General features: G+C 33.7%; 1 long non-coding RNA gene across 1 annotated transcript; it reads right to left on the reverse strand.

The window, feature by feature from the left end:
• Positions 1 to 7,067: 7,067 nt before the first annotated feature.
• Positions 7,068 to 99,055, reverse strand: LOC141560797 (uncharacterized). Its single transcript, XR_012487816.1, has 3 exons — positions 98,986 to 99,055; positions 98,495 to 98,557; positions 7,068 to 10,264 (listed from the first exon to the last, which is right to left on the reverse strand). It is a non-coding gene; the product is annotated as an uncharacterized LOC141560797 (long non-coding RNA).
• Between the last annotated feature and the right edge of the window lie 45,124 nt (positions 99,056 to 144,179).

A 144,179-nucleotide genomic window follows, 5' to 3' on the forward strand; every position in this document is an offset into this window, starting at 1 on the left:
AGAGTTATCAATGTGGATATTCTTTGTGCTTCAATGAAATCACTGCTAGATACTACTCAAGGTCAAAGATAAGGGTGGAGACCTATTTACGCAAAACTATTTATTGCAGAACTGTTTGTATTTTTCTGCTAACTAATACTAGAGATAAAATGAATCGTCATTATTTTGATGATATATGAACAAACTATGGTATATGAAAGCAATAAGATATTATTTTATTGTAAGAAATGACAAATGCTATGAATGAAGAGAAACTTGGGAAGATTTCTATGAATTGATATAGAATGAAATGAGAAGAACCAGAACAGTTTATACAATAACCACTAACTATAATGTAAAAGAAAACAACTTTGATTTTGTAACTCTGAGCAATGCATTGATAAATCCTAATTTCAAAAAAACTGTTGATAAAAGATCATGTCTCACCTCTCAGCAGAGCATAGTCCTGAGATATAGATGCAGTTAATGGATTAATTTTTGCTTGTTTGATTGCACCAAATTGCTGTAAAAAGAGCTTCTATTTGGTGAGATAGGAAACAAGTTAGCAGATAGCAGAAGACATTCAGAAAAAAAAATGAAATATAAAAGAATCAATAAAACAGGAAAATGTGCAAATAATGCAAAAAAAAAAAAAAAAAAAAAAGAAGTTCAAAAGGGGAAATGAAAAGAGCAATTCTGTTCTACCTTAGTAACTTTAACATAATTTTTAAAAAATAGCCTGTAACAGTATTATGGTTGTTGTTGAAATGTTTATATTTGTTAATAATTTTAAGTTAAAATAAAGAAAAAATATTTAAAAGATATAACAGAATATAATTCTTTATGCAGTTTTATGGCCAACATTTAATTTGACCAAAAATGTGCCCTTTGATGTTTTGAATAGTACAGGAAAAAAGGAAAACATTTTCACCATACATATATATATATATATATATATATATATATATATATATATATATATATATATATGTATATACATGCATGTGTATGAAGTAGAATAAGATGTGATTGGACAGAACTATATTTATAGGCATAAAAGAGCATTTCTTGGATAATAGAATTCAGGTATGACAATAAGACTTCATTTCTCCCGTGAACACAAACATCTTTTCAACCTAAACTCTATTATTTTAGAGATAATTCTTTTGGTTTAAAGACTGCATTTGGTAGTAAGGCATATAACCTTGAAAGATATAATACTTTAAAACTTATTTACTCTTGAGTGAATGAGTTTATCAGGTTGTTTATTTGTTTGTTTTGCAGGGAAAAGTAGATGATTTTTTCTGAGAGCAGAATTTGATAGATGGAAAGATGAGGATGCAAAAAACTTAGGGCTAACTTCTGAGAGAGTAGAAAATGAAATCTATAGCAGGATCTGATGGTTTGACAGCAAATCTGATCTCTCTTTCACACGCATATACATATATATATGTGTATATATATATATATATACACATATATGCATGCACACCTACATAGAGATACTTTGTGTGTGTGTTTATATAAACATACATACATACATATACACATGTACACATACATATAGTGTATGTTTGGCCAGAAGATGTTGTTAGTAAAAGGATTAAATAGAAAAAAAAATGCTGAAGGATGAAACAATTTTTCTACTTTCCAAAATTTCTTAGAGGAGACATCAAGGATCAATTTTCCTAGCAATAGAAAAGAGAATTAGTTGGATGGATGTATACTTCTTTCATACCAAATTTCAAAAGCAGATAGCTTCAAGATGAATCAAGTAAAAAAAATTGGAGCATCACCTGGAGTCCTATTAGACAAAAGCTTCTTCCAGGCCTCTGAATTCTCTACTTTCTCTATAATGCATCTATTTCAGTCACTAAGTCTTAAATGTTGTTATTGCCACCACCCTATTGTAGTCCTTCTACTAGGTCCAATTGTTTTGCAGTTTTTGTTTATTTTACTGTTTTTCTACAAAGTGAAAAATCTCCATTCAAGATGTTGATGCAATACTTTGGCACTTATATTAAATGAATTGATTTATTCTATCAGGAAAATAATTTCAATTTCTTGATTAAACATTCTCTCAGTGTCATGAACAGATTAGGGAAGTTTAATCATCTTGAGAAAATACATGGAAGTAAGCTTTATGTGGAACTTTGATAGCATTCTCACAGGAGGAATGTAGATATATCCACTGGCACCTTGTAGAGAGAATTGAATACAGCATCTGAGAAAATTATTTGCCACATGTTTAACCTGTATTAGATTGTTTGCTTCTAGGGGAGGAAGGAAGTACAGAGGGAGGGAGGAAAATTTGGAACACAAAGTTTTGTAGAGGTGATGCTGAAAACTATTTTTGCATGTATTTTGAAAAATAAAAAGCTGTTATTATTTTTAAAAAGAAATTGTTTACCAAAAGAAGTATCTTTAACATAGTAGAATTTAGGTTATGGGTTTGATGACAGAAAAGGTATTGGAGTCCCAAGGAGAAGACAGAGTCTTATAGTTATTCCTGACACCCTAATATCCAAGAAATAGACTCCTTTGCCTACAAAGCCAGCTCTGTCTGATAACACCATGTCTTATAAGGAATATCCAGTCACTTACTAGGTACTTATTTTATTTGTTTATTCAATACTTAATGACTTATTTATTGAATCCATAGGGAAATTCAAATTCCCAAACAAAGGCTTACCTCTCATGAACCTAATGAATGTGATCAGGTTATCCTGATCAGGACAATGACTAAGTTTCAATGGAGGTCTCCTTAATTTCTTTCTTTGATGTCTATTCTTCTAGAAAGTTTTAAGGAAATCTTGGATACAGAAAACCCTGTAATCAATGATAAAATATTTAAGTCCCCATTTTTATCTTAAATTTGTGAAAACAATTTTGTCTATCTGAAAATTACCTAGATCATTAATTTGGAATTTATCACTGTTAAGTTTGTTGCTTCTCACCTGTCCCTGAATGCATATACTTTAAAAACAAGTGTTAATTACTTTCTAAGATTTACTTTCTAAGGGGTGATTGGTATTTAGAAATATATCCCTTTTATGTTATTAGTTTTCAGGGCTCTGTAAATCTGTCTAAGTAATCTTGACAAATTGAATTTCCTCAGATGGTTTTAAGACCAGAATATGCCTGTCAGTTTACTTGTTACATGTCACCATTTTTTTGGCAGAAAGGAACAGTTCCATACTGAAAGGAAAAAATCTACAAGTTAAAAATCTATATAAGATAAAGTCAGACTCATTGTTTTCTAAGAAATACTGTAAAAAATTGTAAGTGAAGGGTCACTGAAGATAAAAGATAAGGGTGATCTTAATAAGAAAGTGTTTTGTAATGATAGTTGTTTAATATCCATTTAGATCTGAAGAGGTAGCAGGGATTTTATGCATATTATATAATAATAAAATTGATATATGTATACACACAAATACAGACAAGGATATGCTAGATTCAGCTCAAAAATGGCTTATAAGAAGCTGGTGTTAAATTTTTAGTGTGGTATACTTGGGTATAAATGGATTTATACATTTCATTTACATATATAGAAAAAAGAGTTGTTGTTGTTTTTATTCAGTTGTTTTAGTCATACCCAACTCTTTGTGAATCTTTTGGGTGTTTTCTTGGTAAAGAGTGGAGTGGTTTGCCATTTCTTTCTCTGGCTCATTTTACAGATAAGGAACTTAAGTAAACAGGGTTGAGTAACTTGCCTAGGGTCACATAGGTGGGCAGTGTCTAAGACCAGAACTCTATCCACTGTGCCACCTAGCTGCCCTATGTCAAATGATTGATTTGGACTAAAATGCCCCTAAGGTCACCTTCAACTCAAAATCCAGGATATTGAGTTAGAGAAGTTGTCCATTCTCTGAATAGTTTAATTAGCTTGTATTGTGTGTGTGTATGTATACAAACATATGAATATATATGCATTGCTTATTCAATAAATTCATACTCCATTACATGAATATATACATTATATACATCAGCTGAATGATGGGAGAAAGAAGGTAAATGTATCAACTTGTATTGTGATTTGTATCAACTCACAGAATCATAGTTCATGAATTGGCTTTTATTGCTATAGAACTTTGATATGATCTCCATTTCTGTAATGGAGAATCTTTAATCAAGTACATTGTTCTAGATGAGGAAGAGGAATAGAATCCATTTTCCAGGTGCTACATTTCACCTACCGTTGTCAGTAGGATAAATGAAAAGACATAATGATGAAAACAGATTTAAATGGAGTCTCAGAATATGAGAGACTGAAAGAATTCTACTAAATAATATTAATTTTAAATTGTGGGAGTTTAAAGGACTTCCTGCTGCTGATTCACCACCTTTAGCATTTATTGATAGGTAGAGTCTCATCTATGCATGTAAAGTCCAGAGAACTTCATAAAGAAATATATTCTTCACAACTATAGGGTGTATATGTGGAATAGGGTGGGCTAGGGAAGTGGAGGAGGCAAGAGAAGTTTGTAATAACAATGAATTTTTTTTTCCTAAAGGAAAGAGGATTTTATTATTCATATCCCAGATTACTGAGCAAGAGATTTCTTAAATACTAGGTTACCTCTACTACAATTCCCAATGATAAACATAAATGCATTTACAGTTGTTTTCCCTTTCTTACCTCTAACCTGATATAGGTAATCTTTATTTATTTATTCATTCATTTCATTTCATTATTTATTTATTTATTTCATAAAGAATCAGATGTTAGGAACAGCAAAAAGCATGTCTTCAAAACCTTTGCTTAACGTCAATTCAGTAGAGGGCTCTCTTAGGAGGATAATGCAACCCCACCCCAACTGTTTGCAGTCCAGTACATTAGAGAGGAGGATGAAGTCAATTAACTCTCTATTTTAATTAGCTATTCCTGCCAACTAGATGCCAAACTCAGTTGTTTTCCTTTTGTTTGTTTGTTTGTTTGGTGACAAACTATAGGTTTGGTCCGCATTCCTTCAATTTCAGTACTGTGGGACAAAGAGCAGAGTATCAGCCTACCCAAATTGCAATTTTAAATTAGTAGATCACTTTGAACTATAGAAATAGCCAGAGTAGTCCACCGTGATTACACTGGGAATGATTTCATGAGCTGAAATTATTTAAAATAGCCATCAATATTATGCAGATTCCTCAGATAATAGGTTAATTCTCCACCATATTTTGGTCATTAGTCATAGCTATTGTTTTTCACTCTAAAGTAATACAGTCTTCTAGTTGTGAAGTGAGAAAATAAATAAATTAGTAACTAATTTTTTTTTAACAAAATGTCATCCTAACAGGGACTCAGAAAATACTCACTCAAAGGTCTTCTAGCTGGGGATTAGGGTATGGGGGTTGAAATAGATCTTATTATTCTCATTAAGGAACCAGTTTTTATTTGGCTAAAAAATAATGTCTTCAATAAAAAATATAATTGCCAAGACCACAGATAACAACCTAGAGGTGAGCTGTCTGAATACATAAGAAATTTTAAAGGCTTGCTGAAGACCAATTAAGCTATAGAATAAGAAAAAAAACCAGCTACATGGAAAATTATTTAGTGAGACTTGTAAGGAAAAATTACCACGTAACAAGAATCTTAAATGGTATAAATAAATCTAAAAGTACTGCACTTATCATGAAACATATTTTAATTGTTGCCAGCCACTGCAGACAAGTCACAATCCAGATAAGGGTTCCATCTGAAAAAGATTTTTTCAAATTTTTTGTGTGCTAAGTTATAGCCTTTCTAAGATAGGTCCATGCCTTTGGAGTTTTTACTGTTTGAGGAGTAAACATTATAATCAACGCTTCAGTTGTACACTTCTACATCTGACTTTAGTTTATATATCACTTCCTGTCACTTAATTAAAATCATTGCAATTGGATTATCCATAGTGTCCTAAATCTATTCAATTATTTCTCCTCTCTCCTATCTTTGCTCATGATATTTCCTCCACCTAAAATATTCTAATTCTGTTGTGTTAGGACAGAAAAAATAATTCAAGTTAGATGATGGACCTACTAGATGGATTCAGAATTGATTGAATGAATAAAAAGTGTAGCCTCAGGAGCTCCATGACTAGTGGTATGAATAAGACATGTGTGGTTTATGTTGTCTCATTAGTGACTTTGATAGAAGTAGTAATAGTACACTAATGCAATATATAGATGGCACGAAGTTGATAGAGACAGCTAAGTCACAGGGTAGGAGAGTAAATATTCAGAAAATTTTGCCAAACTAAAAACTCTTCCTAGCTCAAAGAACATTTAATAGTGATAAATGCAAAGCTTGAATTTGGTTTTGAAAAATACTTTTCACATGAGGAATCATAAGGAGAGCATGATTAGTTAAAAGTTTGTCTGAAAGCTATCTGTGGACTTTGGAGGCGACCACAGTAGTGTACTACACCATCCAAAAATGCTAATGCAGTTTTGGACTGCATTAAGAGAAACATAGCTTCTAGAAAAAAATGAAAGTGACAATCTCATCATAAATGGAGTATGTGAAGGGGAGGACTATGTAATTAGAGTAGAAAGATAGGCTAGAGCAAAAGCAATAAATTTGGTTTTTATGTTAAAAAATAAATAAATAAATAAATGAAGCTTCCTAACAACTAGAGTAATCCAAAAATGGAATAAAAAGGAACCAGCAAAAAGGGCATAATTAAGAAAAGATGGTATAGCCCAAATCTCTTGAACTACTCCACAAAGATCTAAGAAGAAAACCAGACTTAATAGTGAGAAATCCAAAGTAAACCATAGGGAGTTATATTTTTAATCTAAGATAGTGAATTGAGCTATATGAAGGTGACTAGGGCAGGGACTGAAGAAAAGGGCTAGAACTACATTGCTATTTCTCTGACTATAGATTGGGATCATGGATTCAATTCACAGGGAAGGTATCATTGTGGGAGAGGGATATAGTTCTGTCACTCAATTCATAATCTTAAAGCTTTCTGATAGAATCCATATTTACTTTTATTTTTTTAAATTGTTTTTAATTACCAGATACATGCATGGGGTAACTTTACAACATTGACAATTGCCAAACATTTTGTTCTAATTTTTCCCCTCATTCCCCCCTCCCCAAGATGGCAAATTGATCAATACATGTTAAATATGTTAAAGTATACATTAAATACAATATATGTATACATGTCCAAACAGTTGTTTTGCTGTACAAAAAGAATCAGACTTTGAAATAGTGTACAATTAGCCTGTGAAGGAAATCCAAAATGCAGGCAGACAAAATTAAAGGGATTGGGAATTCTATGTAGTAGTTCATAATCATCTCTTTGAGTTCTTTTGCTGGGTGTAGCTGGTTCAGTTCATTACTGCTCTATTGGAACTCATTTGGTTCATCTCATTGTTGAAAATGGCCACATCCATCAGAATCGATCATCATATAGTATTGTTGTTGAAGTATACAACAATCTCCTGGTCCTGCTCATTTCACTCAGCAGCAGTTTATGTAAGTCTCTCCAGGCCTTTCTGAAATCATACTGTTGGTCATTTCTTACAGAACAATAATATTCCATAATGTTCACATACCACAATTTGTTCAGCCAATCTCTAATTGATGGGCATCCATACAGTTTCCACATAGAGGGCTGTCACAAACATCCTCAGCAAGTACATATTTAAACCAAGGACCTGAACCAGCAAAACTTAGACCAGGAAGACATGAATCAGATTATCCTTTAAATCAGACCACTTAATATTTAGTAGAAGTTTGCAACTCCCTAATCTGACTGCTACTGAGCATCTTACACTACACATTACTTAATACCCATAGTATACAGTAATAGAAACCTAAATAATATGATAAATTCATGAAGTAGGGCTAGAAAAAAAATTAGTAAATAAAAATGTATATTGAGATATTAGGAAGACGGTGGAATCTGAGATTCAAATACCCCCAAAGAAAATTCTAATGCATCTACAACAAAGCTAAAAAACAAGCAAAAAAACACCAAAAAACAAAAAATCCCAGCTTGGCCACACAGTCAATCTAGAATTTTTAGGAGAATTCAATCTAGAATTTTTAAAACATTGAAATGATTTAATAAATAAAATGAGAATTCTGTAAGAAAAAATGGAAAAAGAAATGGCAATACTAGAAGAAAGATTCAAAAGTCAAATTAAAATCTTAAGATCAAAAATACAAAATTTTACCTAAATACCACCACATTTATTGTTATGTCCCCTCAAATCCTGATGGAGACAGTCCAGGATTGTGAACCCAAAAACTTTAGGAATAGTAAGGCTTCCATCCCAATGAAAATATAAATTCCCACTTATTAACCTATGAAAGAACTCAAAACAAAAGTGCAATAGGCTGCATAGGAAGATTTTCCCTCCTTGAAGGTCTTCCAGCAAAATCTGAATTATAACTTGTTGTATGTATTGTAGAAATTATTCTTTAGCGGATATGAGTTAAACTAAATGACTCTTGGTGTTGCTTTCAATTCCACAATTTTGTGATTCCTTAATTTTGTGATTGAGTAATTCTATATATCTGCTCCTCATCCATTTCTGATTATTGACACTGTTCAAGGTGCAGCCCAAATTCAATTCAATAAGCATCTACATGGTGTGTACCATTTTTTAGTTATTGAGAATAAAAATATGAAAAAATGTCACAGTTTCTGACTTCTAAAAGCTTTCAATTTAGGTGTCTGTCATCAGTACAGATAGATCCAATACAACATTGTTCATTGTGGGGACAAAAAAGATAATGTACTTAAATAAAATTTTAGAAAGAAAAGAGTACATTCATCTCAGAATAGGTTGCAGTGAAAAGGCTGTTTACAGGGGATGACACTTAAACTCAGGCTTTAAATGAAGATAAAAATACCACATGCATCCTAGGAATGCTTTGAGGATAGTTAAGAATATATTTCTAAAATGCTTAGTATAGTGCCGGAACATGGTAGGTACTTAATAAATACTTGTTTCTTTATGTCTTTTTTTTTCTTAAAAAAAAGACCATGAACTGAAAATTTATAAATCTGTGAATTTCACATTGATACTTGACAAAATTCCAAAATTTATTATCAAGGAGACTTCTACAACAGGAAACAGTAACCATGATAAGTCAATATAATGTGACAGGAGCAAGTCAAAGCTTTATCTTATATAGTCTATATAGAGGCAGTGCTAACACAATGATTCTGATGTTTCAGGAAGAAAAAGTATTTTCATCTAGTTAAGATGAAGGGATGAAAATGGTCCTAGAGCCAGAATATCTAAATTCTACACCTTTGATGAGCATGTTTTCATGCTTTTCAGTCATGGCTAATTCTTTACGACTCCTTTTTAGGGTTTTCTTGATAAAGATACTAGAGTAGTTTAGAATTTCTTTCCCTAGTTCATTTTATAGATGTGGAAACTGAGGTAAACAGGATTACGTGACTTGCACAGTTTATACAACAAGAAAATGTCTGAAGCTAGATTTGAACTCAGGAAAATAAGCCCTTCCAACTTCAGGCCTAGTACTCTATCCCCTGTACTACTTAGGTGCCCAAAGAGGAGCATAGCTTGGTAAAAAAACAAAAACAAAAAACAAAAAACAAAAAAAAAACACTGGATTTGAAATTAAAAGCACGAGTTTGCATCTTAGTTCTTCTACTTAAATAGGCATGTCCCAACTCCTTGGGCCTCATTTCCTTCATGTGAAAAATAATACTACTGGATCAAATGACTGCTATAATCCTTTCCAGAGCAAAGTCCTGTGATATGAGAGGAATTACTGGTCTATATCATTTTGATAATAAATATGAAACTTCAGATATTCAATTTGACCATATTATCAGTGACAAAAAAATGACTTTATTAGTTATTTTAAAACAGTTTCATGGCCAAACACAATACACGTATTGTGTGTATGGGTCCCAGATTTAATGGATAAAAGACAAATTCTCCATTTCACTATATTTAGACTATAAAAGAAGAATTAACCATAAATATAGCATTAGTTTTGTTAAGAATTATATTTGGCAGGAATTTGCTCTTAAAAATAATTTCTTGGCAAATCTTGAATCTTTGTGAAATTGTGACATAGACCTCCTTTTCAAAATCTTTTCCCCTACAGCACCACTGTCTCCTCTTCCCCAACTCAGATATCCATTTCTGACATATATGCTAAAGAATTGTGAAACAAAAACCTTATAACCTAGAACATCACCTATGAGGATATTTTCAATTCTAAAACAACAGGTTTCTCCATTGTCCTCTTGGGGGATTAACTCACTGCAGTGCAAATCTGATCTGCCCATGCTTAAACCTGCAGGAAAGAAAAAATATCACAATTAAAACTTCAGATTCATTTTTTAAAATCAAGTATCACAAAAAAAAATGCACATTAACCAATATCAGTTCCTATGTCCAGGGAACTTTGGAAGGAACCTGACATTAGACTTATTTCCTCTAAATCTAAAAAGCTTAATTATCTGTTTTCTTCCTTGTCAACTTAGATCTGAAGAAATGAAACTGTTTTCCTGGGATGATGAGAAATACATGGCAACTACCATATTCAGCTTCTAAAGCCATATTGCAAGGATTATATGGTGAATTTAATGCTGTTACTCTGAGGTTATCTATCAGGTAGAAAGAATATTAAGATACAACATTTAGAATGATTTAATTTAGCTCCCTGATCTAAGTGAGAAAACTAGCTCCAAAGGAAGGTAAGGAAAGTTTCTTTTCTCAGCAACATATAGGAAGGTAAATGAAAAGAGATTGTCTTTCCTACTCTTATTTTAAAAATACATTTCTCCTGGTAGAAGATAGAATTTCTTAAATTATATTCAGTATGTATCATTACAGGTCATAAGACTAGCAGCTTATCATCACATCAATCAGTAGGTTGATTGGATGAAAACAGAACTCGTTTGATTTTTCTATTTGGTGGTAAGAATAAGGGATTAACCAGGAATAAGCTGTATTGCATTGGGGGTTAGGAGGAAAAAAACAATCTAGCCCCTGTCTATTCATTATCCCAAAGCTTTATCTTTCCACCCACCTTTGCAACATACATGTCAAAAACCCTATTAGTTCCCAAACAGCAAAAAGGAGGGAGCAACACAAACTTGAGAACCTGGCTCCTAAGGAATAGATACATATTCCTAAAGAAGAACATTGATTTGACTAAAATTACATAATCAGAAGACGGTTGCTTAGAAACTTTCCCTCTCACACACAAATACAATGTAAAATAAATTTAGGATAAAGGGACAATATGTTACCAAGTAAGAATATCTTCCTATAGGCCAAGCCATTTGCAAAAGGTTTATGGATAGATAGATAGATAGATAGATAGATAGATAGATAGATAGATAGATAAATATATAGATATAGATATATCTTTTAATGTTTATCTCAAATCTGATTATTTTAATCTAACACATACAATACACATTGAAAGTAATCATAAAGGTTTTCTATGCATCTTAAAAATACTCAAAACCACTTAGCCTTTAATCCAAAGGGCATTTTTGAAACATTGAGCTTTAATTTAGCTTTTTCATAAGATTTTAAAATTTTGCTAATTTTTTTTAGGAACTGACTTGCTTGACAAATCAGAAATTTTGCTGAAACTTTCCACAGTGCTTCAGGTTCGGTTTGAATGGTCCAAAAGTCGTGGAGTGTGTCATTCTTATTACTTATTGTCAGATCCACCAAAACAATATTTGCTATTTTCCTGTCCCAAAGAAGTGATTACCTTCTGTTCTTTGTTTTTGCTGTTAATAAAGTGACTGCGTTTAATTTTGGTTTAATATTGGTTTATGTATTGAATATGTTTCAGAAAACCTTTTAATTGGATGATTTCTATAAGGGCAGATTTGCAAAGCTCAATCAACATTGATCTCTTTCAATATTGGACTTACATATAGTCAAAGTTTAATGATCTTATTGTGTCTCTCTAATTAGATTCTTGAGGTTAGGGTCCTAGCCTTACACTATTACACATCTCTCTCCCTTCCCTTTGCAGATTCAATGAATACAAATTGATATGAAGCTCACAAAATCAGTAGATTTTATTGCTTGCAGGAACCTTAGAAACCATCTAATCCAAATCTTTTCATTTTGTAGCTGATGAAACAGAAAGTCAAATTGGGAGAGTGATTTACCCAAGATTATATAATTACTTATCAGTGGAGCTGAGACTACAACTCATGTCTCCTGACTCAAACCAGTACTCTTTTTGCAACTCTGTTACCTAGAAGCTTTGTTATTGAGTTCATTCAACCAAATATTTACCTACTATCATCCTCCCTCTAAAAAAAAGAAAGAAAAAAAATGAAAGGACATAAGAATCTCCCTCAGTTTAAATGACTATGCAGTGAAACAATTGATTTTTCAATCTAGACTATCTTTAATTTAAAATGGAGGCTTTTTTCTAAATCTTTATAAAATGGAAGCATTATTCAATAATCACTTGTCAGAGTAATTAGGCTATTTTTGCTGTCAAGTGATAGACAGATCCTAATTTTAAAATTAAAAATTGACTATGATAACTATTCATTAAATTTCACTTGTATTTTTTTCAAAAACACCAAACCCATAATGCTGGTGATAGTGGAATCACTAGACACCTTTTTCTGAAATGCCATTTTTGAGTTAAGATGAAAGAAATGCTGTGACATTTTCCTTTCCAGTTATAAATTTACAATATGTCATGTTTCATAAATCTTAAGATCTTAGAGGTTATTTAATCCAACCAAACATCCATATTTTCTTGATGAGAGAACTGAGGTAAATAATAACATCAGTGATTTAATGAAGGTCACATAGGAAATAGGTGAAGGAAAGAGATTTGAACTCAGGTCTTATGATATAAGTTCAGGCCTCTTTTCACTTTATTGTGTTACCTTCCAGTTATTTATGGTTTTATGTCAGTACCTACTTAATTTTCTGTAAAGGAAAAAGATGATTCTTGTGTTACAACTAAACCTCTATCCAAATAAAAGATTTTGTCCCTGCTCAATTATGCTACTCAGATTGGTTGGGATCATTTACAGTCTGATTTTATAAAAATCGGTAAAAACTGGAGAGATGTTTCAGGACTCTTCTTCCTTGCAATTGGGACTGTAAGACATACCATTTATAAAATGATAAGCCTTCATGTGCGATAAAAAAAAAAATCCACCTTGAATAGCAGAGTCTTGGTGGATCAGAGCCAGAGATTTCATTATAGATATATATATATAAAAGATGCTAAGCTTTCAAGTTACTGCTAATCTAACTTCCATTATTTAACAATACAATTTTAACAATGTTAATTCTCATGTTGAAATAAATTGTCACATTATGTCAGTATATATATATATATATATATATATATATATATATATATATAGAGAGAGAGAGAGAGAGAGAGAGAGAGAGAGAGAGAGAGAGAGAGAGAGGGAGGGAGAGAGAGAGGGAGGGAGAGACAGACAGACAGACAGACTTTTGTGCTAATAAGAGCTTTGATATGGATACAGGATTTATTAATTATTTATTGAGCTCATTCATGTGAATATCTAAATTTCACCAGAAATTTTCTACAGGCTTTAAAAGCCCCATCAATACTCTATATTTCTAAATACCAAAGTCAGAGTTTTAGTCAATCATTATACTACTCATTCAATTGTGAACAATTAGATGAAAGTTAATATATCTGAGGAAATATGGTCAATAAATTAAAACCTATAAGGCTGAAGAGGTTGAATTCAAGACTTCCTAATTTCAAGTCCAAAATACTATTCCTGTACTCTTCTATTACCATTGGCAAATCATTTAATTCTCTCTGTTCACCAGTTTTCTGCCTCTATAAAATGAGACAGTTGATCTTTAAGGGCTATTTGAAAGGTGAAATTCTTTAAAGTAATTACAACCAAATTATCAGTGTTCTGTCTTGGAATTAGAAAGAGCTAGTCTTTAGTCTTACCTTGGAGACCAACCAGCTATTCTAACCATGACAAGTCATTTAACATCTCAGTGATCTGGACAGATTTTTAAGAAAATAATCCACAGAAAATATGCTGACATGCATTTGTAGTAAAAGATTCCTCATCTGGGAGTTGCCTGTACCTATATTATCATAGGTTCAGTCCCTATTTCTTATCCAATTCTCTCTCCAAGGGATAGAAAGACATTAAAATCCATTCAATTGTTGTGACTCATTTCAATCCAGATAAATATTGCCTACCTGTGCATGCAGTCTTTTACAAATATCTATTTTACACAGTGATAAATTAAGGCTAATATGGCTCATCACTCTTTAAACTTCAAAGAATAAGTAGGAGCCCAATCAAAATGTGCATGCTACTTTAATTGTTAAATAATTATTTTCCATATTTATTGATTTTAGAATCTCCCTTTCCAGTTTATGATAATCCCATGTAATATAGGCAAAAACATCCATGTATTTACCCTCTATACAAAAGAGCATATTCCAGGATTGAGGCTTCTTCCTCTTCACTCATTCCTTTTCCCCATATCCTTATACTTCAAAAATCCAGGATTTCTGTCCAGTTGAAATGAAAACCTTTTCTCTCCCCATGGTGTCATCAGTGCCATGATGGGCATGTGTTTCATTGCCATAGATTGCTAAGCAACAGATCCCTATGTTCTGCCAACTTTCCTTTCATGCTGACAATCTGAATTTCACATGAGTTGTGTTTTCTAGAGTGCCTTGCATATTGGGAACAGTGACGTGGAGATGTTTCATCAACTACGCACACGGAAACTGTCACTGGCTGCACCTGTTTGTGATTTCTCTGAATAGGTTAGATGTCATTATTATGGCATGCCATTCCAAGAAAAAAAAAATTCAATCACAAGCTATTAACCATAAATGGACTGATGTCAAAGAGCTGGTAAAACTAATGACATAAACTCCTGTCCACGTGAAGAAACATTAGTTATCTTAGTTGCAAACATGAAAAAAACAAAAACAAAAACAAACAAACAAACAACTGGGTTCAAAGCAGTATATTACCAAAAGGGAATTTATCCTTACTGCTTAGTATTAAAATGTAGTGATATTATTTTTGTAGATTTAATTTTCACTATCTACTAAAGATAACAAGCCAAAATTTTTTTCTCAAGAAGCAACATTGGAATAAATAAAAAGGAATAGGATTTAGCCTTAATGACAAATTCACCCCTTATTCTGGCACATAGTACAGACTATAAATGAGACTCTAAGCAAATAAAATTTAACCTCTATGTGCTCTGGGAAACTTTAAACATTGCCTCTAAAACAATCCACAAATTTGTTTTAAATAATATTTTGATAACTAATTCAATATGAATTTATTTACTTTGTGATATAATTTTCATGTATTTAAAAATGTTATTCTGAGAAGAGAATCAGAAGCTTCACTAAGCAGCCAAAAATATCCATGCCCTCTTCCTTCCTCAAAACAGTTAAGAAATGATGCTCTACATTTACAAATTGTTGAGAAAGTACCGAGTTTCATCTATGGAAAATCCTACATATCAGTGAAACCTCAGGTCCAGTTATTAGCCCTAATTTTCACTACAGAGGCATCTTGATATAATGACTAATTAGCTTACTATCAGGAAAATCAAGGTACAAGTACTGCCTCTGTAACACAATAGCTGTGTGATTTGGGAAAGGTCACTTAACCTCTCACTGACTCTGGGAACCTTTCTCAGGTTAGAAAGCAGATAATAATCCCCATTGGTGGATTTGTTCTTTTTGAGTTCTCTGAACCAATGAAATTAATGATCTTCCTCTTCCTCCCTACTCCCCTCCCCCCATCAAAAAAAATATTGGCAGGGCAAAGCACTTTTGAATTTATTCTGTAGGATTCCTAGATATAATTAGAAATTGAGGTGCTTAATATTATTTTGATTCTCTTATACTTGCCTTGGCTATGATGCTTATTTTTATTTTCTGTTTTGTTTTACCAGACCTGTGATTTCATGTAGGAAATTTTCAGGGGGATATTACCTTTTTAAATATTGTGTTATTCAGTTATTTTAGTCTGGAATGGTTTGCCATTTCCTTCTCCAGTTCATTTTACAAATGAGGAAACTGAGCAAACAGGATTAAATGACTTGCTCAGGGTCAATCAACTAGTAAATATCCAAGATCATATTTGAACTCAAGTCTGACTCTAGACCAAGAGATCTATCCTCTGCACCTCCTAGCTACTTTATTTCTGTTGAACCTGAAGTCAGGAAAGACTCATCTTCCTGAATCCATACCTAGCCACAGGCAAGTATTAGTTGTGTGACCTGCGGCAAGTAATTTTACCCTGCTTGCTTCAGTTTCATCATCTGTAAAATGAGTTGGAAAAGGAAATAACCAATCAGTCTCTGTCCCCCAAAACCCAAATGGGGTCACAAAGATCTTGTCAAACATGACAAAAAAATGACCAAATAACTTCTTGACTTTAAGCTCTATGGCACTCTATCCACTGTACCATCTAGCCACCTTATTTCCACTGTAGATTATCAGATTCTAAGCAACTTCAGTCTTAAAGAGGCACTATGAGGTGAAATACCTACCAGAGTCATAGAGTGGCAAGGGAAACTTGAACCAAGGTTTTCCCAACTCTGAGATCAGGTCATTGTCCAATATGTCCGTTACTATAAATTTAACTTGAAAGAATGTTTTTATGCTGTAATAGGCTGCCTCTATGAGTATCAGAGTCAAAAACTATCATAATTTCTGGCTGACTCCGATGATAAATCCCTTCAAATTAACTAAATTGGTTTACCAACCGTTACCAAATCTGGACTTGAAGACTTTCCAATGGGTAGTACTTGCCAGAGCTTGAGTTCTATTCAGGATTGTCTTAATAAACTTAGGGGGATTCCCATGCCACCATGAGGCACTAAAGCAGGACTTTCATAGAAGTTCTGTCATGACATACCTGTGCAGGGCTACTTCAAGTGGAATAGTATCTCCTCTATCTGAAAACCATAATATCTTTTGAGTTAACATCCATAATCCATATCTAATACTAGATATATCTAATAGTCTCTATCTAAAATAAATTTTGAAAGTTTATATAAATCATGATAATTACAGGAATAAAATGGTTTGGGAAGCTTTATTCTCTCTAGAAAATCAGTGATTCATCACTCCTGCATCTGCACATCACCCCTAACTTCTTAGTATTTTTTCCACATTCCTTCACAAATTCTATATGAGATCATAAGATACAGGATGACAAAGGTATTTTTTTAAGGCAGTCAGAATTAAGTGTCTTGCCCAGAGCCACATAGATAGTAAGTATCTGAGGTCCAATTCAAACTCAGGTCCTCCTAATTTCAGAGATGGTGCCCTATCCATTGTACCCCCTAACTATCCCTATGAGCAAAATATTTAGAAGATGGGAGGGAGCTCATAGGTCATCCAGTTCAATTTGTACTTGAAAGGAACTCAACTTCTATATGCTCAATAAGCAGCCAACCATTTTCTGCTTGAATATCTTCAAGGAAGTTAGTGGGGGAAGCTACTGTTTCTTGAGGCAATTCATTACACAGAGAGAATGGCTTCAATTTCTAGGAATATCTCCTAAATTTTTTTCCTTGCAACTTCCATTTGTTGCTCCTAACTATACCTTCAGAGGATGAAAAAGTCTATTCTTTCTTCCATATCACAGTGTTTTAGGCTCTTAAAGACAGTTGTCATGTCAACCTTTAATTTTCTTTTTGGGGGGTTAAACAGCCTCAGTTCCTTCAAATGGTCTTCATATTACATGAACATCATCTGATTGCTCTCTCACAGTCTCTAACTAATCAGTATCCCTGGTAAATTTTGTCAGACAGAACAAAATATAAAAGGGCAATAGGTGTGATCTAATCAAATCAAACTACAGTAGCATTCTCATCTTGTTCCTGAAAGTTTTGCTTCTTTTATCATAGTTTTAACTTACATTAGATTTTTTTTTTTTGGCTTCTATATTATTATACATGACTCAAATTGAGCTAACAGTCTTCTAAGAAACACAAAATCATTTTCAGGCAAAAGGTTTTTCTGTCTCTCTCATCTTGAACTTGAAGTCTATTTTCCAAGTATAAGACTTTACATTTATACTTCTTATCCCTGAACTTGGTAACACTGTTGGGTCAACACCCTTCTCTATCAATAAAATTCCTGTTTCCCACAGGGTCATACATAATCTCATCTAGATTTGTAATGTCACTTAATTTAGGCTCCCTCAGAAGATAAGCAGATTTTGGGAGCTGTTGAAAAAACAAAATTTTCCTATTAGATGTTCAGTCAAAATAACTCACTAACTTGTCTCCCCAAGAAGGTTCTTGTAATTTCATTAAGTTATTTTAAGAATTCAAAAGTTTTCTTATTAAGAAGAGTTTTCTTGATTCCAGGAACAACACTCTCCACTTTTGCCACTTAACTATCCTTAATACAGGCAAGTCAACTATTAAAACAGTAAATACAACTTTATGGATAGTCTAGGACAAATAGAAACAGTGTGGTAGAGTAGGCAAATGTGTTTACTTAGAGAGAATTGAGCTCAGATCCTGACTTTGACACTTAATAGTTACCTTACCAATTGCCTCTCTCAGTTTCCTCACCTGGAAATAGTGCTTCAATATTTCAATGCTTCTGTGATGTCATTGATGTTGGTACTACCTCCAGTGAAGGATTGCAATCTAACCAAATGTTTCATCATAAGTAACTCTTGGTCATTTGATCATGTAAATCTTTTTTTTTAATTTTTTTTTAAATTTTTTATTATAGTTTTTATTTACAAGATATATGCATGGGTAATTTTTCAGCATTGACAGTTACAAAACCTTTTGTTCCAATATTTCCCCTCCTTCCCCCCAACCCTCCCCTAGATGGCAGGTAGACTAATACATGTTAAATATGTTAAATTATATGTTAAATACAACATATGTATACATGTCCATATAGTTATTTTGATGCACAAAAAGAATTGGACTTTGAAATAGTGTACAATTAACGTGTGCAGGAAATCAAAAATACAGGCGGACAAAAATAGATTGGGGATTCTATTGGTAGTTTACACTAATTTCCCTGAGTTCTTTCACTGGGTGTAGCGGGTTCAATTCATTACTGTTCTATTGGAGCTGATTTGTTTCATCTCATTGTTGAAGACGGCCATATCCATCAGAATTGATCATCGTATACCTCATATATATAATGATCTCCTTGTCCTGCTCATTTTACTCAACATCAGTTCATGTAAGTCTTTCCAAGCCTTTCTGAAATCATTCTGCTGGTCATTTCTTATAGAGCAATTATATTCCATAACATTCATATACCACAATTTATTCAGCCATTCTCCAAATGAGGAGCATCCACTCAGTTTCCAGTTTCTGGCCACTACAAAAAGGGCTACCACAAACATTCTTGCACATACAGGTCCTTTTCCCTTCTTTAAGATCTCTTTGGGATATAAGCCCAGAAGTAGCACTGCTGGATCAAAGGATATGCACGGTTTGATAACTTTTTGAGCATAATTCCAAATTGCTCTCCAGCATTCACAATTCCACCAACAATGAATCAGTGTCCCAGTTTTCCCACATCCCCTCCAACATTCCATATTATCTTTCCCTGTCATTCTAGCCAATCAGGCAGGTATGTAGTGGTATCTCAGAGTTGTCTTAATTTGCATTTCTCTGATTAATAAGGACTTGGAGCATCTTTTCATATGACTAGAAATCATTTCAATTTCTTCATCTGAGAATTGTCTGTTCATATCCTTTGACCATTTATCAATTGGAGAATGGCTTGATTTCTCATAAATTAGGGTCAATTCTCTATATATTTTGGAAATTAGGCCTTTGTAAAAATGTTTTCCCAGTTTATTGTTTCCCTTCTAATCTTGTCTGCATTAGTTTTGTTTGTACAAAAACTTTTCAATTTGATATAGCAAAATTTTCTATTTTGTTGATCATGTAAATCTTGCAAAGAATCTGTATCATATGCTAAGTATTTTTTTTTCTAGATCTCTTGGCAATGCGTAGATTCCAGTGGCACACATAGGTGATTCACAGGTTATCCTTTACTCTTACTATATGAATAGCCCACTTTCTTTGGTAGTCATACATATGTCTATTAACATCTGTTTTGTCTCTTTTGTACAACTCATTGATAAAATGCTGCAGCCTAATTGTGATAAAAGTTCCTCTCTTTGTCCTTCCTTTCTTCCTTCTTTCCTTCCTTCTCTTCTTTCTTTTCTTCCTTTTTCTTCTTTTCTCCCTCCTTTTCTACCTCCTACCCTCTCCTCCCTTCCTTCCTTACTTCCCTTCCCTCCTTTTGTTCACATAGGGTCTTTAAAAACATGGTACATGGCTGGAAAAATACCAATGTTCAAAGGATAAGCTTTTGATTTAGAGAAAAGCTTGTGGTCATTAAATCACTGCAATTTCCCAAGTGCAATCCAATTTGCTATACTCTTCCAATTCAGTTTTGGGCCTAGCTGACGGTACATCCATAGTGTCTCTTCAAAATTTATGCATTGATTTGTATCTAATAGTAACCATCTCCAGGGCAGGGTTGGGGTGAGGGAGGGAGAAGGGAAGGAGACAAAAGAAAACTTACATGATAATTTTGTTGTATATTTGAAAGGAATAGCAAGTTGTGCATAATAGATTTGTAGTTTCATGTGCAATCACCTTTTTTTAATTGTACTATGCTATGGAAATGCCTATTTCATTCTACAAATTAAAAATAAAAAGATTTTTTTTTAAATGAACACTTAATCCTTTTACTATAATGACTACTACTACTACTGCTACTGTTACTACTGTCACTCCTTCTACTACTACTACTCCTACCATTATCATCATCACCACTACCCCCACTGTATCACCACTACTAGTAATACTACTACTAATATTACTACTATAATTGCTATGGCATCACCTTCCAGATGACATGATCCTCTTCAAAATAAATCTCTGTAAGTAGAGTCTTCCTTCCTACCTTCCTTCCTTCCTATTTTCCTTTCTTTTCTCCCTCCTTTCCTACCTCCTACCCTCTTCTCACTGCCCTCTTAATTTCCCCTCCCTCCTTCTGTCTACATAGGGTATGACACCTTAAAAACTTAAAAAATGATTTGGGAAAAGAAATAGCAAATCATTCCAGTATCTTTGCTAATAAAAACCGCAAATGGGGTCCTAGAGAGTCAGACACTATATATAAAAAAAAAAAAAAAAAAAAAAAAAAAAAAATAGTCTCACAGCTAATAAGTGGAATAGGTGGGATTTGAACTTTGGTTTTCTTAACTCTACACCTAACACTCTCTCTCCCCTGCACCATGCATTTTTAATCCACTTGATTTTTCTTCTGTGGACACTTGATGTTCAACCTTATTTGCTTCTCTATGACTCCATATGGGATTTTCTTGCCAGAGATACTGGAGTGGCTTGCCATTTTCTTCCCTATCTCATTTTACACTTGAGAAAACTGAGGGAAATAGGATTAAGTGACTTGCTCAGGATAACACAGCTAGTGTGAGAAGTCAGATTTGAACTCAGAATAATATCTTGCTGGTTTCTAGCCCAGTGCTCCATTCACTATGCCATACAGCTGGAACCTAATTGTTCCCTGTGAATATTTTAACCAAACTATTTTAAATAATTATGGATCTCATAAAGGAGACACTGTTAGAGCTTGATGAAATCAGCCCAAGGATGTTCACAGCCCTAAGACTAAAAGACCTTAGCAAGTGTGTGTGTGTGTGTGTGTGTGTGTGTGTGTGTGTTGTATGTGTGTGTGTTCCTATAGATATATATGTATATGTTGTTTTATATTTAATATATTAAAGAAATTTCAGATACTTCGGTTTAAGAACCCCTGACTTGTAGAAAAATCTTTTTCCATTTGGACTCAGGGTTGGACATTGGTGTTGCCAGATGGTGAATATTCTTTTGCAAGCATATTTCCTTGTCTTCTGCCTCATTTGATTTCAATAACTAAAAGGTTTCTGAACAAGTTATCTCGATTATTACATCTTTTAAAAAATCTTGCATGATTTTGTTATCTGCTTTGGTGACAACTTCTTAAAGGAGAACTTTTAAAAAAGCATTTTTCTCTACTGATTTAAATGGTGTCTTTAATAGTCAAGAAACCATAAGTAGAGTAGAATCATGCATTTTTTATATATTTCATTGAATTATGTGGCATTAAAGATATTAAATATTATGGAATAGCTCCTACAGAAAGTCTTCTTTTTCTAGTACCTTTTCATACATGCTATAAAAGTTATTTGTCAATTATTCTCATGAGGATTTTGTAGATATGCAATAGGATATAATTATTTATTTATTTATTTTGTTATTTATTTTTTTGAGAACTTTCCCCCCCAAGTAATAAGCCATTGAAAATATTCTTTCTTTCACTATCTCGAGAATATCTTTTAATACTTATCTGACAATATGGTTATGAAAAAATGTCTTGCAATTCTAAAATCATTCTAATAATGAATTGTTTTGTTACATATGACATTTATAAAATCAAGGTAGTCATTAAACTATTTTAAATTTCCATAGTTACCTTCTAGGCATAACACATAATATTCAACAATTTTGTATTGTTTTATCTTTGAAAAAAGTTTCTGGTGTTATAATTATCATTTTACTTTTAAAAATGGGGCAGACTAAAGAATTAAGGATGGGGAAAATGAGGCATAGAATAAAACTCACTTGGAATGTCTTGATGCTGATGACTAAATCTTGCTCTCCTCTTGCCTCAAAACTACCAATATTTCCCCCCTAGCATTAATTTCTAATATTGATCCAGCAATCAAGTTGCTAAAAGCGCCATGGGTGGCAATTATTTTGAAAGCATTTGAAGGCTCAGCATAGGGCCTTTTCTTCCCCTCCTTAATAGTTTATGGCTTCTTTGGGAGCCTTTGGATCAGCATTTGCATAACCTTTCCTCAGTATTACTTGAACTTTATCAATGATCATATGGAGCCTAACATATGAAATCCTCCACCCTCCCCCTTTTCCTTCTCTCAGTTTTCCCCCTCACACACACACTACACTTTGCAAACACAATAGCTTGTCTTTACAAAGATAAAAGGGGGGTAAAGCTTCCTTTCTTTCAATCTTATAATGAATACATTGTAGAAAGGTTACATAAGCTGCCTGAGCACAGTCAGTTTCAATTATGTCTGCAGTGTTGGGAGAAAAAGACTCAATCACACGGCTTCTATTTTAATAATTAAGTGTTTCAGGGTATTTATTTCATGTTTCAATGTTGAAGTAGAGTGAACTTGACAGGAAACAGGAGGGTGATGGTCCAAACAAGCCATGTCCAAGTATAATACTCATAACCCTGATTTATTAAATAACTTTGAGCTGGGATACACGTGTGCAGCCCATTAAATGAAACAGTGTCAAGATGATTTTGAGAAGATGAAAGTAAATAACATCAAACTCTGTTTGGTACATTCATTGTATGAAGTCTCAGGAAGCCACTTTTATGCTGTTCATATCTTCTTGGAATTGGTCATAGAATGGGTTTGGTGATACTCAACAAAGTTCTGAATAAACTGTCAAGCTGAAGTGTATAAAATAGGAAGAGTAGGAAGCCATTGCCTTTTTTCTTCAAGCCTGAATTCAGAAAGCAGATTGTTGCCACTCAAGTGCGACAAACTACTTAGGCTGCTGCAGCTGCTAACAGTAACAATAACAACAATAAATGATATGTACTGGAGCTCACTTGGCTTGATCATGAGAGCCAACTGTTAAATTTTCAGTATGAGCATTTTTACTTTGGGAATCAACAAATATTCCAAATCACGGCTTGATTTATTTTCTTGTTCATTGTCTAGACTCAATAAAGTGATGGAGAAAATGTCAATAAACTTAAAAATATGTAGTATAAAGTAAGCTAGATGATGCAGTAGATAGAATACCAGCCCTGAAGTCAGGAGGACTTGAGTTCAAATCTGACCTCAGACACTTAATACTTCCTAGCTGTATGATCCTGGGCAAGTCACTTAACCCCAATTTCCTCAGGGGGGGAAAAAAAATGTGGTGTATATTTTTTTCAGAGAGCCAAACATTTACTAGCACATGCATACACACATATAAACATAAAACACATATGTACATAACTGTATGCATATTTATATATGTGTGTGCACAGACATACACACACACACACACACACACACACATTTTAATTTCTACAAAGGATCCTACAATTTCTACAAAGCAGCTACAATTTTTCATTTGATCGTCACAAAATCTTGTGAGATGATATTGTTATTCTCATTTTGTAAATGAAGAAATTGAGTCTGAGTTTTACAACTTATCTGGGATCAGAAATCTAATATCTAATTCAGAATTAAAAGTCAGATTGTCGGGACTCCAAATTTATTACTCTTCCTTCTTACACATTGAGAAGATGTGGTTAACTCTTGAAGACTCTTAGGTCATTACTTAATATACTGACTGAATAACTGCTTCCTTCAATACGTCTCAGCCTTAATTTCAAGAAACTACATGTGGAGTCAATTATTCCACTCAATAGGTGTCATTATTTTATCTCCTCCCCTGTCTCCTTCCATTTAAATTAATTTAATTTTTAAAATGTATTATATGTCATGACGTACTTTGTGGAAACAGGAGAAGGAAAAGAGAGGAAGCAAAAAATGAAATTATAAAATAAGGTTGCTATAAATCCAAAGTTTAGAATTATTTATCTAAAGATGATCCTGACAGAATGGAGATAGCATCATGTTACATAAAATCTGTCTAGGCAATCAGCTAAAAATATGTATTAATCACTTTCTATGTGCCATGTTCTGTGCTAACCCTAAATGATATAATGAAAAACAAAAGGAGTTCATGTTCTAATGGAGGCAATACTATACTAATAACTAGGCTATGTGCATGATATATACAGATAAATAGATAGATAGATAGATAGATAGATAGATAGATAGATAGATAGATGTAAAAGATAACTCAGAGGGAAAGACATTGGGAATTCAGAGCAAGCTTTCCTAGGAGGGAAGGATTTGAGCTGAATTTTGAAGGAAGCCACAAATCTTCAATCTGTAAAACAAAACAAAACACAACACAACACAACACAACATCTGCAAATTGCAATAAAGTAAAATGTAATAACCCAAGGTATACCCATATAGAGAGACATGTAGATATGTGTATTTGTATATAATAATGTTACTTACGAATTTGCTATTATGCAGAGTGTGATAAGGTACTATGCGAATATAGTATAAAGTCAAGAAATATTAAGTTGAGGAAGAAAAAAGAATTGTTAATAGCACCATATAAAATCAGTTAAATTACCTAATTATCAGTAAAAATTAGGAATATTTTAATATAATGTTTTATATTCACCAAAGTGATAAAAATAGAATAAAATGATAAAATATAATGTTGATCGGACTATGAAGAAAAATAAAATGCTTTGTCAAATTATTGATGGAACTGGATAATAGTGTACACATTGTGTAGAACAATATGACAATATATCAGGAGAATGCTGAAACTGACTGTATCTACAGTAAGTCCATTTCTAGGACTATATTTTTAATATAATTTTAATTTTAATTAAGTAGGTAGGGGATGCTGCCATACAGAAATATTAGTCAATTGTTGTTTAGTTGTGACTGACTCTTGGTAACTACATTTTCTTGGCAAAGATACTAGAATGGATTTCAATTTCCTTTTACAGTCATTTTATAGATGAGGAAACCTAGACAAACAGGGTTAAGTGTCTTGTGCAAGGTCACATAGTTAGTAAGAGTCTGAGATTAGTTATGAATTCAGTAAGATAAGTCTTCCTGACTCCATGCCCAGCATTCCTTCTACTATGCTACCTAGAACCCCCTCCCCATAATAATAGCTTTTAAATTTATGATGACAAAAATAACTAAATTTATGGGTCTAACAATTGGTGGATACTTAAATTACTGTCAATATTTGCATAAAATCTTCTTAAGGAGAAAAAAACTTCACTAGATTCTGCAATCCTCTGAATTTATCATGCTATATAGTTCTCTGTTTCTCACACAACAGGAAGTAGAAAATGTTATTATAATCATTGTTTTCATTTCTTCTCTCATTCTTCAACTCTCTGCTATATGTTTTTAAACCTCATCATTTAACTGAAAATACTCTTTCCAAAGTTACCAATGATATCTTACATGAGAAATCTGAAGGTTTTTTAAAGTCCTAACTCTTCTCAAATTATTTGTTTCATTTGACACTATTGACCACACTTCTTATGGATATTCTCTCCTATCTGTGTTTTTGTAACACTATATTCACTTGCCTGTCTCACCACCTCTTCATCATTCCACATACTTTTACTATAAATGTTCCTTAGAGTTCTAGAACCTCTTCTCTTCTTCCTTTGTGATTTATCTCAGTAGGCCATCAGATCTCATGGGTTTAATCTAATATTCCTTTGAAGTTACTCTCAGGTTTATTTAATCTCATTCTCTTCCCAAACTTCAGTTCCCATCACCAATTCAAACAGAAACATTTTAAACTCAACATGTTTAAAAATGGACTACCTTCCCCTGAAATCTTCCTCTCTTTCAGTGTTCTCTTAATAGCAAAGGCATCACCATACTTCTAATGTCTCAGCTTTTTAAACTATATAGTTTACACATCCAATCAATCACCAAATCTTGCTTTTTCAACTTTTACAATATCTCTCCCATCCAACTCTTTATCTCTGCTCATTGATACCATCTTAGTTCCAGCCCTCTCCTCCAGTCACTTTATTCTCACACTGCTTCCAAAGTCATTTTCCTTAAATATAGATCTAACTATGTGATTTCTTTATTCAACTAACTTTAGGGTAAAAACTAAACTGGTCTGTTTGGCTTTTAAAGTCCCTTACAACCCAGTTTTAAACTATCTTTCTAGCATCTTTAGACATTCCTCTATTTTATCCAGTCAAATTGTTCCTCTGTATATTCCTTATTCATATCATGCCTTCTTTTATCACCTTGCTTTTACCATTCCTGGAATGCACTCCTCTGCCTTAAGCCACTTTTTTTCCTTTAAGAGTCTGCTCAGGTTCCATTTTCTGTATGAACCCTTTCTTGATTCCCCTGAGTTCCATACCCACTCTCCACAACTACTTTGAATCTAATGACTTTGTACATATCTTTATTTTTTTTACTTTATATTTATGCTATTTGTATTTCATAAACACTTGTCCTCCCTGTTAGACTCCTATAAGCTCATTTAGAATAGAGATTGTTTCATTTTTGACACTTGAATCCCCAGAGCCTGGCAATTAGTGGGTGCTTAATGAGTAATTGTTGATTAATCGAGAGAATACTAAGATAATGTTAAAAGTAATAAATATATACTATATTAGGAAAGAGAGAAAGGAAAAGAAGTGCAAAACAAAACCAGAATACCCAAAAGTATATATGCAATCAGTACAAAAAGGAGAATAGAAAGACAGAAGTCAGCCTTGTAATATGGAAGACCTATATCAAAAACTCTGACACATATACTAGTTTTCTGAGTCTTGGCAATTTGTTTAATTTTTTTTTAAGAATTCAGATTGCTACACTGAAAGAGGAAATTCTCACATTTGAAGAGGAAGTTGCCTTAACAAAGAGTTCCTTTTATGAATGAAAGCATAGATCCAATTGAATCCTTAACCTAGTGTATTATTTTGTTATTGATCAATTACTAGGTTATCATTTACAACATAAAAAATTAATGCCAATGAGCAAAGCTCACATATCTAGTGCTTTCAGATTTAGCAGCCATAACTAATATTTATATAGCATTTATGATGATGTGCCAAGTGCTTCAGAATTTAATCCTCACAAAAACTTTGGAAAGTAGGTGTTATTATTATCTCCATTTCATAGATGAGGAAACTAAGACAACTTAGATGACTTGCTCAAGATAACACAGGTAGTAAAAGTGAAGCCAGATTTGAACTCATGTTGTCTAGATGGCACAATGGTTAGAGCACTGGACCTACAGTCAGAAAAACCTAAGTTCAAATTCAGCTTCAAAAGCTTCCTGGGTGTGTGACCCTGGGCAAGTCACTGGGCAAGATACACATTGTTTGCCTCAGTTTTTTTTTTTTTTTTTTTTTTTTTTTACCATAAAAGGACCTGAAGAAGGAAATGACAAACTATACCAATATGGCTGTCAAGAAAATCCCCAAATCACAAAGAGACAGGCATGAAAGTATTACATCTCCATTTTAAAAATGAGGGTTATGATGTTGAGATTTTAGATCTGGAAATTCCTTAAAACTATTTATATAGATATAGATATATGTAACAGACAACCCTGGATAATGAGGATATAATTTGCATTCAGGGACTTGGGGGATGTCATAAACTTTTGAATTGTATTTGAGTACATTTGGTGTCACAACTATCAGAAGTCAAAATGACAAACCCTTGCTCTAAACCTAGTAATCAACTAATTACATGAGTTACAGTACAGTAGCTAAGTTTGAGTTTCTTTGCAATTAACTACTTTTTTACCTTTTCTGCACCTGCCAGAGGCTACACTTTCTACCCAGAAAAATAACTACTTCTCTCTTCTCCAGATCATCCTGAGCACGCAGTTTTCATTTTAATGATGTATTCACAATTTCTTATAAAACCTATAGCTGGGTTTAAAATTCTTCTATTCAAAACACATTGTCAAAAATCTAAGGACTAAATAGATAGTGAGTAATCAGAGGCAAGGTTTGTAGATTAAAGGCAGATGAAGTTTACTTGAGGAGATATTGATATCAATGGAAGGTCATGAGTTTTTAATTTTGTTTTGCAATGCTTAAGAAAAGGGAAATTTGAGCACTTATAACATTTTAAAACAGTAGAAAAGGAGAGCCAAACAAAAATAATAACAAAATGTATTTTAGGGAAGAAAAGGTCCAAAATATCCAATGAAATAATGAAAATATTCAGAATAAAGAGGGAAGAGTACTTCTTGGTTTCAGATGATAGTTTAAGATAATCATGAAAAAGATTTGATTCTGATAAAAAAAATATAAAAGATCAATGGAAACAACTAGACAAGGAAGAATCAGAAATGATTAAATTCAATAATTCAATGTTCAATGAACACAAAAGCATAGATTATCTAGGAAAGAATTTCCTATTTGATAAGAGAGCTTCTGGGAAAACTGGAAAGCAATCTGGCAGATGGGAGATTTAGAGCAATATCTTATATCGTATTCCACAAAAAGCTCAAATTGGATACATGACCTGAATATTAAAGATGCTGCCATAAAAAAAAAAAATAGAAAAGAAGCAAATCATATATATCTCATAACTGTAAATGGGATGTGAATTTTTAAATAAACAAGGTATAGAGGCAAAAACAAAATATTTTTTTTAAAAATTATTACCCAAAATTGAAAAGCTTTTCTAAGAACTAACTTCATACATTTAAGATTAAAAGGAAAGTGATTGACTGTGGAGTGGGAGAAGTTTGTATTAAATGTCTCTAACAGTCTGCTCTCTAAAGTATTTAGACCAGTAATAGAAGTATATAACTAAAGACCATTCCCCATAAATAGAACACCAAAGCATAAACAAAATAAAACTACAAATAGTGAAAAGTCAAATGAGAGGTGGCTCCAAATTACTAAATAAGAGAAGTGCAAACTAAAATATTGCGGAAATTTCAATTCATACCCCCAAACTAACAAAAAGATTGAAAATTTTAAATAGTGGGTTTGGGATTGTAGAAAGATGAGCATACAAATGCATCATTGGTGAAGCTATGAATGGATACAATCATTCTGGAAAAGTCGGGAATTTTGAAGGAAAAAAAGTACAAAAATATTTAAAATAGGAAAGACCAAATACACACCAAATAGTTATAAAAACACTTTTTGTGAAAGCAAGGTAGATGATCCTCAACTTAGGAATGGCTAAAAAAGATTATGGTATAGGAATGTTATGGAATATTATTTTGGCATAAGAAATTACAAACATGATGAATCTGAAGAAGAATAGAAGAGCTTATATAAATTGATACAAAATTGAGAAGATGGAATTAGATTTTGTACACACATATACATATATATACAAATATGCATATAACCATATGCATACAGACACACATATTATAATATATAATGTATACACACACACACACACACACACACACAAGTATGTGTGTGTGTGTGTGTGTGTGTGTGTGTGAAGGAAATGGGAAGGCATTTCAGTACTTTTGCCAAAAATAAAATCAAATTGGAGTGACAAAGCCCAGCATGACTGCAAAAATTGATCACACTCATATATATATATACATATATATAGAATATTTACAGATTATATATATGTATCATGTCCATATAATGCCTTACCATTGTAAATGAAAAAAAAATAATAGCAACAAAATAATCAAACCTGGATACTGCTAAATTATAATGACTATGGTAGGTCTTGAAGACATATGACAAGATGTCTCCCTCTGTCTTTTTGAAGAAATGGAAGACTATGGAAGTGGAGGAAGAAAATCAAATTTTTAAAATATGTTATTTGGCATGGTAGTTTGTTTCTATTTTTCTTCTCACTTAACTATAAGAGATTATCCTCTGGGAATGAGTGAAAAAGGAACTATATGCCATTTTAGTGTACTTTTATATTAAAAAGCTAAAAAATGGAATGGATTGTCTTGGAAGATGCAATAGAGATCTTGAAGCAAGTTTTGATGGTTATTTATTAAGTATGCTATGGAAGATATTCTTGTTTGAGTATGACTTCCTTTTTGAGTCCCTTCCATCTTGTCTGTGCATATTTTATTTACATTTTCTAAGAATAAGGACCGTATTTTTGCCTTTTATTGTATCCCAAGAATTTAGAAGAGTAGTGACTTGGAATATAAATAAAATAAAAAATATGCTTGCTTTGTCCCCAAGAAGTTTACATTCCATTGGGGAACACAAACAAGATATATACTGACAAAATGGAAGGGAGTCAAAGAGGAAGTAGGTACATAACAAATATTTATTGACTGACAGGTATTGATTAGAATAGATTATTGCTGATTTCCTTTCCAACTTTAAAATTATGTGATTCTGTGAAGTGATGAACAACTAAAGACCCTAGAGAGTGCAAAAGACTATAGGATCAATGAAGGGAAAGGAAGGGAGCCCTTTAGCTACTGGAAGTGATGATATAGCAAGGTTTTTTTTGGACTGGCTGAAGAGGCAATGAAAGAACTCATTACAAATTCCTTTAACCTATCATCTACTGTGAAATTATAGTTGGAGAGAAGTGAATAGTATTTTGTACATAGCAGGCACTTAATAAGTATTTGGTCAATGGAATTAGATCAATGCCAGCATCCACTTTAACAATGCACCACAATTTTATCCATTTTGGATTTTATACCACAGTCTCCATAGCAATTGTTCCAGCTTTGTTTACTTTCTTAAAGTTTCTATAGGCACTGAGAATATTAAAAATTGAACAAAAAAATACTGTATTTTATGTTATAGAGTTTACCAATTTGGAGGAAGGGTGAATAAGAATCTATTACAAATATACAGATAGGTATAGTATAATGTAAAATACATGGGCATATAAGAGAGATAGAGTCAAAGTAATCTAGGAAAAATTGAGGAGGAAGAGATTAGAGAAAGGCAGTGAATTGCAGAATTGCAAAAAGACAAGGAGCAAGGATTCAAGAATGAATTCAAAATTGCATTGTTGAAATGTAGGGTTGGAAAATGTCTTAGAGACTGGCAGATGGAAAAGGAAAGAATTTACACTAAGCAAAATGCACTTAGAGTGTCTAGCACATGATAAACACTATATACATTCTAGCTGATGTGATGATGAATATGATTTTTATAATTGAGTGATATGGATTTCAACAAAACAGAGATTGCTAAGGGCTGACAGTAGTCAATTGTCTGGAAGTAAAAAGATCTTAAGAGTAAAAATATAACAACCCTCTTCTTAGTCCTCTCCATTGTGATGGAAATGAGTGGTCAGAAAGGATTGGTCAGCAATGAAAGGAATAGAGTTGACAAGAGTTGGCAAAAAATATTAGTGTCTTCACAAAAAAATTAAGTTATTAGTTAGAAATTTTACTTATTACTAGGAGGAAGAAAAAATGCAAGAATAGAAAAAGGATGATGGGCTCCAGAGATTACATTGAAAAGGGCTGACATGGGCAGAAGGCAGGAGATGTGGAGTCTGAGCTGGAAAGAGACAAAAAAATATAGAGGAAATATATTTCTCTGCAGGGCATGTGTTAATTCTGAATGACATAGTTTAGGGAGCAGAAAGTTAGAATTTTTAGAATAGGTTGGGGGGTATTACAAATAAGAAGAGGTTTGCAGAACAAACAAACTCCAAAACTTTGAGTAGAATGTTGGTATTATGGACCTTGAACACAGCCTGCTTCTCTGACAAATCCTGTGGGCTTGATTGTTCCCAGGGAAAGCCATTGGTAAGGGCAAAGGAAGCTTTTTCAGAGCTGATCTCCCAGGTGGATTATAAGAGCTTGTTTTTATTTTGAAGCCTGATGAGGATCTTCAGAGTCAGAAGCATCAAAGCATAGTTGAAGGGATAAGCAAAGAAAATTATTTTAATGGTAGGGTGCAGAATAAAGTAGTTTATAGAAGAGAAATGCTGGAAGGACAGAAATTATTTACTGTCTGAACTTTTAAAAGTGAACTAAATATTCTTTGTATCTGAATAATGAAAGAAATTTTATTTAATTCCTTCACTTTAGCTTTTTGCATGGTCTTCTGGGAATGGTTTTAGTACACATGATCCTTTCCACATGCATTCCCAGTGAGCTCCTGGAGGACAAGAACAAGATTTTTGATGTGTGAAATCACCACTCCCTTCCCATTATATCATCTAGCAGACAGAGCATCATAAAATCATGACTATAGTGTTGGAATGGATTTTAGAAATTATTGAGTCCAACCTTCTCATTTTGTAAATGAAGAAACAGAACACAAAATCATTGTTACTTGCCAAAGTGATATATTTTAAATAGATTTATATAGATAAATTCATTTATCTATATAAATATAAATCTACATAAATATAAATATGTGTATATGTATACAGAAATTTGGTTGTTATTTAGTCATTTCAGTAATGGATTCTATTACTCCAAATGGAGTTTTCTTGACAAAAGTAATGGAATGGTTTGCCATTTTCTCCTCTAGCTCATTTTACAGATAAGGAAACTGAGGCCAGCATTGTTAAGTTGCTTGTTAAGGATATCTGAGGGCAGATTTGAACTCAGGTAGAATCTTAACTCCAGGTCCTGAATTCTAACCACTGTACAAGCTATGGAATTTAGCATGGTGAAAAGGAAGAACAACCTTTCCCCCGGCACTCTTCAATGGCAAATTGGTATGCAATATTATTAATTTAGCTTAGAAGTCACCTAGTTCAGAACTTCTTAAAATTTTTCTATTCCTGGTTCTTTTTTGCCTGAGAAAAATTTTATGTGATCCCTGGGTATATAGGTATATAAAGCAAATATTTCCTGAAAATAAATCATAACTTCATAACCACCACATTCAGTTATAAAGCCCCACATGGGGTTGCAACGCATAGTTTAAGAAGCTTTGAATTACACTGTTTGACAAAAACTGCTGGGAAAATTGGAAACTAGTATGGCAGAAACTAGGCATTGACCCACACTTAACACCATACACCAAGATAAGGTCAAAATTGGTTCATGATCTAGGCATAAAGAATGAAATTATAAATAAATTAGAGGAACATAGGATAGTTTACCTCTCAGACTTGTGGAGGAGAAAGGAATTTGTGACCAAAGAAGAACTAGAGATCATTATTGATCAAAAAATAGAAAATGTTGATTGCATTACGTTAAAAAGGGTTTTGTACAAACAAAACTAATACAGACAAGATTAGAAAGGAAGCATTTTTATAGCCAAAAGTTCTGATAAAGGCCTCATTTCCAAAACATTAGAGAATTGACTCAAATTTACGAGAAATCAAGCCATTCTCTAATTGATAAATGGTCAAAGGATATGAACAGACAATTTTCAGATGAAGAAACTGAAACTATTTCTAGTCATATGAAAAGGTACTCCAAGGAAAAGATAATGACAAATGTTGGAGGGGATGTGGGAAAACTGGGACACTGATACATTGTTGGTGGAATTGTGAATAAATCCAACCAATTTGGACCTATGCTCAAAAAAATTATCTGTATACCCTTTGATCCAGCAGTGTTACTACTGGGTTTATAATCCCAAAGAGATCTTAAAGGAGGGAAAGGGACCTGTACGTGGCAGCCCTTTTTGTAGTGGCTAAAACTGGAAATTGAGTGGATGTCCATCAATTGGAGAATGGCTGAATAAATTGTGGTATATGAATGTTATGGAATCTTATTGTTCTGTAATGAATGACCAGCAGGATGATTTCAGAGAGACCAGGAGAGACTTACATGAACTGATGCTAAGTGAAATGAGCAGAACCAGGAGAGCATTATACACTTCAACAACAATACAATATGATGATCAATTCTGATAGATGTGGCTCTCTTCCAAATCAATTCCAATTGTTCAGTAATGAAAAAAATCAGCTACACCCAGAGAGAAAACTATGGGAAATGAGTGTGGACTACAACATAGCGTTTCCACTCTTTCTGTTATTGTTTGCTTGCATTTTTGTTTTCCTTCTCAGGTTTTTTTACCTTCTTTCTAGATCTGATCTTTCTTGTGCAGCAAGATAACTGTATAAATATGTGTGTATATATATATATTAGATTTAGCATATACTTTAACATATTTAACATGTGTTGGACTATCTGCCATGTAGGGGAGGGGGTTAGAGAAAGGAGGAAAAAAATTGGAACAGAAGGTTTTGCAAGGGTCAATACTGAAAAATTACCCATGCATATGTTTTATAAATAAAAAGCTATAATAAAAAAGAAGCTTTGAATTAGTTAAATCTCTTCATATTACAGATGAAGTCACTGAAGTCTAGAAAGATCAACACATAGAGTAAATGGAAAAATGTATGATTTGAAAAAAAAAAAAAAAAAAAAAAAAAAGGTTATCTGATTCCTAGTCTGGCACTCCTCTCATGGATAACCTCAAATTTCAGTAGCAGGAGCTTATTCTTTACTTGGTAGGCAATTTTGGCCCCTAAAATGAAGGATAAAGTTGAAACAAAAATACTGGACTGAAAAACAGGAAAAGTCCCACATCCCATTCAATTTTATGAATTCTCTCCAGGGTATCCCTACTAGGTGATCATTCAATTTCTGCTTCAACATTTCCTGTCATAGAGAGGACCTGTGAGCAAATTTGCAAAATCTTTCATTCCATTTTAAAACTGTTTTAATTATTAGAAATATTTTTCTTACACTGAGTGGAATATGCTTCACCCTATTTCCTTCTATCTATTCATACTAGTTCTGCCCTTTGGAGCTATGTTGGATAAAGACTCATCTTTCTTCCACATGAAAGACTTCTAAACATTTTTTAAATAGCATTTATATCCCATTTTAAAATTTTTCTTTGCCCAAACTAAATTTCCATAAGTTTCCTGGGCTCTTCTGGAATTACTTTGACTGTTACCTTTCCATCACCTAAACGCAAAAGGAAAGAACATAGCTACATTAAAGAATATTCCTTTACAACATACACAAAGCAATATAAGGAAAAGATGAGGTTCTGAACTAAGATGGCTGCAGGGAAAGTGTAAAGTAGGGGACTGATAAGAGAGAATTTGTTGCAGTAGAATACTGCTTTATTTGTGCTTGTCCAGATCCTGGGACAGTGGATAAAAATAATTAAAGAAAAATTGACACTAAAGAAGTAAAAGTGGCATGACATATCAAATAAAAAAGAAGAAAAATATAAAATGCTGTATGTGGTCTTTTAAGAAACAAATAACAAAACATACATACACACACATACTAAAAGCTAACTAACCTCTTTGAGATTTGAGTCCCTAGACTGGAAATTCTTGAGAGTTTTTTTAAAAGTCTTAAAAATAGAGGGGTTGGAACCAATGTTATCCAGAAGTGTGGCTCTAAAGCTGGAAGCATCCTTGGATATCATTTATAGGTATAATTTTATAGTGGAGACACTGCTCACTGCTCACTTGATATTAGTATTTTCATCAAGTTACTGAAATCTACTGTAGATATTGGATATGATTTCTATTACTTTTGGTACCATGATGACTAAAGCCTTGTAGTCATTCTCAGATGATTCCAAAAGGCTCTTTCCCTGTCATTTACACCCTACAGACAAAACCTGATCTAAATACCTTTCCCCCTACACCTGCTTTATCTGTCTCTGTCTGTTCTTGGCCCTTTCTCTCTCTCTCTCTCTCTCTCTCTCTCTCTCTCTCTCTCTCTCTCTCTCTCTCTCTCTCTCTCTCTCTCTCTCTCTCTCTCTCTCTCTCTCTCTCTCTCTCTCTCTCTCTCTCTCCCCTTCCCCCCCCTCTCTCTCTCTATGTGCCTCTGTCTGTGTCTCTCTTTTCACCTCTCTCTGTCCATCTATCAAGATCTATATATACTGCCCCAGATTGTCCTCCAAGCTTTACCACCTGCCCACATCACTAATTTGCCTACTGGACATTCAAACTAGCTGTCCTGTAAACATCTCAAACTTAGCATGTACAATGTATTAGCTTTCTCTCAAACCCATCTCTTTTCCCAAACCTTCAGTTTCTATTGAAGACATTACCACTATTCCTGTTTCTCAGGTTGATAACTTTAGCATTATCTTCAATAATTCCCTCTCTTTACCCCACATTTGTAGTTGCTAAATCTTGCTATTTCTACTTCTGTGCCATCTCTCACATCTGACTCCCTCTTTCTGAAGCAGTTACTACCTTAGGTCAGGACCTCTTGACCTTTAATCTAGAATATTACAATGACCTCTTAATTGGTCTTTATGTCTATATACTGTGTCACTCCAGTCTACCTTACACACAGCTGCCAAAGTAATTTTCCTCAAGAGCCAATCTGATCATGTCATTACCCTAATCAAACAATTACACTGGAAATCTATTCTCTCTGGGTCAGGGCTTTCTAAAAGTGTGTGCGTGTGTGCGTGTGTGTGTGTGTGTGTGTGTGTGTGTGTGTGTGTGTGTGTGACAAAGTATATGGACCCCACAGAATAAAATTTTTAAATAATTGAAGAAATGTTAAACTTCATTTAGAATTTAATGAAAATAAAGCTATAAATATCTTTTTTCCCATCCAAGTTCACTGACAGCCTGAAATTTTCTATGGACCACAAAAAGGCTTATTTATTCCTAGTTAAGAACACTTGCTCTGTACTGAAAAATAAAATCCTCTGCTTAATTTTATAAAGTTCTTCACAAGCAGGCTATAATCTATCTTTCCAGCTTCATTATAGATTCCTTTATTTCATGATCCAGCCAAAATGCTATTCTATCTCCTTTCTTTATGACTTCATACTTGTTTTTCCTGCCCAGAATTCACTTCTTCATAATTTTTACTTCATCAAATCCTTTCTTCTTTAAAGATGCAATCTCAAGATAACCTTCTACATAATTCCACCTTCAATATATTACTATTAATAATGATATAAGCTAGTTTATCCACCATCGACTACATGGCAGGCAAATTTCTAGCTAATTGATCTATAGTTAAATAGAAATAGTTTACCCTGCATAGTTTACTATGGTTTACCATGCATATTTGATGGCACAATCAGTCTTGCAGTATATATAGATTATGGAATTCTTTGCTACTCTTCTGTATAGACCTGCCAAAAAGTAACCATGTGGAATTAGTACTACAGTGCTGTGGCTTTTTTTTTTTTGTTTTTATTAAATCTTTGTTCATTTTAGACTGGTAAAAGACTTAAAATTGTTACAGTAATTTAAGGAACAAGTACTCTACAAATGTGATATTTGATCCTCAGAACAATCTTGGGATATAGGTAAAATTTTCCCCAGTTTGTAGATCAAGAAACTGAATGATTTGTTCACTGTCACAGAACTGGTAAGTGTCTGAAATTACATTTGAACTTGTCTTCCTGACTTTAGACCTGAAACTCTATCCATTGTGCCACGTATCTACTTCCCCTCCTTTTTTATTATTTTGTACTTATGTGTATTTATTTTATTGATACTGATTTACTTAAAAACATACATATATATACATATAGAGAATTTGTCTTCCCCAATAGAATAGTAGCTTTTTGAGAATAGAAATGCTTTCTCTCTTGTACTTGTATTGCCAAGATCTATTACATAATACTTACCTTATAATGGACATTCAATAAAGCTCATTGATTAATTTAACTTCACCTCTGCAACTACTTTAAAAAATGTATTTTCCCTTCTCTATTTCTTGGTGTTAATGATACCAAACTAATATTACTCTCCTTCCATCCCCCCCCTCCCCACCATTACTAGCCTCATGAGCTATTGCATTAGCATCCTAACAGGTTTTCTTATCTCTGTTCTGTTATACTCCAATGCATCCTTTATAACATTTCTAGAAAAATCTCTTCTATGCATAGATCTGGTCATTCCAATCTTTTGAGAAATCTCTAGAGGCTTCTCATTGCCTACTTAATAATGTTCAAATTCCTTGGCTTGATATTCAAGTCTCTCTGTATTTTCCAGCCTTATCTCATATTACTACCCTGCATATAAATGATACTCCAACCAAACTAGAGTGCTTACTGGCCTCTGAATGTGCTCTGCATTTTTTCATCTTCTTTGCTTCTCAAGTTTACATATCTATCATTCCACTAACTGTCTGTGTGTCATTGGATAAAGGACAACTCTCCTGATCTCTAATTTACTTGTTTATAAAATAATGGCTGGGGGGTTGTTAACTAGATCTTTGAAGTTTCTTCTAGTCCTAGATCTATGATAATATGCTTACTTCCTCTTCTTTTTCACCTGTTGAATATCTGCCATCCTTAAAAACCTAAATGAATTGCCTCCTCCATAAAACCTCCCTCAATTTTTCAGATTTAGTTGACAGCTAGGTGGCGCAGTGGATAGAGCACCAGCCTTGAATTCAGGAGGACCTGAGCTCAAATTCTTCTAGCTCTGTGACCCTGGGCAAGTCACTTAACCCCAGCCTGGGGGGGAGGGGGGGATTTTTTTTTTTTTTCAGATTTGTAATGATTTTCCCCTATGAAATTCTTACAGCATTGTGTTTTGCAATCCTCTAGCATAGCTATTGTTTAAGGTAATTATGGCTATCTATTTCTCTACCTATCTATCTATGTTTAATTCTCTTATTAGTCTGTTACCATCGTAGTAAGGATAAATTATGAAAATTGTATATCTTCTTCATTAATTAGCACTGGGAATTCTGCACAAAGTTGGTATTTAATGAATGTTCAATTTGTAAAATGGGAAAGGCAATTGGGATATTACTTATGAGATGAACTGCTTGTATTCTTCCATAATAATGAAGGAACAAAAATGTCTATTTGTTGTTTTTTGTTTGTTTTTTCCATTTCATTCATTGTCAGGCTAACAGATCTGTTATCAGTAAAGTTATCACCTGTAGTCATTCCCCTTGTAAAATTCTTGTCTTGACCTGCTCAGGTTTGAGAAATATAACAATCACTTGATAACACTTTTCTTTTAAAATCTAGTACCAGACTTGATTCAATTAACCACTAATGATACACTAATCATTGTGCTAAGTATTTAAACAGTCCCTCTTCTCAAAGAGTTTTTTTTGGTTGTTATTGTTTTGTTGGGAAAAGCAACACAAAAAGAAAATTAGTTAAATTTTAGAGTGAATAGTACATTCCTGTGGAAGTTAGGTGGATTCAAAGAAAATATACCTGCTTAAAGTACATTATTCAACTCTATCTCTAAAATGTTGCTTTCATCAGTAATGGATGATTATACTGTTCCAATACCCAGGATCCCTGGGGAAGAGAGAGAGAGAGAGAGAGAGAGAGAGAGAGAGAGAGAGAGAGAGAGAGAGAGAGAGAGAGAGAGAGAGAGAGAGAGAGAGAGAGAGAGAAAGAGAGAGAGAGAAGGAATAAAAGGGATGCAAGGGTAAGGCTGCTAGCAACAAAATATCCCACTAGCCACAAAAATTAAACAAAATGTTGATAAAATGAAGGTTTGTAACCAGTGTGATCTGTTGAAGCAAATCTTCAACAGAGAGAGAGAGTTGTGATGACATGAAATGGAAGTATCTCAAATAGATTTTGCATCATACATAGACCTTCCTTAATTCATCTGGTCTGCAAATCGTGTGGCATACAGCAGCCTCTTTGATTGGCTGCAGTTACAGAATCAGAGCTAGATCCACTTTCAAAAAAATCTTAGTTGCCAGTTGTTTCTTTCTAAAGATCTGAACTTATATATTTTATTAGTAATGTGTCTCTGGGTGAAACATATAACTTCTACTTGCCTCAATTTTCTCAACTACAAAATAGGCATAAAGAGCATTTAAAACTTAAGGATATTGAGACCATCAAATGAGATAATGAGCATTTGTTCAGCACTACTAACTATGTCAGGCACTGTGCTAAGCATTTTATAAATAATATGTAATTTGATCCTCCCAATAACCCTGGGTTAAGACTCACCTATTTGCTCTATGGACAATTTCTGTATTTAAAAGTCTAGGTAGGCTTTGGTTAGAAGCCTTTATGTAGAATAGAGCTCAAGCTGAGTCATAACGAAAACTAAGTATTCTAAAAAGGAGTGAGAAGATGAGAAAATATGGAGAATCAAAATGGACAGCTGTGTATGAGGAGTTGTAAGAAGTCACTTTGATTAGACTGTGGAACATGTGAGGAAAGTAATGTGAAATAAGACTAGAAAGATAGATGGGGTTGCTTGGTTTAGGGCTTTACCTAACATAACAATTTATATTTGATCCAAAAGGTAATGGGGAGCCACTGTTGTTTATTGACTAAGTGAAATAGAATTTCATTTTAGGAAAATCACTGTAGCCATGGTGTGGAGGATGGATTAGAGAGGGAAAGACTTAAAGCAGCAAGAAAATTAAGAGGTTATTGTAATAAGCCAGGTGAATGCAGATGAGGTTTGACTTGGGGTGGTGGTTCTTTTACTGGAAAGATGAAACAGATGTGAAGAGATATTATGGAAATAGAAATAAAAATTTTCTTGACTGAATGGATATGTGTGGTAATGGAGAATGAGAAGTCATTTATAACAAAGCTTCTTAAATTGTGGGTCATGACCCTATATGAGGTAGAATAACTGGATGTGGGGGTTACCAAATTATGATTTATTATCAGTAAATGTTTGATTTGTATACCTATTATGTATAGCTATATACCTGGGGTCATGTAAAAATATCTCAGGCAAAAAAAGTCTTGAGTGGAAAAAGTTTAAGAATCCCTGATTTATAACAATACCAAGATGATGACCCTAAATATTTGATTGTCTGCTTTCACCACAACAGGAAAATTCAGAAAAGGAAAATATTTGCTTGGGAGGGTATAGATGATGAATAAATTCTGCTTTGGATAGGTTACATTCGAGATGCCTATAACATGACTAATTTGAAATATCTAATAGGTAGTTGTTGATGTGGAAATGGAAATTAGAAGAAAAAGCTGCATACACACATATATATGTATATGTGTGTATTTGAATATATATGTATATATGTGTGTGTGTGTGTATGTCATCAGTACATGATATTTAAACCTATGTAAGCTGATAGAGTAAACAGGATAATCTGAAGAGAGAAAAGAAGATAGTCCAAGACATAATTCACTAGTGCACACCCATTATCCAACAATGAATATTGAAAATAAACAACCAAATTATTAAGGAAACCAAGAGAGAACATTGTCACTAAAATCCACAGAGGAAAGACTATCCAGATGGAGAGCGTAATCAGCAGTGTCAAATGCTAAAGAGAGGTCAAGAATGATGAGAACTGAAAAAAAGGTTTTCAGATTTGGCAATTAAGAGATCATTGGTGACTTTCAAAGAAGGAGTTTTAGTCTATTACTGAGGTTTTAAGTCAGACTACAAAGCTTTCAGAAGTGAAAGGAGAGAAAATGGAGGTAAGGAGTTTAGGATTTTGATTGAAAAAGGGAGAAAATATAGAGATTAAAAGTTGGAAGGGATGATAGAAATTAGTAAACATTTTTTTAAATTAGTTATTGAGTAATATATTTTCCTCAATTACATGTGAAAAATATTTTTAAGATTTTGACTTCCAAATCCTCTCCTTCCCTTGCTCTCCACCCACCTTATTGAGAAGACTAGCAATTTGATATAGGTTACATATGTGTAGTCATGCAAAACATATTTCTATATTAGTGATGTTGTTTAAAAAAAAAAAATCCTCCAAGAAAAATAAGGAAAGTAAAAGAAGTATGCTTTATCTGTATTAAGACACCATCAGTTCTTTTTTCTGGGAATGGATAGTAATTTTCATCTTAAGTCCTTTTAGAGTTGACTTGGATGACTATTGTTAAGAATAGCTAAGCCATTCACAGATGATCATCTTGTAGTTTTGCTGTTACAGTATAAAATATTCTCCTGGTTCTACTTATTAAACTTTGCATCATTTCATGTAAATCTTTATAGATTTTGTGAGAGCATTTTGCTTGTCATTTTTATAGCATAATATAGCATAATCATACACCACAACATTTTCAGCAGTTTCCCCATTCTTTGCCATTACCTTAAAAAAAAATGCTGCTATAAATATGTTTGTACGTATAGGCCCTTTTTTTTTTTTTTTTTTTTTTTAATCTCTTTGGAATATAGACCTAGTTGTGGTATCGCTGAATCAAAGACTATTCATGATTTTATAACCTTTTCCAAATTGCTCTACATAATGTTTGAATCAGTTTACACTCTACTAACAGTTCATTAATGTCTCAATTATCCCATATTCCCTCCAACATTTGTCATTTTCTTTTTGTGTCTTTTTAGCCAGACTAATAGATGTGAAATAATATTTCTGAATTGTTTGAATTTCTTAAACATCTTTTGAAGTTAAGACTCTATCTTTAAAGTCAGAAGAGGAAATTGTGACTGCAAGTGAATTGGATTTAAGTGAAGGAGGGTTATGCAAGGTCACTTGCCTCACTTTTCCCTCCAGAGCCCATCAAAGAAGAATCCATTATGTTGGGAAAGACTAGAGGTTAGAAAGTAAGTGATTTGTGACACAATATGCTAGAGAAAATAGAAGAATCAAGAGTACATATAAGAAAACAGGTGCTATTCATAATGGTGACCAAAGTAACTCTGATTAAATTCTCTTTACAGATGGTATTTAATTTTTCTTTCTTCATCATGCTGCCAAAGTTTGATCTTCCCTTAGAGAAAAGAAGAACCACTTCTTTATTAGATATTATATACCTGATATATATATGTATATATATATATATATACATATATATACATACATATATGTATATATTAGATAACTGTCTATTAGACATAGCTATATCTCAGATATATATAGAGATAGATATCTATTATATATACATATATATGTATATATATATATGTGATGAAAAAATAACAAGTATAGAATTTAAAGAAAGGGAAGGGGGAGAATATATCAAATAGTTTCTATTGTCACAGAAAAACATGAGACAAAATCCTTAGACATGAGGGTAGTAGATGCAGAGGTACAGAAAAAGAGAAAGATTTTGAACAACTGGTGTGAGAAGAAGCTTAGAAAATCAGTTATTGAAGTACAAAAGAATTGTCTTGCTTCAGTAAGTGGCCTGTTTGATAATACTGAAGAGATCTACTCTTCCTATTTTGCAATGCTTGACCAGACTAACTCCTGGTCTTGGGGGGTCAAATTCAATTCATATCTCAATGAATTAATCCTTAACTTGAATCAACAAAGTAACATAGTGAACAGCATCCTGGCCTTGGTGTCAGGAAGATCTGAGTTCAAATTTCACCTAAAATGGATAAGGAGATACAAATTTTCTAGACAGTAAAAGAAAAACCAGGAGGAAGTTGAATTGTGATAGTCTTCAAAGCCAATCTGATCACAAGGAAAGATGTAATTTGGTTAGCTCTGTAACTCTAGAAAAGTTACTTACCCTCTTTCTGTCTCAGTTTCCTCATTTGTCAAATGAGAATATTATAGCACCTACCTTCCAAAGGTGTAGTGTAAATAAAATGATACCATTTGTAAAGTGCTTTCTAAACCTGCTTTAATGATATAATGATATATGATTCAGAATCCAAAGGTCTGGAATAATCCTTTGACTGTCAAACTGTTTTTCTAAGGTAAAACTTGGGAATCTTATAGCTTCAGAGTATAATTTCATTGTGGCTCCATAACCAGATTTTGACTCTCCTTGTGATCATATTAACTTTTGATGAATACAGCCAAACAACTCCTATGTCATAATGTCCACTGGTCCCTAGATATTTGATGTTTCCTCAACTATCATTTGAGAGATTATTAGACTTATGAAACATCAGAACTAGAAGGAAGTTGAATGGACATTAGAAACTATTTCCACCAAAATTTGGGATAGAATTCAGTCATGCTAACATTAAAATGGCATGAAATATTAACAGCTGTAGATAATGTATAATTTAAAAAGTGGCAAATTAGAGAATAGTAGAGATTTGCTTATATGGAATATGGAGTCTTTGTTCCATATAAAAATATCAGAATCTGATCTTTAAACATCACCATTTTTAAAGCCAAAGAAGCTGAATTTCATGTCTGGTTTTGTAATTGAACTTTGGGGCTGACTTTAGACATAGCTGCTCTGCATTTTCATTTTCCATAATTCCAAAGAGAAAAAGTTTCTTGCCCCTACGTATCTCCAAGGAGTTTAGTACAGATAAGGAAAATCTTTCTTAATGATTGACAATAAATACAGACTTTACCTAAGTTCACATGTTCCTATGACTTTAAATATGTTGAGATAGTAATATTGTATATATTGAATAATCTTACTTTTTTAACCATTTGTGAAACTTAAGGATATTTTTACTCCTATGTATGAATGAATGAATGCAATGAATGAAAGCTGTACTATTTTCCCCTTTCTACATATATACAGTAATGGACTAAAAAGAACTGAAATATAGGACTACCAAACCAATTCCAACAACATCAATACAAAATACATGTAATTCTAATGGAAATTTTACACAGTTCATACTGAATTAAGCAAATATTTACATGACCTCTATTTGTACTCAGCTGTAATGATAACATATCAAGTTTTTAAGAGGCACATGTACAGTGAAATTACTAAGCATGTATAAATTTTTATTTATTTCCTTAGTGTAGTTTACTGTTTTGTTCTGGCATCTATTACTGAGATTAAACTATTGGTAGCTCTTTTTTATAAACTAAATTTAGCAACACTGGCTTTCTATCTGGAGAAGTGAAGATTAGGACAAAAATTGAAGTAACACTGACTGGATGGAGGTACAGAATGTTCAGAGTTGGAAAAAAATGACCTTTCATACATTCCTGAATTCTTGCCTGACCTCTCCACATTCCAAGAAAACAACCTAAAACCAACTGATGTGAGTCTATCACTTCAGGACTTTATTAGTCTATTAGGAAAAATATCCTCTTCCCTAATAAGAATTGGTTAAGTGATCTTGGTCAAAATCATTTCTCTTCAGCTTCTAATTTTAAAATCACATATAGATTTATTCTAAATACATTTTCTTGGTCTAAACTATGATTCAATTCAATTTAATGGACATTTATTAAGAATCTCTAGTTCACAAAGCATTATGTTAGATTTGGGATATACAAAAACAAAAAGAAAATAATCTTTTATATCTAGTCTAGTCTTGATAACTCCTGGCAATAGTTTACTCCTTATATTTGTGCCCTAGTAAAACTATCCCAGATTCAAAAATTGAACAAGTCGGTACCTTCTCTAAACCATTGTTCATAAGTCCTCCCCAGTATTTTTACTTTTATCAGACAGCCTGAGGAGCCACAGATTCATTATGTGAGATATTTAATCAAATAGCAAAGCAAATAAAGTAATGATAAAAGATTCCATCCCCCTGTACTTGGTCAAATGGAATAACTACAGGCTATGCTACAAGAAAGAAAAATCACACATGCAAAAAATGTGCAAAAATGGGTATCACACACTTCAACAATACTGTATGAGGATGTATTCTGATAGAAGTGGATATCTTCAACAAAGAGAAGATCTAATTCAGTTCCAATTGATCAACAATGGACAGAATCAGCTATACCCAGAGAAGGAACACTGGGAAATGAACGTAAATTGTTTGCATTTTTGTTTTTCTTCCCAGGTTATTTTTACCTTCTGAATCCAATTCTTCCCGTGCAACAAGAAATTCGTTTCTGCACACATATAATGTATCTAGGATATACTATAACATATTTAACATGTATGGGACTGCCTGCCATCTAGAGGGGGTGGGTGGAGGGAAAATATGGAACAGAAGTGAGCGCAAGGGATAATGTTGTAAAAAATTGCCCATGCATATGCAATGTCAAAAAAAAAAAGTTATAATTATAAAATTAATTTTTAAAAATGGGTATCACACATGAAAGGAATATGGGTGGTTAAGTATATATAAAGAAACACAAGAGAGGAATATGTTTAACCAGGGTTTTTATTTTGGCATCTATTACTGAGATTGAACTATTGGTGGTTCTTTTTATAAACTAATTTTAGCAACACTATCTATCTGGAGAAGAAGTGAAGATTAGAACAGAAATTGAAGTAACATGCATTTAAACCACAACCATGGGGGAAACATATCATCAAAGCAACTCACTGTTCATACTGCAGGCTGGTGATGTGCTCAGTTGAAATGACCCCACATTGCAACTTTTCTAACCATTAGGTTGTCTCTGCTATAGATTTCCCTGGTTTTACCTATAGAGAAATTCCCAATGCTGGCCTTCATCTCTTCAGGGACATCTGTAGGCTATCTTGGCTCCATACTAGCAGATGCACTTTGGTATATCCATGTTATCAATCATCATATCTGAACAAAAGTCAGGGAGAATTCCCCAGGGACAAGATTAAGTTTTTCTTTGACTTTCTATGTCAAGAACTGAATTATAGTCCATTTGTAATACTTAACAAAGTACTTGCTCTTAGGAATTCCTTATAATTCCCATTTAATCTCTGAATGAACTTGTAGTTCCCAACCCTATTACAATGCGACTCTGCCAAAAAAAAAAAAAAAGAAAAAGAAAAACATATAATGGGGCCAACAATGGAAGCTGAGCTATAAAATTGACAGTACTCTCAATATCCCCCCTGATTTGGCATGCAAATAAAATTGAACTAAATCAAAAGTTAAGGAAACAAACAAAAAAAAAAATCATTTTTTTCCACCCTGCTGAATTAAATCCATGTCTTTATAATCTATGTTTATCAGCAGCAAAAAAGAAAAAGAAATTTATGGTTATCTTTAACTGAAACAGTATAGTCCAAGAAAAAAACCCTCCTATATTCCTACATTTGTACAATTATGCAATAATCTCTTTGTCCTTGCCTACATGTGCTAACACATTTCACAACCTGAAACAGATTTCCTAAGCATGTTTATCTCTTCTTTCCTTTTCATATTATACATGATGTTTGCTTCTTTCCTAAAAGAATATAATTTATCTTCTAATATCATTTAAGATATACCACAGGAAGCACTATAATGATTTTCTCAGCAAAAACTTTCCCATTTTTGCTCTCATTGATTTAACAAAAATGTTGGAAAGAGAATTCATATCTAAAAATAAAACTGTAGCTAAAACCATTCAGTCATTTAAGAGTTATTAAAACAAATTTTTAAAATCCTTGGAGTTTTGATAAGATTTTAAGCAGAAACTATAAACAACCAAACTTAAACATTAAAATTTGCATATAGCTATTCTTCTGAGGATTAATAGATGGGGGTAAAATAATTAAGTTATGAGTAATTAAATATAACTATTTGCACATTCAGGCTAAACATTTCCAAACGAATTTCCACAGTCATAGTTTCACTTAAATTGCCATGAGTTTTTTAAGGGAAAATATTTTATTTTACAAACTATTACTGATACACATAAATCTCTTCCTTCCTCCATTTTTTGTCCCTTAAAGAATATTGAAATTAAATATCAGATTCCTGGCTATAGGGGTAGAGTGAAATTTCTAACATGCTTACTTTCCTTTCCCCATTATTAGAAACACTTCAGTCCTATTGAAGAGAAAGCAATGTTTGCTGCTCTGTATTTGTGAAGGATTAAAACTGACCTTCAGTATTATATAGACTACTGCTGGCATAGTAAAAACCATTTCTCAACAGAGAATAGGGGAGTTTTTGTAATGAAAGGTTGCTTTCATCCTCCCTTTTCTTTCAGTTCATCATGAAAATACCTCAAAACAGAGCCATAACTAAAAATGTTCATATCTGAGGCAAGTACTACAAGCCAGATCTAGAGTAGGTAGAAATAAAGACACTGTCAATTGCTGTGGGACTCTACTACCCCATGGGAAGAAATACATTTAGGATAATATGAAGCCAGTGATGGGGAAACTATTCATTCCTACTTGTGTCCTCAGGGTAATTGGTGCATTTAGTCACTTCTTATTTTAATTAATTATTCTTTTTTTTAAATATATTTTATTTCTTCTAGTTATATGCAGAAAATTTTTAGCATTCATTTTTTCAAAATTTTGAGTTCCAATGTTTTTTCCTTTCCTCAATCCTTCCCCTTCTCTCTTCCTAAAATGGCAAGCAATTTGATAAAAGTTATATATGTGTAATCATATAAAACATTTTCATATTAATCACCGTTGTGAAAGAAGAAACGAGCAAAATATATGCACATACATACACACAAATAAAAATAGTATGCTTTGATCTATATTCAGAAACTATTAATTCTTTCTCTGGATGTGAATAGCAGTTTCCATCATTAGTCTTCGTTTCCATCATTAGATCTAATGATCTTGGAACATTGTATTGCTGAGAAGAGCTAAGTTATTCATAGTTTATCATCACATAATGCTGTTGCTACTATTTACAATGTTTTCCTGGTTTTGATTATTTCCATTTCGATCAGTTCATATGACTCCTTTCAGATTTTTCTGAAACCTCCTTGCTTATCATTTTTTATTGCACAATAGAATTCCATCATACTAATATGTCACAACTTATTTAGCTATTTCTAATTGATAGTCATTCCCTTAATTTCCAATTTTTCACTACCACTAATTATTCTTGATTCCTAGGTTCTAAGGTGAATTGTTTATTCACTTTTGGCATCTAAAAAAGTCAGTCTATTTGGGAATCATGACCAAGTGGCAATCTTCATAACAAATAATTGTTTTGAGAGAGAGAGATGAAAGTGGGCTTTAAACTAACTCTTAAAAATAAATCAATAAGTATTGTTTTCTTTATTTTTTTTAAATCAAACTAAGTAACAGTGGATAGAGTGCTACATAGAATCAGGACTACCTGAGTCAAAATATAGTTTCATATACTTAATAACTGCTAAGTTATCATGATAAGTCATTTAAACTTTATCTTCCTCAATTTCCTCATCTGGGAATATTTTTTTCAAATAGGGCACCCACGGACTAGTTAGCATAGTCATATGCCCTATGGAGTCTCTTAGAAGAAACCAAAAGGTTATACCCTGAATTCTTATCACATTGTTTGGAGAAATAAAAATCTCTATTAATCATCATCAATAAAATACTTTACCTCTATTTAAATAAATAATGTCTTAGCAAATGAAATTGGAGCTTGGTTTGTGGTACTTTGGTCCATGTTTCCACTTCTGGACTTGGGGAAGCTTCAACATTTATCCACTAAACATAGTTTTTACTGCCTCTCCAAAAACAATTAAGAAAGGGGGGAAGGGGGGAGCAAGACATATAATAATAGAAGACTTGTGAAAAAAAGATTTAAAAAAAAAAACTTTCCTCTGGGAAGATGAGATCCCAAGGCATGTAGGGCTCTTTGAAAGGAATTTATAATTGGAGTCAATAAAAAGTGAACCCCTTGCACTCAAGTAAACAATCAAACTATTTTGGATGAAAACTTCTCCAGTAGAGCTCTTCAATACTTAAGGCAATCAATGTTGGAAATCTCCAACATAAAAATTTTGAATGGATCATTGTAAGGTGTTCCAAGATGGAGATTCTTGGCAAAATATGGGTCAATGAGAAATCAACCATTCACCTTCTAATGAAAAACAAAAACAAAAACAATAATTAATCAAGCTTCCTCTCCAAAATGGGAAAGCACTTGAGATTTCTAGGTCATCAGACAATATTCTTCTTTTGAACCCAGAATACAAAAGGATCTTAGAAAAACTATCTGGAGTCCAAATCACCATAGTTCACACAGTCTAATATGTTATATAAAAAAAGAAAAGAAAACATGAGTGTGTTCCCAAAAGACATGGGTGTCTTAAAAATGGAATAGGCAATTGGAGTTTATTGAAAATCAATCTCTCATTTTTTTTTTATGAGTCCCTCAAGATTATCTGTGACATTAGTAAAGTTATATCTAGGCCTTAGTTCTCTCATCTGCACAATGGAAAAATTAAACAAATAATCTCTCAGATCTTTTCCAGCTATTAAATTATTATTCTATGGTGAGCAGTCCTAGAGATTCTACTACAGAAAACTAAAATTTTCAACAGGTCAAAATTGATGGCTGTTTTATGAACACAATACAAACTACAACTATTATTGATAAAAATGACACAAAGAATTGGCAGAAGTAGACAACCTACAAAATCTTTTCCAGTCAGTTCTAGCATGGCATGATTCTGTATATTCATGTGCAAACTATCAATAACAGGGAAAAGCAGGGAAAATCTTAAATGATAAGGACAAAAACATTCCAATTATAAGAAAAGAGAAAAGTGAATTAATTCATTATTTTTGCTATGGGAACATATACTTACACATACACACATTATGTCTATAATTGAGTACACATTTCATTGTCATGACTACAAATGAAAAAAGAGATAAGAGTAGAAGGGAGAAAAAAGGTGTAACATTAACAACAGCGAATGTGGCAGTAATGTACTAGTAATAAGGTAACCAGAAAGTAGATGCTGCTATATAGCACAGCTGTAACACAGAACTGCTTGTATGCTCTTTTTTCTGACAACCCTTCTCTTTATTTTCTTCATCTACCACAAAGATGCTGGCTCAAAATTCAATTTCACATAGTTGTACATATGTCATTAGAGGACTGAAAAAATAGCAGCAAGTTATATCTTGCACTCTGATAGTTCCTAAAAATTAATATGGAGAACTAAGACTGAAATAGCTATGGTCATCAAGGTTATTTTAAAATATTGGATATGGCTTTATGTACTGAATGGTATTTCTATGGCACAATAAGTATAGGACAAGGAAAAAAATAAGCTAAAGAATAATTTAGTAAAAAAAAATATGTGTTTGTGTGTGTGCACGCGGATAGATAGACAGATATGCACACATATATATGTATTTTTTTTTTGGGGGGGGGTAATTCAAAAAGGAAAAATACCTCCACCCAACAAGGTCTTGAGGCAAAAGGCTTTTGTTAAGGTAAAGTTATAGGAGAAGTGTGACATAGTGGGGTAGGGGAGTACAATTTTGGCTTTAAAATCAGAAGACAAGTTTGAATCTCAGCTCTGCTATTTCTTTCCTCTATGACTTTGAATAAATCATTTGTAGAGCATAATGAAAATAGTGACAGGCTTTATCCAGCAATGAAGACATTCAGGGATGTTCTTCTCCATTATGGGAGATCATTTTTCAAAATATTTTAAAGTGGTTATAGCTAAGACAATAGGCATAAAACTATGATTAGAATCTCAAATTTCTGAGCATTGGCTATAGTTGACACCAGGGCAAGTCAAGATTAAGGTGGCTTAATTTGGTCATCCTGGGATGGCATCTGACTTTAAACCTAATGATAGGACAGATCATGGGAGTCTACTAAGGGTCTACTTTGTGGTCTATGTTTCAAGTGGACTTCCTTTTCCTTGTCAGATGATTCTCTTGTTGTGAAGCCCTCTCTAAGGACTTGCCTTTTTTCCTGCTCCTTATCTGTAGGAGGTATAGGATTTTCTTGGAGATGGACTACACTGCATGTGAACTGTCTTTTCCCATATTTTTACTCCTCCCACAACTGTTTTTACTCCAGGTGAAAGAATTCCTAGATATTAAACTGTTTATTTAACTTCTCTGGGCCTCTGTATTCTCATCTTGTAAAACAAAAGTATTAGAACAGATGATCTCTGAGGTCTTATTGCCCTCTAACTATTTGACTATTAACTGATTCTTATAAATTCTTCTTAACTTCATTTTGCTGATGGAGACAAATAAAATGTAACATCTCTGAACTTCTGAACCAGAGTATTATAGAATCACAGAGCTAAAATATATCTCAGAAGTAAACTAATCCAATATTTTTAGTCCTCTATGACATATTTGTCAAGTGATCATCCAATCTTTTTTTGAAATTCCTAGTGAAAGGGAACCCATTACTTCCCTGAGGAAGTCCATTATATTTGACATTAGCCCTGATTATCAGAGAATATTTACACTTTACTCACTCTTCAATACAGCTATATTCTACTTGTTTCTCTCAAATACCTCTTTTTGCTCAGCTCTGTTCATTTGCACTGACTGTTCCCTATCCCTGGAATATATTCCTATAACCTCTGATATATCCTAAAAATTAATATGGAGAGTTAAGACTAAAATAACTTAGTTATCAATGTTACTTTAAAATATTGGGCATGAACTGATGAATTCAAAGCTTGAAATCTAGTTCTGGATTTGGGTCATTTTTATTCTGGTGAGTAAATATTATTGGATTGTTGTGCCACAGTTCTCTTTTAATGTCCTGACCCAGTTTCCCTAATTGTCCTATTCAGTTACTCTGCCTCAGGTTATAACCATTCCCTCTCAATGTTTGATGGGATAAAGGTCTTTATCCATTTTAGACATCACTAGAATATCAGTAGCCTCTCCAGTACTTCCCTCCATTATGTCATCCTAGGTGCCTGCCCCCATAATTATGTCTTCATCCTAGGTTTCTCCCCCCATTAGGTCATCCCCATCCAAGTACCTCCCCCATTTTGTCATCGTTCTTGTAACCCTATAAAAGAATCTTGTATCCCTCATTCAGGGCTGAATTCTTTGAGAAGATAGTCTCATTCAACCCTGGGACCAAACAATGGATCCATTTGGTCCCAGTAAATATCTCCCATTTAATAAATTATTGAATTGTTCTCTAATCTTTATCTTGCTCAGGTTCTTAGGCATTACAGAATAAGTTACACCAGAGAAGCAGTGAAGGAAATAGCAAGGTAGTTAAATGCCACTAGCAGAATGGCATGGAAAAATAGAATGACTCTAGAAAAATTATTGGCAGGAAGAGGTATAAGGCAAGATAGAGATTAGAGAGTATTTAATAATTTCTTTAAAAGGGAGAGATTTACTGGGACCAAATGGATCCATGGTTTGGTCCCAGGGCTGAATGAGAATCATCTCCAAGAATCCAGCAAACAATGTGAGTTATCAATGAACTCAATGAACATGGCTCAGACTCAAAGTGTAGACTGAGGCAGGGGCGGAATCAGGATGCTGAGAGCAGAAATGGGACTCTGACAGGGTGGGGTGAGCCTCTGAAAAGGGGGAGAGGCCATATATGATAAGATGGTATCTGATATTCTGATAGCTTGGATGGGGAGAGGCATTCTGATATTCTAAACCATAAGATCTTTTATCCTTATCAAATATTCTGATAAAGAGAGAGGGGAGGTTTTGCAGGACAGTTATAAACTGAGGCAGAACACTTAGAGAAACAATAAGGACTGGGTCAGGATAATTAGGGAAACTGAATCAGGACAATAAAAGAGAATTGTGGCATAACAGAGGAACATGTATTACTATTTCCAACTGATTCACTCCCTAGCACAGCCCTTTCAGAAGAATTAGCAGAGAATTCTTGTAAAAAGGTGTTAGTCAAATTTGAGAGATTAGAAAAGGATATTAAATTATTAAAAAGGAAAAAGAGGGAAATTATGACAAATGTATGGGCATTTGTTTAAATTGGAGAAATGAAACAAGTTAGAAAATTGAAGCCCATCAAGGAATAATCAAGGGTGGAGATTATCTTCCCCCCAAAGAATGTAAACTCCTGGGGGCAGGGACTGACTTTTGTAATGAAAGGTGGTGGCCTGAGATTTGAAAAGAATCTTTTGTTCTTTGAGCTCAGCCCTCCTCTGTTACCTTCACTGTTCTAGAATATAAGCTCTTTGGGAGCAGAGAGCTATGCAATGAGGGGTGGAGATTCATGTGGCATAACTTCTGTACATCCAATTAATGGGGATTAGAGGAAGGATATGTGCTTCAGGATAGGAAATAAAAGGCCTTTGGAATTTCAAAGGTGTGTCTCCTTACCTAGGCACCTGTTCTTGTAACAATGTAAAATAAATCTTACCTGCATTCAAAAAAATAATAATAAATTAAAATATTAGACATGGCTCTATATATTGAATGGTATTTCTGTGGCACAAGAAGTGCAGAGCAGAGTGGGGAAACTAGCCAAAGAATAATTTAATGAAAATTAAAAAAGAAACTTCCTTCAGGATTTAACTCAAATCTCACCTACTGCAGGAGGCTTTTCACAGTAACTTATCTAGATGCTAGTTTCTTTCTGTTAGGATTACCTTCTATTTGCATTGTATATATACTGCATGCACAAAATAATTTGCATGTTATATCTCCCCTTTAGATTATGAAATCCTGGAGTACAGGAACTGTTTTTTCTTTTCAACTCTCTTCCTACCACTATTCTACATTTAGCACAGTGTCTGACATATACTTAGAACCTAATGAATGCTTTTTGACTGATAGACTATGATGCTGATAACTTATATGCGTCTGTTTTTCAACAGACTTATTAGAAGTGGAAAAAAACAAGGTATTAAAGATGAAGTGAATCCTATGGTGAAAGCAAAGAAGGCCAGAATCTTCATGTCCTACTGAAAAAATTGAAACAGTGAGTGCAAAACTTCCCATGTTACTCATTTTTCCCCTTGTTAGTGTTTTCTTTCTCCCTTGTTGATCTATATAAACAGCAATCTATAGATAGATTTATCTATAGATTGCATGCTTTTGGTGTAATAGGAGTCTGTGTCCCCCTGTGGACCACATAGCTTGGGGAAATTCCTAAAAATGACTCCCACCTAAATCTCAACCCATCCCCACTCTCCTACCTGGTTTCCACAGGAAACTCCCACCTCCAATTGCTCTGGGAAACAATCACCACATATTATTGACCTGGATATTAGTGCCTCAATTCATCTGGAGATTACTCCCTAGCCCCAAGCCTTAATAGAAGGCTAAATAAAAAAGACTGTATCCCAAACTTCGTATCTTCCTAATCAAGAAGTGTCCCACTGAGAGAAATAGTTTTTCAGTAAAATTAACCCATTTTTGCCAAAAACATCACTTGTAGACTGGGACTGTGAATTCTGTTGCAAAATGTGCAACACCAGCCTGGGGACCCCCATCACTGTTAGGGTATCCTCACCCCTCAACATTCTCTCTCTCTCTCTCTCTCTCTCTCTCTCTCTCTCTCTCTCTTTCACTAGCTCTCCTCACTTACATTCCCTATTTAAGTTTAATAATAGGGAAAAAAAAGTCACAAATGTTTTTATCCTTTAGACATTTGCCCAACTGTAAAGAAAAGTCCATTCAAACTGAAGTGCTTTATAAAACATGAAGTGGGCCTGGGGACAATAAACAACAATCAAACTGTCCTCGAAGCTTTTATTCCCATGAGAGAGGAAGCCCCTCTTGCCTTTGATGGAGGCAGCAGGGAGGTAAAGGGGAATGCCCTCATCTCGGAGCCTTATGAAAGAGAGAAGGGGCAAGGCTCAAGGGCACATTGGGCTTGTGTCTTTTCAATATTCTAAAGAAATCACACAGCCAAAGAACTTTTCACAGCGTCGGTGGAGAATTAATGGAGGGATAAGTATTGGGGGAGAGCAGAGAGTGAAGCAGAAAATCAATAGTCCGGAACAGGCACTATGAGTCACCAGCGCCCACCACGGAGAGAGCGTGAATACGCATTAAGCACAGACATAGAAAAGGTTACATATGAATATTCAAGGTTTTATTATGCTAAGGAAGGGACTGAACAACTAGTCCCGAAAAATATCATTGTTTTCTATTTGTGAAGAATTTTGCTCCACAGTCAAGGCAGTAACTCTCCTCCAATACATCCTCCCCACTTCCCCACTCCCTCACCCCCATCTCTCACATATTTGTTTTTATTTATTCCTCAGTTCTGTTTTCTTAGTTTCAGACACTATCCCAGTTTGTGAAAAACTCAAGAAGAATAAATAAATGGACATGTGGGCTCACGGACAGGCACCTGCCCAGAACTTTGAGAGAGTTAGTAGTTTCCTGAGAAAACAGAAACTCAGCTAGTTGATTGGCAGCAGCAGATTCATAGAGAAGGGAACTGAATGGTGGCATTTACAACTGCTAAGTCTTGGGACATAAGAGGAAATAAACAGATGGTTCCTTCTTTTTTTTTTTTATTAATTTTATTATTATATATATTTTTTGACAGTAGATATGCATGGGTAATTTTTTTACAACATTATACCTTGTACTCACTTCAGTTCTGAATTTTCCCCTCCTTCCCTCCACCCCCTCCCCTAGATGACAAGCAATCCCATACATGTTAAATGTGTTATAGTATATCCTAGATACAACAAATGGTTCCTTCTTGAAAAATAAGTAAAATGATTTAAAGTGATACCAGGAGGAAAAATTGAAAGATATCAACTATCTGAAGTTTTGGTTGTCAGGAATATCTGACTAGCCATTTTAAATATTGGGGTGAGCCTTTCAAGGACCCACCCCTCAGGGCAGTTAAATGGTTTCATTAAGATTAGCCCAGGACCACTCTCTACTTAGCTTGAACTTAAGTGGTATCATTCAACTGGAAATCTAGGCCTAGAGGCAGTGACAACATAGAAGGAATCTCATTCAATTGGATTTCTTATAAAGAAGGCAATTTTAGACTCATTTCCTTGCAAAATGTCCAAAGCAGGATTATGCCTTGTCAAAGAACCTCTCTCCTTGGCATAGCTGCCTCCTAGGACTCCTGCCTGCAGTGAAAAGAACCTCTTCTCAGTGAAAACTTCTTGTTATTTCTCTGCCAGGATTTCTCTGTTAGGACCTCTATTTCCCTACTAGGACTTTGCCACTGAGAAAGTCTGCCTTTCTAGCAAAGCTGACTTCTCAGTGCCAATAAAACTTCCTTTTTTGCCATTAATATTTCAAGTTTGTGAATTCTTTTCATGTTGGATCTGCGCTGACCAGAAGGAGATTCTCACACCTCAATTCTCTGCTCTGCCAGTAACTGCATCATATATGTATGTATGTATATATGTATGTATTCACATGAGAAAAAGGGAGGGAGAGAAATAGGTATATATAGATAGATGCACATATACATATTTACATGTATGTACATATGTATCTTTCCCTTATCTGAAAATGGGAACAATAATAGTCTTCTACCTAAAGTAAGACTTTAAACGTTAAGTTAAATGGCAGATTACTATGCAGGCTAAACAATAGAAAAACAATGTCATAAGTCTTTAAAAAAGGCCCAGGTTGGAGTAGCCTATTATGTTATTATGAGTACATGCAAATTTCAGAAGAATACTGGGTCTCACCAAAGAAAACACATTAACAAAAGCTCATTATTTCTTTGGACAGGAAATGACATCACAAAGACTTGGATAATCATTTGTTGATCATTTTGCAGAAGCAATGTGCATAGGAATAGGTTGATTCGATGGCTGCTCAAATTCCTTTCTACACTAAAATTCTAGATTTTATGATTCAAAATGATTAGTCACATATTCCTGAATGATACCCAAACTTTGGGTGACTGATTCCTTTTAATTTTTCCTTCCAATATCACTTTAAATCATTTCACTCCATTTTCAATAAAGAGTCAAATGTGTATACACACACATGTTTATGAATACATTAGTTTGGTTATACATGTATGTATATAAGCACATGTAAAAATATACTTTTCTTTTATATGTTTATATAAACACCATTTCATATATAGAGATTAATAGATATACATATGTTACTGTGTGCTCATGCAAATATGTATGCATGATGTATGTATGTGTAATATGTATGTATAATATGTGTGTGTGAAAGTATGTATTCATAACAGTCACTACTCTGGTCCTTATTATCTAAAGGTCAATGGTCACATTTCTCCGCTTCCCCAGAGTTCAGCAATACCATTAGAGGGGTTGGAGGTGATTTAGGATCTCTCCCATTGTCCCTACTTTCCACGTATTTTGTTTCATCTAGTTGAGGTGGTTCCTTGAACCCCAATTCCATTTGACCACTAAACATCGAGTTATGTTTTACAAAAGAATATTTACTTCAAACTTTTAACCAGAACAAACATATAAAAATCCCTCCCAAAACCTAGGGGAGAATAACCTCTACACACTTGTGTCACCTAGTCTCTAGAGAGGACAAGGAAATTCGATTTACAAATTAGTTCAGTTCCTATGTAACACAATTTCATCAAGTTCCAAAGCCTCATTTCTGCCCAACTGACAGGAACCCTGCCTTCTTAAGACTTCCTTGCCAACCTGGCAGCAACAATTAGCCTGGAATTCTGCTTCCAAGGTCACCATGGCTTTAGTCCAAATCCAATAGGGATTTTACTGCCTGTGCCTAAAACTAAAAAGGATAAACAAAACAAATCAGAACAAAATCCTCAGGTCTATTTCTTGGGGCCACAAGGACTAAAAGGAAACAAAAAAAAATAAAGGAGGTGGCTGTCCCTCCCAACCCTTTGAGTTCAATGCATCCATGCTGTAGGTCAACAGGACTTTCATCCATCTGGTTGCCAAAGGAAAGTGACAGTCCTAATTTGGTAGTTTTAGAGATACAACCTGTTCTGTCCATAAGCCAGTCAAAAGAGCATGTTCCCACCCATATGACAAAGGAATGCAGAAAGTCTTTTTTCAGAAGTTTGTCCTTGGCCTCTCCCATGTTAGCACCTTCATGTTAGGTGATTTGAACATGCACAAAACCCAATTACATAAACAGTAAAGTGCTTTAACAACTTTTACAGGGATAAAGTCCATTTCTTACATTAGGAATACAAAGCCCTAAACCTGATCATTTTATAAAATTAAAGTTAGTATATTTGAATTATAGTTTAAGTAGTCTTTTGAAAATAACTCTTAATTTACTTTTTTTTTTGTAGGTTTTTGTATTCAAATTTTAAGGAATTTAGCTTCTTTCATTTTTTCTCCTATTTTATGTGGAATAAGATAGAAGAAGAATCCAGTTATATCATAGTGGGATAGGAGGAAGGAAGGAAGGAAGGAAGGAAGGAAGGAAGGAAGGAAGGAAGGAAGGAAGGAAGGAAGGAAGGAAGGAAGGAAGGAAGGAAGGTGAGAACGAAGGAGGGAGTGAGGAAAACAGAAGAGAAGAAAAAAAGAGAAGAGTAAAGAAAGACAAATTTGTTTTTTGTTTCATTTTGTATTGGACTTAGTAATCTTTAATGTCAAGCAGGTGCAGAAATCAAGTACTTTCAGAGTAATAGCTGAAAAAAAAAACACTAATGGAAATGGAAACTCCAAAATGTATAAATAAAACTTAACTACTTGTAACTTTGTCTATTCAGTTTTTAGTTTCTAGGCTATTCCCATTAGCCTATTATGCTTTTCCTGATACTGAAAATTTATCATCTTGCCAAAAATGTTGAAAATGGAATATTTAGTCCAATAGAGAAAAAGGTCTTTACATTTACTACATTACTTTCCTTCCTAATTTGGTGTATTTCCTGTAAGACAAATTTTTATTTGTGTTGCAAAATTTAAAGGAATAGAAAGCAGATGTGAAACAAGACAAGTCAGAAGCTATATCAAGCAAAGGTCTTACCCCCATGCCATAGGAAATTATTACTTGATCTAATCCCAGATTATGTTATTTGACCAAGTATTGCAAATGTTCTTTTTATGCAACATTTTCACAAACATTTCCAACGTAAAGTTTCAAATGTGTTTTGCAATCCTGTTAAATGGTATATAGCCCTACTATTATGATTTAGGTACATTTTGTCTTTGAATCATAGCTCCAAGAGGTGTAATAGTATGAATCCACTAGAGATAGTGACATCTTCTTGATATTTGTTCTTTTGTTGTTGTTTGAAGATTTATTTTTTTTTTTTGCGATTTAATTAGATCTGGTATATTGTTGTCTTCCTACACAAAATCCCTAACTACCCAAATGAGTTTGCCTCATGAAGATGATGGGGGTAACCCTGAAACTGTCCTCCCTGACTTTGGGGGGAAGTCATGGGGATGAACTCTGAGAAAGTCTCCTCTGACAGAGACCATCCTTCAGGGCAGTTAAGTGGTTTCATTAAGATTAGCCCAGGATTACTCCCTATTTAGCTGGAATTTAAGTGGTCTCATTCAACTGGAAATCTCAGCCTGGGGGCAGTGACAACATTGAAGGAATCTCATTCAAAAGAAACCCCAGTCTCAGATTTCCTGTCAAAGACAATTTTAAATTACAATTCTTTGCAGAAGTCCAAAGTAGGAATTATGCTTTGCCAAGGGACCTCTCCTCTTGGTACTGTAATGCTGGAGAAACTGTGCAAAATAGAGATTAGAGAGCGTTCAATACAGAATTTATTAAATGGAGAGATTTACTGGGACCAAATGGATCCATGGTTTGGTCCCAGGGCTGAACGAGACTATGGTCTCAAAGAATCCAGCCCTGAATGTCCGATAAAAAGATTCTTTTATAGGGTAACAAGAACAATGACATAGCAGGGGAGGTACCTCAATGAGGATGACATAAAGGAGGCAGGTATAATGGAGGGAGGTACTGGAGAGGCTCCTGATATTCTAATGATGTCTAAAATGGATAAAGCCTTTATCCCATCAAACATTAAGAGAGAATAAGTATAGCCTTAGGTCTAAGATATAAAACTTTTATCCTATCAAACATTAAGAGGGAATGGTTATAACCTGAGGCAGAGTAACTGAATAGGACAATTAGGAAACTGGGTCAGTACATTAAAAGAGAACTGTGGCACAACTGTACAGCTGCCTATCAGGACTTCTCCTTGCTGTGAAAAGACCTTCTTCCCAGTGATAATAACCTCTTGTTATTTCTCTGCCAAGACCTTATCACTAAGGAGTCTTCCTTCCTGGCAAAGCTGGCTTCTCAGTGCCAACAGAATAAACTTTCTTCTGCCATTCAAATTTTTCAGGTTCATGAATTCTTTTCACATTGGACGTGCATCGACCAGAGTGGGTTCCCATAACTCTCTGCACTGCCATAACCACATCAAAGGAGGCAGCTTGTAATGGTGAAAGGATTATTTGCTTTGGAGTAAGAAGACTTGGTTCAAATCCTTGCTCTGATACTTGGTGCCTATGTGATCTTCAGCATATCCTTTACATCTCTTTGCTTCAATTTCTTCATTTTGAATACTGGAGAATTAGAATAAATGGCCCCCCAAATCCCTTCCAGCCCAAAAACCTGTCATAAAAAAACAAACAAAAAAAATTTCCATTTTTTTAATTAAGAAAGATTCACAAGTTTTCACTTAGCATTCTTCTCAATTTGCAAATGAAAATTCATAGTCTCAAAGATAGTTGATTTCATCTGCAGTATTAGATGAAGAATGGCTACTAAAGATAAACTGATTCTAATATAGTGAGTACTGAAGAAATTGATTTGTCATAAATGGAATGTCTGATACAAAAGATTTTTTAGCACTTCAGGAATGTGTAATTTTATCTTTATGAATAGTCCCTCTGTCAATGTACATGCTTATCTCTTTCTGTCTTAAAGGAAGATAGTCTTTGTTAGTTTGTATGGGGAAAAAAATTCTTCATAGTGTGATGGCAAATTTTTCTAAATTTAATTAGGTTGCTACTCAGATGTCATATATTCAAATTTGAATGAGGCAATGAAAGAGCACTTGAGAAAAGAAGACTTTAGATTGTGTGCATGATTTAAAAAAAAACTTTTCATAGGATTTTTTGATATGAAGCTATGAATTTATTATATTCAACTTGCTATTCCTTTTAAATATAAAGTTAACTTTCTTTTTTTTTCCATTTTATTCTTTCCTGATTCCCATGCTACCATCAGACACAAATGTATGTGTGTGCATGCGTGTGTGTGTGTAAAACCATGCTATACATACTTATATTTCTGTTTTTTCTTGATAATCCAAGGAAAGGAAAGAGAGAGTAGTACCCTCATTTAAATTTTATCATTCCATGACATCTTGCCATTTTCTCTGCTGAAGTCCCTTTTTCACACCTGGAATAGAACCTTCTGGACCATCTCTCTAGAGACCATGTTAACTCTTGCAACTTTAGAACTCTGCTCTGGACTGCAGAGCTGGTCCACAATTACCTAGCTCAATGTTGCTATCTAGTAGACCCCAGGCAAAAGTTCAAATATGTTTACTTTGGACATGTTATCATCTTTCCTGCCAGGTATGAGTATGTCCCCCTCATATCTCTCTGTTTCTTCTTTTTTTCTCTGGGACAAAAAATCAAATCAATACAACTATCCACTACTGGAAATGCTATAATAGTTGATTGTCTTTTTCCTCCATTTTTCTCCATTGTTTTATTTCTCTGCTTTTCCAGATCAAATCTCTCCCTCCCATTCTCCTATATTTTGTCTCTACTTATTAGAGAGCAAATTCCTTGGAAAACTACCCTTTTAAATTTACACCCAAAGTGCTTAGCACAGTCAATGGAATCTTTTAGGTGCTTAATAAATGTTTTCCCATCCATGCATTCTGTTTTTTTTTTTTTTTTTTTTTTTTTTCAGTTCTCAGGTGAAAAAAAGTCTTGAGAGAAGGGAAACTTTATATACGAATGTATTTATATGCATGTGTGCCCATATTATATATATACATACAGGTATACTGTATATTTAGGCATGTATACATCTGTTCACATATACATATATATATATGTGTGTGTGTGTGTGTGTGTGTGTGTGTGTGTGTGTGTGTGTGTGTATAAATATATAGACCTGGAAATGTGTTTATAGTATGTATATATTGTCAGGGTCACCCTATCAAGCTGTTTCCTTGCACATATATCATTTTAGAAAAACTTGGGGAAAAGGGTCATGAAGAAATAGTATGTTGCTAGCTACCTCCTTAAGGGTATGGACTTCATTTTTCTTTGTGTCCACAATGCCTAGCACAATACCTTGAACCTAATAGCATCTTAATGAATATTAATGAATACTATTGTGATTCTGGTTCACCTTTGAACTGACTTCACTGACAGGAAGATATCAAAGTAAGGACTGTGTGATGCCATACTACTTCATGATAGCCCACAGAAAAAACCAAATGCCTCTTCTGCTCCCCTAACTTCACATATATAAGAATCTAAAGAGCAGGAAAGGATATCATTGGCCCCAATTACTTCTTTGTGCAAACCCAGAAACTGAAATTCCAGGTTGAGGCATGACATGTCCAAGGTTATAATAGTAAGTTAGTAATAGAGCTTTAAAGCTTAAATCCAGCTTTTCTAACTCCTACTTCAAGGGATCTTTGTACTGAACCATATTGCTTCCCATTTGTGTTTCTCTATTGAAATAATTTAGACCTAATTCAATTCAGAGCGTAGTTATTTACTTAGTGCTACACAAAGCTACCCTAATCACATGGGAAGAAACCAAGGCACTAAAGCCACCTAGCCAAACCCTGTTAACACTTTTCAATAATGAGTCAGCCTCTTCAATAATGAGTGTGTAAATGCATCCAGTAGGAAAAGCATGAGCTGGAATATGGATGACAAACCAATACCACCTATAGAATGATTATGCTGGTTGATTTTTATTTATGCATGAACAGTGTAGTTTTCTGAACCATAGCATGAGGTCACAAGTGTAACTATTCTCTGCTGGCTCAGTGAAAGTCATACCAATATGATTTAAATGATCATGGAAAATCTCTCTCTTTCTCTCTCTGTCTCTCTGTCTCTGTCTCTATCTCTGTCTCTCATACACACACACACACACAGAGAGAGAGAGAGAGAGAGAGAGAGAGAGAGATTTATTTAAATAGTCTTCTCAGGATTTGTTTGTTCTTTAATTAAATTGTTTATGGGATTGGACTGTTGGAACCTCTTTAGTTCACATAATTCCATATTGTTTTACAGCACACAAGCTTGAATGATTGCTTTTTCAGTAATGAAAGCGTCCTTCCTGGATAGCTTAGGAAGACATCAGCTGCTATTTCAACTGCCCATCACTGATCACCCCAGAAACCACAGGAACAATTTTATTTCCTGCTGAAAGAATGAGCATAAAGTGGCCCTTTATAGTCCATCATGCTATTTTATGTATGTATTCCCATCTCTGTCTTAAATTAGCTTCTCTGTGTGAAGATCTGAAAGTATTACATTGTTTTAAAAATTCAATTTAAGTATCATGATTAGACACCAGTAAAGAATAGCACATGAGCAAAAAACATTGCCTCTGATTTTTCAATACATGTATGTCCCATTAATATTAATCATACCTGATTCTCTGAGAAGAATAAATTAAGAGATTAAATTGAATCTAACTTTGAGGGGGGAAAAAACATAAAAAACATGAATTTTAGTTCCCCACATTTAGCTTTCCATGTACTTTTCACTCAATCACAAATTTAGAGCTAAAGGGGACTATAGGGACCATCAAGTCAAATGCCTTATTTTATATAGGGGCAAACAATTCTAGGGAGGCCAAATGAGTTCTCCAAGATCACATAGGAAATAAGCTCAAAAGATAGGTTTTGAATTTACTCTGTTAGTATATAGAGACAATTCCAGAATTTTTCACTATACCAGTATATTTCTACTTTCCTTCAGTAGAAATATGCTGGTATAGTGAAAAATTCTTGAATTCTCTTCAAATTAGCCCCCCAAACACACATGGGTTCACCATGATCATCAGGGAAAAACATTGGTCTCTATTGGCATATGGGACTATTCTATATAGTCAGATAGACTTTAAGAATGAAAAAGTGAGAAAATACACAAAGTTTATCTTCTAGGTCTATTACTTTCCTTTTCAATATTCCTCTATTAATAAAGGTAAATTTATCTCTCCCTAATATTTTATGACTTCATGGAGTCAGTTGTGCACAGTCTTCTGTCCTTTAAGGATGAATAGAGAAAAGGTGGGAATGAGAGGGAGAAACTTCTGATTCTAATTACTAAAAATTATGAACTGCGTTATCTTACCAAAGGACTCTTTTATTGTGCTTGAAATTACTCCCCTAAAGATAGAAGAGTTGCAGCTAGAAGGCACAGTGTTCAGAGTACAATGCCTAGAGTCAGACTTATCTTCCTAAATTCAAATATGGCCTCAAATATGAATCTTAATTATTCTCAACTGTATTGTAGAGTACATTCCCTTTTATGTTATCTACCAATCTGCTCACTAGCATTCCCATTGGCACTCCCCCCAAGAGCAGAAAATAGCAAAAACTTAAAAATTTCCTGGAAGATGCTATCCATTTTCCTCTATCAGAAATTAGAGTATTCAATTGTGAAACTCCATAAGACCATTTCTTCCATATGAAAATTTGAGACTCTCATGCATTTTAAGGCTAGCATTTACTTTGCTTCATATTACTTCAGCATTGAACTATTTGATTCCTGTTGGAGAAAGACAAAGAAAAAGCTACAGAGAGTAATTCCTTTTTGTAATGGCAAGGAATTGGAAACTGAGTGAATACCTATCAGTTGGGGAATGGCTAAATAAGTTATGGTATATGAATGTAATGGTACATTATTGTTTTATAAGAAATGATCAGCAGGATGATTTCAGAAAGCCCTGGAGAGACTGACATGAATAAAAAGAACATTGTACGCAGCAACAACAAGGTTATGTGATGATCAACTGTGATAGACTTGGCTCTTTTCAATAATGAGGCCAATTCCAGTAAACATGGAGAGAGCCATCTGTATCCAAAGAGAAGACTATTGGGACTGAATGTGGATCATAATATAATATTTTTACCTTTTGTTGTTGCTGTTTATTTACTTGTTTTTTTTTTTCTTTTGTTTGTTTTCCTTTTTTGATTTTTCTTGTACATCATGATAATTGTGGAAACATGTTTAGAAGAATTGCATGTGTTCAACCTATATTGAAGTATTTGCTATCTAAGGGAAGGGGGAAGGAGGGAGAAAAATATGGAACAAAAGGTTTTGCAAGGGTGAATGTTGCAAATTATCTTTGCACGTATTTGTGGGGGGAAGCTACTACAAAATGAAAAAAGAAAAGAAAGAAAAAGCTACAGAGAGAGAGAGAGAAAACAATAGAGATGCACACAGAGAGACAGAAAGAGACATAGGAAGAGAGAGAGAGAGAGAGAGAGAGAGAGAGAGAGAGAGAGAGAGAGAGAGAGAGAGAGAGAGAGAGAGAGAGAGAGAACTACAGATGCAAATACTGAATATAAATAACAGTAATTTTTGATTCCAGGTAACTTATTAATAGCTATTTGAATCAAGGAAACTAGTGAATGGTAAATTTTTATCTGTTTCCAGGTCTGATTATCTAGCAAATGACTTCCAAAATAGTCAAAACCATCCAAAATCAATAAATCAATGCCAATATTCTCAAGTAAATATTTATGTCTGAGGTATCAATGACAAAAGGTCTACACTTGTTTGGGAAGGCAGACTTGCAGGCTTTGTTCATTCAGGTTTTATATATCACTCTTGTTCTCAGCTTTCAAAGATGACGCTGGTGATGTTGATTGCTATCTACATACAGGTGTGTGGCTTGAATGACTGATGTAACCAATGATCCTCTGCATTCTGGTTGCATGCATATGACGATTGTTCTTTGATTTGGTTTGTAGCTATAGTGAATATTTGCATAGCTATAGATGTCACTTTGGGTCATGAAAACTCAATATTATTGATGCTGAATTGTTTTTTTTTTTTAAACTGATTTGGTCATGAGGTATATGTGGCATATTATAAACTATTATTCATGAAACTGTTTGAGTTAAAATATGTAAGCATCCAAATTATCTAAGTTAACAAAAACAATACAACTAACCCCTGAATGGTCTGGCTTTTTCTGCCCTATTAAAAATAATATATACCAACTCACATCATTCAATTATGCCATCTCGTATCATTCAATAAATTACTTAACATTCATAACTAATAAGTAGTTCTTCCAAATGCAAGACAGTTTTAGTCTTTAGACTGTATTGCAGGGACTCTCAACCAGGACCTGAAACCAGGATCAAGAGGAAAAATACCTTCAGAAAATGACAATGGATTCAGAGGTTCCTGCAATCTTTCAAGGGCAATTTTAAGCTAGAAGAACCCAAAGATGAAAGGTAAGCTGCAAATTTGTTTGTCTTAACTCACTGCTTAATAGTCCAAGGAATTAAAAGGTAGAAAGAATGCTTCAATATATAATGAAATATTAAGCAGCATTGTTTTGTTGTGGTAGTAAAACCACAAAAACAACTAAGAAAGAAAGTATCTATCAATTTAGGAATGACTAAACAAATCATGGTATATGAGTATAATTTTTATTCTGTAAAAACCAAGAAATATAAGCTACTCAGAGAAATATAAGAACACTGGTATGAAATCGTTGCTCAGTAAAGTAAGCAGCATCAGAAAAGCAACATGCAAAACATCTACAATAATTAAACAAACAAACAAAAAAAGTAAAACAATGTGTAATTATAATGACTAATTTAACCCTAAAGAAAAGTATTTTTCTTCTTTCAATCAATTAACAAACATTAATTAAATTCCTTTAATATGCCAGGCACTAGAGAAAAAAAAAAGAGAGAGAGAGATAATGAAACAAAAATTTATTTTATTTATATTGAGAAAGATAAAGTTAAATGTGTGGAATGTTTCAGTGTTGGACATAGCAACTATTTTTTACTTAATTGTTTTGAAATTTCATGATTGTGAAATTTCAATATTATATATAAATACATATATATATAACTAAATTATGAAAAAAATTATTGATAGAACTAACAGATTGTGCTATTTATAGACTTTGTAAAAATAGTGATATATCCAAGTAATATACTGAATATGTTTATTTATAAATATATCCTATAATGTATAAAAGGTAAGGAAAAAAAGTCAGGACATAATGACCTTTCTCTCTCTTATTCTAACTGCTCTTCTATATGATCCTTGCCCGCCTCCAATTTCTTCTTTGCTTCTCTCTTCTGACCATCTTTTCCCTATCCTTTTATTTTTTCATTGCAGAAAATGTGAATATCTGAAGAAGAGGATTAACCTCAATTACACACACACATAGAGAGAGGCTTATCTTCAATTTTGATTTTCACTAATCGAGTGGGACACCATTAGTTGCTTAAATTGTGGGACCAGAATCACACAGAGGATAATATCCATGCCATAGAGGGGGGAAGCACTACAAATTACCATATGTGGCTGGTTGATGGGGGAGAGAGTTGGGAAAGAAAAGGGAAATGTAAAGCATCATTTGACCCATAGCATTACAAAACCTGCCACATAATGAGCTATTTTAGACAGATTTTATGGTATCATTCTGCACCTAAAACAACAGCTACTACAAATATCACATATAAATTTCTTTTCCAAATAAACTGACATGCAGGTCTCTATGCAACCTGAATGCACAGATTTCTCTCTGAAACAGCCCTAGGCACATTTTAGAATCTCAGTAAGCCAAGCATGGAAATTATTCTTCATACTTTTTTTTCCTGCCTTTCTCCTCCTGGGAGTAAAAATCAGAGGGGAAGATAATTTACATGCTGCTTAATGGTCTGCCCAATTTCACAGGAAACTCTGAATGTGAAGAAGAGATTCTGCTACTGCATCGATAGGAGTTAGGCCTTCCTTTCTCCCAAAGTTGAGGAGCCCAGGCTTTTACTCTGAGGGAAAGTTGGCATAACAAAAACATACTGCAATTAAAAAATGAGAGAGGAAGGGAAATTATTTGACAAGCAAAGCAATGTGCCTCAGGAACTTCTTCCATTCTCCTAAGGCAATTTTTGATTCAGTAGAAAAGTGGAAAGAGGAAGTGGGAGTTCTTATTTCATATTTGAATAGGGCAGTCTTTCTATACTCCCAAATTATAGTGGGTATAATAGTAAACCATTGTGGCTGAGACTATGTGTATGTGCACATGTATGTATATATATATATATACATACATGTATATGCATATATTTGGCATGTACACATGCTTGCACAAACAAATCTTCCATGCTTCCTGACAGAATTTAACCTTGCTTTTAAAAAAGTAGTTATACCCTCCTTTTTAATGAAGAAGCATTCCATACAGTATGCCAGAAATGAGTATCCTATTTGAAATGTTTTAGAAAAGTATAGTCTTACTATTATAAAAGAAAATATCACTGTAACTACTAAATGAAACATTCAGACTCTTTGTTTCTAAATCAACTGATACAGGATGATACATATATTTTTTTTTCATATTTTGGTCATTTTCCCTCTTGTCACTATAATTGTTGAAAATCCTCTGAGAGGATTGGGCTACTTTAAATTCATCCATTTAAATTTAGTAAATATAAACCTCCTCCATGAAGCCTTCTCTGACTGATTAGATGAAAACCTGTATCCCTAAAGTAATTCCATACTTTTCATATAAATGCTCAATTAAGTTTTTATTCATTATCCCATGAAACATGGCCCTTTATTTCCATATTAATGTCAACTTCACAAATTTTATATGATTATTGGATTTATTTTCAGAAAGTTTTCTGTATCTGTCTGTCCATTATATATTTCTTTGGCTATAGGCAGCTTTACTGGCAAACTATTAAATGGCAGAGATTATTTGATCTATAGAGTAGACAAGCAAAGATGTAGGTGCCATATGGGTAGAGGTGGGATATAACTAAGGAATTCAATTAGATATAATCAGGGATTATCCTTTCTCATTTCCAAGTGTCAACTAAAGTTCTACTTTCTACAAGCCTTTTCCAGTCCTCATTAATTTTAGTACCTTCATTCTGAAACTACCCCCAATATATCTGCAAATATCTTATCTCTACACAAATATATTGAAAGCAGGAATTATCGCTTTTGCTACTGTTGTATGCCCATAGCTACATGTCTGACTTACAGTTGCTATTTAAAAATGCTAGTGAAGTCCAATCATTCTGAAGGACAATTTGGAACTATAGCCAAATGCTATAAAACTGTTTATGGTCCTTTGATCCAGCAAAACTTATATAAAGTTTCAATCACATAGAGAAGGGGAAAGGGAAAAGGATTTATTTATATAGAAATATTTATAGTAGCTTTTTCTATGGTGGCAAAAAACTGGAATCTGTGAGGATCTCATCAATTGGAAAATGGGTTAGCAAGTTGTAATATATTTTGGTAATGGAATATTATTGGGCTACAAGAAATGAAAAGCAAATGATTTCTGAAAAACCTAGGAAGACTTAAATGAAGTAACTTAAAGTGAACAGTACCAAGAGAAAATGGTACACAGTAATAGCAATATTTTAACAATGATCAACTGTGAAAGACTTGGCTACACTGATTAAGACAATGATCCAAAACAGTTCATAGGCTCCATAATGAAAAAAATGTATCTATCTCTAGAGATAGAATTGATGAAGCATGCTGTTTTGAAACTTTTTTTTTTTTTGGTGTGTATGTGTGTTTTGCAACATGACAAATATGGAAATATGTTTTGCATGACTATATATATGTATAATTTATGTAATATTGTTTGTCTCCTCAAGGGATGAGGGAAGGGTAGATAGGAGAGAATTAGGAAAAATTTTAAATGAATCCTTAAAATTTTACAAATAATTGGATAATATTAAATGAAAGAAATAAGATTTATATATTGTATATATATATATATATCATGTATATTATATTTATCTAAACATTCTAGTTGATTGACTGGCCTTAATACAGTGCTGATAGGCATGCCCATTAACTATAGGGAGATGTTCATCAAATGTTCCAAAAGATCAGTGCATTAAAAGCTCATCTAATTGATCAGGGAAATCCCAGATCAACATTTTCATGACTATCTAATTATCTTGCTTTGGATCATAACTATCAGAGAATTTACAGATATAGAATCTTAATAAATATTTTTCAATAAAGTGATGAAATAGGTAATCAAAATAATTGATTTAAAACCCTTTCATAGAATAAATTTAACCTTCAGAGAAATATTTTAACCTTAAGGTAAGACATTATGTGTTCAATGAACTAGATAAACCACATTCCCATGGTTCTCATTTTCATATCAAAAGGGAGATAGAATTCTTCCTTCATCTGGCTTTGTTAATGAGTCTAGAATCATGAACAGTTGCCACACAGCATCAATTGAGCAGTATACTCCTAGCTTCTATGCTAGTTTTTCGTTTAAATGTTGGGTGAAAATTAAGTAACAAGTTTGCAGTAAGGCACAGCTTCTACTGGGAAAAAACAAACAGACAAACAACAACAACAATAATATAAAGATCATTGCCTTTAAAATTCAGGACAGAGTTTCATGGAACAAAAACAAAGATAAACAAAAACTCATTTTTGGCGATATTAATTTTTGATAAAAACTAGAATTACCATTATTGATTACCAACAAAATTGTTTTCAAGTGATTTTTGAAGATTAATCAAATGAGAAGAGATTTGATTTCCAAAGTTCAGATGTTTCTTCAGTGAATAAAGATTTGCCATCATTGTAATGTAATAAGTATTGACATGAGTAGAGCTCTTAAAAATTGGTCAAGTTATGCACTTATATGAGTTTCTTGGATTTTTACACAAATCCTATATGGTAGATACCAGAGATGTTCATATCCCCAATTTAACAATGGGAACATTGAAGCTATGAGCAATTAAGTGACAACCATAGTCACAGATGCAGGATAACACAAACAATAATATCAGTGATAGCTATCTCCTCAAAACCAATGTTACTCTATATGTTATGAGAGGGAAGAGTTGAAATAGGAACTCAATCAAAACTTAATCAGGATGAGGTACAAAAAAGACTCAGTTCTTATACATGAAGACCTGGAAAGAACTTTGAAATGTTGTCAATTGAACTTAAGTAATTATGATTGGGTTAACATTCTAGCTAATTTGATGAAACTTCCTACAAAGTGAATAAATTTACAAGATAACATAGGGTTGCAGAATAGCTCTCCTTTAAGTTGTTAAAATGATCCATTTTTACATGTATCTAAGCAAATCAAGTTCTACCTATGTTCCATTACCACCATCAAGCTCTGCACCCCCCCCCCAAAAAAAAAAAAACATCAAAGAAAAGGAAAAAAAAACTATCAGAGATACCAATACCCCATCTGTTGGAACTAGTTGAGTAGAGGTGAAGTTTACTACTAAAGCAGGCAGACCATAAGACCACATGCAATAAACTAAAGATATAAATGCTTTCCTAATGCACCAACATATATCACATAACAAAATAGGAAATAAATCTCACTAGTTATGACAATGGCTTTATAATGTTAATACCATTAATTTAAAAATTATACCAAAACAAATTTATTCAAAAAATTGGTATCTATTGCAATAAGTGAATGCATTGATTGTCTCAGTATTTGTCATAAAGTGTAAAAAATTTCAGGTCATGTACAAAATTTTATTTACATATATATACAACATATGTGTATGTACATATATGTATGGGCATATATGTTTATATGTATACACACATATGCATGCGTAATTTGTTTCATTTTTGTTTTGCTTTGTTTTTAAAGAGAAAATGTGTAACTCTCAAGAATAACCTTTAAAATAGAAATCAAACATCACTATGGTAGAAGTGAGTTGAAAGATCTGTTAACAATCTGTAGAAAGTCACTGGAAAAATTACATTAATCTATCTGATACACAGAAAAGAAAATGATTAAGTACTAAAGCAAAGAAAACAGCAATCCAGAAAATAAATGTTATAAAATTTTAAAATTCTTTTATTTAGACATTGAAAAGTTAAGATGATGCAAAAAATCAGCTAGGTGTCCGAATAGATAGAATGTCAGGCCTGTCATTGGGAAAATCTGAGTTCAAATCGGACCCCAGATGCTTCTTAGTTGTATGATCCTAGAGAAGTCACTTAGCCATGTTTGCCTTAATTTCCTCATGTGTAAAATTATCTAGAGAAGGAAATGATGAATTATGCCAGGACCTTTTCCAAGGAACTAGAAAACCCAAATGGGTGTGATAAAGAGTCAGACATGACTGAAAAAAATGAACAAGCAGGATAATACAAGATATTATTTAAAGCAAGAGAAAGAACAAAACATTTTAGTATCAATCAAAAATTTTTGCTACAGAAACAAAACAATCAGAAATGAGAGAGAATGTCTAAAGAAGGATGTGGAAATTTTCAAGCTTGCTTTACAAGAAATATGACAAAGATAAAATTTAAGTTCACCTTTCTTGACAAGAATATAATATATGTATTGTCAAAAGAAGAAAGTACCCAAAACCTCTTCACTTGTAGACCAACTATATGCTTATGCATATTCATTGTCTAAAAACAAATCATTCATTGTCTAAAAAACTATAAACATAACTAAAAATATTTGACCAAGGAACAAAAAGAGCATTCCAAAAAATCTCAGACTCTAAAATTCAATTTCTTATCAATTTGGCAATTATTCAACAAGCTAAAAAAAATTGCTGCAACATATATTCTGTGTTTGTTGATGACTGCAAAACTTTTCATTCAATTCTGCACTCATGATTTATTTATGCACTACAAATATATGAAATAGACCCAAATATAATGAGAAGGCTGCTATATTTGATGCCTGTGTGGAAAACTATCATCTTTTTAAAATGTATCACTAACCCAATGATGTCAAGAATAATTGATATAAAATATGATACTCTTCAAGGAGATAATTTGGCTCACTGTAGTTTCATCTATCCTTAAATCCATTATCATCTGTCTGAAATAGAACTAAATATGGCTTCCAAATTTAAGAGGAAGTCAAACCAAAGTATTTTATTAATTACATGGTTGCTTTCAAGCTGTAGGGGTGCACTGAAAAACATATTAGATGATTATTTAATTAGGCAAAGAGTGCTTAGGCCTGGTCAAAAATGGCCTCAGATACTTACTAGCTGTGTGATACAGGGAAAGTTACTTAACCTCTGTTTGTCTCTATTTCTTCATCTGCAAAATGGGAATAAAAATAACATTTATCTTTCAGGTGTGCTGTGAAAATTAAATGAGATAATAATTATAAAGCACTTAGCACAGTAAGTCCTATATTATGTATGTAGCATATAGTTAGTGCTATATAAATGTTAGCTATTATTATTATTGTTTACACTCTGTAACCGTTAAAATTCTTAATAGATAATAGAATTTAAATCCAGGGGTCATAATCACTCAACAAAGGAAGGAAAATTCTTTTCTCCTGCAGACAGGAATTATCAAACAAAAAAAATTTCAAATAGAATATCATTATTGAATACATTCAGGTATTAGAAGAACATCTTGGAAAGTATTTCTTGGCATTAAACATAAAAAGAAAGAAAATGTTTAAAGCAATTGACATTTCTTCAATACTAGTCTAGCTATCTATCTATCTGTCCATCTATTTTTGCATAACTGGAAAATGAATCACAATACATTTGGCAACTATAATCACAGGCACCTATGCAATATTAATGAAATTAAGGGCCAATCATTCAATAGCAACATTCAACAAAGGAAGTATACTTCCTCACCAAAAAAGAAGAGGTTTAATAGACATTTTAACAATGAATGATAAAAGGTCAAATACCTACAGGAATATTTTTAATGATATGGAGATAATTCTTCAATGAATCATAGTAAAGGGTGAAAACAGATACATATAATTGGATTTATGAATGTAACTAAAGAAAATGACAAAGAATGTAACTAAAGGTAGTTAGTTTATCGCTAAATGGAGCCTATGAAACTACTAAGATCCAGCAGTAGAATCAATTCATGTATAATATCCACATGAATTCAGATAAAAATATATTCACAAAGAAGTGCTAAACAAAAGAGTAGAATCATGCTCATTTGTTTGGGGAAAGGAAAGGACTTAGGATGGTTATGTCATTTCTACCATAAATCACAGACAAGGTAAAATTAAGGATGCCAGATTTAGTTAGCAAAACAGATTATGCAAAAATGGTAGAAACTATGTGATATATTACTGCAGATTATAAAAATCCAGCATCTTTCAAATACTTGGAAAGATGTCCTAACAGATAGAATTCTAGATTTAAAAAAATTTGCCTTTCATGGAGTATTAGATGACAAATTCCAAAACACTCCTCAAAATATCTTAGAGAACTCAAACCAACATATTATACGAGAACTATAATGTTATCACAAATCAAACTTTCCCACAATTGTTCTGGTATTATTTTGATCAATAATTATCACCTCAAGAATAACATTTTAAAAAACAGTTTCCATGTCAAATGGCAGTAATCTCCAAATAAGAATATATATATATATGTGTGTGTGTGTGTGTGTGTGTATAACATATACATACACACACATATATATTTTACAAAATACAGAGACCTAAAAGAGATCAAAGGCATATAGAACAACATAAAGTACATTTAATTCTTATTGTCCTCTTTGCTACTGAATTTGTATCTTATAAGTATACTTATAATTGAGCTTAGGAAAGATGATCATAGATCCTAAAATTTTCATTTTACTACACAAAACAATTATTTAATGTCCTTGTATAATAATCTACAGAATATTAAATATAGAATGTAAGAATAGTAATATATTATAAGATCATTTCTACCTGAACTCCACCAAACAATAGTAACAACAATAGAGCATTTCTTTTTTCCCCCCAAACTCTTTAATGGATTAAAACAGCTCCAGAAAGCTTTCTGTTTTGCTACATCAACCCTCAATTGAAAATAATCAATAGAATGAGGTATAATCCTCAGAAAGCTCTTGAATTGTGATACAAAAATGTTTTGAACAGTAACATTGAAAAAATAAATGTGTAGCACCACTTCTAAACTATCCCCCTAACTAAATATACATAAATTTGTAAGTTGCTTCCCTATAAGTGTGACCACTCCCAGGTTGTGGAGTACTCTGTTGGTCCACACTCATAAAATTATTTCTCACGAGCCCCCATTGGTGTTATTATTTTAAATCCTTATCCAGTAGACTTAATTAGCTCAAAGTAAAAACATTTACTGAGCAGCTAGATGGCACCATAGCACATAGACAGCTGGACCTCAAACAGGAAGACATCTTCCTGAACTCAAATCTGGCCTCAGACATTTACTAACTATATGATTCTGGGCAAGTTGTTTTTGTTGTTGATCTTTAGTTTTCAAAGTGAACTAACATCACAGAATGATATCTTGACTTGTGTGTGAATTAGATTTAAGTAAAGCAAGTTTACATATTTTCATCAACCTAATTCTCTCTTCCAGTTCAGTGGCAAGATAAAAGTCAGGATAGCTAGTGATGACGCAGTATGCTATAGATGACCTTGGTGTCTTTAATGCCTTACAAGCTCTAAGTGCTCCACAACATCTGTTTTAGCTGCTTCCCTGGCTGGTGAAACAAATTTTTCTCATCTACCCATTCTGCCAGCCATGCTTAGGTTAGACATTTCCAAATTCACTGAGTTAGTTTTGAGATCTATTGGTTATCCTTAACTTGGTTTAACTGATTTAATGGGATGGCTTTATATCACTATACATATGGCTTCTTAGAGTCACAGGTAAGAATTGGATGAGAGGTGGACACTAAAGTTGAATGACCAATTCTGAAAAGGACCTAGCAAGCCCTCATGCCAGAAGTTCTAGTCCTCTTTGCATTCCTGTTCACCTCAGTTTTCTCATCTACAAAAAGAACTGGAAAAGATAATGACAAACCACTTCAATATCTTTGACAAAAAAAAACTAAAAGTGTTCATAAAATATTGGACCTGAGTCCAGTATTTGATTGAATAACATCAAAGACATTTACTAAGATGGCATAGCAAGAATAGTAGTTACATAATATTATCTCCACAAATCTGAAACATTCTGTTCTACAATATACACAGTATCAGTGGGGAAATTGGGTAGAAATCTAGAAGACACTGATAATAAGGCCCACATGTTATGGACATATGTGGGTCATGGCAACTCCATACCTCAGTACTATTGTTTTTTTCATTTTTTTCCCTTTTTTCCCCATGTCCTTTTTTTTTTTTTCTCTTTTGTCCTTTCCCCCCCATGATATCCATCTGTACCCCCTTGACATTGTCACTTATTGTCTTTTTTGGCTCGTAAATCACCAGATAACTTTGACAACTGGTCACTTGGCTGGACTTTCTATATCCTACTTCCTTCCTAGGATCTATTGATTATCTCCTGGAGGGTAAACCTAGCCTCTTACAGGCCATCAGGGTGACTGTTAAATTTTCTGCTAACCAATAACAAATTACCTTCCAATTCTACTTCCAGAAATGTTGAAGGCAGGCAGGGGACAGGCAGGGCAGAGAGATAATCTGGAAAGAGAAACAGAGGCATAGACTCTAAGAAAAGAGAGATAGACAAAGACAGACAAAATAAAAAAGAATTGGAGACACAGAAAGGTAATGGAAAGGAGACTACAGTAAATGGTGCTAAGAACTGTATCCTGCAAATTAAGGCAAAAAGTTCACTTTTCAAAGCGGGGGGGGGGGAGGGGAGGAGCAGAAATGGAGTCTAAATTTCAGATTGTTGTTCAGTCACATTTGATTCTCCATGACCCCAGGTGGGGATTTCTTGGCAAATATAGTACAGTGCTTATCAGTTTCTTCTCTATCTCATTTTACAGTTGAGGAAATTAAGGCAACTAGGGTTAAGTGACTTGCTAGTAAGTGTCTGATGCCAAATTTTAATTCACAAATATGAGTCTTCCTGGTTCCCACCCCAGTACTGCTCCAAAATTCAGATAAAGAACTCAGTAAAAGGATTAAAGGATCTGGATCATTTCTTTGAATTCTCTGATTTTCCTTTTCTCAGGTATCTATTCTTTCTGTGAAAGGGTTAATTTTATAGAGGAGGGGATAAACTAACTAGTAGAGGGTCACAGTTAGTAGGGAAACTCTGAATGAGGTATAAAGCCCTTCAGCTCAGAGGGAACCTGCTAACAATGTTTGGTTCAGCTCCCCATCTCCCCTAAGGACTCTTGGCCTTCCTGAGAAGTCAGGGGGTGGTGACAACCTGTGTGATGATAGAAGCAGAGTGATACCAGGTGGAATAGTGATACTAGGTGGCAAACTACATACAATAGCAAGTTGTTTATGTGATCCCAAGTGCACAGTGTATACTGGGCGTATGCCCAGTGTTTTTGTTACTTAAGTGTATGAGGGTATAAACAGGGAAAAATCCTTGAAATAAACAGACTCCATTTTCCCACCATCCTCAGGGGTCCCACCTCATCACTAGGAAGGTATATTTTAATCACCCTAGCGTGGGGGCTCTAGAAAGCAACAGTATGTTTTCTCACCACAATTTGGGGGCTCTGGAAAGCAGAACACAACACTAACTCACAGCCATAAAGCCACCTGAAGGTAACTACTTTGATGGACACAACATTCAATTAAATATGGTAGTTTGGTACACTTATTAGAGGAATAAAAGTTTCTCTGAAAGCCCAGAAGACTTAGTTTCATATCCTGTCTGATACATACTGCTTGTTTAACTTTGGAGAAGATACTTCCCAGTGCCTACGGCAACCCACTAAAATTCTAAGTTACTGAGAAACTTGCTAGTGAATCAATCAGTTCATTAATCAACAATTTGTTAAACATCTAAAAGCCAAGTACTGTGCCAAGTGCTGAGGATACAAGAAAAAATAAGAAAGTCACATCTTATTGGTAGAAGTTGTATATGAAATTTCTTTCCAAGAACTCACTACATCAATGAAATCACATGATTGCTTAGTCAAAAACAACGATAAAAATGCTTGGCTTAAAAACATCAAATAACATTACATTTACATTTCACATATGAGAAGAATAAGCCAGTTTGAACTCCTAGAGAAAGGATTTATTTATTTCAACATCCTCTGACTTATTTTAAAGGTTCAACTTCAACTTGTCACAAGTGGATTGCTACCCCAAAATGAAAGAATTGCCTTTCTTCAATTGAAGACCACTAGAGATCTCTTCCTTTTAGAAGCAGCTGGCTTATGAACTTCATTCCTCATTTTCTAAAAAGGGGAGAGTGATGGTATTCAATAGGCCATTGGGCAAATATCCCATTGCTCTGGGGAGAGGTCTGATCTTGGTTATCATTCATGAAAATAAACACTAGCTTTTCATGCACAGGGCAGGAATGAAATCGGGTGGTTTTAATAAAGATCATGTGGCAAACCTAAAGGAAATTTTATATTCCTTTCCTCTTTCTTCTTTTCCCTTTTGGCTGATTTTCATGAGAATCTTTGTATTTTTCTGAGGACAGATGCTGTAGTTCTTAGTAAATTGTTACAGGAATATGCAGGAAGGCAAGAAGAGAATGGAGATAGAGAACAGGAATCTCAGTGGAAATGAGGGAAGATTCAATACAGATTTTGATTTTTTTTATGGAATTTTTTTTTTAAGAGAAGACTGATAACTTTTGAATGTATTTATAAAGCTTTATAAATATGTGTGTGAGTATATGTATGTATGTATGTGTGTTTTAACTAACTTGATCATCCTAGTTATATAGAGCCAGAGTGATTCTTTTAAAGGGATGATATTTCTCCTTTTGACTGCTCCTGTGATTTTATCAGTATAAGGAACACCTGGTGGGAAATTAATTTTACTGCTGAAGACAGACATCTTGTAGTCTTAGAAAGTTACTTAGGTCATTAACAGGTTAACCAGAAACACACAGTCACTTTGTCAGTGGTCAGTCCACCCAATTTTACAGACTCTGAGGCCTACTCATTCTTTTATAACTATTTATTACTCTGCCTCCCTTAAAGGTTTAAACTTAAATAGTGCTTTCACAATTCTTTCACAAGATAGCTAGATTACAAAGTGTGTGTGTGTGCCTGTTCTGGACACAGATGTATTTATCCATGACGTGTTTTACTGCAAAGCAAAACAATATCCATGAACACTTGTCATTTGTGCGTAGATGGTGGCAAATTGCTGTTTGCCAAACCCTCTATCTCCTCCCCTTCTGTGTTCCATTGAGATCATGGAAATGCAAAGTAAATAATCACTGAGTAAAACTTCTGGATAGTATTTATTTAAGAGTATTGTTCCAGGATATGCACAAAGATAAAGCATTTGTGTAATGAATGAATGAATGAATGATTGCTGAAGGCAAAACACCAAAGTATTTTTACTCCATAGTCTTAGAGGGCCCAGAAATAGTACAAGAACAAGGTGAGGATTGTCATTACTATGAGCACTCCCTTCAAGGAGGAATTCTTTGGCTATCTTTAAATGTCACCCTTTATGTTATTGATCCATAGGGAGGAGTGCATAGAACAATTCCAAATATATATATATATATATACATATATATATATATGTATATTTTTAATGAACTTAAAAATCACTGACAAAATGGACATTTTGGTATACAAAGAACAAAGAAGAGGATTGTATGTGAAATTATTATATACTTTAAGTATATATTCCCTATACTGATTAAAATCACAAGACCAGTCAAAAATATAAAGTATTACATATTTAAAATAATAGAATGTTAAACTGAAGAGAAGCTTAAAAATGATCTAGTCCTTGTCCTTTGCCTTAGAGAAGAAAAATCTGAGGCCCAGAGAATTAAGTAACTTGATCAAGTTCTCAGAGGTAACTGGGACAAAGGATAAGGGAAGGATTAAAACTGGAGTTCTACTATTAACTGGAAATTCATTTAGGTTAACAAGTTCCTCTTTTGTGAGGGGAATTCCTCTGTGATTTATTAGCCTATTGTTTGTTTCCTAGCATAAAACTTTTCAAATTAGATCAACCTAAGTAAATGTTTGTTTGTTTTTTTAACTGAAGGGAGGAGATAAGAAGAAGAGGGAAATGGATGAAAAGAAAATTATACACATTAACAATGACCTCCCCTTTCTCCTCTTGGTTTCTACAACTCCTACTTTTCCATATATGTATTATAAGTATTCCTTGGGAAGCTAGAATTTTTCTTGGGGAATAAAAAAGGGGCTGTTTATTGTCTTGTGTGTGTGTCTCTGTGTGTCTGTGTGTCTGTGTGTGTGTGTGTGTGTGTGTGTGTGTGTGCTCCCTAATTTTGTCTCATGTAACTCAACAAACATTTGTTAAGTTTCTACTATTTGAAAAAACTGTACTAGGCACTTTAGTTATAAGTACAACATCAAAACAATTGTTGCCCTCAAGGAGCTTACTTTTCATTGGAAGGATTCAACATGAACCCACATAATTAAATACAAAGTTATTTTTAAGGGGAGGAAACAATAACTGCTGCACACTTCAAGAAAGGCTTCCTGTTGAAGGTGGGCCTAAGGTGGTCCTTCAAAGAATAGGTGGGATTTTAATAGTGTTTTAAGATAAAGAAGATCTACATTTCAGACATTGGGAGGAGACAAAAGGCAATGCAACAGAGGCAAGAGATATATCCTCTAAAAAAACAGTAATCAAAGGGACAATTTGACAGGAATGAAAAGTATAAAAGGGAATGATTTAAATTGTGAATAGAAAGTTAGATGGGAAACAAATTATAGTGAGTTTTGAATGCCAGATTAGGTTTGTATATTTTAGAGACAATAAGGATACTTTAAAGTAGGGAATGAAATGATCAGAAATGTGCTTTTTAGGCATATCAATAAAGAGGGAACAGTGAGATCAACTAGAAGACTGTTATGATAGTCTAAATTAGAGGTTATATAGAGCCAGTAATGTATGGAAAGAAAGAAACACATCACATCTCAACTTAAAAAAACAAACAAAAACATCAGTAGGTTCTCTACTGGATGAAAGATAAAACACAAATCCTCAACCTGATATATAAAGTTTTCTCCACAATGGCTCTAACCCATATTTTTAGAAGTAATTTCAAATTACTGCCCTCACCCTCAGTCCAGTCAAATTGTCCTATTAGCTTGTACCCATACAAGATATTCCATCCATTACTTTTATACTTTTGCAAGGTGATTCTTGTGACCGAAAAGTTATATCCTCTTCTCCCAATAGAATGGAAGGCAAGAACCTTGCTAAAACAAAAAGACTGGAGACATTAATGAGGTACTTTAAAGAAAAAGGTGCCAACCAAATAATGAATTAACTTAGTCAATTCTATCTCATAGCTTCCCAAAATGGAATAGGCAAATAAGTTATAATGATCAGGGTCAAGTGACAATGGGGGAAATAGTCATGACAAAAAGAGACCAATTAGAGAGAGTTTTTCAGTCTGGTGATGGAATGGTAACTAGGTTCTTATATTTATCTTAGTTTTTCCTGGGATCTTTTGGTTTTCTTTTTAGGAGATCTAGATTATTCAAACTATATATTATTAAAACAATTTCAAAAGTGTCTAGGTATCTATCATACTGGTTAACATGACAAAAAAAGGAAAATGATGGATATTGGAGGGGAGGTGAGAAAACTGGGACACTAATACAGTGTTGATGGAGTGTAAAATGAGTGAAACATTCTAGAGAGCAGCTTGGAACTATGCCCAAAGAGCTATAATACAGTGTATACTCTTTTATCCAGCAATGCCACTACTAGATCTATATCCCAAAGATATCAAAAAAAATTGTGGGTAGGGGGAGGATCTTTTTGTACAAAAATATTTCTAGAAGCTCTTTTTCTGGTGGCTAAGAATTGGAAATTTAGAGGATGCCCAGAAATTGGGGAATGGCTAAACAAGCTGTGATATATGACTGTGATGAAATGTTATTGTTCTATAAAGAATGACAAGCAAAATGGTTTCAGAAAAACTTGGAAAGACTTACATGAACTGATACAAAATGAAGTAAACAAAATCAGGAAAAGATTGTACACAGAAATAGCAATATTATACAATGAAGAATTATAAATTACTTAAACTGTTCTCAGTAATACAATGATACAAGACAATCCCAAAGGACTAGTGATGAAGCATATTTTCTGCCTCAAGAAAAAAAACTGATATTGTCTGAGTATAGGCTGAAGTATATTTTCATTTTCATTGTTTCATTCTTTTTCTTTTATTTGAATTTTCTTACTCCAAATGACTAATAAGGAAATGTATTACATGATTGTATATTTATAACCTATATGTGATTGCTTATCATCTCAAGGATGGTGAGGGAAGTGAGGAAGAGAAAGATAGAATTTATAACTCAAAACTAAAAAGAAGTTATAAAAATGTTTTAATATGTTTTTTTGAGGAAAAAATAAAATTTATTAAAATTTAAAAGGATCTAGTGTCATATAATTTTTAAGAAAAAAGGACTTTCATGATTACAGTCTAAGCAGCTAATTTGGAATGCTATCAAATAAAATAGAAAGCAGGAAGCATAGAAATAGCTCTGAATTTTTAACATGTATTGACTTTGTACTGGCTTAAATATGAAATGCTTTCTTAAAGAAACTATAGATCTGAGAAGAAACTGAAGCATTTGACTACTACACTTATTTCATATTAGACTTCTGCTTTTATCCTTAAAGTGCTAGAATTCCCCTTAATTTTAAACAAATACATGTCAGATGTGCAATTATTTTGCTGCTAAAATGCCAGAGAAACAGCTAATGAAATAAAAGAATGAATTTTAATACATGAATCAATTTATTCAAATCTCATGTAGAATAAATTTTTAAATGTGGATGAAAAACAAAATCAGTATAGTTGGTATCTTTTTAGGAGCTTGTGTTATTTTCTTACAGAAACACATAAGGACATAAAGAAATGAATTTTATTGGCATATGAAAGAATTTCTGATTTAAAATCCTAAAATGTACTAGACTAGACTTCTTATTTCATTATTGGATTGTTTTATTGTCACTTTTGTTTCTTGGGAAAGAATCATTTGCACTATATACCTTACACTTTATTTCATTCATAATGCATACATTAAAAGATAAACTTTATGTTGAATTTTGTTGTTACTGGAATCCACTTTAACATGTATAGATAGCTTTTGTGAGACAGAGGGTATTATTCCCATTCTGCCAGACCCATGAACTTCACCTCTCCATGAACTGCCTTTCTAGGTAAGGGGGCAAGATTTACATTTTAGAGAATGTTATTAGTTCATAAACTAATTATCATGCCAAGTCATAGATGTAGTCATGGCTTATCTAACCAAGGACCAGGAGCCAATCCTTCTTCCCCAAATTATTCACAAACAATAAAGTTCTTCTAAGAGGAACTCATTCTTCAGGACATAAAACCTTGGATTATAACAATCAATATTGTCTACATTCAGCCTAAAATATAGGGAATCAAAAATGGACCACAGGATAGTTTAAGAAATAGGAATTTTTAGCGGTCCTGATCCTTCAAAAAATTATTTGCCCAGAGTTTCAAGGCTCAAAGAAAACTCTTAATAAAGCAAGAAACTGGCTCACAATACATAATGAACAATGTGTAAGTTCCTTGCTTGATCTTACAATCCAATAGCATCATATTGGATTAATTACTCTAAGCAAAATAAATTGCTCTAAGCAAAACAAACAAACAAAAAAAGTGTTTGCCTTCTTGTGCCATTAAGGTATCTGAATAATTGAGGGGAAAACCATATAAACATCATGGTCAATTGACATGGTTGAAATCATGACCTAAAATATGGCTGCTGGTAGAGATCAGATGTGCCAAAATATGACTATGTAGGCCAGTTACACACATGAAGCAACTGTGGTTAAGAGGAAAAGTCAGTCACTTAGGAAAAATAAATGTGCTCATGGCAAAGCTAAAATGAAAAATAGTGATAATAAGGTGACTTTGACCAATTTTCCAATCTTAGATAAAATCAATGTAGAGAGGTCTTATCTGAACATTTTCTTATAACTCATCACTGACATTAATTAAATATTAAATAATAATCTTTGTAATAAGTACAATAAAGATACCTCCCCAAATCCCACAAAATAGAACTCTTTGGTCTTCCCTCAAATAATTTCATCCAATGATCATTTTTAAATGCCTATTACGTTATAGGCATGCTGCATCTGTAAGATGAAAAGATGATTAGATCTCATCTATTCCCTTAAGGAACATATAATCTAGTTGAAGAAGTAACAAATAGATGAATAACTATTATATAAATATGTTTAATTACATGTATATATGTACATGGGAAAGATAACATGTCTTCCTGCTATAGTTTTCTTCTAGTCAGGAAAATAAAGAAAAAAAATTAAAATTATTTAGATAAGAAGGTATTAAGTCAAGATGAGGAACAATCCTTATCTTCATTGACATTTCCCAAGAGATCATATAATTACGGATCACCTACTCAGCCAAGTGCTTTCCAGAGTCCCATACTTCCAGGGCACATACAAACATAGTACTCATCCTCCGTAGATATTAGTGACTGATGCAATTCACAAATATATACAAAATTCAGGCACAAGGTTTAAGGTACTTTATTCTCTGTACCATGGTGAGTAATTCCCACAGATTAAATCCTAGGTCTATTCCACTTCAGAGCTATTGCAATCTATTAAGTAGCATCCCATATATACAAAACCACAATTATTTTCAAAATCTTTGGTGATATTATTCTCAATAGCTACATAAAATCATACATGAAATCTTAGTCCATAAATGTCCATCACTCAATCCCTACTTGTTTAACTTTGTATATTTATGTGTGTACTTGTGTTTGTATATCAGAGAAAGGCAGAGACAGAGAGACAGAGACAGAAAGAGATAGAGACAGAAACAGACAGAGAAACAGAGACAGAGACAGAAAGATCAAATTTGCTATTGTCTATATCCTCTGATGTCTCATTATTGAATTTCTTTTTTCTTTTTTAAATTTCTCTCTGTCTCACTTTCCCTTTCCTTCTGTCTCTCTGTATCCCCCTCTCTCTTCTCAAAATAAAGAAATTAATTTCAGAAATTCACTGTCTTCATTGAACAGATATGAAGAAACAAAATAATTTAAAGCTAGAACAATTTTTTATGTTTCCTCCCTTCAATTTTAAAAATAAGGGAATGAAATATTTTCTATTTTTCTTATACATACATATATTTGTGTATATGTTTATGCTTATAGATATATATTTGTATACACATGCATATATATAAAGTTGAGAAAACCAGTATTGCAAAGGGGGAAAAATATGAAACACTGAATTAGGAGAACATTCTTAAAATCTATATCATCTACCAGTTGTGTGATCTTGGATAAGTCCTTTAAGCTACTTAAGTCTTTTTTGTTGTCTATTTTGTCATCTATCAGATGAGACCAACACTGTTTGCACTTATAACTTTGTTGTGGAGCAAATACTTGAAAAAATCTTAAAGTATTAAAGAAATTTGAGTTATAAAGTAAGCTTTAATCATTTTTTTTAAAAATCTAAATAGTTCTTATCAGAGGGAAATGTTTCACTCTCAAATAACTAAGGAAAAACAGCTTGCTTATAATGAAGATTTTTGTAGCAAATCATATTGAAATGATGAATCCCCTAATATGTAATCATTATCCATTTATTTAACCAGTTTTAAGATTATCTAATGAATGCAGTTCTTTTTTTCTTTTCCCTGGGTAGCAATATGCCATTTGCTCTCGTGTCATTCACTTTGTTGAATCTCTGTCCCTTTCTCTCTTCTTTTTCCTTCTTACTGTCTCTGGGTTCTTTTTCTTTACTTCTTTTTAACTTTAATTTGAAGTCAATACTTCTCACCATGTACTCTTTTTTCTTTTTCTTCCATATTTCTCATTTTTCCTTCACAACTTTCTGCCTGTTAGCTCCTTCTTTGCATTTTCTTTTGTTAGCTTCAATGAATTTAAATGTAATAAAATCCTCATTATTTCATATTAATTGGGGTTGAAAAGAAAGGAATGAGGTCAATCTGAATTTAAGCATTTTTATTAATATAGCATTTGAATAAATGCAAGTATATATAATATTGCTACCCAGGAAAAGGAAAAGAGAACTGTGTTCATTAGATAATCTTAAAACTGGTTAAATGAATGGATAATGATTACATATTAGGAGATTCATCATTTCAATATGATATGCTACAAAAATCTTCATTATAAGCAAGCTGTTTTTCCTTAGTTATTTGAGAGTGAAACATTTCCCTCTGATAAGGAGCATTTAGTTTAAAAACAAATCCATTGATTAAAGATCTTATGAGTAAAATAGCTTACCTTATAACTCAAATTTCTTTAATACTTTAAGATTTTTTTCGTGTTTGCTCCATAACAAAGCTATACATGCAGACAGTATTGTTCTTATGTGATAGATGACAAAATAGATAACAAAAAAGACTTAAGTACCTTAAAAGACTTATCCAAGGTCACATAACTGGTAGATGATATAGATTTTAAGAATGGTCTCCTATTTCAATGTTTCATATTCTTTCCCCTTTGCAACACTGATTTTCTCAACTTCATTTAGTTTTTAGTCTCACACATATGTGTATGTATGCATGTGTATACAAATGTATATTTATGAACATATACAAATATATGTATATGTAAGAAAAATAGAAAATATGTTATTCCCTTACATTTAAAATTGAAGGCAGGAAACAAAAAAATTTTTTCCAGCTTTAAATTATTTTATTTCTTCAAATCTGTTCAATGAAGACAGTAAAATTCTGAAGTTCAATTCTTTATTTTGATCCAGTGACAGGAGGATACAGAGAGATAAAGAAGGAAAGAGGGGAGAAGAAAGGGAAACTGAGACAGACAGAAATTGAAAAAAAAAAAGATATAGCTAATAATGACACATCAGAGCATATAGACAACAGCAAATTTGATCTCTCTCCTCTTTTCTCTCTCTCTTACTCTCTCTTTCTCTTAAATAATAGATAATTTCAAAACATGTGCATAGATAGTTTTCAATATTCACCTTGGAAAACCTTATGTTCCAAATTTTTTTCCTTCCTTTACCTTCACCCTCTTCCATAGACAGCTATAATTATTGATTATTTTGTCCTGTGAACCTAATATATTCCACTGATCAACTAATGTATTTCTTAGCCAATACCAAATAGTTTTGGTGACCACTGCTTTATAATATAGTTTTAGATCAGATACAGCTAGGCCACCTTCATTTGATTTTTTTTTTTTCATTAGTTCCTTGAAATTCATGACTTTTTGTTCTTCCAGATGAATTTTGTTGTTATTTTTTCTAGGTCATGAAAATAGTTTCTTGGGAATAAATAGATTACTTTAGGTAATATGTCATCTTTATTATATTCTCTTGATCTATCCAAGAGCACTTGATGTTTTTGTAATTATTTAGGTCTGAATTGATTTGTATAGAAAGTGTTTTGTAGTTTTGCTCATACAGTTCCTGAATTTCCCTTGGCAGATAGATTCCCAAATATTTTATACTATCCATGGTTATTTTAAATTAAATTTCTCTTTGTATCTCTTGTTATTGGATTTTGTTAGTGATGTATAAAAATGCTGATGATTATTGTACTGTATTTTGTTTTGTATCCTACAACCTTGCTAAACTTGTGGATTATTTCTAATTGCTTTTTAGTAGAAAATTAAATGGAGACAGAAAGGAGCACACTTTCTTCTCGGCAGTTCATGGAACCTATGCAAAAATTGACCATATATTAGGACATAAAGACTCAAATTCCAATGCAGTAAGGCAGAAATAGTAAATGCATCCTTTTCAGACCACGATGCAATGAAAATTACATTCAATAAAAAGCCAGGGGAAAATAGACCAAAAAATAAATGGAAACTAAATAATCTCATACTAAAGAATGATTGGGTGAAACAGCAAATCATAGACATAATTAATAACTTCACCCAAGAAAATGACAATAATGAAACATCATACAAAATGTGTGGGATGCAGCCAAAACAGTAATAAGGGGAAAATTAATATGTCTAGGGGCCTACTTGCATAAAATAAAGAGAAAGTCAATGAATTGGGCTTGCAACTAAAAATGCTAGAAAAGGAACAAATTAAAAATCCTCAGACAGCCAACTTTGGGGATAAGAATGCACTATTTGACAAAGACAGCTGGGAAAAATGGAAATTAGTATGGCAGAAACTAGGCATTGACCCACACTTAACACTGTACACCAACATAAGATCAAAATGGGTTCATTCATAAAGAATGAGATTATAAATAAATTGGAAGAACTTAGGATAGTTTACCTATCAGACCTGTGGAGAAGGAAGGAATCTGTGACCAAAGAAGAACTAGAGATCATTATTGATCACAAAATAGAAAATTTTGATTATGTTAAGTTAAAAAGTTTTTTGTACAAACAAAACGAATGCAGATAAGATTATAAGGAAAGCAATAAACTGGGAAAACATCTTTGCAGTTAAAGGTTCTGATAAAGACCTGATTTCCAAAATATATAGAGAATTCACTCAAATTTATAAGAAATCAAGCCATTCTCCAATTGATAAATGGTCAAAGGATATGAACAGACGATTATGAGATGATGAAATTGAAACTATTTATACTATATGAAAAGGTGTTCCAAATCATTATTGATTAGAGAAGTGCAAATAAAAAGACAACTCTGAGATACCAGTATACACCTCTCAGATTAGCTAAAATGATAGAAAAAGATAATGACAAATATTGGAGGGGATATGGGGAAACTGGGACACTGATGCGTTGTTAGTGGAGTTATGAATGGATCCAACCATTCTGGAGAGCAATTTGGAACTATGCTCAAAAAGTTGTCAAACTGTGCATAGCCTTTGATCCAGCAGTGCTACAACTGGGATTATATCCCAAAGAGATATTAAAGAAGGGAAAGGGACCTGTATGTGCAAGAATATTTGTGGCAGCCCTCTTTATAGTGGTTAAAAACTGGAAGTTGAATGGATGCCCATCAATTGGAGAATGGCTGGGTAAATTGTGATATATAAATGTTATAGAATATTATTGTTCTGTAAGAAATGACCAGCAGGATGATTTCAGAGAGGCCAAAAGAGACTTAACATGGAACTAATGCTAAGTGAAATGAGCAGAACCAAGAGATCATACCATAACCATGGATAGTATAAAATATTTGGGAATCTATCTGCCAAGGGAAAGTCAGAAAATGTATGAGCAAAACTACAAAACACTTTCTATACAAATCAACAACTATACAAGGTTTTCCAAGGGTGAATGCTGAAAGTTATACAACTTCTATACCAAGTGGTATAGCATCTAAATTCCTAAAGGAGAAGTTAAGAGAACTATAAAAAGAAATAGCAAAACTATAATAGTGGGAAATCTCAACCTTGCACTCTCAGAAGTAGACAAATCAAACCACAAAATAAATAAGAAAGGATTTAAAGAGGTAGGACTTAGGAATTTAGATGCTATACCACTTGGTGCATATATGTTTAGTATTGATATTGCTTCATTATCTATGCTGCCCTTTAGCAAGATATAGTGCCCTTCCTTATCTCTTTTAATTAGATTGATTTTTGCTTTTGCTTGATCTGAGATCAGGATGGCTACCCCTGCTTTTTTGACTTCACCTGAAGCTTAATAGATTCTGCTCCAATCTTTTACCTTTATTCTCTATGCATCACCCTGCTTAAAGTGTGTTTCCTGTAAACAAGATATTGTAGGCTTCTGGCTTTTAACCCAGTCTGCTATCTGTCTCCACTTTATGGGAGAGTTTACCCCATTCACCTTTATGGTTAAGATGACTAATTCTGTATCTCCTGCCATCTTGTTAACTCCAGATTATGCTTTTCTTTTTCTTTTTTCCCCTTACCCCCCTCCACAGTATTAAACTTATGAGTACCACTTGCTTCATGCAGCCCTCCCTCTTTAGGAGTCCCCCCTTAGAATCCCTCTTCTTTTCTTAAATTTTTCCCTTTCAATTTTTGTATTCCCTTCTATTTATCCTACCCTTTCCATTTTTTCACTTTTCCCCTCCCACTTTTCAATGAGGTGGGAGAAGTTTCTCTGTAAACTGAATATGTCTAATATTTTCTCTTTGAGCCAATTCTGATGAGAGTAAGATTCACACTATAATATCCCCCTCCCTTCTTTCCCCCAGATATAATAGGTTTCCTTTGCCTACTCATGAGATGTAGTTTCCCTTTTTTTTTACCTCCACTTTTCCCTTTTTCTGGAACAATTAATTTCCTTTCCACCTCTAGATCCTTTTTTATGTTATGATTTCAGAGAGCCCTGGAAAAACTTACATGAACCAATGTTAAGTGAAGTAAGTAGAACCAGGACATCATTGTACATGACAATAGAGGATTATATGATGATTAATTCTGATGGATGTGGCTCTTTTCAATAATGAGATGATTCAGGCCACCTTGTGATGAAGAGAGCCATCTGCACCCAGAGAGAAGAACTAAGTGTGGATCACAACATAGTATTTTTACTTTTTTGTTGTTGTTTGCTTGCATTTTGTTTTCTTTCATTTTTTTTCCTTTTTGATCTGATGTTTTTTGTACAGCAAGATTTTATATATATATATATATATATATATATATATATGTATACATATATATATATATGAATTGCACATGTTTAACATATATTGGATTACTTGCCTCTAGGGAGAGGGGTGAGGGGAAGAGAGAGGAAAAAATTGGAACACAAGGTTTTCCAAGGGTGAATGCTGAAAGTGATATATAAAACATGTTTTGAAAATAAAAAGGTTTAATTAAAAAAAAAAAAAGTAGGCAAGGTGAAAAACATTGTTGAAAGAGGAAAAGATTTTTCTTTAATTAATTAATTAATTAATTAATTTTTAAAATTTTGTTTTTTATTAATTTTTATAATTATAACATTTTCTCTGACAGTACATATGCATAGGTAATTTTTTTTTTTTTTTTAAACAACATTATCCCTTCCTTGTACTCCCTTCTGTTCCGAGTTTTTCCCCTCCTTCACTTCACTCCCTCCCCTAGATGGCAGGCATTCCCATACATATTAAATATCTTGTAGTATATCCTAGGTACAATATATATGTGCAGAACCCAATTTTGTTGTTGTTGTTGTTGTTGCAAAGGAAGGATTGTATTCGCAAGGTAAAAATAATCTGGGAAGAGAAACAAAACAAAACAAAACAAAACAAAACAAAACAAAACAAAAAAACAAAAACAATGCTCACAATTTACACTCATTTCCCAGTGTTCCTTTTCTGGATGTAGCTGATTCTGTCTATCATTGATCAAGTGGAATTGGATTAGCTCTTCTCTATGTTGAAGATATCCACTTCCATCAGAATACATCAAGAGGAAAAGATTGATGGCATAAATGGACAACAATAAAATATGATAGGCACCAGAGACCAACTCCCATTACCCACCTCACCACTGCACCGTTTTGCCTAAACTCAACTTTATTCCTGTCTTCAACCAACTAAACATGGTAGGTAATACCTGATTACATGTAGTTGGCAAAACAGTATTCAGTGACAGACAGAATTAGTTCACTTTATTTAACTTATTCCAAAACTCAAGTTTTGATCAGACATGAAGATTTAATTTCAAAAGGAGTTGAATTCCTTTTCTAATCAGTTACCTGAATAGTTTATAACCAGTTAAGGCTATGAACTGGAACCTTGCACACATAGAACATAACTCTGTCAATAAGTCTGGATAGAGTTGAAAGTCACAGAACAATACTGTCATTGTACCTCAATGTCAACAAATATGGATATAATTGATTAGTTGAACTCAATGGATTATCAATTCATTATCCCCTGATTCAATGATAGGGAGTACAATCCATTGCTATTTTTCAGTATTTCTTTTCTTCTATTTTTTTTTTTTTTTTTGCACTTCAGATTTTCAAGAAAAGGAAGGTACATACAACTTATTTTCCCCAACCCCCTTTTTCATTCCTTTCTATTTGTTTAGAAAGTCAGAAAAGGAACCTACAAATTCAACTTCATTTTCATGACACTCTTCTACTTTATATAGCATTGTAGGAAACATGGATCAAAAACTGATGAAACTTTAAGGGTCATTCATTCCTATCTTTTATTTTACAGATAGGGTAACTGAGATCCAGATGTCTGAAGTGACTTGTAAAAGGTCACAGAGTAGAGAAACCAGATTTCTTTTTTTTTTTTTTTCTTTTTTTTTTTTTTAAGGCAATTGGGGTTAAGTGACTTGCTCAGGCTCATACAACAAATAAGTGATAAGTGTCTCAGTCTGAATTTGAATATATATCCTCCTGACTTCAGGGCTGGTATACCATCTAGCTGCCCCCAAAACCAGATTTCAAACTCAGGTCCTTCAAGTTCTAATCAAGGGTGCTTTAGCCAGAAACTTAGGATGGGACTGTGTGATAGACACTTATTTACTTTATGAAAATAAGAAAGAGAATATTAACCATATGAAGATAGTATAGAATGAATAATAGGGAATGAAGAGGGAAATTCAGTTCAGTTCAGCAAATATTAATGAAGTTTTTACAACAGACCATATGCCATGCTAGATGTAGGGATACAAAGACTTACTTTCAACAATTTCTGCCCTTAATAAGTAGGAAATTAAAAAAACAACAACTATGGATAAGAATATCAAAATATCTTTGCTATTCTAAGTGAAATCTAGATCACAAATTGAACTATAATCATTCATTCTCAGAGTACAATTAAATACTATGACTTCTGGAAGAGTACAAAGAGATTTGAAAAGTGAGAATCTGAATTTAAATTCTAGCTTTATTGCATATCAGTTGTACAAACTTGAAAAAGTGAGTTAATCCTCTATTGGATTGCTTGCTGTCTAGAAGAGGAAGGTAGAGAGGGGAGAGGAAAAGAAAATTGGATCACAAGGTTTTGTAAAGGTGAATATTGAAAACTATCTTGCCATGTATTTGGAAATAAAAATACTATTAAAAAAAAAAAGAAAAATATGAGTTAATTCTTTCTGGCCTCAGTTTCCTTGTTTATAAAATGGGGGGATTATAAAGCCTCTAAATTCCTTTTCAGCTTTAGGTCTATGATTCCTACTGAAATCTGATGTTTGAGAATGCTAACTCTCTAGTTTATGTGCTTGCAAGTATTCCTGTACATATTCTAGTTGAAAAGGGGAAGGAGCTGAGGAAGGAAGAAACTACCACCACTACAACTATTATTGGATCAGCTGGCTTTTCAACATCTATCTGTGGATTTATATATTATGTGCTCCAAAGTCATAAACAGGAGTGAAAAGGGAGTATAAACAGAAGCACACAGATACTGCTGAGTATACAAGTCTTAGAAAACTGTTTTCTGGCATAAACAAGTTAGTTAAGGAACAAAGTCTAAAAGTGAATCATAAACTCTTGTTTTGTTAGACTGGAAGCTGTTTTCGAGGCAATCCATGTTGTATCTTGGAACAGAGGAACCAGAGGGTGACTGAAACTCACCATCAAGAGTATTTAGACTGGCTGACAAGTCATTTTTGATAATTTTGTGGTAAAAATAACGCAAATTATTCACCACACTGAAAACACATTACAAACTATTTAATAAAGCTTCAAGTAAATATCTTTTGTTTACCACCACATTAATAAATTCAATAGAGGGAAAAACACATACTTAATGTAAAAGCTCTGTCAGAGGCCCCAAATGGGTTTTGAATTTTACTCAGAAAGAATTAATGTAAGAAATCTGGCGAATAAAATGTTTTTGTTGTTGTTTTAAATTTCCTACAGACATTCTGGTCTACTATATTCAAAATAATGTAACCAAAAGAAATTCCCTGAATCTTATTAACTTATTTGTTGTGAGATACTTTTGTTTGTTTAAAACAAAGTTAAAAGAAACTGCAATAATTGAAGGAGACAGCATTTTTCCTTTTCATCACTGACTTGCTTTGAACTAATTATATTTTAAAATTCTTTCCACTGCCACCCCCATGTCATTATAAAGATCTATATTGCTGTAGCTTTGAAAAAAAAAAAAAAAACTAACATATTTTCTTATGACAAGCTTTAAAAGTGAAATATATTGAGTTCAATATACCATTGTAAACTATTGCTACTAAAATTTCCTTGGGAACTCAGCTGAAGAGTAGGTTTCTGCTTTTACATAGCAAATTTGTATGAGTCAATATTGTTCTAAGATTGGAGTCAAGAGGAAATGTGTTCAAATGCTACTTCTGACATTTACCAGTTATATTCCCCTAGCCAAATAAAGTACCTTGTAAGTACTTCAGGTATCTCCCTTGGACTAATTTTCTAAGTCATATTCTGGTTGACATATTTGTCTTTGGAATATCTTCCCACACCCACAAACTTTTTGTGAGAGAGAGAGAGAGAGAGAGAGAGAGAGAGAGAGAGAGAGAGAGAGAGAGAGAGAGAGAGTGTGTGTGTGTGTGTGAGAGAGAGAGAGAGAGAGAGAGAGAGAGAGAGAGAGAGAGAGAGAGAGAGAGAGAGAGAGAGAGAGAATGAGAAATAGCTATGGAATGTGAATATAGAGGATCCTTGCTCCAAATCTACTTCTGATGCATGGTTGTGTGTATGGCCCTGTGCAGAAAATCCCAGGTTTTCAGTATCCCAGGTGACTCTCTAAAACTATAATTTGAAAAAAAGCTGTTCATATGCTCTAACAGAGAGAGCTTTCTTACTGGGAGTTGTCTACACCAAGGCAATCATAAACCCAGATTGTATCTTTGCTATTGAATCTTTAGCTATACTATATTATCTATATCTATCTAGATAATATGTATACATGCATATATAACATATTCTATATGTAATTTATATACACATATGACTAAGCCTTTGTATGCTCATTTTAGGACAACAAAGCAGTCTCTGATACTGAGAGGGGGAAAGGGAAGGAGACAGGAAGGATAAAGAGAGGGGAAGGGGAAGGAAAAAGGAAAGAGGAACGATAAGGGGGAAAAAGGAAGGAAGGTAGGAAGGAAGGAAAGAGAATGAGAGGGTGAATAAAGGAAATAAGGAAAGAAGGGATGAAGAAATGAAGATTTTATAAATTTGATATTTTCTTTTTTTTTTTTAGAAAATTTTGATTTTCTTGTTCCCTTTTATTTTTACATCAAATTCAGTTGTGAATATAATACACCCAACACCCTCTAATCATCAGAACTTGCCTTGTAACTAAAGTTTTTTAAAAGAAAAAATTTTTAAATTTCATCAGAAAAATCTATTATATGACAGCATATGTAGCATCTGACATCATTTTACATGCCCGGTCCTCACCTTTCCTATGAAGGGTGAATTTCCTCCAAATTTGGTCATTATAATCATACAGCATTCAGATTCATATTATTGTTACTTACATTTATATGGCTGTAGTCACTGTTTATAGTATTCTTGCATCTATTAACTTCACTCTGTATTTGTTCACATAAGTCTTTTAGCCTTTCTCTTAATCCTTTATATTTGTAATTTCTTTTGGTATATAACATCTCACTATCTTTAGAAATAATTGCTTTAACCATTCCACTTTGTTTCTAGTTCCTTGCTATTACAAAAAAAAATCCTATAAATATCTTCATATATAAGGATTTTTCTGTGTTTGATTTCCTCAATATATATTCCCGACAGTGGATACACTAGGTCAAAGATCATGGGCATTTTAAAGATTTTTTTTAGCATAATACCAAATTACTTTTCGGAATAAATAGTTAGATCAATTCACATCTCCAACATAACTAGCACTAATTCTTTTTATCTTTACATTTAACATACATAGAAATTTTTTTCTCTGATAGAATTATCTTTTTTCATAGATAAAGATATATGTATCCATCTATCATCAATCCATAGCTTTGATTTTGCTTTCTATTTTTTTCCCAAAATACCCATGTTATTAAGCTTTTAACTTTTAATTGATTTTATCTTTTCTATTCTCCTTCCCCATCTTCTCAAAGTACTCTTTTTTTTCAATCATATCTGCTTCTAAAATATGTAAAAGTAGCTCTGGATAACACTGACTTTAAAAACACAAGAGCCTCAGCTAAAAGGTATTTTCCCTGTACCAAGCACTTACCAAGCAGGGTTTAGAAATACCAAAAGAACAGTATTATTCTCTGATAATATTTTGGGTGTTTCAGATTTTGATTGGAAATGGAAGTATAGAGATTTAAAAAATGAAACTTGAAATTGTTAACCAAACTTTTGAAAGATGATGATAATCATGCTATTATAATGCCATCTTTTCTGTTTAAGGTTATACATATTCCATTCTTATGGAACCTGATTTATTTTCATGTTAAGAAGGAAAATATTTTGTTTATATCAAGGTCTAACAATAGATGTTGTAGGTAGTCCAGGATCTTCTTTCTGGGGAAAGATCCTGAAAAGATGTGAGAGCAGTGTCAAAAAGCAGAACTTAGAATAATAAACTCATACATTTGGAGGAAATTTAGGAACTAATCCAACACTCCAGTTTGACATAATGCATGCTTAGATTTGCCTTTTGTACAAGGTTACACAGGGAGTGAATAGAGATTTCATATTTGGTTCCAGTCTATCACATGGAAATTTAGGAGAAGCCTACTTTTGGCAATGTATTGCTCAGGGCTGAGCAATAGTGATGAAGAGATCTCTAATTGGCAGCAAAAAAAAAAAAAAAAAAACCTAACTGATGGCCTTGGGAGCTGAAGGTGTGAGCTGCTTGCTTCTCTTTCTTTTTGCCTCCTCCCAAAAATTAGGAAGGGGAGAGGCTGTTGGTCCCATTCCACTAATACGGATTTGATAAATACAGGAGCTCATTGTGGCTCATTCTGTTGTGTCTTAGGTTAATGAGCTTCATGAGATGGAATGTCCAGAAAACTGAAAGGCCTAACAGGTTTGAAGATGCCAGGAAACCTATAAGATAGCAGTTTCTAGAGCTTAGCACAGTACATGACACATAGTAGGTATTCAATAAATGTTTGTTGACTGACATATGCACATCTATATAAACATATGCACATTATATTGATGTACATTTATATGAAGAATATAAATTTGTGCACATATATTACATCCAAATTATTTAATATACACTATCCCATTTGATCTTCATAGAAAACTCATTAGGAATAACAACTTTCAATAGCACTTTCACAAAATACTTCCTTTATATCAACTTTACATCAACTATTTGAGGCAGATTATAGTATTTGCATTACTATATCTTTTTTTCACAAAATCTCTTAATTTGAAGGAACCTCAATGGCCCTCTAGTCCAATGCATAACTGACAGAGAATAACTTCTACAAACTCCAAAGAGTTTGCTTGAAGATTTCTGTGGAGATGGAGTGGAAATGGAGGGCCAATCACCTCCTCAGAGAGATCCAAGTTCAAGGTCATATGACCAAATAATTTTATTTCCAAGTTAAGCACCACACTACCTTGTCTCCAGCTTCTATTGTATCGCTCTTGAAGAAAGGCAATCACTTGACTTGTAAACCATTCTCAAATCAGGCTATATCCTGATAACTCACCTTCCTCTTGTATCCTTCTTCATTGACACTTGGGAAGAAAGTGAATTCCACCAGTAATGAAAGCTACAAAAAGACATTCATATTATATATACTTCAAACATTTTTTTGAAACAAGAAATAGGTAGGAATATCTAGTTATAATAATTTTAAAATGGTGCTTATATATACTTTAAGTCTAGTTTTTATATAATAGCATCATATTATTATAAAATTAATATAATTAATTATATTAATCTAGTATTATATAATAATACCTTCAGTTTTGCAAAGCAATTTACAAATATCTTATTTGGCTTTCACAACTCTGGGAGTCAGTTGTTATAGTAATCTTCATTTTGTAAATAAGGAAATGGAGGAAGGCATCTATGTATACAAGCATCTATGTATACAATGTATATTTTTGCAAGTCTAGAGATTAAAGAAGCATGCTGCAGCCTTCAACTTTGGTTTTATGACACAACAAGAGATTTGGATGATCTGGATCTTCTCACCATTTGTTTTCTTGAGATGATTCTCAAATTACCTCTGCCAAGTCCCAGCCCTGATGTGGTAAATCTCTATAGAAAATAAAGCAGAAAAATAAACAAACAAACAAATAAATAAATAAACAAACAAACAAACAAACAAATAAATAAATAAATAAATAAACAAGCAAATAAACAAATAAATAAATAAATAAATGAGATGAAAAACATGGCATATTCAAATTCCAAGATACCAGGACCATTACTCTGAGATAATGAAATTCATAAGATGTTCTGTCTTATGGAAGAGACAATGCCAGATTTCATTTCTTTGGAAGAGCCAATAGTACTATATTTTTAAAAATAAATAAATAAATCTATGTATATCTATGAATACATTGGTTGTTCAGTTCATCCAAAGTATTAGTTTTTAATTGAGTCTATTGTTTCATGTTCAACTCCAGAGTGGAAGAGTCTAAGTTCACTTCCTGAAAAATGAGTTCATCATCATCCTATTTACCAAATCTGTAGTATGTCATATCCCTAACAAGGTGTACGGAAATACTATGTATTTAGCTTTGGCGTAGACAGAGTGAGTGCTAATTTCATGTGCAATTATCACCCCCTTCCTTCTCATTTTAGTAAATTAACATATTATGTAAAATATCTTGCAAATATGTTGCAGATGTCATTAATAAAACATGAAAGCAGGATGTGTGTCACAAATTAACATTTCCATCATATTGCAAGTTAAACCTACAGCCCACAGTTTATATCACCTTGTAAATGAACTATATGCCAAGCCATCAACAACCTTTATTTCATAGTTACAAAAATGGCAGTATCTGTACAGGAGGGTTGGGGATGATATGGGAAAGGGGAGTCAGGGAAAGCTGTTTAAATAGACAGCATCACCAATGCCTATACTAGGTAGCACAGATGCACTCAGGGGGAAGTCATGCATCAATTCCACTTGTTTGTTTCCCTGGTGATGACATTACTAGCTTGTTTATAGAAGTTCCCTAAACAGAAGGTTGAATCCAGATATGTGAGACTTTAATCTCTTCTAATAAGTTGGCATATTGGTTGGTGGCTGGATTCAGATTTGTTACTACCACATAGTTCTGACCTTCAATGAGCCTTTTTTCTAATGTTTGTTTTTGAACTTGAAAAGTAAAATTTCTCAGCTTTATCGGTTATGTTCCTACAGGAAATTTGAGAACAAGCATTTTCTATTGTTATCTGATATATTGAAGAGGCAATTTGAAATATTGAAAAGAGGTCTGGCCTTGAAAACAAGCAGATTTGGGACTAAGACCTGTCTCTAAAATAGGCTGGCTTTTTGACCATCAATAAGTCATTTATACTCTCTGTAATACTCTAAGACACGAGCAGTTGTTTATATGCATCAGTCAGGGTAAATTCTGCTCTGGGAGTTCTCCACACCCAGAAAATTATAGATCTAAATCTCCAACACATGCACACATGCTTACATCTATATAGATAACGTTCCCAACTCTAAAAAAGAAATTAGATACTTCAAAACCAAATATACTTTCTCTAAAAGCACACCATGTATCCAGGTCAATAAGCACATAGTTCCCTCATCTGTAAAATGAATATGATTGTGCTTGTACTGACCACCTCATACAGTTGTGAAGACACAACTTTGTAAATTGTAAAGGATAGGGTAAATACGAATTATTGTCATTATGATATAATAGAAAGGAGTTTTGTCATTATAAATAAAGTATATAAAATCAAAGGTCAATAGATTTGGAATTGAAAGGGACCAGCTGCCTATTTTAGATTTAAGTTACATATATTAATATGATAAATTCAGCATAAACCATAATGTCTCTCTTGTATGAAAAAATACAGTATAAATTGGATACCAAGGGTTTAAAAAAATATATATATATATAACTTTAAATAACCATAATAATCAAAAGGCAGGCATTGTTAAGAGAAAAAAATTCCCCAAATCTTTCAATTACCCTAATAATTAAAGGAAGAGGTGGAGGTTTTTGTGAAGAATTGAATGTTTCATTAGAATATGGCCTAAAATTATTCAAGCATTCTGCCTACACTGACCAAAGTCATTCACTAAATGCTAACTCTGACTTTCCCTTTGTAGTAAGTAGACAAGGCTTGGGGATGAATTGTCCTTTACTTTCCATTTGTATGTCCCTATCTTGTTTTCCAAAATGTGTAATCTATGAGTTTCTGTCAGCTCCTCACAGGTTAAACACATCCTATACATTAACGCATTTATTCAGTAGATTCAAACTAAGTAGAAACACACACACACACACACACACACAAACACAAACACCTGCTGGCTCACATCTGCCACATGTGCCACTTCTAAAAATGTTCAAGTAAGTTAGTAGCAATGAAAATATAGATCCTTTGGGAGAATAAAGCCTACATTTAGTTTTCTAATCTTTAACTTTATCCTATTTAATATTTAGTGAGACCAAAGGGGGAAGAAGTATAAATTATTGAGGAGAGTAATGTTTTTAAAATAAAATAAGAAATTCACCTCTGTGTAATTTTGTATTGAAAACTCATTCCACAGGCATTAATTTTTTAATGAAACACTGAGCATAGAGTGAAGCACAATGTTTGCTAATAAGCTGCAATATTCTGGGAAGGGCTTTCCTATTTTTTCTCCCTACATATGAACTCAAGTGAATTCTCCATTACAAAATTGCCTGAAACAGCAGGGGAAACATGGCCGGAGAAAGCTGAGAATTTGTCTCTTCATCCAGAGCTTTAATGAAAGTTTGACAGCCTACACTAATACTTATACTGGCCTCAGAATCTCCCCAATGAACTATGAAAGAGAGGACATGTTTCCCAAACCATAACTCAGGAGACAAAGGAATCAGCCATATGAATTGCTCCTTCTAGGCAGGGAGGGAAAGGGGAAGAGGGAAAGAAGGAGGGAGGCAGGGGGGTGAATTAAAGCAGAATCAATAGGCCGAATGGGTAGGGCTTTGTTAATAGAGAAATCTACCACAGACTCTAGTACAGATGGTGGTGTGGGGGATGGGTGAGCAATCAGAGGGGGAGAAGAGGAAGGACACATAGAGGAAAGCTAATTTCTGCTTTATCTGCCATTTGAGTGATCTGCAAAGTATCCTTGTATTTCTTTTTGATATATGCATATAGAAAAAAGCATGTTATTGTAACAGAATGTAGCAAATTATCATTTAGTGGGTTATTTTTCAGTCTATGGTCATTACAACATGCTGAAACTTCTTAGTAATGCTTCCCGGGACCGGATGTTTTTGATGCTCCAAGGGAATAATACTGCTGTAGGGCCCCTTAAATTAAAAACAAACAAACAAAAGAGAAAATAATATTAAAGGTTTTGTAGGGGCTGGGAGTTAGAAAAGAAAGAGAAGAAGAGAGCTACATGGAGATGTTAAAATACTGCAAAGATTTTAAGGAAGAAAACTGTCACAGAATACTATAGGTATTGAAGGAAGACTTCAATATCTGAAGGAAGGAAAGGAAAGGAGAGAAAAAGATGTGCAAAGCTTGTAAATGATTTCTGGAAAAGTTGACTGGAAAGAGATGTTGAATGCAGTCTTCCTTTAGACACAGAAACACTATCCACAGCACGGAACAGATGTAGCAATAGCTATTAATATAGAATTTAATTTTGTATTGTCACTATATGACTCAAAAATGCATTATAACCTCTCCACTTGCCTCAATGGCAATGCAAAGTGTGACATGTGGGAGACCCTGTTTAGGAAGTGACTGAATTCTATGGTCCTCAAGCTGACAGGGGCTCAAATTGTTACAGATGGGACTCTTTTGGTCTCCTGGGAGAGATTAGAGTCTGTGCTGCTCTTAAGAATGTTTTAGAAGGCCTAAGTGCCATGTGTGACTCTCCAAGAAGGGGCACAGCCTGGGGCAATGAGAATTGTACTGGTAAGAGACAGGTCTAAAATAAATGGACAAGAGACATTCGAGAGATTCAACTTCAATGGGCTATAGTTCTCTTTTTGTGGTTTTTTTTTTTTCTTTTTCTTCATGGAAATTAGGCTCCAATATGAAGGGCAGTTTCTATGTTATGTGTTGCAGAAACATCCACTTATATATCATTTTTCATTCGAATTAATGCCAAAGAATGAAAACAACTTTTTAAAGATGTGAATGAAAGCTTTAAAATAAAGGTGCTGCAAATATTGTTTTAAAGAGAAAACAAAAAACCTAGCACTTCTAAACTCAGGAAACTCATGCAAAGTGATCTTCTAAATATAGACAAGATGTTAATTATTTTAGGACCAACATTCAAAAGTAGTCACTTTTCAACTGTCAGCCTCAAGCCTCCATTTTTTATATCAAAGATAATAGGTATACTCATCAACTCTTGAAATAAGGTTGTTTTTTTTCCTTTGCAGATTTTTTATAACTTGACCTACAGAGCATATTTGTGCATGATGTGAAACTTTATTAGATAGGATTTTGATGCTCTGCAAAATAATGAAAATGTAAATGTGTTATAAGTATAACTTACATAGTTTTATCTCTTTATTTTTTGAGGGAGGAGACATTTTCTTCATTTAAAATCTAGAATCATAAATCATAAATTTTTACTGTAAAATTCCGGAGAGTTTATGAATACATGAAGATTTTGAATCTGCTCAGTTTTAGTTGAAGTTTTTTCCAGATCATTCAATTAAATGGAAGAGACAGAACTTTCTGATCTGTTGGCCCATTTCATTTTACTTGGATGGTCATCTATTAAGGCATTTGATTTTATTCTTAACATTCTATCAGGTGGCATAAGATAGTATAATGATATCTAAATGTATATCTATATCCATAACATTTTTTAGTGGAAAGAATCTGCTATTTCATTAGCATATGTAACTTCTAATGAGAAAAGTTCTATCAATGCAGATTTGCAACTGTTCTATAATTTTCAATTTCTGAGTATGATCTAGAACATTAAAAGATTAAGTGACTTGCTCAGGATCACATAACCAATACGAGCCAGATCCTATATTTGAATTGAACCCAGCTCTTCCTCTCACTAAGGTCAACTATCTGCCAAATGTATCTATATCTAATCTGTGTCTGTATCATTTGTATTTATATTTAAATGGACAGTTGACAGCTATATCTATATCAAACTCTATGCCTAATATCTATATTATATTTCCCTCAAAGATTCTGAAAATTCATGTTGGAATTTGTATGTCTGGACATACCTATTGATTCATTCAAATGTAAAAGTCAGAAAGAATAGATTTCCACTTACTATTTAACTATAACCCTATTTCTTGTCAATTCCCAATTTCCTTATTCACGTAATCTGTCCCCAACACAAATTCTCAAGCACAGCTTCAACTTGCTCATTCTCTGCAGATAAATTAGGACCCAACAAATTGAAAACTTAAAGATTGTTCTCTGGAAATTTCTTCACCATCTCTCCTTTCCAACTTAAACTGTCTCTATATATCTTATTCTCCATGCCTTTGTTACTTCTTTGGAAGAAAAAAAAAATTGGTTCTCCTATATGTTCAGTGTAATACCTTACTTGTACTGCTAATATATTTTTTCCTGTATGAATTACTCCATTCAAAAAGAGAAAAAAAATCCTTAAAATAAATATTTATAGTCAAATAAAAGTCATTTTTGCCATGTTCAAAAAATATCGCTCCTTTTCTACATCCTGAATCTATAACTTTTCTGCCAGGAGAGAGATGGTATACTTCATCTAGTTGTAATCCTATATGGGTATTCAGTTGATCATAGTTCTTATAGCTCTTAAAGCTATTCTTTACAAAATGTTAAAAATAGTTCTCCTAATTCTGTTCACTTCATTCTTTATCAATTTATAAAAGCCTCCTTTTTTCTTTTTTTATATTATTAATGTGATAATGTTTTTCTTCTGATTTTATTAACTCTATATTTTATTAACTCTATACAAGCCCTTTTTTGTCCTTTAAAATTTTTCTCTTTCCTCCTTTCTTATATAGAATTTCTTCATATTCATATGCCACAATTTGTTCAGCCTTAGATTGCCAGTATATTTTTAATTAAAGTTTTTTTAATTTTCAAAACATATGCATGGACAATTCTTCAACATTAGCCCTTGCAAAACCTTGTGTTCCAATTTTTTCCCCTTTCCCCCACTCCCTCTCCTAGATAGCAAGTAAGTAGTCCAATATATGTTAAACATGTTGGAAATATATGTTAAATCTAATGTATGCATATATTTATACAATTATTGTGCCGCACAAGAAAAATCAAATCAAACTAGTTTAAAAAAAAAAAAGCAAAATAAAATGCAAGCAAGCAACAACAAAAGGAGTGAAAATGCTATGTTGTGAACCACATTCAGTTCCCACAGTCCTCTCTCTGGGTGTAAATGCCTCTCTTCATCACTGAACAATTAGAATTGGTTTTAATCATCTCCTTGTTGAAGAGAGCCATGTCCATCAGAATTAATCGTCATATAATTTTGTTGTTGCCATGTATAACGATCTCTGATTGCCAGTATTTTTTAAAATAAATCTTACTTAACCCTAGTTTACTCCTTCAAGATACTGCTCTTACCTCCTTTCTTTTCTTTCTATACTTTTTTTTTTATTATTTTCCCAATGTCCATAGGCCCAATCATTTCCTTTCCGATGACTCCCCAAATCTATATTCCTTATCCTGGCCCTTTCTCATCTGGCCAATAACTCAATCTTTATCAACACCTGGTGAACATGTTCCATGAATTGTAAAGGTGATCCATATAACTTATCTTAAACCAAACTCATTATTTTTAAAATCACTTCACCCCACCCCTAATGTCTTTATTTGTATTAATGTACTATGATCTTTCCAGTCTTCAAGATTTGAAACTTTGTTGTAATCATTACCATTTCCTTCAATATCTTTACATATGCTTATTAATTAAATTCTATAGATTCTAACTTCACAAATCCTCTCTTATTCATCCCTTCATTTTCTTGTTTACTAATCCTATACTGGCTGGCATACTTTGTTCAGAAGTTGAAACTTTATATATCTTTTTGGAAAAGAAAGAGTGATATAAGAAAGAGTGACAAAGCAGTATTGGGCTGTATATTACTATATGTGTATGTTTGTGTGTATGTATGTGTAGATGGATCACTATTTGAATCTGAGGGAGAAAAGCATGATGGAGGTCATTAGGTTGAGGAAAAAGAAAGAATAAAAAAACATTCAAATCTGTCAGTGGAATGCCAATATCAAAATAGCTTTTATGACATTTTAAATTAGAAACTCATTATCTTTTTTCCTAGACAAATAATCAAAAAGGATTTATTCAGTGTCTGCTGTGTACCAGGCTTTGTAATGGGCTTTAGGATACAAAACCAAAAATGAAACAACCACATTCTTTCTAGGAAGAATTATGTACACATATAATAAAATATTAAATAGATTAAAAAGTAAATGAAAAGGCAATCTCAATACTGAGATGTGGAAAATGGCACTGTCCTTTCATACTTTCAGTCTTATGTCTTTCAAATACCATTTTATGCATAACAGATCAATCTCCATAAAGCACAATTCTGATTATGACATTCATTTGTTCAAAAGTCTTCAATGGCTTTCCACTGTCAAACAAATTAATTCTTTAATCTGACATTAAACTTACCCATTATTTATTTTTCTTCTTTCTCTTTTTTCTTTTTCTTTCTTTCTTTCTTTCTTTCTTTCTTTCTTTCTTTCTTTCTTTCTTTCTTTCTTTCTTTCTTTCTTTCTTTCTTTCTTTTTCTTTTTCTTCTTCCTCCCTCCCTTTCTTCTTCCTTCTCTTCTTCCTTCTTTCCTCCTTCCTCCCTCCCTCTTTTTCTCCGTTAAAAAAGAATTCTGCTTTATTTCAGTATTATGCACTCCTTCTCTTGGTCCCCTGACTCTTCAAACTGGCACCTTTACAATAATGTTTCCCTAACCCTACATCCTTAGAAAGGCCTGCTCCAGGCTCTGAACTACCTTTATCCCCAGAGGTCTAAGACGTCTAACAGGTGATGCCTTCTAGGCTAAGGTTCAGCAATCTATCTTTCTCTTCATATAAGTTCACAAAAACCATGGCAAATTCAATTAGACTCTCCTCTTTGGGTTTTGGGGTCACTCTCTGCATTCTGTTAGACTAATGATGTCAAAACTATTACCAACTCTTCCAAAGATCATATGCTTCTTTTCCAGTTAAACGTAGGATGGAAAAATGATTTTTAAAAATCCTGAATCTTGTAGTTCGACACAGAGTTGACATGTTGAGAATACTTTGGCCAGTAAGCCAAAGGTTGAGTCAGAACTCCTCTTCAAAGAGATTTCCCCAGTAGGACTTGCTCCTTGTGCCCCTCCTGTTGAATCCCACTCTAGAAAACAAATTGGTCCATAGAAAATTGGGCCATTGCAACAATTCTTTTTTGCAGAGTTTGAAGAAATTTTCATGTTTTCAGAGTCATGTCATGATGCAGCTCTAGGTTAAGGTCCCCCTTATTAGTAGGTAGCCAGATATAATAACCTTCTTCACAAACGTAGTCCAAATTATCACCATCAATGGCACCAGCTTCATAAGATGTTTTGGATACTATGATTGTGAATATGATAGAGACTCTGGCATTCCCTGTGGAATAATGAGCCACATTCAGCTTGTCTAACTTTTCTTTTCAAGACTCCTCAACATTTCAGCCTGAATTCCATCCCCTTAAAAGTCTTTATAAAGTTTCTTCAGGATCTCACTGGCCCAGCATTGGTGTTTTTCAGATAATAAATTACATCCTGCCAGCTTTTTTCTACCTCTAGGTCTAGGACTCTTTGATTGTTCTTAACTGATAAAAACTGACCACATTAAATTTCCCTAGGTCATGTGATCCTAGAGAGTCAAGATGTCCTGGCATGAAAGGACTCATCTGTCAGCAAGTCTTTGTAGTTCTTGTTTATGACAGCTGCTTCACTGCCTTAAAAGCATACATGTTGCCAGTTGACTTGATTACTACAATGTAGGAATTATTGGTGAGCCAATGAACAGCACTGGACAATGGTATTTACCTTCATTATTTTTTTGTAAAGTTCAGTTTGGTCAGAGACTTAGTGTCCAGTTTCTTTCTGGTTCTAAGGTTGGTCTCATATTTCTTTATGCAAGACACAATACTCAGTAAGTCAAAGACTACTCCCTGGGGGGAGGGGGGATGTACCAAGCACCCAAAGAAATGCAGCAACAGGCTGCAGCAAACAAAAGGTAAGTGACAAAAATTCCAGAATATCCCAGAATATCAGGCTTCTTACCACTCTATAAATGTGTGCGTTCAGCACATGTTATGTACATCTTATCCTTCTAGTACTGCTACTTCCCTACAGTGGTGTGGGGATCAGGGTCAGGGTCTGCCCTAAGTCCAGAATCTCTCTGCCCCAGGGGTCTAAGCCACACTATTACTCTGCTGGCTATGGAACCTTATCCTTTCTTGGTACATATCCCAGCTCCTCCTTAATTGGAAATAGGAAAGACACTCCTCATGTGCAAGTCTGAAGTATATCTGGTCCTTGTAACTAAGTGCTAGGTGACAAAGCTGTCTGTTTGCATCAATGTCAATCCTAGTGCCCTGATATAAGCTGGGACCTCTTCTTTCCCTGGTATGCAATCTCTCCTAGGGTACTGAAGTTTGCTTCACTCAAAAGGATGCTCTTGATCAGAGCCATCCCTCACAGACATTTCTATGTCCTCTGAACTTTTGTGAGAGGAATTCACTGTGCAGCTTTCTTGCACTCAGTTCACACAGTTCTGTATTCTAATCGAATTCTTTTATTTTTTACTATAGTATTGAAAGTGTTATAAATCTCATTTCATAGGTAAATAAATTGATGTTCAAAAATATTGCCATGAATGAAAATCTCCTGTCTCCAAGTCATGAATTTTTGCCACTATATCATGTCATACTTATATTTTGTTGTTAATTGAGAGGCATACTATAAAGAATATGAGACGAAATCAAAAATGACTAGTCTTGTCATGGTAGGTAAGCCATTTAACTTCAGAACTTGTTCCTTATTTGTCAAACAGAAATGAAATGCCTATTTCATAGAATTGTGAAGCTCAAGTAAGACAATGGATATAAACATTCTGTAAACTTTAAAATAATATCTACACATCATTTGTCTCTGACTTAGGGGATACCACTGGCCTCTCAAGAACTGAAGAAATCTTGAAGATCAGGCAAATGGAAAGTATGAGTTGCATGGTAGTATAATAATTAGAGGAATTAAACAGAGAATCCCATCATTAGAGAATATATACCTGGAGAAAAAGAAGGGGAAGTCACATAGAAGCAAAAGAGAGGATTATTCAAAGGATACTCTACGCACTCTATTCTTAATAAAAGCCACACAAGTATCAATGATAGTGATAGCCACGCAATGTCAAAAGTTCTAGAGACGCATACAGCACAAAGAACAGAGACCAGCAGAGTAACTGAGACTACAAATGCAGCAGGGTAGTGTCCAATAAAATATAAAATCAACAGCAAGTGTAAAACATCCAATAATATCATTAGAAGCCATGAGTGGTCCTGTGGTATCAATTACATGCCTCAACCATGGAATCATATATTGCCAATATAATGCTGCCTGGTTATATATATTTCTTGGCTTCATATTGTTTCTCCATGTTATTCAATCCACAGTAATTTCTGAAAGGGTTCTTCACTTTTTGGCAGTATTATGAAGTCTATTGACTTGCTTAGAGAATATTTGTAAAAGCTATAGTTCAATAAAAGTTAGTGAGAATAAAAATGCATGCCCCCTCCCCATATTAAGACTCCTTCTGGTAAGTGCTTAAGTTTTAATCATGCTGATTAAAGAAAGGCAAAAACAATCCCTGTTCTCAAGGAACCTAGATTCCCAAGGAAGAGACAATATGTAATAATTAGATTTATAAATAATTGTAGATATGAGAGACAAAATGTCAGAAGTGATGAACAGCCCAAGTTTGTAAATTTCATTAATGGCAATTAATAAGAAGTTAAGTTATAATAATATAATAATAAGTAGTTAAGAGATCAGATTATGAAGAGTTTTTGTTGCCAAATGGAGGACTTTATATTTGATTCCGTAATTATCAAGGAGTCCCTAAAGTTTCCCAAAGTATGTACTAATTTTGTGCATTTGGAAGAGAATTCCCTAAATGTTTTATTGCAATTTTGTTTCTATTTCATTAAAAGCTTTTACTTTAAAAGCAGCATGTCCTTCATTTGGCTCTTTAAAAGTATGTTGGTAAAGGTCCATGTTATTAATGGATATGGACCTATAATGTCTCTTTACCAAATATAGCTATTTACTACTAGACTTTCCCTGAAATTTGGGAGTAGGACATTTAACAATTGCAAAAATCTTTCAGACAATTTTGTTGTGCGTAATTTCTCACTTTCAGCTAGGAGAAACAGACTTGAAACAGTACCCAAAGACAGAAAGAAAAGACTCTAGGTAGAAAACTAGGAGCAGTTTTTGCAGCAGATTATTCCAAACTCCTCCCCCCAAAGAATACCTCCCTTCTTATTCTCTTACTATTGCTGGCCTACACTAAATATCTTAGAAAATTTCAAAGGTTCCTTCTGTCTTTCAAAGTTGAGTAGCAGCAGATCCTCTTTCTTCTAATTCACCTAAGATAAAGTAGTCAAATTGTTCTTGTAAGATATTAAGGAGGAGAAAAAAGGCAAAATAAAAAGGGATATGCAGAAAAGTAGTATTGTCTAGGTACAAAGAAAAATCAATATTTTTTAGTTTAACTCTACCCAGTCCAATCTGGAGGATGCTTTCCTTACCTCTTTCCCTATTAGTTCCATTCAGTTCCTGCTCCCATCTCTCCTACTTTCTATATATCATCTTTCCTCAGAGATGTCCTCCACAAAGTGTTTCTCAAACCTGAACCTTATGTATGTTCTCAGATTTTCTGGAAATCTTGGAAGCAGCCTTTGTTTCACCCCAAAAAGCAGCCAGGTGTTAAAGTCCAAATCCTTTATTGTCTCCTTCAAAGTCTTGTCTCCTTGCCTAGGGCCCAGCTAGCTTTCTTAGAATCCTTCCTGAGTCTTGGTTCCAGCAGAGAATTTCAGGAGACCAGGCTAGCCACTAAGAAGCTGATGAAGATGGAAATGAATCTCTCTCTCCTCAGCAGATTGGTCAGTTACAAAAGGAAAGTATTCCTTAATAATAAATTAATTCTAATTAATTTATTAATTTAACCCTGTCTGATCTGGGAGATGCTACCTTCAAATCCTTATCAGTGCTGGAAGGGTCCTTCTCACTTTTCCACCTTTGTTTCTGTAGAAATAGACTTCTTCAAATGTGTAGGCAGAAGTCCTTGTCACAATTATGCAGGAAAGAAGGCAAGTTGGAACCAGAGTCTGAAAGGACATATATCCTTTGAAAATATAGCTAACATACTTTAAAGAATGATTTGAGCAAATAAGTCATTTTGACCATTATAAATACCCAAATTAACTATAAAGGACACCTGAAGAAAGATGCTATCTGCATCCAAAGAAAGAATTAATAAATAGAAATATGTATAAAATAACTACACACACACACACACACTTATTTGTGTCTAATTGTAGCATCTGTAGGATGAGGAGGTGGGAAAAAGAAGATTGAAAAGGAGGAAAATTTACATGATAACTTTATTATATATTTAAAGGAATTACATGATGTATTTGCAGCTTCACATGCAATCTTTTTTCAGGGGGAGAGGGAGGTTATGAGATGTTATAGAAATGCTTGTTTTATTCCATAAATTTAAAATAAAAGGAAAAAAAAGCAAAAGAGAAAAATATAGCTAACAATTAAAGGCAGTAAATGATAAGTAGACAATGAATGATGCAGAAAGGAAATGCAATTTGAGCTGGGGAATGGCTTAGGAGAGAGTAAAACTTTGGGCCGAAGTGGTGAGGAAAGACCTTGAGGAGGAAGTAGAGTTTGAGGAGAAGGTGGAGAAGAAGGATCTCAATAAAGATAGCTGGGAAAGCATTCAAGGTCAGGAAGGAATGGTATTCCACAACCAGTCTTCAATAAGTGCTAAGATTGTTATGCAGGCAGCATTGATCCCAAACCTCCTTATTGTTGTTGCAAAATAATTACAAAGAAGATTGTGGCTGTGTAAAATAGTCTATTCATATAAAACTAATTTTGTTCTATAACTAAAAAATATTAACAGTTGAGAAATAGCAAAACTCATAGATCCACCCTGAAGCCCCATGCCATCTTTTTAGTCTATAGCAACTGTGTCAGGGAAGGCATTAAATTATGAAGTTTTCTTGTTTTTGTAAGTCTCAATTTCTGATGGAGAAAAAATAGAAAATAACATTCAAACCACTAGAGCAGAACTTCTTAAATGTTTTCTACTCACTACCTCTTTTTACCCAAGAAATTTTTATATAACGTTGAGTATATAAGTATATAAAATAGATATACAATTCAAACATTAATTAATAAATCATAATTTTACAACCATCACATTTAGTTGCATGGCTCTAGAAAGAGTTATAATCTACACTTTAAGAAGTTAGGCACTAGAGGAATTATGAACTTCAAATATAATAAACTACTAGATATGTAAGGATCTAGTTGGTAAGACAACAGCTGTTTGGATCTATTGTGTGACATCATCACATCATCTAACAAAATTGTTCTCCATGTATGATTTTCAATCATTTTAGGGTCTTTACTCTTCAGTGCTAAGAAAATTATCTTACTCCTTATATCAATAAAAGTGAAGATGTCCAAAATACCATTATGTACCAATTTGAAACAGATCAGACCCATCTGAATTGCAATCACACTTGACATGTTCCCCTTTTACCATTGTTTATGGATGTCATAAGTAGAAATGGAAGATTTATAATTGTGTTCTCCTTTAAAGGAAATAGAAACCTAGATTTAGGATCAAGAAAATGAATTCAAATTCAATCTTAGAAACTTATTATTTATGTTATCTTCCTACCAATCCAAAAGAGATATTGTGAGTTATTCCATTCATGTAAATTATTTCTAACTTAGTCATACAGGAAATTAATAGCAAATCTACAAAAGAAAACATAATATTTTTATTTCTCATTCTAAGCCCAATTACTTGTCAACCTTTTATTTTCCACACTGCCTTTAGTTTTCTTTGTTGTTTTTCCCCCTTTGATTTGTCTCTGGTTTTCTTTATTCAATAGCTTGAATGGTTAGATTACTTATAATACTAAATGTATAATTAGATGCACATATGCTAATGACTAATTACTTTGCTTTTATCTCTATTTCCTAGGGCAATATATATATATATATATATATATATATATATATATATATATATATATCCAACACCAAGTAGGGGGTGGGGAAAGTATTTTTGTCAAGCTTCATTGTGAGTTGAAAAGCCCTTGGGCTACATGGAGATTAGAGTATTAAATTAATTTTGTTCCATGAAACTAGGTATAATTTAAAATTAAGACAAATATCCCCACCCAAAATAGTCCATATGTACATCTGAATAACAAAAAACAAAATTATTCAACAGACTATATTTTCTTCTTTCTGAAATGTTTTTAATTAGAGTTCCCTTTGGGTTATTCAGGCTATTTCAGCAAAGCTGGGGAATGTTTCCCATAGTTTCAAGCTGTCATATCAGAGGAGAAAAAACAAACAGTGTAATTGTCTATATGTTCTGGTCTGAGCTCAGTAGTCATTCACCAAATTCCTTGAGTTCCTTAAGCCTAGCAGACATCAACCTAGCAGGGCATGTTTTATTTCATTTCATATAATATAAACAATGTGACATCTGCTTTGTGTGCACCAAATAGGACTGTTACATTACTCTTGTTATCTTTATTTGCCATGATTAACGGTGAAGAATGAGAACTTAAGGGTTCATTGATCCTAAAACTCTATAAAATATTAAAAAGGGCCACTTTTCACTAATTTTAGCTACAATTTGTTTGGTAATGGATATATCTTTTTTATGAATTCCTCTTTGGAATAATTAGACATATAGAGAAGTTCACTGAAAGAAGTAGATTATTCAACAGACTCTCACTTAATTTTTCTGGGCCTTACACTATCTGAATATAAAGTGGTATTTTATAAGCTCTTATTTAAATTTCTGTGTTCGCCTGGGAAATTCCACTGTTATGCAAAAATAAGAATAAATTTAGGGGTTTTCTTTTGGTTTTGTTTTGTTAACAAAACAAACCTGAGAGCACAGGAGAATGGCTGAAAGCATCATTGCAAAGGTAATGGTGTGTGTCTTACAGAAAGTGCAATGGAAATAAGTATTCGATAAAGCATAAGATAAAGTAAAGCCTGAAGGATGACTCCCTTCTCACTTGTGAGGAAGGCTACTCTCACCAGATGGACCACATCATTCAGTACACTAGGAAAGAAAAAGGAATCGGATTAAGTGGAGAAGTCATTCATTGTCTGCTGAAGCAGGAGTCAGAACATTTAATTCATTAAAAAAAAAAAATAGATAATTCTGAAGGATGAAAAAGTGAGATGGTTTCCACAAGTATCCAGAAAAGAAAAAAAAAAAAAAAGAAAAGAAAAGGTTTTTAAGACACCATCAGTGTTATAGGAAATCAAAAGAAAGGAAAGATCACTGAAAATTTGGATTATTCTGGGAATGGGCATAGTAGAAAATATAAGAGAGACTAATGGCCATGGCTGTGCATACTGCAATATGGTCCAGGTGTAGGATATTTTCTGTACATGTCCTTTGTATGCACCAGTATTCTAAAGACCTAATCTCTAAATTTTGTGTTAGCCACTTTCTAGCTACACAACCTTAAGTAAGTCGCTTTAAAATTTCTCAGGTTTTGTTAATTCTTTTTTAACGAATAAAACCGAAACGTTTGTATAACCTGTTGACAACATTGTTGTGCTGAAGATGTTATGGAAATGACAAAATGTAAAATCAGTTTGAGGTATGTATGTGCATATATGTGTATTTATGGAAGAGAATCAGAAAGAAAGAGACAGAGGAAGAGGCAGGAAAGAACGAAGGAGAAGGAGGGAAAGGAGAAGGAGAGGAAGAAAGTTGTGGGGGCCAGAGAGAGGAAGGGAAAACATTTTGAGAAAAATCTTAAAGAAAAAATATAAGTATATGATACACCTGAGTAGGAAATGAGCTTAGAAGACAGAGAAGAATATAAGGAGTTTATTCTGACTAGAGAAAAAAAAATTTTTCAGAGAAATCAAGGGAAGTAGTTTATTGGGTAAAAATGATGGAAGAGTTTGGATTTACTTAATCTAAAAATGAATTGGAAGCTATTGTAGGATCTTGAGCAGGGTAATGATAAAATAAAAATAATGCTTGAGAAGGATTAAGATGAAGGAAGTGTATACAATTTATTGGAAGAAATAGTGAAGGTTGGGATAACTAGAAGCAAATGAATGAATTAGCTGTTGCAATAAATTAGTTATGAAATTAATAAACAATGTATACAATGTTTTCTTAATTCTATTTACTTAACACTGCTTCAGTTCACGTTTAATCTTTCCAAGTTATTATTATTTTTTTTTAATTCTACCTGCTTGCCATTTCTTATAAGGCAATAGAATTCCACTACATTCATTTTCCACATGTTCAACTATTCTCCAAATGATGAGCATCACCTCAGTTTCCAGGTTTTGGCCACCACAAAAAGAGCTACTATAAATATTTTTGTACATGTAGGTCCTTTTCTCTTTTCAAGGATCTCTTTGTGATATAGACCTAGAGTTAGTATCCTGGATCAAATGATATGCATAGTGTTAATTGCCCTTTGGGCATCTTTAAATTGCTCTGCTGAATGGTGGGATTAATTCACAACTCCACCAAAACTGCATTACTGTCCCAATTTTCTCCCAATTTCAACATTTATCATTTTTCTTTTCTTTATATTAGCCAATCTGATATGTGTTAGGAGGCACTTTGGAGTCGTTTTAATTTACAAGTAATGCTAATTTCTCAAAGTATAGGTTAGTCTGTCAGCAGGATGATAAAATATTTTTTCTTATAATTAATTAAATACCCACCATTAAAATTCATTTTTTTAATAGGCTGTAATGGGGGAAATGGAGTTAAGAAGACTGGTGAATAATCAAAGTTTATTATTTACTGTCTATTCGTTTAAAGGATTTTTTCCCCTTGCAAGGAAATTTATAAACACTTGAAATTATTTCATCTTGATATACAAATTCCAGTGGCTAATTTTCACTAATTTTCAGGTTAGGCATGTATTATATATTCTTTCCTCTTTTAATCAATTCTCATGAGAGTGAGATTCAAGCATTACCTGCTATTTCTATCCCTTTCCTCCATTTTCTCCTTTGCTATAAAAGCTCCTCCTTGAACACAGCTTTTCTGTGGAAAAAAAAAAAGTTTTCCCATTCTATTTCTCCCATAGACCTTCTCCCAGGGCATCCCTCTTTTTCATCCCTTCATTTTTTGAGGTAGAATATCCTAACATAATTGAGTCACATTCATATGCTCTGTTTATTTAGACTCCTTCTAATTGCCCTAATAATGATAAAACACTTAGGAGTTACATGTAAATGAAAACAATTTTATTGAGTATCTTATGATTACTCTCTCACAGTTAACTTTTTATGTTTTTCTTGAATCTTCTGTGTGAATATCAAGTTTTTTTTTTTCATCAGGAATGCTTGAAAATCCTGTATTTCATTAAATATTTTTTTTCACCTGAAGGATTATATTCAGGTTTTGGGGGTTTTTTTTTTGGTTTTTTTTGGGGGGTTGTAATCTGATTCTTTGTCTTCTGGAATATTATATTCTAAACCCTCCCCTCTTTTAATGTGGGAGCTGCTAAATCTTGTGTGATTCTGACTGTGGTTCTCCAATATTTGAATTGTTTCTTTCTTGATTCTTGCAATGTTTTCTCTTTGGCCCGTGAGCTCTGTAATATTCCTGGGAGTTTTCATTTTACCATTTCTTTCTGGGGATGATCAATGTATTCTTTCAACTTCTACTTACCCTTGAGATTTGAGATATTGGGGAAGTTTTCCTTAATAATTTCTTGAAATTATTTTTTTTAATCATGTTTTTCAGGTAGTCCAATAATTTTTTTTAAATTATTGGGAATGTTAGGAGAGTTCAGCTGGCTTGCCTTTTATGCTCTGCCATCTTGGCTATATCCCAGTAGAGACCCCATTTTATCGATTATAATATATAGATAGATAGATATTATAGATTATATAGATTAACCCCATTTTACAGATCAGCAAAAGGTGGTTTATAGAAATTAAATTTGTTACCCAAGGTCACATGGCTATTAAATTTTTGAGGTTATATGTGAACTCAAGTTTTTCAAATCCAGGTCTAGTGCCTCACCTTCAACATTACCTAAGAGCTAGAAAACTCTTCATATAGATATTAATGGAAAAATGGAGAATGTATAGTATCAAATAATTAAAAGAAGATTTTCAGAAGGATTATAGAATAATAAGCTTGATCATGGGGAATGAATTTAGACTATTTCAAAATCATGTTGCCTACTTTTTAGCCATCCTCTTTATTCCCCTCTCATAGGATCCTGAACTTTGATTCTCAGATCTGGAACTCAGACAAGTGAACTTTGGTCTTCTCTTGACCTGATCCAGAATTCCACACTATTTCATGGGTATTTCCAAATCCAGTTCACTGTGGAAATTATAGAATACATACCCCTCTTTTCTTATCTCCCTAATTTTATATATTATTTTCCTATTGGGATGTAAGTTCCTTAAGCACAGAAACTGTCTTGTTTGCTTGTATTTATATCCCTGTTTCTTAGCACAATGCCTTTATTTGTTAAATCACTTAATAAATGCTTATTTGATCATTCATTTGGAGATCAGCCAGAGCTATGTTTGTAAATGTCTCACAATTGGGCTATGGAGATTTGGGGAGCAAGAAATACATGACAGACTTTTAAATTTAATCATCATTTTTGACATTTTCTCCATCATTTTCTTAAATTTAGAAAATTAATAGAATAATAATCCAAGCCCTGATTTGTAACCTTTGCTAATTTCTGAAATATAAATGCTCACACTGAAAGTGTCCCAATTGGTTCTTTCCAGTATTAGTTGGGTTCAATACACTTCTAATTTAGTTCAGCTTCTTCATTAGACAGATGAGAAAACTGAGTCCCAGGAAAAATATAGTTAAGTAACATTGCCAACTATCATAATGAGAAAATGAGAAGACTGAGAAAAGACACAGATCAATATGAGTATAATTTTATAGCTGTGGAAATTCTTTATTTACTACACACACACACACACACACACACACACACACACACACACACCCCTTTACTCCCATCATGATTTATTAGAGTTCCCTTGAGTAACTCTCTGATTTCCATAGAAGTTAAAAAGCTTGTACAGGGTCCCAAAGCAAAAAAGTGTAAAGGATAGATTTCTTTTTTATAGCTACTTTTTATTTTTCAAAATACATGCAAAGATAGTTTTCAACATTCACCCTTGCAAAACCTTGTGTCCCCCTCTCCTTCCTTTCCCACTCCTCTGGACAACAAATAATCCAATATAGGTTAAACATGTGCAATTCTTCTAAACATATTTCTTCTACATTTATCATGCTGCCCAAGAAAAATAAGATCAAAAGGGGGAAAATGAGAAAGAAAAAACAAGCAAACAATAGCAAAAAAGGGGAAAATACTATATTGTGATCCACATTCAGTCTCCATAGTTCTCTCTCTGGATGCAGATGGCTCTCTATATCACAAGTCTATTGGAATTGGCCTAAATAATCTCATTGCTGAAAAGAGCTAAGTCCATGTATCATAGTGATCATCACATAATATTTTTGTTGCTATATACAATATCCTCTTGGCTCTTCTCACTTCACTCAATTCATTAAAGTCTCTCTAGGCCTTTCTGACATCATCTTGCTGATCATTTCTTATAAAAAAAATAATATTCCATTACATTCATATACATAACTTATTCAGCCATTCCCCAGCTGATGGGTATCCACTTAGTTTTCAGTTAAAGAATAGATTTGTACCCAGTTTTTCCCTAACCTCATATCCTGAAAGCATCCGTGATTTCACACTGTGTATAGTCTTCTACTTGTCTTTTAACAACTTAAAATAAGTGAACAAATGAATGAATAAATATACAAATAAAAAATAAATGAGTAAAGTATTTGTCCTTTGTTTTCATGGAGGACCAGTTATACTGACAAGGTAACAGGGAACCAAATGATGAGGTATATATCTCAATAGGATTAATTGAGGTCTAGTGGCAGGATTGGGGTACAAGGAGTTACATGGAGCTCCCCTGAAACCCCTCAGGATTCGGCGCAAGGATACAAAGTTAAATCAGGTCTAGTGGCGGAGAAAGTCCCCTGTAAATGAATTTACAGTCCTGAAAACCTAGATTGATAAAAAGGAGGTTTATTGCAAGGTTTGGAAGCAAGGTTAAAGTCTGGTTAGTAAAAGGCATTAGATAGAAGAAGATCCAAAAGCAGCAGGACAGAAAGTCTCTGATGCAAAGCATGTTTGCTGGCATCTTTCAACTCTCTGCCAAGGGATGATTCTACCTAGGCTGTTTTTATCTGCTTGAAGGGGCATATGGGTGGAGCCCAGGTTGATTCCCGGAAGGCCAGAACCCACCAGGTGAGGGTTGGGCTTCCTGAGCAGATCATTAGAATGGGGGCTGGGTACAGCCCAAACTGGCTTGACTAGATCTTGTAATCAAAGATCAGTCCCAAAGGAAGTTGGAGATCAGACAAGGAATATCAAAGGGGGCTACTCCCACATCATTCCCCCCTCAAGCAGTTAAATCTTAAATTCTTTTAAGAAAAAATTTTGGGGCAATGTCTCTTATTTGAGGCAGGGTTGGAAGATTTTCTCCAAGGATCTTCAGAGTAGCCGGGTCCCCTCGTCTTGTTCCCCCCTCAAGCAGTCACCTCCAGATGCATGTAGAAAAAGGGGTGACAAACTCCTCTTAACTGCTTTGAGCTGACAAAGGTCGTAGAGATTTGGGGTTCATGCTAGGAGGTGAGACATGAGGTGTGGGGGATGGCAGCAGGGCATCTAAGGGGTGTCCCAGTCAGTTGTCCTGTCAATTTTCTCCAGGCTGAAATCCAGCTGAGAATCCAAAACTTGAAGCCTAGAGAAAACAGATCTCAGGAACAGATTAAAAGTGGGGTGTCATCCAGGGTAGAGATGGTGACACTTAAAAATGGGGAAATATATCAGATCCCCTCTATGGGCTGCTGATAGAATGCTAATGGCCCATTTATTAAAGAGAAGTAGGAGAAAATGCTGAGAAATCCAAAGCTTATCTCCCACACTGTCTTAGGATAACAGCAATAGTTGCACAGTTTTAACAACTCCCATCCCAAATTTTAAACACATAGTAATAAATAACTCCGACAAGGTTTAACAGTCATTCATCAGCCATTCCTAAAGTCCTCCTTAGCAGTCCAAAGTTCACTAGAACTAGAGTCTATTCCATGGTGTCTTCTAAAACTGCTGCAGTCTGAGAAATGGTTGGAAGCTCTCATTCCATGGGATGGGTCTGCTGTGCTGACAATCAAAGCTGATCTAGGTCCCAGAAGCAAGTCAATATCTATAATTTGACCCAAAATCTAGAACAAAAACATAAATCTAACAAATAAAGGTTAGAGCAGTCTTTGATAGAAAGACTTGGTCCACAGGACTGTTGCAAAAATGTGAAGAGGCCAAAACAGATTGGCCAGCAGCTTCCTATGTGAAAAAATGATTAAAAACATTAAAACAAAATATTTGTATTTTCTAATAGTAGCAAACAGATGACCAGGCTAAATGCTTATTTGCCCAAGCCTTTAGGATACAATGATTACATATAATAAGACTGAAAATAGCAAGGTATAACATAACTGAATTGCATTAACAATTCTATTGACCATTGTTCTGTTCATAAAATCAGTTGTAGGAGGAAAAAATGCAACATAACTATAACATGAGCAATTAAAACTCAATTTCCGATCAATTGTCCCACTGACAGAGGGTGGAGCTTTAAAACTGCCAAAAAGCATTAACTAATTAACTAATTAACTTTAAGCTCAAGAAAATTTTTATTCCCAATAATAGATTTCATTAATCAGATTTCTGATAAATTCTAAACAAATATTTATCATAACCTGATATATAATATATATCATATATATTTATCATAACCTTATATATCATATATATCATAACCTTATAACAGAAAGGAATTTGTCTCAATTAATTCACAACTTAAACAACTATCATATCCAAATAGATGTTTCATAAGTGAACATTATTCATACAAATCAGTTTGCTTTTAAAATACCCAGTACTTAGAAAAATATCCTAAATTGCATATTGTCCTTAACAGAAACACTTTCAAAAGGACAAAAAAAAACCTTATTATTATAGAGCTTCTTTAAATAATCTCAGAATGACCCAATATAATCTTTAAATTTATACAGAATATCCAAATACCACATACAAGAATTCAAGAAGTTCTTAAAATAGTAATTAAACTTTTAGTATGGATCACATTTTTGACCATATTCCACAAACAATAAAAGCCATTTGGTATCAAGAAACAAATATTCAATTAACCTAAACTTGAGTCCTTTTCTTTAAATCACTGTTTGAAAAAAAACCAGCAGGAAACATCTGGGGGGAGGGGAGGATAGGAAAATATTCCACCCTTCCATGTGATCACCCTTCCCCCATTCAAAAACATTTTTTTTTTCCATCCTTCCATTAAAAACTTTCCTCTTTCCTTCTTGCAACAATACTACAGAATGATGTGTCTTGGATGAATTGGATTTAAATGAGAGAGATTTGCACAAAGACATCAGCTCCCATCTCTTCCAGTCATGTAATTCTAATGGCAAGGCAAAAGTCAAGAGGACTGGCTGTAGTCCAGGATGAAGTGGATGACCTTGTGGTATCTTTGTGACCAAACTCTAAGTGCTCCGCAACTCCTATTTCAGTTACCTTCAATAATTCAACAACAAATTTTTCTCATCTATTTATTCAACCAAGGGAAATCTTCACCTAGTTGGGGTAAATGTTTCTAGTTCAACCCCTCAACTTGATTGTTAAGATGTTTTCACAGGATATGGTACTGCACATAATACAGTTTCTTGGAGTCACCAGAAAGAATAGGGTATAAAAGGAATTAGCAGCCCTAAAAAGGGCTTGCCAAGATCTTGTATCAGAGATTTTAGCCCTCCCTAAACACCCCAAATAATAAATAGACATATAAATAAATCCTTGGAATTTAAAGGAGAGCACAATTGCTATTGTTGTTTAGTTATGTTGTTTAAGCTTCATGACTACATTTGGTTTTTCTTGCAAACATCTGGAGTGCTTTGCTATTTTCATCTCTAATTTCTTTTACAGATAAAGAAACTGACACAAAGAGGGTTAAGTGACTTGGGTAGGATGACACAGCTGGTAAATGTCTAAGGCTGGATTTGAGTTCAATTACTCTTGAATTCAAGCATGGCTCTCTATCTGCTGCACCATGCAGAGAATAGAGAAATCCCGAATTCCCCAGAGCAAAACTCTATAAATACAAAGATTTGTTGTGATGTGTTCAGCAAGTCTGCAGGAAGAGCAGCTGGCAGAATACTGACTTGCAGCCCTGTTTTGTTTTGACCTATCCAAAAGTATAGCTATCAGCAAAATGAGCATTATTATTCAGGATAGGCCGATTTGCATCTTAATATGTAGTGTTCATCTTGCCACAGGCAGAGGCTAGTGATTAGAGAGGTTAATAAGGGAAAATGAGGGATGCAAGCCAGACTGGGCTTTGGTTTGGATAGCCTTAGGGAATATTGTATTCATGGAGGATGTTTGGGGAAAGCCCTGGAGATAAAGCTTTACTAAGTGCTTTAGCACTGATGCCCCTGGAATCATTCAGGTAATCAAATATACTAGCCTATTTTTAAGGATATGCAGACATTCACAAAAAATTTTAACCCATAGTTTGCTTTACTAAAATTCAATTTTCAGTAATCAACTTTTGTTATTGTTGTTGATGGTCTTATTCCTCATTCTGCTCCTTTTGTATATTTTTCTCTGACATTTCCCAACCTAATTATTCAGTATACCAAAGTTTCAGTTTAGCAGGATGGTTTCTATATATCATCTTTTTCCCACTCCCACAGTTCTTCAATGAATCCAGGAACATTTATAGGACACCTTTTATGTGCAAGGCATTCTATTAGATGCTTTAAGTTATTCAATGTAGTATTAGACATAATCTCTGCTCTCAGCAGGTCTTTTTCTTGAATATATTATGTGTGGCAACTTGATGGGTACAATGAGGAGTATTATGATTTCTGTCCTTAAAGTGTTCAGTTTAGGTAGAGCAATAAGACACATACTCAGGAAATCATTCGTGAAAGTTATAGAATAAGATACAATCAAATCCTGCCTTCATGGTATGAATCAGAAATACATATATATTAGGGGGGAGGGTGGTCTATCCCAAGCTTGTGAAGACTTGTGAAGACTTCCCTTGATGGAATGGGCAAAGGAGAACAATAATGTTCCAATGACTGTGAAGACTTCTGAAGTAGGTTCTGTGAAGTGCTTAGAGCTTGGTCAAATATCAAAGATATTCTGAGCTATTTCCTGTTATCCTGATTTTTGTCTTGCTCCTATACTTAAATGCTCCATTAAATCCAATTCACCCAAAAGTCAAGACAACTCCCCATAATGTCATTGTATTTCTAAAAAATAAAAGACAAACAACAATTGTGTCTGAGGCACTGATCTAAGAAGGGAAGAATTGTTGAGGGCTAGTGGTAAGAGAAGGTTTTACAAAGAAGGGCAAATTTAAGCTCATAATTTTTAAATTGTTTGGAAATTTGAAGATTAGTGTTCTTTTATTAATGAAATTAAAACCCAAAAAAGATGTGGTTGATTATATCATCAAAGTAGTTAGCTTGGAAAAGTGGAAATGCAATAAGATATTCTCGTCTCTATGCAGTGCATTTCGTCCTACCAAAGAATTTAAGTTGGAGTTTGGAAAAAAAAAAAAAAAAAAAAAGAAGATATTGAAAATTAAAGGAGTTCTAGAAGACTATTACTGAAGTAATAGTGTAATGCATGGATATTGAGATGGAAATAATAATAACATGTACAGATGACAGAGAAGGAAATGAGGAGCCTGATTTAAGCAATGATTCAAGGGGATGATTTAGCATAATAGACATTGAATTAGATTTGGACTACCTTAGCAAATTGGGTAGCTGTTCCATTTTTGATAGCAAAAGATACTTAATTTCCTTTTGCAAGATACTTAATTTCCTTGAGAGTTAATTGCTTTACTTGTAAAATTAGATAGTGACACTTGCTAGACCATATCACAAAATTATTATAAATTTGTCAACTGATATTTATTAAATGCTTAATTTGTGCCATGCAATGGATTAAGTGATGTGGCTATAACACAAAAAAAGCAAACAAATCCAGTCTCAAGAATTTCACAATCTAGGGAAACAACATGCCAAAAAAAAAAAAAAAATGTACAAATAAGATATATACAGAATAAATTGGAAGCAATCTCAGGAGCAAAAAACTAAAAATTAAGAAATCTTGGGAAAGACTTCTTAAAGAAGTGTATACTTAAAGGAATTCTGGGAGCCAACAGGAAGAGATTGAGGAGAAGGAATATGGTGGGGAGGGTTCAGTTAGGAGATGAAGTGAAGAACAAATATCAAAGAGACTGGATTGTGAAAGTATTAAACAAACAAAAAGTTGGAAAGGTATGAGAAGGTTAAGTTATAAAGGTTTAAAAGTCAAACAGGATTTTATATTTGATTCTGGAGGTAATAGGGAGCCATTAGAATTTATGAGTTTGGGAGCAAAGCACTCCAGAAATACAATAGGGATAGATACTAGATTACCCTTAGAAAAAGAAACTCTTTTTTTACTTTCTCTGTAACTTCTAATCTTAGAATTGCTTAAATCAGTGATAAGTTAAATGGCATGCCCAGGGTTATTACCATAATATAAGTGTAATGATAAAGCCAGGTCTTAGAAATAATGTTACATAATGAGAAATTAGTTTTTCTTCCTTGGTTACTTTCACTATTGAAAGAAATAGTTGAGGATCACAAAAACACGTTTTTCAACATAATGGATGTATTGGACTAAAATGAGAAAAATTATCATTACCAACAACTAACCCCTAATAATTGCTTGGGAATTGCTTTTGAATCACTCCATTTCAGCAGATATTCATGGGTAAGTAGAGATCAAAGAAGTATTATCAGGGACACAGAGGAACTGATGTATCTTCCTTGGAGCAAAAAGCAAATTATTAGCCCCCCAAAAAAGGCTACAAACTGACAACAAAGGAAGAAAGAAGTTGTCACTAGACACTCACTATAGATAGCTTTTCCATTTCAGGAACTCTGACAATCATGACAACTCAGCCTCAAAGAGATATGTAAACTGGGACAACATTATAGAAGATCTTGAAAACCTTAATTTTATGTTTGATGTGCTAGGACTAGGAAATCAGAAGATACTATGGGATTTTGAGATAGTAATCTCCTTTTAGTTAGACATGCCTTTATTTTTGTATCTGCAATATCTAGTATTACTTTCTTCCATTATACCATGTTGTCTGGCACAAAGTAGGAATCAGATAAATATGCATTGAACTGAATTGAATGCATATTTGGAAGGGGAACCCAGAAATAATGTGCAAAACAGAATAAAGAAAGGAGAAATCAAATATATTGGCTATATATCTATTATGTTGTCAGGGGTTTGAGCTACCTAACTAAATACTGGCAGGATTAAAATACATGTGCCCAAGTTCAAATTGACAGGATACTCTATTGCTCACATGAGTCTTAACTGTGCACTACTCTGCCTCCTTTTCCATAGCCTCTACAACATTTATTATTTTGTTCTTTTACCAAATTTTCCAGTCAGATGGATATGGTATGGTATCTCATATTTCTCTAATTAGCAGTGCTTTAGAGCTTTTTCATTAGATTGCTAATAGTTTGGATTTCTTCCTTTGAAAATTACTTCTTAATATCTTTTCACCTTTTATTTATTGGAGAATAGCTTTTAATCTTTTAAATTGGAATCAGTTCCTCACATATCTTGAATATCAGATTTTAAAATAAGAAACATGCTACAAAGATTTTTCCCACTGTTATCTGTTTCCATTTAAATATATATCATGTTGCTATATTTTGCTATAACTATTCATAAATATTTACTTTGGTCTTTTCTTTGTTTTTTTCTTTGTTTTTTTTATTTTTTTATTTTTTTTGTTATTAAGAGGCAATTAGGGTTCAGTGATTTGTCAGGGTCACATAGCTACTAAGTGTTAAGTATCTGAGGTCAGATTTGAACTGAGATCCTCCTGACTCAAGAGGCAGTACTCTAGGCCCTTTGACATCTAGCTGCCCACTTACAAATATTTGCTATATTATATACTATATGTTTGAACAAATACACTTTAATTGTATCTAATCAAAATTGTCTATTTTATTTTCTGTGATCTTCTCTGTCTCTATTTCATTCAATTTTCAGTTGACCATAGTCTCTAAGTATATCATCTGAAAAAACCCCACCAATATGATTTCATTTACTTTTTGCCTATTTAATCATTAATTTTTTGTCTTAGTTGATTGTTATAATTAATATTTCTAATACCAGTTATCTAATGTATTCTCTTTGTCTAATGTATTCTCTTTGCTGATACATTAAACTATTTAGATAGATAAGTCCCCTTTTCTATCAGAATCACCAACATTTATATCTTCAGAATTTCATTCTTAATAGAGCTCTATTTCCTTTGGAATTTTCTCTCTAGTATTCTAGGCTATAACATCCTAATCATTTTTCTAACTCCTTTGAAAGCTCTCAGAATTTGGGTTTCATTTCAGACTGTTACTTCCTCTGAGGGAGTCATCAGTTCTTTATTGTTTAGTATCAATTCCAGAACAACACTTACATGGTGAGTTTGGAACCTTGTGAAGAATGAAATCATCCATCTTGGGTTAAAAATCCTATTTAGAAGACTGATAATTTATGTCCTTTGTCTTTCCTGGACTTCATTTTTTCTTATTCATAAAGTTAAGGCATTGGACTTGATGACCTTTGAGAAATATGCGTTTCTATGATCCTAAGTATATCAAAAATTTATCAAAGGCACCTAAGCAGAGCACTGGGCCTGGAGTCAGGAAAACAAGTTAAATCTGGATTCAGACACCAGCTATGTGACCCTTTGTGAGTTATTTAGCTTCTTTGCCTCAGTTTCCTCAAATGTTAAATAAAGATAATAATAGCACCTACTTCACAGAGTTGTTATGAGGATATAATTAGATATTTGTGAGATACTTAGCACATAGTGGGGACTTTTTTTCCTTCCTACTTTCTTTTTACATAGCTAAAGTTTTAGCATATGTTCAGGTGTTTGAAGTTACTCACTACAGTCACCTCTTTGTCTAAAATCTATTTTGTTATTCTCATCTATTCCCATCTTCTTTTTATGTGGTTTATAGAATAGTCCTGTGGTGATATTCCTTCTGCTTCTCTCTCCATTCATCTTTAACCACATATTGTTCATGGGTTTATTCACATGACTATATCTCTTTAATGCACAGTGCTACTCCAACTAACCCTTTTGTTTATTTAAGTGATATTTCCTGGTGATATCTCAGTGGATACTCCCCCACTTCCACTTTTTTGGTGATTGGCCTAGAAAATGGAAGTTTTTGATTTGCATTCCATATGAAATAAAAATGACTTTTAGCTGCTGTGGGAAAGCTTATTTTAGTACAAATTATGTTGAGAATCCCAATTATAATATGAAAAGGAAGCATTAAAGGTGGGTTGTAATTGCCAAAGTTGCTGACCCTCATGTGTAATGCCTCAATTTAGTATCAGGTTTAAACAGTTGACCTAATAATAACTTTATGGAAAATAGTATTAATCAAAACATTTAGGAAAGAAACCAAATGTATGGGCTATGGTAATAACCTTTCTTATGAAAAAATAAAATAAAATGAAGGCTTAGGGATAAGTCTATTTCTCATACAAGGAGCAAGAAATACAGCTGAAAATGTACACAATATTTTCAAGCTCTACCGAGCAGTATTATCCTATTAATTATGGATGACATTGTAATGTTTAAAATAAATACAAAATTGTTTCACTCTCACCTTTAGTATCTCCTGAAGCAAATGTTTTATTTCCAGTGATAATCATTATTGTACTGCATACCTCCTTGAAGGATTTGAAAGCTGAAAAGATATTACACCTTCCCAAAATATAATATTGTCTTGTTGCCATCCTATTTTCATTTATGAACTGTTATATTATTTAATGGGAAGCAATAGAAGAAAGGAAAATTGCAGTTCTTTAACCAGAGAAGAAGAAAGGGATGCTGAGAAGAATTGAGTAATTTCTTGAATTTATTAACCTCATACTGTGTTAGATCTGAACCCACAAAAGGACAAGGCTCCCAGGTTTTATCCTCACTATTGGTTTTTAATATAGATCTCTCCTGGTAAACTCAAAGTGTTTAATACATTGGATTGTGAATTTTCACTTAGTGGTCCAGGAAGTAAAAGTAACAATGTCTACAAGGTATTACAATACAGTCAGCACTTTGCATGTACTAAAATGTACAAATACTACTTTCACTTAGTATGTAACTAGTTCTTCTCTAAGAGAATATCTTATTTCAATCATTGTTCACTTGAAAAATAACAAGACCACAAACTAACTACAAAGCTGTAAGTTTGTAATCAGCTAAAAACTCCTAGATGTTTCCTGCTTAGAACCAGTTATCACAACCCAGATGAAATAGATTCATATATCATTCATCTTCTTCTTTAAATTGAATTCAATAGGAATTTTTAAGTGACTATGTTGCAGATTCTTTGTAAGGCTTTGGGAACCCAAGGGGGAAAAATAGAACAGCTCCTGTTTTCAAGGTCCTGACATTCTGCAGGGGAAAGGAGTATGTGTGTGGAGGGGTTAATATGTTAACAAATAAGAAAATAGAAAATACATAAAAAGTAAATATAAAGTAATTTCAGCAGAGGGAGTAGATAAAACTAATATCTATGTTTGGGATCCACAAAGGCCCTGAATATAAGCTAATAATTGAACTGAGTTTTAAGTGTATCTATTAATCCCAAGAGACAAAGATAGAAATGGAAGACAAATAGAAGCTATAGAATAAAGCCTGTGTGGAGGCTTGAATGTACAAGATTTTTTAAATCTCAAACAAAAGAGTATATACTTAGTAGCTATAGGCAACAATTGGAAGTTTTTTAACATTTAATATAATCAGTCTTATGTTCTAAGAATTCTAATTTTGTAGAATATAGATTAGGATGAATCATATAGGGAAAAGATTGAAGGCAAGGAAACCAATTAGGAATCCATTGCAAAAGTCCAGGAAAGACATATTGATGGCCTGAAGTAGGGCATAGCATTGTAGTAGGGGAGAAGATATAAATGCCGTAAAGGATTAGGTAAGTGATAGGAGCTAGAATGAATAAAGATTGTTCTGAGATTGTAAACCTGAAAGCTTGGGAAAATGATGGTGCCCATGAGAGAAATAAGAGATTTGGGAAGTGGGGGGTGGGGTGAGGGTATCAAGAGAAAAATAATGACTTTAGTTTGAATAGTTGAGCTAGAGATGTTCATGGGACATGCAGCAGGCAGCTAGTGAATTCACAAAAGGGACTAGGACTAAATGTATAGGTAAATGAGTTATCTGCATAGAAATAATAGTTGTACCTATATGAGATAAGATCATGGAATGACTTAATCAAACGAGATAAAACTATATTATATATTAACTAAATCAATATTGTTTTAGACTATTCAAAACAACTAGACAGTATTAGGGTGTAATATTACTGTAGCATAGGAAATGATGAGTTGGTAGATTTAGAACAATGGTCCTCAAACTTTTTAAATAGGGGGCCAGTTCACTGTCCCTCAGATTGTTGGAGGGCCAGACTATACTAAAAACAAAAACTATAAACAAATTTCTATGCATGCTGCATATATCTTATTTTGAAGTGAAGAAACAAAACGGGAACAAATACAATATTTAAAATGAAGTAAAGTTAAATCAACAAACTTACTGGCATTTCAATGGGAACTGTGGGCCTGCTTTTGGCTAATGAGATGGTCAGTGTCTGGTTCCATATTTGTCACTGCTAGTCATAACAAGTGATGCAAGTGTGTATCTTTTAGTCTTGATCTGGTTGGAGATTTCAAATGTTTCATTCTAGAAAAAGTCTCTTCACAGACATAAGTGCTGCCAAAGAGGGTTGCCATTTTGAGTGCATGGTTCCTGAGATGAGGATATGTCTCAGAGGGGAGAGATGCATAGAAATTATGAAGGCTGCTTGACTTGAATGTCTTTCAGAGAGTCACAATTCTGCAGTTCAGCCGTTTCATTTGGTAAATTGTATCCACATTTTCAATGTCAATAGAAAATGGATTATGGAAAAGCTATATGTCCTGTTCATGGAGATGAAGCTCTTAAAATCTAAATTGGAACACCTTTAGCAATTTTTCCAATGAATCCACACATGTTTTGTTTGGGAATGCAATCAGCGGTTTTTCTGCTAATAGATTTTGAGTTATGGGGAGATGGCAGAAGTTTTCCTCCTTCACTTGTTTGGTGAGGAGGCCTAATTTTACTTCAAATGCTTTGACATGTGATTGCATATCACAGATGAGCTTCTTCTTTCTTTGAAGTTGCATATTGAAATTGTTGAGTAGCTCTTTACATCTGTCAGAAAGGCAAGGTGCCATTTCCGTTCTACATCATTGACTCTGGTACTTCTTTATTTTTTGAAAGCAGAAAAGTTGTAATCTGTGGGAGTAAGTCATGGTAACGTTTCAAAACTCTCCCTCAACTCAGCCAATGGACTTCTGTGTGATATAGAACATATTCATACTCAACATGTAGCTCAGACAGAAATTCCTGAAATTGTCTGTCATTTATTGCATTAGCTCCAATGAAGTTAACACAAGATACCACAATTTTCATAACAGAGTCCCACTTCAGTGATTTACTACACAGTGTTTGTTGGTGGATGAGGAAGTATATGACTATTGGATGAGAATGGTTATGTTTGTCCATCTCTTGGTTAATTCCAGCAATTGCTCCTTTGTTAGACCCCACCATGCCAGGGGCACTATCAGTTGTCGCGTTGGCTAGTTTAGCCCAGTCCAGCTCCAAACCATTCATAGTTTGGCAAATCTTTTCATAGATATCCTCTCCTGTAGTTGTTCCTTTGATGCTTTGTAGTGCAGTAAGCTCTTCTATGACTTCAAAAGTTGTGCAGATTTACGAACATCATTGCTTTTGTCGATTGCCAAGGAAAAATATGAAATTTTTTTTTGTGGAGTTTTGCAAATGTTGATGCAGATTGTCTCCCATTTCTTCAGTCCTCTGTGTAATTGTAGGTTCTGAAAGACTCACTGTACTAAATAAATCGGCCTTCTCTGGACACATCTCTTTGGCAACAGAAAGAAGGCATTCTTTAACAAATTCTCCCTCCACGATGGTCTGCCAGCGCATGCTATTAGCTTGACAACTTGAAAACTTTCTCGCAATGATGAAATACTTAGCTGCTTCTGCTTCACAAAAATATTTTGCTGAGTTGCCAATGTATTTTTCAGTTTTAATATTTTATCTTTTCTCACTTCTCCAACCAAACAATCATATTTGTCTTTATGTTGAGTTTCATAGTGTCGATGCAAACTATATTCTTTGAACGCAGACACTATATTCTGGCATATCAGACATACAGCTCTTTCCTCATACTACATGAAAAAGTAATCATAAGTCCACTGTTCTTTGAATATCCTACACTCCAAGTCAATTTTTCTTTTTCTTGACATCATTATTTCTAAGGGATTACAAATTGCTATTAGTAAAATATATATATCTCCAGTGCTACAAAAACAATATACCAGCAATAACTTTGCCCACACAAAGACATACAGACTGCAATGCTCAACTTCCTCCAAGCTGCCTCTGTGCTGTGATGCCTCCATTTCCCGCACTCTCTCTCCCACTTCAGGCCTTCCCTACATACAAGTCACCGCTTAGGCGGCCCTCCCAAATGCCCTGGCTTCCTCTGAATCCTGGGATTAATTCTCATGATCCAGCGCTGCACAATCGTACGTGCTGCACTCATAATTTATCATAATCGCAGGCAAGACTGTGCATATATGTATATAACTGCATGATATATTGTATTTGCAGAATGAGCTTCAGTGACAAATCGTACATTGGGGCTTCCGAGGGAGGTCATCTTGTGACTTGAAGCTGCACAAGTGTATGGGGACCTTAAGAATCTGAAGGGGGATGAAGCAGTACACCAGCTCTGCACCCCCTCATACTCAGGATAAGTGGGGGTGGGGCACTAAGGTCAGACCCTCAGTGATTATAAGATGATGACATATGTTAGCAATATTCCATCTCTTTATGAAACTACAGAACATACACACAATGATAAAACTGATGACCACAACAGCCAGACATGAGGTCGCTATGGATACAGGGCTATAGCCTGGTACCGGACACCTCACTCTGGGCGACAATAGCAATCAGTACCCCAACATGTGCTAGAGAGGAAGCCATTACATTGTCATTACAGCATAATGACAATGATAGAGTCAAGCTGGGACTTGTAGTACTAACTGTTGCTAAACCCATGCATCAGACACAGCCCATATATTCCCCCTATAGCGGCCATGGCATGCGCAGCATGTATTGTACATCCCTTGCACCTGTCTGTTGTGGTGGCTTTTTTTATTTTACAAGGCCGCTGGCCATCAGTTCTCCATCTTCTGCATCTCTTTCCCTTCCCCACACTATATACCCCAGCCTGGGAACTCGCCTCACCTCGGTATTGCCTCACACTCTGTCTCCACTGCCTCAGCCCAGTGCCTGAAGCGTGTGTTGCTAAGAGGAGTTTAGGTTGAATGTCATTTCCAGTCTGATTTTGCCATAACCTAGCATGCTGCATAAACATCCTCAGTGGGATGAATCTGGCCCGCGGGCCATAGTTTGAGGACCTCTGATTTAGAAAGTTATGGAAAGGCTTGGACTTAAGAAGCATGATGTTATCTACCTTCAGAGAAACAGGACAAATAAGTGTAGTACAACCTTACATAAGTGTATATAAAAATATATGTGCATATGTGTATATAATCATAGGAATCTATGTATATGTGTGTATATTTATGCATGTATATTATATGTGTGCATACACACACACACACACACACACACATATATATATATATATATATATATATATATATATATATATATGTATTAAACCTGCTTGGTGGAGGGGGGAAGAAAGAGAGGAAAAGAAGAATAAAGTAAAAAGTGTACAGCAGAGAACAAAAGAAAGCATTACAAAGAAACAAAGAAAAGATAGAAAGTTCTGAATGCAATGGGTCATATTGATTTATAGGATCTTGAAATGGAAATTTATTGTTACATATTTTGAATCTTCCCATATTCTACTGTACACATGACAATTTTTTTTCTTTTTTCCTGTCTTTTTTTCCTTTTTTCTGTTTTACATTGAAGTTTTAAATATGATGAATGTTGGAGGGGATGTGGGAAAACTGGGACACTGATACATTGTTGGTGGAACAGTGAACAGATCTAACCTTTCTGGAGAGCAATTGGAACTATGCTCAAAAAGTTATTGAACTGTGCATACCCTTTGACCCAGCAATGTTGCTACTGGGCTTATATTCCAAAGAAATCTTAAAGGAGGGAAAGGGACCCACATATGCAAAAATGTTTGTAGCAGCCCTTTTTGTAGTGGTAAGAAATTGGAAACAATGGATGTCCATCAATTGGAAAATGGTTGAATAAATTATGGTATATGAATGTTATGGAATATTATTGTTCTGTAAGAAATGAGCAGCAGGATGATTTCAGAGAGGCCTGGAGAAACTTACATGAACTGATGCTGAGTGAAATGAGCAGAACCAGGAGATCATTGCACATGGCAACAAGACTATAAATGATCAATTCTGATGGACATGGCTCTTTTCAACAATGAGATGATTCAAATCAATTCCAATTGCTCAGTGATGAAGAGAGCCATCTATACCCATAGAGAGAACTGTGGGAACTGAGTGTGAACCAAACATAGCATTTTCACTCCTTATGTTGTTGTTTGCTTGCATTTTGTTTTCTTTTTCAGTTTTTTTTTTCTTCTTGATCTGATTTTTCTTGTGCAGCAAGATACCTGTATAACTATGTATACATATATTAGATTTAACATATATTTTAACATATTTAACATGTATTGGACTACCTGCCATCTAGGGGAGAGGGTGGGTGGAAGGAGGGGAAAATTTGGAACAGAAGGTTTTGCAAGGGTCAATGTTGAAAAATTACCCATGCATATGTTTTATAAATAAAAAGCTTTAATAAAAATAATAAAAAAAGTTTTAAATAAATACATTATTTTAAAAAGATCATGGAACTGTAGAACAGAGGGAGAAGAGGATAGGTTCTAGGACAGAGCCTTGGTTTCAAGACATGTTTGATAATTGATAAGGGATGGACAGACAGATAGCAAGAAAAAAAATATATAACAGGATAAAAATGACCTGGGTGGAGAGAGGAAACAAATAGAATGGTTAATAGCATCCAAAGCTACAACAAGAATACAAGTTCAAAACCAAGTTTTTAGATAAAAAAATTTAAGAGATCATTTAATATCTATAGAAGAAGTTTCAATCTAGTGTTAGTTTTGGAAGGCTGAAAATGGTACGTTAAGAAGTGAGAAGAATGTGAAAGAATGGAAACAATCTTCATTTATACCTATCTATTATCTCATTTATCTTGGTTTTGTTGTTAGTCCTTCATCCTCAAAGAGGATAGCTAGTCATAGACAAAAATGGCACCTTGTGCTCCTGGAATCTCATTGTATGTATGCTAAACTTAGTACACACACCTAACTGGCATAACACATTGCAGTTCAGAACTCTTCAGTTCAAGAGGTTTGCCAGCCTTAGCCTCTTTGATACCATGACAAGTGTATACCACTTGAATTGGGAATTTCCAGTAAGTAATACCTGACTGGAAATTTATTTTATTTTGATTCACATTTGTTTCAATGATTTTGTCTTAGTTTTTTTTTTTTTTTTTTTTTTTTTTTTTTTTTTTCCTGATGGGAGGGAAAGAAAATAGACTTATTAGTTGATTGTAATGAATAAATAAATAGATTAAAGATAACTAGATAGAAAAAAAACCCCAAAATATAGTGTCCTTTTCTCAATATTCATTCTCCTTTACCTCTCTGCAGCATTTCAACATTCTTTCTTCTTTTTCATTCTCTTTTGTGAGTCATCATTTATGTAATATTCATATAAGTGAATGTATTTCAAAATTCTATTCTGGACTGCCTATTTTTCTATCTATATCTACAATTGGTTATCTCAATAGCTCCCTTAATTCAAATATGATCTCTGTATATGTGACTTCCATACCTATGTATCCACATTAATCTTTCTCCTGATATTCAGTATAATATCACAAACTGCATATTAGACATTCTAAACTGGTTTTTCATAGAAATAAAAATATTGAAATGTCATCTAAAGTATATCATGTTTTACCCTAAACCCACCTTCATCAAAATCTCCTCATTATTGTTGAGAATATCACTATCACTCCAGTTATCTAAATTAATAACTTTACCACCAATCTTGATTCTTGATTCTTACAAACTGCATCTTTCTAAAATGTGCAATTTACCTATGAGCAGTCTTTTTAACATGTACAAAATGCTCAACTCATGCAGTTCTCATTGTGAAATTCAGAGCATGGGGAGAAATTTTTCAATTTGTTTTGTTCTGCTAGCCATGGAAAGAAGGTCATTTTTTGATTGCAAAGATAGAATTCAAGGAGGCAAAATATTAAAAAGCATTAGAAAGCATAATCTCACCCTTCTCTTGGTGTGTGACTTCTTTCTGCCCACTGGCATTTGGGGGAAGAGGAAGAAACAACGTTGTAAAGGTTAAATGTTTGGGATTTCCCCTTGTGAAATCAAAATCCATAAATAGAAGCCTCATTTTTTTAAATCAGGATTTGTTCTATCCTTTTAAGTGAAGGAGAGTAGAAAAAGCTACAACCTTATGAACTTTGAGAGGTTTTACAATCAAATCCATTCCAGAGTTTGCAGCCATTTGGTCCAACTATAGGGTACTATGGAGGGAAAAAAGCCCACATTGGGGTACGAGACAAAGATTCATAAAACACTGTTGTAAATAATGGGAACTATACTATGAAGAAATTAAATCTGAGCCCTCTCCTCAGGAATTAAGGCAATATGGGAGAGAGTATATCCCTCAAAGTAAAGGGGAAAGGAAATGCTTATATTTCTGTTATATCTACATCATTAAAGTAAATGAACCACTGTAAAAGCCAATCAATACTAATTAGTTAGTAAGACAAGAAAACCCTGGAAGAGAGGCTTGAACAAATAGCATTAGGGAAAAGATACTGCATATTTTCAGTGGTACTTCTAAATGTACCTGAGATGAAGATGTAGCCTCTCTAAAAGAGACATAAGTGATTCATTCATTAATTCATTTGGAGAAATTGAAAACCACAAGGCTGTATATTATTGCACCTGCCCTTGGGATGACTTAAAATATCTCACAATTGTCTTGACAAGCTGAGATTTCTTATCATTTAATTTTAGTCTCTTCTTAAAGACACTAATATATTCTGTCTCTACCCATTTCTGATGTTTAGTTTTTATTGTTTTCTAATTATTGTATTTGTACCAGGAACCAGGAACAAGTCAATAAATTTATACTTTGGTGATTTGCAACCTTATAGCTATAAAGAGAGATAATACATATATTTTTTTCATCTCCATTTTGCAGCAGACAGAACTGAGGCTCTGACATATGAAATGATTTGGCTATTGGAGAAAAACATTTGGAATTTGAACCTAGGTTTCCTGTCCAAAACTAGGATTTTTCCACCTACAATCATTCCATCTACATTGTAGGGGTTAAGAACATAGCACCCCTATGATTTAGGAAACCCACATAAAGTTTTTTGGCCTTCATTTCATACCAAAGAATAGGTCTGAATTATTATGGTATTAAAAGATAAAATATGTTGATATTCTACAATATTGTATGTATATTCTTTGCATTTCTGAGTTTCTAAACATTTTCTGTTATTTACTAGCCTTTGCATGTTGTCTGCAACTTCTACAAAACTCTCCAAAATTTCTCATTTAATTTCTCTTACCAATCCACAATATACTTGAAATCACAATGGAGAAAGTCATGAAGTGGAAGGGATATTTACAACACTTTGTAATAGTTAAAACAGTGTCTAATGCAGAGGGAGAAATGTGAAAAAAAATATCTTAGGGATAGATTTCCTGAGTTCAATGAAACTTTCTGACTTCTCCCCAACTTCATCTTTCACAGGTTTCCCTCTCATAACAAAGACTATTTGTCTCACTGTACAAGTGAGCTGTGTGTGCATTAAGTAGAAAAGTTATTTTGAACTCTGTACAAAAAAATTGAAATATGAATAGTGACTTCTGTCTAAGACCAAGTTTCAGGTCAGTTGAAATGGCTTTACATGCCATTCTCTGTCATGTATGTGATGAGCTAGGGATGCCTAGAACATAACTGTTGATCTATAAAAGTTGTGCAAATATTTATCCTTTACTCTGTATCATGTTTACCTAAAGCCATGAATACTCATGAAAATTTTCCCCTGGATAAATATAATACATAAGTATACATACTCATTTTAATAAATAATCACGCTGGAGTGGGTCACATGTGCAGGGAAGACTAGTACCTCTTATGTGAGGGTTGCCGAGCACTATTCAGGGCTGCATTCCAACTTTGGGGTCCACCTAATCCATCTAATTTTCACCAAGAAGCTACGGCATGAATAGCAGTCATACTCTTGTAAACCATTTCAGTCACCAGTATCAGTACCTATGCTTCCACTATGACAAACTCTGATGAGGTTAAAGAAAAATTTTATAAAGACTTGGAGACCCTTATGCCAAAAGAGAACAAGTTTATGATTCTGGGATTCTTTAACTCTAAAGCATGCTCAGACTATCAGACATAGCAGAGATTTCTTGGGAAGAATGGAGTTGGAAACAGCAACAACAGTGGTCACTTACTATTGAAAACTTGTTCATTTCATGACTTTCTCTTCACCAACACTGAATTCTGTTCGTCTAAATACAATTAAAATTTTTGTCCTTACGCCCTCCCTGCAAACATTAGCACTTATATGTAATTATAAGGGAAAGAGATAAACAGAATGTAAGAGTGATGAAGGCAATATGAGGTGTCAAATGATGAACTGATCATAGATTTATTTTCTCCAAGCTAAGTATTTGTATTTAATAAAATGAAAAGTGGCTCTAAGGCAAAATTAATTCCAAAAGAATTCATGTTAACAGATTAGAGACTCTGACTCTACTCTCTGACTGGTAGCAATTCATTGTTAATTTGTAGGGAAAGTTGAACCAACAGACTGTTGGCATCAGTGGAGCACAAAAATAGTGATCAGTTTTCTGAGATTTTGTGTACAGAACTGCATTTGCTCATCTGGATCAGAAAACTCGCAAACAAAAAGACAGGTTTAATAAAAATGAGAGGGAAATCCAGAAGCTGCTAAATGAAAAATGAGAACTCTACAGCAAGATCATTGATGCATATTGAAGAAGACAGCATTTGATTCTTTGATAAGTAAAGTACAAATGAAGCTTAGAGAGGTGCAGGATTCTTGGCTCAGTAGGAGGTAGGTAAAATGCAGTTTTATGCTGATAATAACAATCCAAAGCACTCTTATTATGTCCTGAAGACTGTTTATGAGCTAAAGACCTATGGAACAACTCAGCTATTCAGCACTATTAGAGCCACATTGATTAGTGATAAGGACATGATCCTAGAAAAATGGACTGAACACTCCCAGAGTGTTCTAACGGATTGACATCAATTAATACTGAAGCCATTGACTGTTTACGTCTGGTTAAAGTCAATCCCTCCATAATTAAAGTTCCAACTGAAGAAGAGGTTTTTAATACCATTGGTCTCTTTTCATGTGGCAAAGCCTCTAATGCTTTATTATAATATTATAATAGTGCTCTATTCCAGATGAAATTTACAAGGTGGTGATGGTTATGATGTTGATAGGGTCCATTGCTCATACAAAAGCTGGTTGAAAATTCGTAGGTTATATGGCAAGAGAGGGTTATCCCTCAGGAACTCAAATATGTCTCTATTGTCCAACTCTATAAGGGAATAAATTGTCTTGTGATAATCACAATGAAATTTCTCTTTTAGCCATTGCTGGCAAAATTCTTACCAAAGTCCTTCTTAATAGTATGATCCTTCACCTGGAAGATGTTCATCCACCTGAGAGCCAGTGTGGATTCAGAAAGAGCCAAGGAATGCTTGATATGGTGTTTGCTGCCTATCAACTCCAAAAAAATTTCAGGAGCAGAATAGAGAATGATATACAAGGTTTGTAGATCTGACCAAAACTTTTGATACTATCAGTTATGAGATTTTATAGAAAATGATGTCAAAACTTGATGCTAAGAGAAGTTTATCAGTATCGTACATCAATTTCACAACAGCATGCTTGTGGACAATGCTCTTGTACTTTCCCAGTCCTAATGGAGATTGACAAGGCTAAAAAACATACTTTTTTTAGCATGATGTTTCCAGGAATATTGTCAAATGCCTTCAATGAGGACAACCCACAGCATCAAAGTCAGCTACCACACTCATGGTAAATTCTTCAGTTTGAGAGGAGGGAGTTTTGTTGCCTGATTTTTTTGTTTGCAGATGATTGTATATTCAGTGCAGCCTTGGAAACTTGAGATGCAACAAAACATGGATCAATTCCCTGCTGATGCTAACACTGGCTTAACATTTAACATGAAGAAAACACAGGTGCTCCATCAGCCAGCATTTTTCCATGTCCATTTGGGGAATCATTGGTCACAGCAAGTGGAAAAGTTTTGAATATTGTGTAAGTTCACTTACCTCGGCAATATTCTTTCCAGAAATGTACACATTCATAATAGCATTTCCAGAGATAGCTCAGTATTTGTGAGACTCTGAAAGAAATTGTAGGAGAGTAGAAGTGTTAGACTGACTGCCAAATTGAAGGTCTACCAGACCCATTGATTGTGCTGACCTCATTGCTGTATGCCTATGAACCTGAATAGTATACCGGCTTCATGCCAGGAAATTGAATCCATTTGAATGGTCTTAGGAAGATTCTGAAGATCACCTAGCAGGATAGAATACCACACACTCCAATGTACTTGTTTGTTATTCATATTTGAGACAGTTTCTCAAACTAAACTGTCATGCTTTTAAACTCTATTGCAGAGAGCACAATTCTGTTAGCCTGACCACATTGTTCAAATGTTAAACATATGCTTGCCAAAAAGACTTGTTTTATAGAGAACTCACACTGGGCAAGGATTCACAAGGTGGTCAGAAAAAGTGGTACAAAGACACTCTCAAGGTCTCTCTTAAGAACTTTGGAAATTGGGTTGGCGCAGTGGATAGAGCACCAGCCTTGAATTCAGGAGGACAGGAGTTCAAATCTGGTCTCAGACACTTCCTAGCTATGTGAGCCTGGGCAAGTCACTTAACCCCAGTATCAGGAAAGAAAAAAAAAAAAAAAAAAAAAAAAAAAAAAAAGAACTTTGGAAATTGATTGTGTGACATGGAAGACTAACTAGAAAAGGACTGTCCAGCAGCCCTCATCAGAGTAGATGTACTATGAGCAAAGCAAAACTGAAGTAGCTCAAAAGACTTTTGAGACACAAATTTAGAGGAAACCACACAAATATTCACATGGATTGTCTGTGCCCAGTTGTGGTACAGCATTCTGAGCTTACTAATGTCTGACTGGGCACAGTCAGACTGTGTACAGCACCATGTGCACTATATCTTGACTTTAACATAGCATCACCATTGTAATCCTCTTCGAGAATAAAGAACAATCACTGACAATCAAACCATAGTTTGAGGAAAATTTATTTAAATCAGTTCCATCAACCTCATCAACTAAATGAAAAAGCTACTGAAAAAAAAAAAAGAAAAGAAAAAGAAAACTAGAGAAAACATTAGCATCAGTAAGTTTTTAATAAGTAAAATAAAGCTAAGAAAAAATTGTTCAACACCATCTATACACATTAAAATTGGCTCTTTTTGAGAATATGAAAATAATGGTTAACATCTTCATAGTACCTTAAGTTTTGCAAAACTCATTGCAAACATTTCATTTCTATTCTTACAACAACCCTGAGAGGTCAGTGCTATAGTATCCCTATTTTTACAGGTAAAAAAACTGAGGCAAGTAACGATTAATTGATTTGCTTCTGGTTATACAATTATAATTATCTGAGGTCATATTTGAACTCAGATCTTCCTGACTGCAGACCCCAGTGCTCCATTCACTGCACCATTCAGTATTATAAACAAAGCACCTCTATTGCAAATGTCACTGACGTACACATGTAAATTTTGCTAGTGGGAAGACAAATAATTTTAAAGTAAAGTTCTACAAATTATGAAGATCATAGTCGGGTCTCAGACTGTTTTGCAATTAGATCTTGCTATTAGTATGCTTGTTGCTCTCATTCCAACTTCAAAAGGAATCATTGTATATTTCTTCGTGTTCTGTCTGCTGCTATTCTGTATCCTGTCCTTACTTCCACTTTCAGGCTCAGGACATCTGTTTCAGTTCCCTCCACAAGATAGATGCTCTCAAAAGATCCAAGATACCGTATCTCCTGGTAGAAGCCTGTCTGCTTAGGCATTTTTAACAATATCCAATATAATGACAGCTGATGCCATTATTAATTTTTTTAGCTACTGAAAACATAAAGTGATGTATAACTCAGTCCCCAACCTAACTGCAACCAGAGGGGGGGAAAAATGGACCCAACAAAGTAATGATTAGATTAAGAAGGCAGCTTTTTTGTTAATAGTATAGGACTCCAATCAAAAATGACTTTAACTTTTAAAAGTAGTAGGGGGAAAAGATTTAACTATATTGATTCTCAAACCCTAGAAGTTTAGAAGACAGCAGCTAAGATTTTTGCCCCAAATCTTTCAGAGGGAAGAAAAACTGTCTTGAAAAATTGATTCTATCATATGATCTAATCAGATATACTAGTGGATGAAGCTTAAATAGTATAAAACTCTGTTTTCTGGGCTTATTCTCTTTATTCTTCTCCTCTAACCTACAGGATCAAAATGAAATGATGCTCATTACCACTCTGTTAAAGTATGCTTGATGGCAATAGAAAGTTGGTTAAAAGCCTTACTCTTCTTAATGTCTCTTTCTATCTTTGTCTCTTGTTTCTGTCTCTCTGACTTTGTTTCTTGAGCTAAGAAGAACTCAGGCTTTTTAGTAGCACAGACAAGCTTTCCTCCATCTTCAAAGAAGCTGGTCACCAAAAAGCTGATGTCATTGGTTGTGTACCTTCTCAAGTCTTTCTCAGGAGGTGGTTAGAAAGTGTACTTCCCTAAATAAAGTTTGAGAAAAAAAATTTCTGGTGGGAAGAATATTGCCTGTTTATTATATCATCAGCCACATGGGAAAAAAAAAACAGAAAGTTGTAGATTAACATTCAGATAATCAAGGCAGTCTGAAGTACAATTTATCCTAGTAGTGTGTGTTTGTATTTCTGAGTTCTTAATAGGAATTCACATAACTATTTCAAAAAAAAAAGAATCATATAACTATTTCAATGAGTAAAGATGCAGTCATTTTCTCCTCTGGTTAGCACACTGAGGGAAAAAAATAAACTTAAGGAATTTAGCCTAATATAATTGATTCAACTAAACCTTTCAGGTGTGATGTATGAATATACTGATTTGTTGAATAGAAGAGAAGAAAAACAGAAACCATTTGGTTCAAGACAAAAAAACAAATAAGGGAGCTAATTCCTATGAAGTACAGTTTGATTTAGAATAGCTCAAGAAAATGAAAACCAACATCTGTTGTGGTTTATATTTGGCTGGAAGTTTTAGAAAGACTAAAGACTATAGTTTCTGCAATGGGAATATGTGTATCTTTTATGAAAATACTTGTCCATCCACATGTTACTCTAACTGGAGTTTTAATTAATTCTTTTTTCCCCACAATCAAGTTCTAATCAAGGATTTGTACTCAACTTAACCATGAATCCCCAGTTGAAAGAAAATATATCAGTTAGCTGAACACAAAATTAAATCTAGCCTTTTCAGTTGCCTGAACCAAAGTAGTTTTTTTAAATACACCTGAAGAAATAGTTTGACTTGAATCAAATATTCATCTTCTAAAATTCTTCAAAGAAAGAACAGCCGGAATATTTTCTACAGTGAACATAAACCAATGTTTCTTTGAGTTTATGTCTCAGGTTTTAATTTAATTTATCACTCCTGTCTTTCTCATTCACTTAGCTATACAAATGAAATCTATATCCATGTACATATAATCCTAGGAAAGAATTCAGAAGTTTTTAGATAAAGCAAGTAAACTAGATTCTAGTTCCAGAAATGGAATTTTTATCTTTTTCTTGTTAATAGCACAGTAAAAGAAGGGATATTATTGTGGGAAGTTTTATAAAGTTACAGTGTCTATTAAAATCTATTGAATATATATGTGAGAAAGACTTCCAAGGCAGAAATGTGAAGGTTGGAGCCCAACAAAGATTAAAATTTAATTGGGAAATGTTTGACATAAATATAATAAATATATTAAATAAAAATATAATACAACATAAATGATATAAATTTGTGGGTTTCTAAATCAATATACTGCCAGCCAGGATGAGTTTAACATCATTATTCTTATGGGCAGCTAATTGGTATTGGATGGGAATATATATCCTTTATGGAAACATTTGTCCATCCACATGTTATTTTAATTGTAGTAACTATTCTATCTGCCATGTCTCAGTAAAAAAGACTAATCTTCCTGAGCTCAAATCTGCCTACAGACACTACCTGTGTGACACCTCAATTTCTTATCTGTAAAATAAGCTGGAGAAGTCAACAGCAAACCACTCTAATAATTTTGCTAAGAAAACCCCAAATGGGATCACAAAGAGTCAGACATGACTGAAAAACAATTGA

The sequence above is a fragment of the Sminthopsis crassicaudata genome, chromosome 3 (assembly GCF_048593235.1).
Source record: "Sminthopsis crassicaudata isolate SCR6 chromosome 3, ASM4859323v1, whole genome shotgun sequence".
In the NCBI taxonomy this organism is placed as follows: Eukaryota; Metazoa; Chordata; class Mammalia; order Dasyuromorphia; family Dasyuridae; genus Sminthopsis; species Sminthopsis crassicaudata.